This window comes from Lepisosteus platostomus, chromosome 4 (assembly GCF_059453375.1).
Source record: "Lepisosteus platostomus isolate fLepPlt1 chromosome 4, fLepPlt1.hap1, whole genome shotgun sequence".
Taxonomy (NCBI): Eukaryota; Metazoa; Chordata; class Actinopteri; order Semionotiformes; family Lepisosteidae; genus Lepisosteus; species Lepisosteus platostomus.
In genome coordinates this window covers 1,472,889-1,612,714 of record NC_142614.1, presented here as the reverse complement: position 1 = coordinate 1,612,714, position 139,826 = coordinate 1,472,889, and the positions used below count along the sequence as shown (strand labels likewise).

Here is a 139,826-nt window from a genome sequence, read left to right as displayed (position 1 = left end):
TAGGTGTGTTTACTGTGCACAAGATTTTCTTCCTGGGTAACAGGAAAGCCCCAGGATTTCTAGGAGCTGTAGTGCAGCCTAAAGTGGAAGTTGAGCTTTCCGTTAAGAGGTGGGAAGGAGATGATAACATTTTGTGGACTGGATATTTTTTCCATCTGCAAATGTAAAGCTAAAAAAACTGCCTTCAAAATCAGAGGCTTGAGGAAAAGCAAAATGAAGAAAGTCAGTTAGTTGGAAAAACAGCACCAGGCAACTGTCATTTCTCTTAAAACAAAGCTAATCTTTTTCAGTGCTGTGTTTTTGGAAACCTTCGGAAACTTCATCTTCTTAACCTTCGAAGCAATTCTGTAATTAAAAAAACAACTCTTCAGCTGGATATTTTCAGACACTTGTTACTGTTCTAGTTGCACATCTGCAAATCTGGGCGAGACCCAGAAGTTCTGCAGGAGTCGGGTCTGAGCAGTCCTTCAGGTCCCCTGCAGGTGCCCCATCGCGTCGCTCCGATCCGCCTCCCAGCTGCCGCCCTGCAGTTACGGCCAGGCACCACGGGGGAGGGTGGATGAGATTGCGCAGTTCCTGGTCAGGAACCCCGCGTCCAAATAGGTCACTCTGCACAAAGAGCACAGTTCTTGGGAGAGAATTTAGATTTGACCCATTGCCCTAGACATACCATATTGATTCCCTGCAGAATCCTTAAAAAATATGCAGAATGAAAGTTGGATGCGAGGGCCGTGTGTGAGTTTGTGTCAGTGTTTTCTGCTACAGAAGCCCGGATCAGGAGAGTTGAGAAGTGTGTGAAAAAACCTCCCGGTGCCGGAGCCAGTGAGTTACTCCTCCATCGGCACTACAGGCTTCATCGCCCCGACAGTGAGACCCGTGAGATGGGCCTGTCTAAGAGGTGGTTGTGGTTTCAATTCTTCCAGGACCACTGGGCTCCATGAGTCTGCTGGCCGCGATGACCACTGGGCTCCATGAGTCCGCTGGCCACGATGGTCATGATGACCACTGGGTTCTGTGAGTCCGCTGGCCATGATGACCACTGGGCTCTGTGAGTCCGCTGGCCGTGATGACCAAGTTTTGTCATTTAGAGATCTTTAACTTGCTGTGATCAGGATCTTCAAAAATGTGATCACAGTTCAAGGTAAAGTATACTACACAAGAGCAGCCAGTCTGATTGATTTATCATGAGGTGTTCCTCTGTTCACCTCCATAAAACCAAAAGGTTGCTTCTGTACTTCTGTGCTAAAAACTGTGTAAGTAGTAAGAGTATCACGACCACCTTTGTGAAGCAGCCATCACGTTAGTCATATTGCTGCTGTTATAATTATTTTATTTTGATATTTACAGTGCTTAGTTTCAGCTCCCCAGCCTGTTTAGAAAATGCACTTTTTTCCTATTGAGAGAAAAAGAATGCATATGACAACGCAGCAACGTAGCTCAAAATGGATGTTTACATGGCTGGAGCAACATCTAGGATGATCCTGCAATAAAACCCAAGAGCGTGTTTTACTTCTGTCTGATTGCCAGTGCTCTGAAGCCAGTGAGTGTCATTGCAACTGAGCGGGCTGTGCAACAGGCACTTAGTTAATTACTAGGGACGGGGCTCTAATCAATTATCATGATGATGTTGGATAATTGTTTTGTAATGATTTGTTACCTGTCAAGAAAGTACTGCATGTAAAATGTCTGTTCTTAGGTTGAAAAGCAAACTTGCCAATGCAGTGCTAATGGTATGTTTGCACTGAAAGAGGGCAATTAAGTAAAAAGCATCTCCGTCCAGCTGGCACGATGCTGTTTCTCCATGTTGCTGCAGTAATGGCACAGCAGCTAGTGGGATGACCCGTTTAATGTAATAATGTAATGTTTCTTTATTAGCCCGTTACAATTTCTTGCATTAGGAATTCGTCTTTTCGCATTCCCCAGCTTTTCTCCATGGAGACACAGACACACAGACAGGGAGAGAAGCTTGGGGTCAGAGCACAGGGTCTGCCATTGTACGGCGCCCCTGGAGCAGTTGGGGTTAAGGGCCTTGCTCAGGGGCCCAACGGAGTAGGATTCCTCTGCCGGCCGCGGGATTTGAACCGGCAACCTTCCAGTCACAGGCGCAGATCCTCCAGCTGGGCCTTGGGAAGAGCACAATCGTTGTCTTCGAGGCCATTGTACTGCGGCCCGGTTTTAACAAGGAATACACTGGAGAGAATTTGCCGAACCTGAACAATTCAGACAAAAACTCTGACTTCTCCTGATAATCGATAGCTGTAGCCCTCAGGCTGGAGGATTCCTTGTTCTTCCTGAGGGCTACAGCTGGAGTCCAGGCTGACTGTCAGAGTGACACTCCCTTCCTTTCAGACCCCTGGCACGCCTCTGCCGCCCAGCTGCCCCAGTCCGCTCGGCACAGCTCGCCAGGCTCCGGCCCCCGTCGTTGGCGCCGGTGCTGGTGGCCTGCAGTTGTTTCCAGTCGATCACGGGAAGAGCTCGCTGTGTCACCTGTAGGGTTGTTTTCACCCTACAGGTGACACAGCGAGATCAAGATAGAGCTCAGTGCACAGGCCCTGCACTTGTGCATACTTCATCTTGGCAAGTCTGGAGACGCATCTTTAACCCTCTCTTCTTCCTCTCTGGTGAAGGACCTGCTTGCATCTGCAACAAACACGTCACGCCGAATCGTGCTTTAATAAGAATATCTAAATCTGCACTTTCTTTTCACCATCCTTGTGTATAAGCTGCCACTGAAGAAGGCAATTTTGCTCTCTTGGTTTTTTATCAATATGTTTTGTCTTGATGGTTTTGCAGAAGAAAGACTTGTCTGATCTATTAATTCTTGGGATTATTCTCGCTTCAGGGTTGCATTGCAGAAGAGACCCCATCCAGAGGAATTTGGTGAGGATTATAATGGAGCTAGTCATTTATGGGATGCACAGATGCCAGCAGCCCTGATATCATTAGCTTTGAATGGGCATTGATTGTGGAGATAACTCAAACAGGTTTGTTAAAGGCAGTATTAGTGTAAATCCAGGATGAACTGACTTGAAACCTTCACCCCATGTACATTTTTTTTTTAAATTACAACACATAAGGCCAGTGTGCACTTCTCTTAGCTCATCTATAAAGAGGAAGTGCACATCTTGGTTAATTGGTTGCCAAGCAACAGTGCGAGATGTGGTGGTGTTTTTAGGCTCAGGAGTGTGGGAACATTCATTTTGAGCCTTTAGTTTAGTCATCCCCAGGCAAGAGAAAACAATGTTGACTGGATCAGGAAATAAAAAGGTTTTTAATTTCTTAAATGGCATTAGACTGACAGCAAGTTTCAAACAGCTGGTGTTTTGCCAACTTGCAATGTTTTGCTGACCATTTTAGTACAGGGTGCCTCAAAATAGCAAAATAGACATTTTCAAAATAATATTTTTTTCCGTGTTCATTTGCTAAGCGATTGCCTTCTGGGGTGCATTTCTGAACTGAGATTGACAGATATTTCTGGTGTGCTTTTCACTATCTGCATTTGTTGACAAAGTTTTTATGATCTCAAAAGTCAGGACGGAGTGATTAATGACACATGTCGTTTTCTTTTATGCTGGAATCAAAATAAGAGCTCCATAATGAAAACGAAGGCAATTCATGGAAAAAGAAACAATCCCGAGCAGGCTTTCCTGCGAGGGGCCTGTGTTTTGTCTCAATGACAGAATTGCTTCAGTCTCTTTTTTTCTGTCGTTTAACAAAACCATGGAAACAGGCGGCTTTTTTCCCCACAACCAAAGACCTGTGCCGTTGCTGTCAAGTCCAGAAAAGCAGCTGGGCCAGGGATGTCTTAAATAGGACATTCTCTTTACTCCGAAGTTTAATCAGCTGACCCTGGATTTTGTGTCTTGTCCTTGTTGTCCTCTGCGTGCAATGCCGTGACGTCTCTGCTGTGAGAAAGGGAATAAAAAAACTGATGTTGCTCCTGTTCTACTCCTATTGTCACAGCCTTCCCTGCTGCTGTTCCGTTAGAGCTGAGCTCTCTGCCTTGTTCTGCTGCAATCAGGGCCCTGGGATCAGTTTATTCAGTGCTGTGTCAGTCGAGAACAAGATGTTCTTGATAGGAAGCCCGAGCTGTGAGAAAGCAGGGGCTTGTTTGGAAAAAAACCAGGGAGAACCACAGATGTAGCCTATATATCCGCTCTGCTTGCCATTAGAGATGCCACCACACGTGCAGGGCAAGAATAGATCTGCTTGTTTTTTTACCTCCTTCATTTTTCCTTTATCATATCATTTGCGTTTATAATATTTACACTGGCTTGTCATCACCTCCCTCTAACTCATCCTGATCGCTGGCGTATGAAAACGACCGCCTCCAGAGAAAATAGAACCTGTCCAGTTTTCCCACAGCGGCTCTGCACCCGTGTGCACATACCAGCCTTCTTGGAAATCCCCAGGAGCCAAGGCAGCAGCTCCTGCCTGGTTGGTGGCTGCTCTGGTCTGTGCTTGGTGTTGTGCTGCACAAATGTCATTCCTGTCAATGGCTGCAGGGTGTGAACATGGAAAGTTTTATTTTTTAATTGAATGATGTGCCTCTTAATACTAACAATAGTGCAGTTGGGCTCAGGGAGTCTTGAGCAGAAGCCACGTATTTTGGATTCTGTTTTTAGTCGAGGTCACTTTGTAGGGGACCGAAATTGGATTTCTCGCCCCGGTTGGGATTTGAATCGGACGTGGCCAGACGGACTGTAGGCGAAATGTAGTGTTTATTTGTCTGGTTTAAATGGGGGGTAAACTAGCAGAGAAAGCCTGCCCTTTTGTTTATTGTGAAGGAAGAAACATTCAGTTTATTGGCCCTTTGTGAAATCCGCCACCTGCTCTTACTGCCCTTAAAGCAAATTTCAACATGTTGTGCATGGCACTAAGCTAGTTTATGGGGTTATGAGTCACATTGGACTACATTGTCTCTTTCGGCAGTTGCCGGGTTAAAGTTATTATAGTTTTAACTAGCCTTATATTGCTTACCTATAAGTGTGTGTCTGCTGAGTTAGGGGCATAAAGGTTCCACACAAGAGCCATCCAAATGTAATCTGAACTGGGACTGGGACTGGGGAGCTTTGCATGCTTCAAAACCCATATGATCTGAACATTTACAGAAGACTTGACTATTAACCTTAGTTTCTATATGTATGGTTTATATGTGTATAGGCAAAATGAGTAAACACCGTGCTTGCAATAACACGGCCACTGTGGGACAATTCTCTCTTCATTTCCACTGTTGTTCCCTTCTTGGTTTGCTTCCTTGTCTTACGTCAGGCAGTCAGGATCTGGCAACATTAGACAGGTAGAAATCTGAGTTTATCTCCTGCCTCTGGGGGCGACTGGCACTGGCAGAGAGCTCATGTCACTGCGTACAGGAGAGACAGGAAGTGGTCAGATTGCAGGGGTGTAGGGGAGCTCGCCTGTGGGTTTTTTCAGGGCAGGCAGCCTCTGGCTGTGATGATTTTTTCATTGCAAAATATGCTGCATTTTTTTCACAGCTTGTACCCACAAACAAAAAACACATGTTTTTGCTGCTTCCTCCTGGCCGTTAAGAAGAATTTCTTAGGTTAAGATACAGACTCTGCAGATCTCTGCAGATCAGACACAAAAAGGCTTATTCCTGGAGGGATGCCAGTCCAATGCAGGGCACACATGTAAGCACAGAGAGACACCAATTAACCTAGCTATGGGAATGTGGGATTCAGAGCATTTGGAGAAACCCCAAATGCACACCTGTAGAACTAGCAAACTCCACACAGATGGTGCTCTACTTCAGAATCGAATTCAGGACACAATCACATGCTTCTTTATGCTGGGCATGGCATTTACAGAATCCTTTTTTAAAAGATGATACATGTAAAAATGCATTAAAAATTGTATTTTTTTAAAAAAACTGAAAGCTACAGTAGATTTCTCTCTCAACCTGGGAGGTTTGTAGAGTTGTTTTTTAAAGGGCATTTTATATCCTTCGAAGTTTGCTGTTCTCACAGGACTAGATAACTCTCGTAGAAATAAATGACCAGAAGAGACATGTCTGTCACAAAACAGATTTAATACAGCACCATTTGAAACTGCTCACCTGGCATTCATTTCTACGAGTAGCGTAATGCTAGGCCTTCCTTCCCAGAGGCAGCTGCTCTCTCTTCAAGCTGCAGGCTGGAAACAGGCTCCAGGCTTCGTTTCAAAACAAGTCAAGCTTTTCCGCAAATGATTAAGTGTCGAGCTTAAACCCCGACCCTGGAGGGGATCGGTGTCAGCGCGCACCTCTCTGGGCGGACGGAGGCGATGCCATTAAGATAATGTGAAGATAATTTATGATGTCACTGCTGGTTTAAAGGCCATTACTCTGCACAGCTGGAGCGCTGGTGTAATCGAACTGGCAGGCAGATCCATCACCCAGGCCCTGCCAGGAGATGCTGCTGGGCTTTGGAAATCATGTTACTGTGTAATGGAGAAAGAAAAAGACGCTTCTTTATTTCCTCCGCAGGTGGTGCCTGGGTGTTGATGGCTGTTGAGTATCAGTGAGGATCATGGCTGACAGACGGTATTTCCGTCAGTGCTACAGACACCCAGCGACCACGCTCCCAGCCATCTGCGCTGGCAGGCCTTTCGCCTCTGGAGCGCTCGAGAGCCACTGAATACTCACTCTTGGCTCGGGGATCCTTATTATGAGGCTGTCAGACAAGCCAGGAAACTTTTCTCCTCTTAAAAAGTATCTTGACGCTGGAGCTCAGGTAAAAAGCACAGACTGCAAGGAAATGAAACAGCTGGAAGTCTCTGTTGCCCCGTGACTGACGTCTGTCTCCTGTGCCTGGGCAGAGAGAAGCAGAGACTGTCCTCCCTCGATCCCCACTGCACATTCTGCGTCACGATTTTCTTTCCTTTTCTTTGCTATCATTTGCTGTTTTGGGCAGTGGAGGGGTGTTGGGCAGGGGGGTCTCCCCAAAATAAAGGCAGTTTGCCAGGTAGCCCTGCACTACAGTGCCGGTGCCAGGCCTGTGCTGGGTGTGTACTGCACGCTGCAGTTGGCCTGGCAGGAGGATGTGACACACCACAGGCTAGCGTCCCACACACGCCCCTCGGTCTTCCTGCTGCCAGCTCACACACCTGGCACGCAGAAACAGACCTGAGGAAGCCAGGTCTCGTTGGCTTCCTGCAACCACAGTCACGCAGATCAGCGAGGGATCAGGTGTGCTTTGCAACAGATTATTGTCTTCAAAAGCATCCATGTGTCCACTTAGATCAAAAAAGAGGCATAAGGCTTTGTGATGTGCACAAAAGGTTTAAATTTTTAATTGAAAACCATGCTTTGGAACCTCTTCAGTCCTTTCTGTCCCCACAATTGTTCTCTTCTCATTTAAGCTCTTTCATTTTCGGTTAACTCTGCGGTTCAGTCCTGGGATTCGAGAATACTCCTAACAGAGAGGCAGTTCACCTCCAGCAGTGACTGCAGCAGGAGCGTGTTGCAGAATCATTTCTACCGAAGGTTCACATCTTCTGGATGACTAGTGGAAGACTAATGCATGTGTCTTTGAAGTTATGGGACCAAAAACAGTAGATTCAGTTCTGAGGTATGGGGAACAGCTTAGTATCTTATTGTGGCCAAGATTGCTATTCCTGTTTGGGCTGTTTAATTTTTGCCAACTATTCCCTGTGAACCCCTTTGGGGGCTGTCTGAATTGACACATTAGACAGGTCAGCTGTTGCCTTAAGTAAAGCGCTTGAGGAACATGCACCCACATTCGTGCCACTTGTGAGACTGCTTAGATCAGCCTTCTTTCACAGCATGTGCAGTGTACAACATGCTTAGAAAAAAAGCCCAGTCTGCTACCTCTTCACACTGCTTGGGAGTCACGGGGGAGCTTGGCTGTTCCCATGACTTGGGACAGAATGGTTCACTGTGGATCATGGATTAGTCACTATGGAACAAAACATTATTTAATATTTTGATAGAAAAGTGAGTGTGTGTGTATATACATTTCTTTTTCATTATTTGTTTGAATGAGGTCCTTAAGCGTGGAGATCTACAGTAAGCCAGGACGAATCAAAATAAGACTACCGTACTTAAAAACATCAGCTGCATTAGCTTATTTATTTGCCTGAAAACGTCAGATAAACGCTGCCTGGAACATGAGCTCAGGAAGCCATAGAATATCACCACTGTCTAAAGTTTGCCGAGAAGTCACTCTGAAGCCCTGCCTGGAGAAACATATCGTCCTCACAGAGATACAGTGAAAAGAAGCCACAAAACACAGAAGCACAGCAAATTTTCTAACCGCTTATTCCAATTTGGAGGTGGAGCCTAGCCGAGCAAACAACAGACACAAGGCAGGGTATGCCCTGGACATGACAGCAGGCCATCGTAGGGCAGACACAGACGCAAACACACACACTCACAGCAGGGCCAATTCTCCCAGAAGCCAAGAGCCCCGAAAGGGAACCCACATGAACATGGGGAGAACATACAAATGCCACACAGACAGCACCCCAGGAACTCAACCCAGGGCCCCAGAGCTGCAAGGCAGCAATGCTGAACACTGCGCCCCCATGCAAGCCCCTCGGAGGGCTCACTAGTGAATAGTTGGCGAGAAAGAGTTAGAAACCTGCTCTTCCCGTGCGTGAGACACGCTGTTTGTGTGTACGTACTGGAAGGTAAACAAGGTGCCTGGTTCAGAGAGAGAAAATTCAGGTGTTTATGTTTTCTGGTGTTATGCACTTTGAAACATATACAGTATAAACCAACAAGAGTGACTCGGTCAGATCACTACCCAGTGCGTGAGCTGCTGTGTGAGATGGTCTTTCTTGCCTGGCCCTGCGGATTGTAAAAACAAAAGGCAATTATGTGATACGGTGTAGCCGAGTTGTAGAAGCACAAGCTAGTAAGAACTCGAAAGTGTTCAAGATCAGCGGCAGTTTTACATCTGCTGCATTGCAGACATTTAAAACAGGGGATCAGATACCAACAACATTTCACAATGTTTGCAAAATACTTACCTGTTAAAAACAAAGCAGCATTTTTATTTTGAAATGGTATTTTCAGTTTACCTATATTGCATGCCATGTTGTGGAAATATAAAACTCTGTACATATTCCTTTTTAAAAGCTGTAATAAAATATTCTAAATGAATACAACAGCTCGATTGATTTGGGGAGGGGGGGGATTTCAACATGCAGTGTGATCTGCTCCCAAAGGCTGCAGCTTCAAAAGGGAAGATGGATCTGAAACCTGAACTCTGCTTGGATGACCGGAGTGAGGAACCGGTGTAGCACAGGCCTCTGATGTATCAGGGTCACAGCCCTTAGAGAGCAGTCATAGGAACACAAGGGAACAAGTAAGAGGTTTATTCCCTGCTGAAAAGAGAAGAAAGAAAAAACAATGTTTCGGCCGTGGAGTCTTCTTCAGGTGTCAAAGGTGTTAAAAGTAATATAGTAACACAAGGACATGCAGGAGTCATGCAGGAGTTGATGTGCAGATCTTCTGACAATCACTGCTCTGTACACGCTCATCTGGTTGTCACATGCACATTCTTTTAAAGAGACAGAGTTCCATCTTGTCTTCTTGCCCTCATCCTCTTTGGCTTCATTGGGGAGCTCGAATGTTTGTGAGCGGTGCAGACTGCGCACACTGTGAATCATGCCTCCCCTGGAGACACAGTGTGTTCACGCACATGAAGGCAGCGCATCAGGCTTGTCTGGAGATTGTTCGGAGCCATCGTAATGGAATGGTGGCGTAGGGCTCCCGGTTCTTCCAGCACAGCCCACAGACCTCCTCATCATCGCTGGAATTCCGACCTTGGAGAGTCTCCTGGGTTGGGCCAAACTGATGACAGTCCCGACAGCACGCACAGCAGCGCAGGCATGGCTCAGGAATAACCAAACATCGAAAAATGACTCGCTTTCCCCACCTGCGACGTGCATTTGCTGGGTAATTCACACCTTCGCTTCCCAGCTACTCTCAGCACACGTGTATATACTGTATCTTTTTCCATACAGACAGTATGCATGGTCCTGCACTCTGACCTTAAACCACCGTGGGTACGTTATCAGGCTTCACAGAATGCTGTCTGGAACCAGGAAGAAAATTCCTAGCCATCAAAGCCAGCTGGATCTCTCCCAGAGCCTGGAGCAGGAGCATCTGCCAACTCGGAACGTGTGTAACCAGCAGTTAGCAGGCAAAACAATTTCTGTAGTACGCTTCTGTGTGGGAGAAAAGGCAGAGGCGTGGATAGCTGATTACTGAATAAGGCTGGGTTTTTCCTTTTTTACCAACCTGGCCCATCTGCTGTATTGTTTAAAAAAATCTGTGCAGGATGTTTAGGAAAATGACCACTTCCTATCTTAGGCTGTCATAGAATTCCATTTCAGCTTACCGTTATTAAAGGAATTCTTCCCCAGAACTTCCAGTACGTAAAAGTCATCATCTGAATCACCAGTCAGGAGCTGTAATATTTTATTACAACTCATTTAGACAAAGGGTAAATGTTTAACACACTGACAACCCTCTTTAACATCATGATTGTTATTTTACAAGTTATTTGCACTTCTTAAAATAATAAAAGGTTTGTGCACAGGTGATCTGTGTGGATAACAACAGGAGAGGGGCCATAATGACCGCCTTGCTTTCTACTGGTAACTTATTAATCCAAGGATCTCTCCTCCATGGCCAATTCTTGAAAGACCTGGTTGCATCAGCTGCCACAGCTTGACATGGAGGCTTCTTGCTGACAACCACCAGCCATGTTTGTGTAAAACACGCCTCTTGCTCCCAGTCATCAACATTCTAACTCTTACCTTCCATGTGTGTCCTTGGGTCCTAATAGGGTTTTTAATGGGTTATTTGTCTTAGAAAGGCAAAACAAGTACGACCTGACAGTTGCGTTTTTTTTTCGGAACAGTTCACCTTGACACTAGATCCGAGGTGCCAAGTAATTGTAATCATTGTGCGCACAATAAGACACGAAACAGGCCTCAGAGCAGCTCTTTTGATTTTCAATTCTGTTGTATTTCCTCAGTGTTTCTGGGCAGTCGCTTCTAATTTTGGACCCAGCCTGCCTCAAGCACCTCTTCCTCACATTATCTCCGGCATTCTCCTCTGCAAAACTGACATATTCCGTACGTCACAAGATGACACCACAGCAGACTCTGATCCCTAATTCATCCCATCTCAGACCAGGAATTAGTGCAGAGTGACAGCAAGCGAACTGAGAGCACAGTGTGGTTTTCAAGACCTGCTTATTTTCAGGTGATCTCGTTTTGTGTAACAATAACTTACACAGTTAGCGAGGCCACTGTGACACACTTGATTAAACATTCCTTGTGTCCAATTGCTCCCTGCCCCAGTGTTTTTTAAAAACTTTTTCACTAAGGGAATAGTTTCAGTTTGCAGCAGGACAAGTGACTTGGGTTTTGAACAACATGTAGCACAACACTGATCACATTCTGTGTATTCCTGCCTCAAGATTGTCTGTTTGTAAAGATAGAAAATAAGTGAGGTCCTAATATTATTTAGGATTAGCAGTCTGCCGAGGTCTCAGTAAGGATGAGCAGGGAATACCTGAGTGTCAGGGAAAACCACTCCAAGCATCCGGGTTAGGAATCCCAGGGCTCGTGTTGGCACTGTGTTTTGTAGTTTTTGCTCAACGAGTTCTTACTAAGCTGCTCTATGCTCAGAACTCAGAGCTGCTTGCCTCTGAACTGAAACTAAACTGCAGGAGCAAATATCAACTGTTTCAGCTTCCTTGCACTGTCACCTTGTGGAATTCGGAATATTTAAAATACTGCTGCTCATTCTAAGAGCTTAGAACTTGCATGGTTTGGCTCCTGACTGCATCAGGGACCTGTTTAATCCCTCCACACCTACACATTCGCTGTTCTGGTGCTCCAAGGTGGTGGAATGATCCTCCTGCCCATCTTAGGGCTTCAGTTAGCACTTTATTGCTCATTACTGTTAATTTATTCGGCTGATGCTCCAATCCAAGGCGTGGATTTACAGTATGCATGTGGCTATTGTACTGGAGCCATTCTGGAGATCTGGGATCTCAAACCACAACAATCCACGCATTCTCTAATAATAATTTTTAATATCCTGTCATACAACTGACTTCTGTACTTACCATACAACTCTATACTCCTGTGCAGTTTTTATTCAGGTATCCATTTTAGCAGCCTCTTCAATCTTAGAGCACTGCAGCGGGCTGGCATTGGGCACAAGGTAGGACTCCAGTCCATTGCACACATACACACACGCACACACGCGCACACGCACACACGCACACGCACACCCACCTCACATCCTGGACAGCATTCCTTTGGACAGTGGAAGGAAACTGGAGCCACTACCTTTTAATTCCGTTTGCCGTTTGCATTCGCTTTGTTTGATTGTAAAGTGTCATGAAGACCACTATACAATATAAAATAAAGAGGATCATTGCAAGAGTTTGCAATTTAGTTTCAAAGGAATACAGCCAGTGTTAAGGCTCAGCTGTCTCTGGGAGAAGGGTGCTCTAAGTCCACGTATGGAGAACTGCACGCTGCAGTTTTTCTACTCTAATCCTTCATCTATAGATAGGTGAAATAGGCAATTGTGATACCTTGTGTTAACAAGTGTTTAAAATCTGAAATCAAGGACTTGTGGCAGGGGGTGTTCAAAGAAATGCAGACATTTTGGCGCTCTGCAAAGAGCACACAACTGCGCTGAGCTGCTACGTTTTCCTCCGTGAGACAGGGTGAAAGGGCTCTGAAATCAATAAGCTATTAGCAAACATATGAGCAGGAGGAGACGAATGGCCTCATTTTGCTCACGGCCTGTCTGAGGTTTTTGTTGACAAGGGGACTGAGGGGGGAACCATCTGCAAGGGTCTTCCTTGCTGCTGGGCAGGAGGCCGTTTCAGCGGACCAGTCTCAGAAGGAGGAGGAAGGTGAGAGGGGGGTCCGGGCCATCAGCCACCTGAAAGAGAAGAGAGGAAGGGGCATCAGACGATTTCATTTCTTCTGTATTTTTGCAACCTCATGAACGGTCATCGTGGGGGGCGAATCAAGTTTAATTTGATGAGCTGCTTAGACATGCACAACAAAATATAAAAACACACTCATGGCCACTGCAGTTCAGACGCTCCTGTCTCACATAGCTCAACGTGTCACATGACCTGACTGGCTAGTACCAGGATTCGAAACTCTGGTGCAGAAGGCCTGAAGTCCAACTGTTCTTCTAGGATCATTTAAGTTGCCAGCAGCTTACATTCTGTGCAGAGACATCAAATTGGACCAATGGGATCCGTTTACCTAGGAGTTCTGCCGGATCCAGTGGAATTCCCGGCTCCTGCTCGCTGCCGGAGCCGCGAGACGCTGTACCCAGCGAGCGCTCCGAGAACCCCGGACTGGCGGCCACAGCGTCCCCCCCGTCAGCTGTCCCCCATGCTCTCCTTAGGTGGCAGTTCTGCACTCCGGAGGGAAAGGGATTTTCTGTGCAATGTCAGTGGACACGTTCCCAGGTTCCCGGAGAGAGGAAATTCCTGAGCCGTCTCGGTTTATTTTAAGAGGACGGCAGAAGGACAGACTCGGGGAAATGACTCCCTGCTTTCCCGGACGGCCCCTGTGACAGCGTGTAAAGTCAGGGCCCTATCGGCCCTCCTCGGGCAACCGACCTCCCTTCCCGTCTCACCCCCCGGCTGTGGCTCGTGACTCCTGAGCCCTGAGGCCTGGACCCAGCCCCGGTCAGTTTCTCAGAGCGCCGGAACGGTCAGCGACAGACGCACGGCCTCCCGGCTCTGCGCCGCGAGCTGGGCCTGGAGCTGGGCCTGGAGCTGTCCGGAGCCCCGCAGGTCCCGCCTGTGCAGAGCTGCGCTGCTTCTTTTCGATTACCACGACATTTTTCTCCTTGACCTCTCGCCTCTTGAGAGCAGAGGCTGAAGCGCTTATTTACTTTTCTGCTTATTGTGTTCAGAAAAAAAAAAAGATCTGGCTCATTTTTTCCATGAAGTTTACAGATGTTTTTTTCCCTAATGCTCAGATTAACTCTCCCTGAATTGCTGAACATTTTTTATAGCCGTTGCCTGGCAGCAGACGTGAAACAGATTTTTTTTGTTTGTCTTGCACCAACGTCTTTTCTTCTCTCCAGCAGCTGCTGACATGCCACCCTCAGAGTTGCTAATCTTTGCAGTGGCGTTCAACCTTCCTCCTCCAGTTAGCACCGAACACAGGGCGCAGGGCTGCCAGTCTGCCGGACCCAGCAATATTCACTGCCCTGCTCTGCCCGCTCAGACTCGTGGTTTCTGGCATTTTCGCAGTGAGGTGTGGGCTCGTTCCCTTCCCGGAACGAAACATGATGGATAGAAACTGTTATTTGTACTCTTGGACTCTTTGCTTTTTGGCTCATCTTCCAAGATTTTTAAGGATTCGGTTCCATCTCTCCGTACTCTCCGCACTCCGTTAGCCAGGACTGGTCACACTGGAAATAGCCCCTTCGTATGAAATCCCACTCAATCCAGCTCCCCTTTGCTCTCACAATTTAGAGCAGCCAATCAATACTGATGTGCATGTCTTTGGTAGGTGGGAGAAAACTGGAGCCCCCAACACACACGAGAACGTGCAGACTCCACACGGACAGGTATGTGAGCCTGTCCCGTCTCACCCCGGATCGCCCCAGAAAGAGCACCAGAATTACCTTCACTGCATACGGTTCTGCCGCCACGATTTGCGACAGCGTCTTTCCCTCAGCGCTTGGCTCTCAGGGGTCCTGCCACGAGGTGCTGCGAACAGGGCAGAGAGGTGGGGGAGGGGTGACACTCCTGCTCCTGCAGCACCGCAGACAGAGACACTGCAGCACACAGCTGGACACGCCTCACCAGCGCTGCCACCTGAGCGCTGGGGGGTTCTCATCCGCTGCCTAATGGCTGGAACGGAGGTCACAGCGGGGCCTGCTAAGCCTATTTATTTAATGCACTTCCCTCACAACTGAAAATGATGCACAATGGAATTATCTCAATATCCCCGCGCTACCGAGACTCAATACGGTCAGGGCTAAAAGCATTTAGGCACCTCAGACTCAAAATAACCTTATTTGCTGCGGCCTGCAGGCTGGGCAGGCGCGACTGCGCAGAGCACCGCGGGGTGTCCAGTTTCAGCCTGCTCCCTGCGTGCCGAGCGCGGCGGCTCTCCCGCGACCTTCCCGAGCAGACCTGAAACTGGAACCCGGGGCCTCCGTCTCCCAGCCTGCGCGGCTTCAAGGGCGTCCGGGGGCCTCGCGGAGACGCAACAGCTTGGCCTTCTGCGCAGGTTCGAAAAGCCCAGTGTGTCCCGACACACATCGGTCCGACTCCTCCTCCTTCCAGGGGTGGGAACGGGGGGAACATCGTCTCCGTAGCACCCCTGAAAAAAGTCTGGATGTACTGAGTGTGCGAAGCCACAGATCGAGGGTTTCTTGGGTCTTAGTCCCAAGGAGCACCTGGGTCATGTGGTTCCAGTTTCAGACCAATTTATGATAAACCAGTTTGGTGTATTTGGTTATTCCCATGAACGCATGTCTGTAACTCAAGACAATAAGAATTCAAGCTGCCCTCCGGTCACGCCAGAGCCCAGTGCTTACACCCGGCTGGTCCAGACTGGGCCACGCCCGGCCCCGGAGCTCGCAGGGGAAGAGGAGAGGAAACGAAATGCTGAAAGAATGAAATGCTGCACAAGGACACAAGAAAGACTAGAAACAAGAGGAGGCCACTACATCCCTCCCGCCCCTGAGCCCAGGAGCTAGGAGCTAACCCAGTCGAGGGACACATGCAGGGTGTCAGCTTCAGCAGCCTGGCTGGGTAGCTTGTTCCACGCTCCCATCACCCTTAGCGTAAAGATTGAATTTTTGGGGGGGGGTCAGTCAGCGAAGCCTCGGAGGACAGCACCCCAGTGTCTGCGGCAGCCCGTCCCGCTACTGCTCTTCCTCACTGCTCTTCCTCACTGTGACACCGAGGGCCCGCAGCGCCCGAGCACCGCCCGAGCCGCGCTCCTCCGCCGTACGTGCATGAGGGGCGAGTCCGTAACGAGCGAAGCCGTTTTTGATTCCTGCTTGTCGCTGGATACGCCGGGAGGGAACAAACGAGGGCAGAGCAGCAGAGCCCGGGAGTTGTTCCTTGTTCAGGGGTACAGTCTCCAGCGACACAGCCCAGCATCTGAGCAAGCGCGCCTGCACGCGGCTGCCTCCCCGAAACAGTCAGTAATAGCGGAAGCTCTCCCCTAAACCCGAGGCGGACAGCAGTATGGCAAACTAACCTCTACTCCGGAGAGGCTAAGATAACTAACACTAAGGAGGAAGAGCACAGGGATGTAATATTGAATCTATTCCGCGAGCGGTCGCCTGGGCGACGAGGAGCAGAAACTCCTGAAATCAGTGGAAATGAAAATTATATCAATTCGTTTTAACTTTCAGCCGGTGAAACTGATCGGTTCTCATTCCCCCCGCCTCGGGTGTGAGTGCTGATGGGGTGTCCCGGGACTGAGGGGTCCCTGAGCGAAATGGGTCTTCTTGCGCCTCAGAATTTGACCATCTTGGCTCCCCGGCTGGGTCTTGCAAGGCGAAGATCATTCAGAGAAGCGAATCTGAACTGTGCGCTGTTGAATTAGCAACTAGTCCATGACTTTCTTTGCTGAACATCGCGAGATGGGAAAACAATCCTTCAGAACGTTTTAGAACAGAACTCATGAACTTGTCAGTGATAAGCGCGGTGTTTATCGCTATTATTGTCGTGATATCGGGTGATGACGACGGCGGCGGTGTTTACTCGCTGGCTATTTCCAGCAGCAATGACACGTTTGAACACACCCGGATCGTCCCGGCCACCCGTCTGCCCTACAAGCCCTAGAGCTGCGTGTCGGCGGCGGAAGAGTTAAAAAAAAAAACCCGTCCGAGTGAGAAGCAACACAGAGCAGAGCAAGTGCCATCTTCTAGGGGAGGGAGAGAGAGAGAGAGAGAGGAGGGGGAGGGAGAAGGGAGGGAGAGAGGGTGCACGCTGCCGCCGGCTTCTTAATTTGGAGCGAAGACAACCTGACCCGTCTGTCTCCGGAGCAGCCGCGGAAGCAGAGCGCACAACGAGCCGGCCCCGCTTCATCTGGCATCGCGTGAGAGCACCCGACAGCGGCTGGGGGGCCCCTGGACAGTACAGCCCTGCGGACGATGGGGCGCAGGGGTCTGCAGCGCCAGTAGCTGAACTTTCCCCCCACACACACACACGTCTCTGGCGCCGCGCACGGGGCCGCGGGCGCGTGTCGGCTCCCAGCCCAGGTGAGTGTCGGGCGGGCGCGCGGCGCACACGCGCTGGCGCTCCGGGGTCCCGTCCGTGACCGTGACCGTGACCGTGTGCTCATTACTGTACACGCCTGCGGGAGGAGAGTACAGGCGGGACGACGGCGGGGCGCTACGGATGAAGAGTTTAGCACCTCTTCCCTCGCAGCCAGCGTCGGGGCGGCTGGACCTGCTCGGGCGAAGGCGCTTCTGTAAGTCTTGCGGGTTTATCGCGTTAACGCGGTCCTGTGTTTTTGAAGTACCAGCACCGTAAGCTGTTCGAGCTTTGTACCGGTCTGCGTTGTCCCGGGCGGATTCAAAGCGAAAGGGGCAACTTTTCTTCCCCCCCAAAGACTTAAAATAATAAGAGGAGTATGGCGAGGCGCGGTGATCGCGACAGATGTTTCACGTACTCCTGCCCCTCTGGCGAGGTAGCCTTCCTCGCTGGCCTGCCGAGGAGAAGGGAGGAGGAGGAGGGACCTCCATCGGTCCGCTCCCTACTCGCGTCTGACCGGTGTTGTATGAACCCCTTCAGCGTCTGACATGAAGTTTGAAAGTCATTCTATTCACCCTGTTGCCTGTCATATTCACTGTAAATAATTCATTACAGCCAGGGGGTTAGTGAGAGGCCAAGTGACTTTAACGCAGGTGAATGGTGTTCGCTTATTAATAAATACAGAAGACTGTGCCCCACCGGCTATGTCTCCGAGATGCCGGTCGTGGCGATACGCCAGGACTGTAATGATTTTGGTAATGAGAACTATTATTTGGCGAATGCCGCGCGGTAGTGGCGTATGTCGTTAATTGGGAGGGGTGACAGGTCGTCTCGAGATAATGGGCTTTCAACTGAAAAAACAAACACGAGCCGCCGGGCTCGTGGCGCACCCGCGCTCTGGTACATGTGCACGAGCCGTGTGAAATTACTGCCATAACACTCTTGCTGGCCGGATTCTCTGTCTCCTCTCTGAGATTTGCATTTTACTGACCCCTTCATTTTAATAAGGCCTGATAAACGACCACGAGCGCAGCCGTAAATGAAAACTAGTGTTGTGTCCGCAAAAAGTTTTTTTTGTGTGTTTCCTGAAAACCCCGAGGAGAACCTCCTGGTCCTGAAAGGGCTCTTTTCTTCTTGCAATTCTTTGCACGTATTTAGCGCCTTTCATGTCAAATGATCTCAAATCGCTTGATCTACGGAGCGGCAGCCTCCGAAGAATCTCACCTCATCACTATTGATCAGGGCAAGTTTCTCCACCGGAATGTTTCCGTGTAAAGCACTTTTATAAAGCGCCGTGACGTCCCTTGTTCTCTTTGTCTTAAAGACACAGACTTTCTTCCCCCCCGTTCAAAAGCACACCTGCCTCAAAATGGACGTCCCGAGAGTGCACCTCAGAGGTGTGTGCTGGTCATCCGTGCAGCAGACGGGACGTGCTCTCGGCGGCAAAGCTGCTCCGAAGCAGCGCGGTCGTCTCCCTGCTGTCGCGGAGTTTTGGAGTCCGCTGGCTCTCCGGGCTGGGGGGAGGGGGAGGAGGAGTGTGAAGAAGGAGCTGCGGGAGAGGTGCAGAGGCAGGGCCTGGCCGTGGGCTCTCGGCCCTCTCGATGGGACCGTCCTGCATTGCAGGATGAGCATCAGTAATTGCAAGAGCCTGCGATGTTCAGGGACAGGCCCTGTCACTGCACACTGGCCCGGCTCCAGGCTGCAGCCCCGCTGACCAGAACGGCAGTAACGCCGGTCTGATCGACAAACGTTTGACTTTTTTAATAGCATGTGGTTGAGTAGAAAATCTCAGTGTTGTGTAAACAGAAGGTGGGTGGGAGGAGGTCAGGTCGATGACGTAGAATTCATACCCTTATGTAAAAAATCAGTCAGCGCAGTATGTGTTTTCCTATGATAGGTACATAGATATATTACCAGGAAAGGTTTCACATGTCTTGAGGCCCCTCAGCCCATTTAGGCTGTAACTGGCACAAAAGGGTAGAAAGACTGCGCTGATCAGACTCACGTTTGTTCCAGTCTAATGTGCTGATTTAAGGGCATCTGTGAAACTGCTGGACTGGGAGCCTTCAGGACCAAGGCTGACCTGACTGGTCCTTGTGTGAGAAACCATTGTCAGGTCTAGGTTATGTTCTTGTGCTTGGAGCAAATTTCTGCAAATAGATGCCCTGATACATTTTTTGTTTATGTTGCCTTTTTTTCTCTACTGGTGCAAAATGTCCTAAGAACAGGGATACTTGGAGAATAGCTTGTAGTTGTATTAATTACAGTCACACGACTCTTGACAGGCATGCGGTCATCACGATTTATTTCTGTGTCTTTTTTTACTTCCTCTTGCTTCTGGTAACTGGGCATCCTGGATACTTCATTCTCAAACTCTGTCGCCCGTCTTGGCCTAGCGGACAATAGGTGTGGGGCTGGACCCTGTCCTTCGAGCGTGGACAGGGGAAGACCTGGTCCGTCCAGGCAGCGGTTGGACACTAAGTCAAGCGTCCAAGTCTTCTGGCGAGTCTCCTCTTACGGAATCCGTCTGCCATACCGGAGAGCAAGCCTCAGAAACGCACTTTGAATAATTGGAGCTAAATATCCCAGCTAGACCCGAGAGCAGCTCTGTGACATTGAAACCAGCGCTGTGGTATCACTCTTGATGATATTAAATGATATCAGAGCCGGGAGTCCATTGACAGTCGTAGATCAAGGCACAGCGTCTTTGTGCCGGAGCAGCCCTGAGGTTCGAATCTGAAGCCCTGCCGTGTTGAAATGAGCAGCCGTGACTTGTGGAGATGCCGTGTCCTGCTGTGCCCCCGTGAGGTGAGAACTGGGGCGCGCTGAGCGGAGAGCGAGCAGCGGGGCAGCGCGAGAGAGAGGCAGGCCAGGCGCTCTGGGAGAGAGGGGCAGGAGAGCTGGACGAGGTGCAGAGGAAGGTGACCTTGCCTTTCCAGCAGGGTTACCCGTAGGGAGTGAAGTCCAGTTCGGTTTCTGCTGTGCAGCCGCTCCGGGCTTTCCCAGGCGCCGTGCGCTGCTGACATTTGCATGGAGGGTCACGCTGCGTGCTTGATATTTCACAATTGCTGCCTTATTTTGAATAAATCAACATAGACAAATGTGGAAAAGCCATGGAAAAGGCTGACAGAAATTTAGGACGAATTGTTAAACCTGCGTAAACTAAATCAAGTGTAGATCTCATGTAGACTGTTGTGCACAGTTTTGGTCACCACTTTACAAAACATATATTGCTGCTCTGGAATCAGTAGAGAGAGGAGCAGGTGGATACACTCCAGGGCTGAAGGGAACATCCTGCGCCCGCAGCCAGAGACAGGCAGGACAGAGAAGACTGTGACTCAAACACTCAAATTCCTTCTTCTTTACCATCAGCAGTCAGAGGAATGTGAACCAGGGAAGCAGGAAGGACAGGGCTGTGTTTGAAAGTGAGAGCAGGAAACTCTTCTTTACCCAAAGGGGTGCAGGGGTATGAAACAAGCCACCAACGTGTCTCTGTAATCTTTCTTATGTTCCTATGGAGCAAAGAACTATTTTCTCTGTTTTGTCCAGCAGTCTTTCTGTCTCTCTCTCGGTGTGACTTTAGAATTAAAAATGAAAGAAGATGTAATGAAACACCTGACAGTCAACAGCACTCCTGGCTGAGTGGCATGGTGGCGGTTTCTGCTGCTGTATCTGCATCATCTCTTCAGGAAGCAGGGTCCCAGCGGGCTGTCTGGCTGGCTTATGGGCACTTTTATCCAGCAAACAGGATACAGGAGCCGGGTTAATGAGGTGTCTTGCCAAAGACAGCAGGCATCCTTCAGTTACCCCGGAGTACTAAATCCAGTGGCCGGGACGCGTATTCTTGCAGTGAAGACTGATTGACGTCCGGGCTCTGTGGAATTCTGTTAATCATGCGTGTGGCTTGTATTTCCTGAGCTGGAAAGGATCCTCCTGGTTCCAATCAATGGAACTGATAATTGCAAATGAAAAGTCCTTTCCATCATAAGGTTATAGCAAATTGATCTCCTTTCTTTTTTTTTTAAGCATGTTTTTTAAGCTTTGCCTTTACTTAAAATGCTTGTAATTTGTCGAGTTTGTTGACTTGCTGACAGGAATGCACTGTAATTGCTGGCCTAGGCTTTTTCATGTCACTTGAAAAAACATTGTCCTTCATTTTATCAGCATATGTATCACTACAGAGACCTATTTTGCTAATGATCTCCAGGCTCAATACCTCCTGAGGAGCTCGGCCAGAGTGAAAATGTAAGGGTGTGCAGTTTCAGCTTGTCAGCATTTACTGGCAAGTGAGAAACCCTTGTGTGTGTTTTTTGGACTTTTCAGTGTGTTTTATATGAAATAGAATAAAAAGTGCTAATGCACTGCTTTGGAGGACAAGTTAGTAGGCAGTTTACATGGTCTTGAAATACAAAACACACCGTTCCTTTATGAGATGGTGCCCTCGGTTACAGACTGGAAAATGAGGAGCTGCGCTGCACTCACAAAGCATTCCTGTGGGTTTGAAGTCCTGCAGCCGAGACAAGCAGACGTTACTACGCTGAACTGCTTCTCGGGTGCAACTCTGTCTCCGCTGCACTGCTCTTGAAGAGAACATGAGAACTTAAGACTGGCCCCTTCTTGAAAGCAGCCAGGGTGTTACGGGCTTCGGCAAGCTGGGTATCTTGCTCCCATCCCTCACAACTCTTTGTGTAGGGTAGTGCCTTCTGTTCTCAGTTTTACCTCCCCACTTGTGTCCTGTGGTTCGTGTTTTGCTGTTGTTTCCGAAGTCGTCTCATGCCTTGGCTTTGTCAGCGTCTTTAAAGATTTGAAACCAGTTATTTTTGGTTACAGACTAAAGAGATCCCGTTCCTTTGGCCTGTTAGTGCACTACATTTCTTTATGCTGTGGAATATATTTGGCTGCTCTCCTCTGGCCTGGTTCCAGATCAGAAGACATATTTCTATCACATGGTAAATAAAACTGTGGACCGTATTCTAAATGAATTCTTACTAGTGCAGTTTTAACAAGACATCCCTTTGAAATGCATGATCTAGCATTTTGTTTGGTCTTGTTTGTTTTTGCTTCCCCACCTTTTATATAACTTGTTAATTGTCAACATAAAATAAACTGTAAGTCGTTTTCAGAAGTAGCTGCGCCCAGCTCAGTGTCTCCCATCTTGTTTACAATTGTCTTCTGCTCCCTCTGTGCCATATTCTGTGCTTGTCTGCATTAATCACCACCTGCCAGTTCTGATTTTTGTCCACATTCTTTGGATTTTGCTTAGCAGCTCCTACATTATTTTCTTATCATCTGCAACCATGAGTAGTTTTACCAGCTAGACAAGAAACAGGAGATTGTTGAAAGAAATGAGGAAGAGCAGTGGTGTCTCTGCGGTGCTCCCTCAATAACAACACTCCTGTGTGAGCACTTCCCCCTTATCTGTCCTTTCTGTCTGACCAGGTGACCAGTTTTCAAACACCAGTCAAGCATTTTCTTGAATGCCTGCCACCTGCAAATTAAGAACTTTACATGAAATATTAACTTCATTAAAAGCCTACTGAACATCTAAATATAACACAATATCCTGCACTTTGTATCTATAGCAGCTGTTACTTATTCTGGAACTCTGACATTAATGTAGTTTCAGCGGGGTCTAGCTTTTATTCCAAAGATGACCTTCCAGTTAACTCTAATTACCATTTCCAAAACCTTACATGTTAAAGGCTAGTGAGTCTATAATTATTCAGTTCAGTTTTGTCATCCTGTTAATAGCATTCCAGTCAGTTGGTATCGGCAATGTTCAAGGACTGCTGGAAGAGTTTTATTAATGACCTATAAACAATATCTCATCTCCTACTGTAACATCATAAGTATTCCACCCGTAACACTCCGGCTTCTTCTACGCAAGTCTAGATGAATACAGGACTTGACACATATTGTTGGCTTCTTCCCTGGTTAAGAGCTGATGCCTCCTTAAAGCTTTACGCTCTTGAAAGTCTGTGTGTGAGTCTGCTCTTACACAATCCTCTCTTCTGCGCTCCACCCTTAATAATCGTGCCACTGTGGGTTATATTGGTGTGCCCACCCTTCCTTTGCAAACTTTGAGATGCCCTGTGATGTGGTGCTTTCTAACGTCTCTATCTTGTCCGCTTGGAGATCTGCCTCTTTTTAGCATGGCGAGGCATTGACACAGGCAGCTGTGCTGATTTCTTCGGAAGAAGAGAGCAGCAGAACCAGAGAGCACCAGTGGAAACCGTGTGGCCGTGTCATTGAGTCGAATAGCCTCCTCTCGCTCGTAACCTTTCTGATGCTCTCAGAGCTGTGAAACGGCAGCTGTGTCTCTGCTGGACAGGGTCTAGCTACAGTAGGAAAGGGTATCAGACCTCCTGCACTTGGCCAGCTGAAGGACACAGCCTGTCAATGAAACAGGTTGGACTTGTACCATCATTAACCCAGTGGAAAAAGCAGCTGGGAGCGGTTCGCTTCTAACTGTAAACACCCGAAGAGCAAAATTTCCTCCCTGAAACTTGTAGCCTTTTCTTTTTTTGGAGGGAGTGACAAAATGAAAGGTGAATGACCCAGCAGAATAATGTACTGGGCAAGGTTTCTTTTTAAAGTGTTTTAAGAATAACGGAAGTGGAAATGGCAGGATCTGGAGTCTGAGAAATATCCTCTTTGAAGAGCCTCACTTGTTTTAGTCACATTGCAGCTACAGTTTCGTGAGAAATCTCTCAGCCTCTGCCTTCCAAACTGGTGTTTCATTTTTTCAACTGAAAAGAGTCAAAGCTGCTTGCTGGTGAAAGAGGTTCTGGGGCTCTGACGAATGTAGGAGTATGAGAAAGATTACAAGCAAGACGAGCCATTTTGCCCATCCAGCCAGCTGGGAGTTAGCAGTTGTTGATCCGAGGGCCTCGGCCAGCTGTGTCTGAGAGAACCACATGGCTGGGTATCTTGTTCCACACTCCCAAGATTTTAAGTGTAAAAAGCACGTTTTGTTCTTGGAATGCAGTTCCTTCTAGTTATCTCTATACACGCTTCTCTGTTGACTCTTGAATAATAAGCTGATTGAGTAATTAAACATCTCATCTGTTGCACGAGGTGTTTTTAAAAGTAAGAGGACCAGGTCAGCCTGTTGACACTTTGAGACAGAAATGGACAGATAAAAGTAGCAGCAGTTTTGACTGAAATTAATGTTTGAATTGAAAACCTTCCCAAACTGGTCAAGGTACCTTTATGGCAATATTGTAAAATGTTGCAATTTATGCAATTTGTGCAATTTAATGAAATAAAAAGGTTCAAAGAGATTAGATGTTTTTTAGACACTTCACAGTTATCAGATACAGAGCACTAATCAGTCACTAATCGAAGTGATGTAAGGAAGAGTAATCTCTCATGTATTGTTGTTAAATCCCTACAGTCTGAAAATTCCCCCTGGACTCACTTGATTCCAAAAATGGGATTGTGTGAGTGGGGGATTTGACTTAAATTTTGAAAACACTTTAGCAAGAGGGAAGTGAGTTCATAATTTATTATCTAAACAAAAACTGTGCAAAACAAAAGCGCACACAATTCTGTAGAGAGGTCTAGAGTAATAGGGATGAATTCATCTTCTGAGTCACAGCTCAGCCGGGAATTTATATGTGAAAATCGTTGCAGTTTCACTGAAGTCATTAATTTTCTTCTCCTGATGCCTGACTCCTCACTCCACTGTCTTTCACTGAAGCATGAAATGGGGAAACAAGAGCATCTCTCCCCCTGTCCCGTGCCAGGGAGAGGTCACTGGGATTCTCACGGGGCCGCTGTGGTGCGAGGGCACAGCCTGCCGCCCTGGCCGCAGTGATCGGCCCTTTCCTCCCCTCTGTCGCGGTTGTCGTCGAGCGGCGATGAGACGCAGCGGGCCGTGTACACAGAGAGTGAGTGGTGTTGATGAGGGCAGGTGGTAAACACTCTGACTGCGCTGCTCGAGCCGTGGAGCCGGGAGTGAGCCACTGCAGACCAAAGCCCCTCAATCTGAACGTCTGGGGCACAGTGTGGTTCGGGCCCCAGGCTCTCTTTAATTGCTGTGAAACAATTAAACCTCTGAAAGGTGAAACCTCTTACTTCCTTTGTTCAGTTTGCTTAAGATGAGACATTTCAGATCTAAACTGAAATGAGCTGAGAGCAAAGGACTTTGATTTTCTCATGTTGTTGGGTTCTTTTAAAATAGTAGATTTTGTGCTCCGTTTCATCAGCTTAGACTTTTTTACATATTATGTGTTCACTGTGATACATTTATTTAGACTGTGCTGGCATTGTTGGTGTCAGAGCATTGCGGCAGAAAAAAACACTCTAAACTAATAATAGCTAGCAACCTAAATTAAGAGAGGGAAGACTTAATTAGCTTGGGGTAGTATATTACGTGTATTTTTATGCAACACTAAATTTCCTCCCCTGCTCGCTTCTTAGCAGGCAGTCCTGAGCAGTCTTTTCAAAGCTGCTAACTGAAGTATTGAGTCAAGGTTGCGAACAACTGTCTGGTCCCTTATTTGCGGTTGGATTGGCTGTGCGTGTCCTTTTTATTGTGCATACCAAGGCTTACTGGAGACCGGGCACTTTTCGGGCATATGTAATCTGGACACCTACAGGAGCAGCAATGCTGTGATTTTGTGTTTTAAGGAAACCACAGTAAACCATTTGCAGTCCAGTCTTTGGACACCTGGAACAAAAAGACTCCATGGAGCCCTCGAGCACTGCTGTCAATAGAGGTGACTGTTGTGCGATCTCCTGGGATCCCTCTGTGCTGAATGGAAATGCCCAAGACCTCTTCCCTACACATCCTCGCTCGTGCAGGTGGCTGGGCCCTCCTGTCACTTTCTCCTCTGCCTGTCTGCAGTGCCGTGCAGAATTTGTTCCCACACGTTCTGAAATAGCAGGGTGAAGCGTGCCTAACAGCTTTCTCCCAGGTATAATTGCGCTGATGAAGGGGTGAGCAGATAACAATTTGTGACAGCACCAATCCATGGCCAACAGTGTCTAGACTTTAATCACTCCCCGCTGCCGTAAGGAAGGAAAGGTGGAAAATGCGAAAAGGTTCCGGATTTCTGCTGCTTTTCTTTGTTTCATTTTCTTCCACAAGAGAATTCCCTTCCCTGCTGCCTGTGGGCCTGGCCCGGCTCCTCTCTCTGTTTCATGCGGTACAGACCCGGCTGGTGAAAACAAGAGCACTTTTCCCATCCCACTGAGAAGGTAACTCTTAAAAAAACCCTCGGCTTCTGCTTTCAGCAAGGGTGAACCGTCACACAGCGCGAGCCGAGACCTGTTTCTTCATTTCTCGACCCTTGGACAGAGGATGACTTTGGCTTTTGTGATGTAAGAGGACACTTGATTGAAAACGACACACAGTTCCAGGTAAGCATGCCAGGGCCTGGATTAAAAACGTGATGTCGTGCTCCTAAAACTTTGACCCTGTTGACGGAGCGACCACTCAGGGCTCCTGATCCCAGGACTGTGATGGGATTCTTGCAGGTTCCGCGTGGTGCATGCTGACAGGCAGGAGATTAACATGCAGATGAGGACTAAACTGAGGGCTTGTGCTGTGCAGGAAATACAGCAGAAAGTTTCTAGGATTTATAAAATCGGAGAATTGGGCAAAAGTGATAGCTTAATATGGATGACAGTACAAGTTTAATACAGATACTGTACAGTTTTCAAAACTGCTTTTTGGAGCTACAAGCTGTAGCTGTGTAGTAGCTGTCCCTGGGCAGGTGGGAGATATAAACTAAACCGAGATGGCACAGTATACCCACTACACAGACAGATACAGGTAGATACGTAATAATGAACTGGACAGAAATTATTTTAAAAATAAAGTTGGTAAAGCTGCATTCAAGATAACACTTTTGCCTTTGCTTTCAGCAGACTCTTCATTTAGAAAAATGCAGTTCTAATCATGAGAAGATATTTCCAAAACCCTGTACCCTGAACCGAGATTGCGACTTAATATTTTGCTATATGTGAGATATGGTGTTTGTTCCTGTTTTTTTTGTTGGGTGTGAAAACATGAGTATTGATGAACTCGTATCTTTAAGATTTAAAGCCACAAAAACTCAAACATTAGCTAGAAGAAACCAGTAGAGGATTTGTGTTATCTGGTACTTCTTTGTAAATTTGTAGAAGATTGACATATAAGGCCAAGAGCTTGCAGCAGCAGACCTGCTAGAAAATAAACAGACTCTGTAGTGGCATGCAGACACACACACAGTCCCACATATCGAGCTCTGCCAGAAACAGAGAAGCCTGTTCACCGGGACACACTCCCCCAGTCTGCAGCTTTTGAGAAATATCACAATCACTCCTGGCCACACACACAGCTGTGAAGAAACTGTGATATTTCTAGTTGATCCCATTGTGGGGGGTTTGGAGGGAGGAGTGGAGGGCACAGCTACTTTGTGTATTGTTGGCAAGAAACCTCCTAAACCCATGGTTGTGATCATGATGCTCAACAGCATGTTCTTTATATGAGCAGCAAATGCAACAAACCCCAAGCAGAACGGAGCAGACCCCAACACACCCACGGTGACTCTGTAAGATGTCTAAAGCAGCCCTCAGCTGCACTTCCTGACCTTTCTTTTGCCAGCAAATGGCACAACTGGGATTAAAGTCTCAACACACTTCTTCCTGTTACGCAGTTTCTCGCTTGCTCTGCATCCTGTTGGATGACACTCTTCTTTAACCATTCCCTTGTTGCTGCCAGTGACGTTACTCTTGTTCTTTCTAACGAGCTGCTCGCTCTTGGCTACAGCAGCCCTGCCGGATCAGACGACCTTTCCTTGGCCTCGGCCGACGGCCTCTGGAGGACCTTCTCGAGATAGAGATTTGCGCGAGTCGGCGCGGCTTCAGGGTGGGTTTTGAATCTGAACCTGGCAGCCTGGCCAGGCTCCCGGGAAATCTGAAGAAATTATGATTGGGGAATTTGGCATTCTGAACGAACGTTTCAGAAGAAATAGCCTACGGAAGTTATTTGGTGGCTTATCTGTCACAGCCAGTCAGGAGCTATTTAACCACTGCTTAATAAACTGGGAAACAGAAAACAAAGTTCACAGGTGGCAACTAGAGGTAAGAACGTTTAAAACTTGAGAACAAGAGGCATTTCTTTACCCAAAGGGTTGTGGGAGAATGGAACAGGATACACAGTCATGTTGTAGCAGTCAGTTCCCTGGCTTCATTCAAGAAAGATGAGATCCTCAAAACAATTAGCTACTATTAGCCTTGTTTCATTCGTCAGCTTTCTAGCGTTTTTTACCAGGGTATTCTTGCAGTAATACTTAAGAAATGAGGGATTTTTAATCACGGGCCTTACTTCTTATTTCTGTTGCTGCTGATGTCATGCAAGCAATAGTTAGAGCCAAACTAGAGGAATATTTGCACAAGAATAGAGATGGCCCATGTGGATCTAGGAAAGGATGGTCTTGTTTACCTGACTGGATTTCTTTGCGCCAGCAGTTCAAAGCAGGAGAAGCAAGACGTTTTAATTTCATGTCACATGCTTCGGAGTGTTTAGATTTCCAGGATGAGATTCATACGCTTCCTCGTGAATAAACTGTAGAAAGCTTAAAAGCTGCAGGAATCCACTTATGTATATAATGTATATACATGGATAGGAAACTGCTGTAATGAATATGAAATATCAGATTGTATGGGATATAACCTTTAGCTGCACCAGTATGAGGGCTCATGTAGACTGGAGATCTGACTTATGCCTATTGCTCTTCATGCTGTGGCTAAGGATCTGCACCTGTGGCTGGAAGGTTGCCAGTTCAAATCCCGCGGCCGGCAGAGGAATCCTACTCCGTCGGGCCCCTGAGCAAGGCCCTTAACCCCAACTGCTCCAGGGGCACTGTATAAATGGCTGACCCTGCGCTCTGACCCCAAGTTTCTCTCCCTGTCTGTGTGTCTCATGGAGAGCAAGCTGGGGTCTGCAAGAAATTGTATAGAGCTAATAAAGTGATCTTTTGATCTAGATCAATCATTTAGTTTCTTGTACATCCCACAGACAAGTTGAAATTGCAGACAGTGCAAAATAAAAGGGAGTAGAAAATACAGAAGTGATGGGTGAGTGATCCATACAGGAATGATGAACACGCTGTACAGATCACGTGCTCATTCTGCGCAGCAGGAAGCGTCGCATGAAAGGGATCTGGGTGTTTATGTAGATTCTTCCATGTCCTCCTCCAGACAATGCAGGGAACCAATAAAATAGCAGAGTGCTGGTGTAAATATTGAAAAGTATGGACTAATTCATGGGAAGTCATGCTTAAGCTTAACAATGCCTTAGTAAGACCGCATTTAGAATATGACATTCAGATTTGGCCAGCACACAAATAGCCTTCGAAAGAGTTCAACAACAAAGATTCCTGGTATGGGGGAATTGTCGTAGGCATAGACATATGACAAGGGACTCAGTCTCTTCAGTCTGGAACAAATGGGATTGAGAGGAGATTTTTGAGGAGTAAAGATTTGGGCAGCACAGGAGGCTATTATATAAACTAAATGGAAATTTAGGATGGAGAATAGGAAAGGCTTCTTTCTGTGTTTCTAGAATATGAGGAAAGGCACAAACTCTGGGCTCATCCACAACAGCTGGTAAGAGATGTTGTTTCCTCTAATTTTGGTTTAATTCTTCAGCACCAAGATGTTTTATATACAGAGACCCCAGATTTCAAGAGGGAGGAATTGGGATGTTGTTTCTTGTATTAATTATGGATTAACAAACACAGACCACAGCCATGTAAGCCCTAAAGCCTCAATTTTGTAATTTCCTCCAAAGGCGGAGCATTATTTTTTAATTCCTAGTCTTGCTACTGTTCTCAAAATTGCATTTGTTTGACATGAAAGCTTCAACAAGAAAGTGACTGAGGTTCGCTATGGGCTGGTGATTTAGCAACTACAGTATAATATTCTTAAACGCTTGCTTACGGAAGACACTTTCACCTCCATGGGACCAGAAAATGGCCCCAGAAATGATGCTAATTTATACAAATCTGACACCGAAAGCTGTGATTGAGCGTCACTGATTGCTTGTTACGTATTGTGCAATATGCAGTATTGTGTAAAACTTCCCCTGTCCCGTATATATGGTATTTTTTATGTCTCATGATCTTATTTCTAGGAGTAAGTGTAAGAAATGCTCTGTGCAGACATGCGTATGTAACGTATTCAGCCCTATGTTTCTCCATTACAAAGGACACAAAAAAGGTTTAGCTGTCCTGACTGAAAAACAGGTCCTTTGTAATCCCACAAATCTTATCTGGAAAATTCTGCTTGTTTGCTTTAAGTCCCTTGAATTTTTTAAACCAAATACAGGGAGTTTTAACAGTGGGCAGAAAAAAATCTATTCTGATAGTGGCGGACGAGATGACAGGATTTTTTGTTAAGCTTTGTGAGTAGCGCACATATAATAGATAGTCCAAAAGGAGGAGCTGCACAGGCGGGAGAGCTGCAGTACAGTGAAACACACTTGGTGGTAAAAATAACTAATTCTAATACACATGCAAATAACTGAGCCTGAAAATGTATGGTTGGTGAACAGACTTAAGTGATCTACACATAATTAGATATAAAGTGCCCGACTGAATACCTCATTCTGAGTGACTCATCATGTATATATAGATGAACCAAAACCTTCTCTGCTGAATTTTAAAAAGCTCTTCAGGTACTGTATAATTGGAGCAAAGCCTCTCAACTTTTAAACCTGAACATTGTCTCACGTGTTTTATGCAATCTGGAGAGCTACCTTTTTGAAATCTTTTGTTCTTAATCTCTCTGAGCTCAGCTCAGGTTTTCAAAATACCTCCAAGTCACATAGCTGTTGACTGTAGAGGTTCTCGGGCCGTTCTAAATAATGGAAGAGCTCTAGAAAGGTTACAAACAGGAGGAGTTGTTGGCTCATCGAGCCTGTTCAGTAATCAGCAGCTAATTGATCCCAGGATCTCATCCAGCCATTTTGCCAAAGAAGGCACATGGCTGAGTAGCTTGTTCCATACCCCCACAACACTTTGTGTCAAGAAATGCCTCCTGTTCTCAGATTTAATTGCAGGATTAATAACTAAGGAATGATTTGAGTAGTCTTTAGAGGATGTGCGTGTGTACGTTACAGAAAATGTCAAGGTGCAATCCAAAACTTGATATTTAATTGTACCTCAATCCCAAAGATTAGACAAAAAGACTGTCTTGCTCATGGATGGAGAAGACTTTGGGGTTTTGACATATACTGTTCCAGGCGCATTGTGCAAATAGTGGATATATTATCTATTATAATACATGAAGATGAAGAACACCTGAAGAAGGCTCCACGGCCGAAACGTTGTGTTCTCTTTCTTCTTTTTTTCAGCATGGAATAAACCTCTTACTTGTTCCTTATTATCTATTATGTTAATATTCAGTGGTTTGGGTACATTACATGCAGGAGCAGCTGTGAGACCGAGAGATTTGGAGCAGTTAATAGAATGTGACTCACATGAGGAAGAATAATGAAGAAGTCCCTCTCGCACATAAACTGGCTTGAGCTCTTCTCCACAGTGCAGGACTGTTTCTTGCAGGTGTGAAATTGGGGTTTGGGGTAAGCAGTGCTGGCAGAGGTCGCACCAGCACCCAGTCAAATCCTTAAAATAACTCTTGACCTCAAGCCTAGCCAAGCTGTCCACTTCTTATTGTGCTGCGCTGCTGTATTAATGGCATAAATATTAGCCTTAAGCATGAGCATTTGCACCGGGCCCTGCACAAGCTAGATCTTGCTGTATGTGCTCCGTTTTGTGCTTGGTGTTTCACTCGCATGGTTTGCTCTGTATATGCATGAATGCAGGTGTGCATGGGTCTGAAGGTGATCTTTGAAATACGATGAGGTGTTGACATTGCCTTGTTTGTAGTTCTATCAATAGAAGCCCGCCAGTTAAAAGCACCTATGAACAAGGTGCAGTTATTGTAGTGGAACTAAAAGCTGTTTAAATACACAGCTTATATACAGCGGATGTGGCTCTTAAATATATTGCAAACACGTGCTTTATGCTCATCGTATGTTAATGTGAAAAAACCTCAGTAAGTGCCATGTTTTTCACAGGAAGGATCTGGTAAGAGGTGTAAACCACAATTTTGCAAAACAAAGAACAGTACCATGCTCTGAGACTGCCCTGTAAGCTCGGGCCGACAGTCCTGCACCTGCAAGTGCGGGAAGACATGATGGCAAAAAAAATTCGATTAGGCAAATCCCTGAGCCTCTCTCCCAGCACTGTGCCAGCTGAAGCAGAAAAAGAAAACAGCTTATACCACTTGGAGTGGCAACTGGGTGTTAACAAGCAAGACTTTCTACAGGCAGCGTGCCTTTGTATAACCCCAGCACATCCGATATCTTGAAGGAAGGGGTCAGAATTCTGTATCATTGGGATCGCAAACCGGATGAGAGGTTATCCAGATGTTCTGTGCTAGCTGGGGTAGTCATTTGATCTTTTCTGGAAACGCTGGAGCAAGGCAGCTTATTGAGGCCAAGATGTAGAAGTCCTCGTGTTGAAGACTAAAAGTCATCTTATTGAAAAGAACAACAGTGATATCCAAAATACAGTTTCTTGTCTAATCACGTGTTCATTAAGTTCAATAACCTGCCTCAGTCAGTGGAAGGACAAAGTTTTTTTTAAGAGTAGTAACATAGAAGAGACAGGAGTGTTTTGTGTACCTGAAGCATGTAAGATGAATACATCTCCATGACTTGAAAGTTTCCTATCAGTTCGTCTTAGGGAAATGATTTTATGTGTAAGACATTGACGCAGCTCTTCCAACAGCTGTTCTTGACAGGGCAGTTCGTTCTCCAGGGATTAGAGGATTTCCAGTGTGATGCCCATCCATAAGAAGGGCGACAAAACTAAACCAAATAAACAGAACTATGAGACTGACTTCTATTGCATGTAAGGCTTTGGAAACAATTATCAAAACCAAACAATATAATGTATTTAGATTTCAGATGGCTTTTCAAATTACTGGCAGTAGGCATTTCAGGAAATGTGTCTTTGATTTGCAGATCGGTTAAGTAAAAACAATGGACTACAGATAAGGGATAGATAATCAGGTTCGGGTGATGTCATTAGTTCAGTATCACAGGGATCTATATTTGGACAGTGACTGTTTTCAGTGTCTATTGGCATGAAATCTCTGTATTGCGCATATATATTTAACCTGCCTGTGGTAGGCTGATCACAAGCCAGATCTAGGACGTTTCTACAGGAATGTTTCTAATGTTTCTGAGTAATAACGAACCTGCGTGTTTGAACATCCGTTTTCCTACAAAGTGCACTGTAGTACTATAAGGTAGAGGGCTGAGAGAACCTGGGCGGTGTTCAGTAAGTTATGCGCATCAGCGGGGAGAATCCTGGTCTGAGACATGACCCAGGCTTGAACCTGCAGCACCTGGATCAAAGAGCTCAGCCTGCTCTCCGGGTGCCACTCAGCAGGCCTGTTCTAGGCTTTAAAACTGCACTTGGCAAAAAGAATGACATTGAATAATGGATTGAAATGTGTTCCATGTGCTCCCTCCCCACGCTGGGTGACTGAATGAGCTACGGGGCTGGGTTTAACATGGGGTTGTGATCAATCTAAAGCTCAGCACGGCTTCCTTCATAATCACCCTTGTTAAGAGTTCAAGGTACATCGGTACCGAATTCGGGCAGCCTAGGCACAGTCTTGAGGCAGATCTCTCGAGTCCCACTGTCTATTTTACACTCTCCGACTTGAACCCACAGTGTCAGGAATCTGTTGTTTATAGCTGTGTGCTGCTAATAGGAAGGAGATAATGGGAGCTTTATCGCATCCTATGCAGGGCTCCCAGCTGCTGCAGAGGCCTGTCGGGGCTTGGCAGCGCTTCAGAAAGCTCCTCAAAGGGAGTTCAACAGCTTTCGTTATCGAGAACATTTCCCCAGGGCTAGCATGTATCCCCAACTTTGGAACACTCTGAGGCACGGCACAACAGGGGGACCCACAAAAAGGATCCCAGAGGAAAACCGAACTAGAACAGGACTTAAAATTGTATTGGAGTTCGTGTGGCCTTTCAGTGATGTGGAACTGGAAATGAGATGTTTGTGAGTCTGTTTTCCAAGAAGATTAACAGGCTCAAGTCGCACTTGAATCCATCCCCTAGACAGGATTTCTCCTTCGGGTATCTGGATTCAGCCGCTTTTCCGCAAAGTGAGGGAAAATGCCATAACTCTAATGTTGTTCTTTATGCTCTCAGAGACTCGACTCTTTTGTTTCTGCAGCTGTGGAACTGCTTTGAAACTCTTGTGGAACTCGTGTGTTACACAAAACCCAGTGATATTGACTGGCTGTGACCTATGACCTATGCCGCAGTGGTTCTCAAACTGTGGTACGCGTACCGGCAGTGGTACGTGGAGTGCCGCCAGGTGGTACGCCAAATGACCCTAGAACTGTGTCGTGTGCGCTGAAAAATCGGGACGGGTTTTCATATTTTGTATTTTAATACGTGTCGAATACGCAGCCTACGTACTATGATACAGTGCGCGCTAATACTTCAGTGGACACAAGAGATACTCTGTAATTCTATATCACTCTATAGGAATGCGTGCTATGGATGCAAATGACCAATTGTATTTAAAAAAAGCTACTGTATCTCCAGCAAATAGGGAGAAAGGAGAATGTGCGTGATTTTGGAACAATGCCAACGTTGTAAACACAGGAATGCATAGAAATACGTGCTACGAACGCAGGTAATCTTGTGAGCACACGAAAGCGTGATAACAGAAAACTCTTTAAGAACTGTTCTAATTTGAGAAAAATACACCGAGCGTCTCTGTGTTTCGCTCCCATGCGCATTAAATAAAAACTTTAAATAAATACGGAAATAAAAACGGAAACGCAGAAAAATGTAAGCTTGCGTATTGCTAAAGCAGGTAAGCTACACTATTTTTGAAGAACCTTATTTACCGTTGGCAAAAGAGCTGACACGTATTATGTGTAGAGAAAAAGCTGCTAAACAGCTCGACCTGCTGCCCCCCTCCCCCTGAAAGACACAGTCATTCATAGAATTATTGAAATGAAGGATTATATCAAAAGTACACTGATAGAGCGCGTTAAGATGAGCAGATGTTTTTCACTGCAATTAGATAAGTCTGTAGTCGATTTGGTCAATTTGCTCGTTTACGTTAGATACGAGTTTGAGGGTATGTCCCATGAAGACTTCCTGTTCTGTAAACCGCTACCAACAGGAACTACAAGAGAGCACATATTTCAGCTTCTGAATGAATTTATCGAAGAGAATGGCCTCGACTGGATCAAATGCGTCTGAGTTTGTACAGACGGTGCTAGAGCAATGACAAGCCGACATAACGGTGTAGTTGCACGAATTAGAGAGGTTGCTCCAGAAATTAATGTACGCATTACAACATCCACCGCGAGACCTTTGCCGTCAAGAAAATGCCTGACGATTTAATATCTGTTAGACTCTGTTGTGAATTGTATCAAGGCTCGAAAAGTAATTCACATCTGCTTTGCTCATCTAAACAGGCTCACCCCTCTCACTGAAATGGTGCTTTTTTATTAGTTGTTGTTAATTTTTTTTTTCTGTAAAACACTTTGAGAAGCCACCTTTAAAGGCGCTATATGAAATAAAGTTTATTATTATAATATTTATTATATGTATGTGTGAGTGTGTGTGCAGGTGCGCTTATGTTGGTCAATGAGAATTTCTGGGGTTCCTATGAGATGATGACTTGTAGGTGGTACTTGGATGCTTTGGTTGGATCAGGGGTGGTACTTGGTCCAAAAAGTTTGAGAACCACTGACCTAGGGCATCTATTTTGTTTCTGTCCTGAGTCCAAATTCAGTGTGTGATCCCAGCAGTGCAACAGCATTCCTCAGGAGCTCGAGGAGCCTCAGCATTCCTCACGACTGTGGCCCCAGACACATAATACTGTGGTGCTGGCTTCCCCGTCCCTGATGTACTTGCACAGTCTGGTGGGTCTGTACACACAGCCTCTGTCCTATAAAATGCACTGTGAACCTTCTTCTGCATGTATTGAATTTAAGAGTATAAGAACAGGTCAAATGACCTTTTCTCATTTGCATCTGTCTCATTTGGTAGTTAGTAGCTACTTGATCTGAGAAAGGAATGCTTCTGTGGCACTTCTGCAAGACCAGCTCCCACTGCTTTGCAGTAACATTAAGCTCTTTGGAGCGGAGCAGTGAACACCTGCTTGTATTGTTTCAGAAAGGAACTTGCAGCCTCCGCGTCTTTTAAAAATAGACCTGCACCTTGATCTTGTCCTTTACATGTCTTCTCGTGCACGTGCTGCTCTGGTATCCACAAGGATGATAGTGTGACTGATTCAGTAGCAACAGGAATGTGCGGCTGCTGGAAATATTCTTTCATGAGTTATTGCTACCAGGGTCTCAGAGTTGTACAACGGGAAATAAAATGAAAAATTAGATTTTCATGCCTTTGCTCACTTCTCTCTGTCTCAATTACACACGTAGGATTTGTCTTCATTTGCAGAATTAAGATGCTTCTGACATCTTTCTCGCTGCCATCTCTCCTCTCACACATTTAATGGCTAATTACCCGGTGAGTGAACCCCATTAATATAGTGCTGTGGATGGGGTGCTCTCTCCAGCAGGTGCCACACTCCTCATCCACATTCCTCCTCCTCTGTGGTTTCCTGGGCAACGGGTCTCCCGGCAGCATCAGACCAAAACAGCTTTTAGTTTAGTTTAGGTGCTTCTTGGTAGCAATCCACAGTGTCGTTTGTGTTTCTATTCCGGGACAATTATCTGTAGAAGCAGCAAGGAGAGGAGAGACTCCCCAGGAGTAATGGGGTGCATGTCATGCAAGAGGGGGAAGCAAATTGTAAACTGTATAGATGTCTCCATTTACGGGCATAAACAAACAAAGACATCTTCAAGTATTTGTTTGTTTTAACAGCTCAGGATTTTAAATAATTTAGTGTCTCTGTACTTCTCTGTAATCTGCTCCAAATGGTGTTTATCCCAGTCGTTTTTTCCCTCCATAAATCATTCCGTAATGTTCTTTATTTTTGGTTTGTTTCAAGTATTTAGTTTTTTATTTACCAAGAACTCTTTTAAGGCCAGTGTGGAGCCGTTAAGTATGATCCCAGGCAATATTCTGTGGGAAACGTAATTAGTGGAATCCCTGCATATGGGGCAATTTGACATTTTATTGGTGACTAAAAATAAGTTTGTTGGGAAAGTTCCATCGTTTCTCCGGGGGTGTTTCGCGGGAAGCTGTGTGGTGTAGGTGTTACAGCAGAACACATAACAGGTTGCAGACGACAGGAGGAATCCCACCCAGAATTTGAGGGCACATGGTTAGGCCCAGGAACCCCAGTACCAGCCCTGGGGATCCCCACACCTGCTGGCTTTCATTCCACCCGTTATTTAACCGAATCCTTAATTGACCTACATCCTTGGAACCTTTACAATTGTTTGTTTTTTTTTTGCTCAAAAGCTGACAAATCTTTGGTCTCCCAAAGGATCTTGGAAGACGCTTACGAAATGCAGTAGTTACAAGGCAACCTGCAATGTTTTGGAGCTGAAAATAATTAAAGAGTTCTAATTAATCCTGTTATTGGGTCACCTCTACCACTGACTCACAGTGATGTTTTCTTCCACACTGCCTATGCTGACTTGTATTTCAGTGGTATGTTATTTAGCCTTGTTGTTGCTGCTGCTGTTCTGTGTTTAGGTGTCTCCTTAATGTCTTTGTATTGGACCACACATGCAAATAAGCATTGCCTTGCACCTGTGCATCTGACAAATAAACTGAACTTAATTCGAGGTGCAGTAAAAGAGAGCTCACCTGAAAAGGAAGCCAGCAGACGTTGGGGGTCCCCAGGACCACGTTTGGGAATGCCAGGTTAGGCCTGTAGAAATATTCAGATATCCCTCGAGCTCTTCCTTTATTTTCAGGAGGTGCCCTTGCGAGCATTAGAACGCAGGCTTGGGAGGAAGAGCCCCTCCAGGCTCTGAGCAGGCTGGTGCGGTGTCCTGTGCCACAGGTGAAGCCCCCTGGCGAGGGCCCTGGGAGCCTCTGGAGGTATAGATTTCATTTCATTGCACTTCCTACACGTGTGTCCCGGGATTGTCCCACGCCGACTCCTGCTGCCCGAGATGCCAGACTCCCACGCCCTGCAGGGTACTGCGACCCAGCAAAGATTATTCTGCATGGAAAAGAATTTCCGGCAACGTAGTTCTGCGTCTGCAAGGAAGACTAAATAACACTTCTGGGGCTCAGGGGATGTTTCTTCTGCTTGTTTCAGCTTGAGCTTAATGTATCGGCTGTTGTTGAGCAGAAGTATCGGTGTGATGCGTCGGCGAATGATTTTTAACCTGATTTGAACTTCTGACGAACAGTAGACCTGTCAAATCCAGCAGCCATCAGATGTTTCTAAGTGATCTCCACGAGGCCCTGCTGCGCTTGTGCCATTTCTGCTTTGAGTCCCAAGGGGAGTCACTAAGATCCCAACACTGAGATCCCCAGTGCAGTCCCTCTCCTTGACCGGACCTTGGTGACCTCATGAGACTCAGGGTTTGGCTAAGTAAGATGGTCTGCTTTGCAGATGCTGCAGCCTAGAGGTTCAGAAATAAGTGCATCAACCACGTCAGTACTCTCCGCAGGATTAGAAAGTACTGCAGAGTCAGCAGCTAGTTTCCCTCTTGCACTGTTGTTGCAAATGTCAACCTACTGCTTGAGCATCTGTGTCAGGGCCTGCATGATGCACAAGGCTGAGCTACCGGATAACAATGCGTTTGTAACAATGCGATGGGGACCTAGTGTAGTGTAGCATGGCTGCAGAGTGGTGGCTTCTCATGCGATGGTCCATGCAGTGAGCTCAGAACAGACAGCTTGGTTGCCTTTGAAGTTCAGATGCTCCCAGAAGCTTCAACACAGACACGTCACATCAAGGAGAAAGCAGGCAGTCTCATGGTATTCCCTGCCTTTTCACAGCTGTTAAAAGAAAAAAAATGACATAAATATTGAACTTTCCATGAAGCTTCCATGCAGCCAGCTTTCTAAAAGAAAGGCAAAAGTGGAGCTTCTAGAAGTGTTGGGAGCCATATTATTACCGTTATCATCTCATTTGATTAAAAGATTGTGATGTTTAAGGCAGGCTGCAGGCACAATGGCTGTTGCCCAGTTCCTGTACTCTGTGACCCTCCAGATAAAACCTGTGTTTGAACAGCACGTCATCCAGGGCTCCTCTTCCCACGACAAATGTGCATTTTATTTATTCCCCCAGCGGTCTGTTCCTGTTATTATTGTGATTTTTATTTGCTTTTGGCTTTCTGCAAAAATGTTCCCCGATGATAAAAGCTGCAGACGAAATCGCCATGCAGATTAGCCAGGCTGACATGCCAATGTACACAAACCCAGTGCCTCACAGCAAACATCTAAACCCCTTGATCTCTCTGCCTTTCTGTCCACCAGTCCTAGAAATTAAACTCACTTTCGCAACATGTCCAAGTCCTCTGCACTCGTCAACCACGTTTCAGGTGAGATGACTGTAAAGCATCAAAGACAAAAAGGAAGCCAGCACTACCAGCATGCTGGGCAGCTCTTTTTCCCAGTTTTAATCTCACGGGTGCTTTTAACACAGAGATCAGTGTTGACCCTCATGGCGAAGCAGAAAATCCCTGAGGAACTGTTTCTACCTCGTCTGGGTGCTCTGGACTGTTGTATTCGAGTGGCTAGTGTTTCATTCTGGCTGACTGGTGGTTGTTAAATTTTTAATTTAATAGCGGTCTTCCCTCCTCTTTTACTTTCTCTCTTCCTATGTCTTATCTGCTCCACCCCTTCTTGTGCCTGTGTCTTTGTTGGGAATGGGACAGACTAACTACTGTATTTTAGTAAAGAAACAGGACAAAAGAGATTTGGAAGCAGAGTGAGAGAGCAGGCTGTCTTCGTCAGCGGTTTCCTGTGCGTTGGGCGGGCTCAGGCCTGGTGCATTTCTCTGGTGTTCACCTTGAAAGAAATCTGACAGAGAAGACTTTCACGCAAAGAACAGCTAAGAGCTCCGGGCCAAGCGGAAGAAACGGGATCTGAACTTAAGCTACCAGTAACCCTCAGGACTGGTAACTGGTGTGTGGGTCTGTTTCTGTGGGAGACGTACATGTCCTGGTGCCAGTAAGGCTTCCAGTAACTGCTGGTTTGAAGAGCAGGGGGATTTGATCCCAGGCTTCAGCTAGAGAGCATCCTCGTCCACTTGGGCTCCCTGGAGGACATGGCAGGCCAGCTGCTCAGGCTCGGAAGACGTCATTAAGAAAGCAGCCAAGGGCAGAGAGGAGGCGAAGCAGCGCAGAGCTGGGAAAGCTCCTGGCTACAGGAAGCAGAGGGGACGTGGAGCCAGTAATAACTCCAGAGTTTCTCCGCTGCCATTCTCCTGCCCTGGCGCTGCTCGGCACTGCCCAGCCGCCCCCTCTCACACCTACACCCGGCCACCCCCCTGTGCATCAGAACACAACCCCCAGACGCCAGCCCCCGCACCCGCTAGGGGGTCCGGGCGTGAGGTCAGGGGTCAGTGAGCCACAGGCCGCAGGGTGACGCTGCTGCAGCAGACCCAGCAGGGCTGAGTCTCGGCGGCGGGAGGAGAAGCTGGTGCCTCGATCGGCCTCCTCCCACCTGTGAAAGATGCAGGAAAAAGCTCCTGTCCGGCGTCATCCCGGTTATGGAAGAGGAGCTCATTTCCAGCCATCCTGTCCCTCATTCTTTTTTCCGCCGGACTCAGTGGTGAGAATTATCGTTCTCCTCTGTTCACCACGTGTTTTTTTGGAGGAGCGGTTTCCAAAGGAATACCCCTTGTCCCGTTTGAATCTGACTGCTTTCAGTTACATGTGGTCACTGTTTCCAGTGTGGTGGGATGGATCTTCCCCGCAGGCTCTGATAACGGTTCTCCCTAAATCTCTAAACAAAATCCTGAGGCACTCGGGGTCTGTAGCTCCAGATCCCTTAGAATAATGCATTAGTTATTGTCTTTTTGGGGATATTATTGTGATTTATTTTGAATATCATGACTAAGTGGTATGTAACTGCATTGCTTCCACAACACTGTTGAGTCAAGAAGGGCCTTACATTTGCCAAAGTATTGGCTTTTAAGTCATTCCATGGATATCCTCGAGTAAAAAATCCTTTGTATTGATTTTAAAAGCTTTTTATGTGTGGCAAACGGGGCTTGTCCTGGGAACTAATGGATCTTGCAGTTTTAATGAAGTCTGGTGCTATTTTGAAAGATTACTTAGTGTTTGCATGGGTGCCTGGACCTGTTGTTCAGGAGGATTCAGGAGCTCTGTTTTCAAGCTCCTCCTGAATGAGCTCTGCTGTTATCTGAAACTAGAACACACTCTTATGCAGTATCTGCTGCAGGAACTCCTTAGGTGATCTTATGCAGCAAACTGTGACGCAATACTACAGTTGTTGATCTCTGATTGTTAACAGCAAAACAGTCTTTCCTGCAACAGGCTGCTTGCTTTCTGCTGTATGTGTGTGTGTGAGTGCTTTCTGAGTTGAACTCAAATTAGCTGTTTTTGGAAGGAAGCAAAATTAGCGGGAGAACTAGAGAGGACAATGGAACAAGTAAAGGGTTATTCCATGCTGATAAGAGAAGAGAAACTCAAGCCAGTCCTGCCCCAGAACCTCCTGTCGATTCCTCAGCGCCATGCTCCTTGAAGGCCTTGGGCATTGGAGCCGTGTGCAGAGATGGCCTGCACTGTCAGGAGTAACACCTGTGATATCACTACTGTGACACTAGATGCTACGTGTCACTAGTGTGCATCCTGGTTCTGCGTGCCTTGCACCAGTCAGTGTCCACATTGGTTTTCAGTAAGGGCCGCTGGAGAAGACGGCAATCCCCGAGGCAGTTTTTAAGTGCTATCAGATACTCCTGCAACTGTTTGTTAATGTGCACGTAGTATGTTTTATAGACGTAAACCTCAAATTTATACAGTTCTCTGGCAGAACTGGTATGGAACGATCTTGATGTGATGTACGAAGCTGATGACAGAACGTTAAAAATGGACATTCACCATGTTTTTCTGCACACTCATTTTTTTTCTGCCGTTTCATGTTTTTCAAACGAGTCGGTCATCTGTTTCAGGTGGAGCCTGCTTGGACTTTCCCCTGGTGCTCTCTTACCGGATTGCTTAGGAACAAGTAATAGGTTTATTCCTGCTGAAAAGAGAAGAAAGAAAACGTGATGTTTTGGCTGGGCAGCCTTCTTCAGGTGTGAGGAAGATAGGGCAGTCATACTGTATTGCTTGCTGTGCAGGCAGGGCTGCTGTGAGTTCACGGCCGTTGAGTGTTAATATTGTGCTGGTGGGAGTGAGTGCTTGTTCCAGGCACGGGAAGCCTGGTAATGATATTATCGAGTCATCGTTATAAACAATACATTTCTATCAGGGCATCAGGAATAGCTCTGACATTTTCTTCTATCTCGCTGCTGATCTGTCCCATGTGTTGTGTTGAAGGAACTACCGGGGCCAGTTTTATTGACTACTTTGAAAGTTTTTAAAACCTCAAAACAAGAGTTTTCTTAGTTGTGGTTTATCGAAATTGAAAGGGTTAAGTTCCTGTGTAAGACATTTGCTAAAGACCTGTACTGAGTCTTGTTGCACTTCTCTGGGTGTTCTCTGCTGTGTACTTTTTGATAATGCAGAGAAATCCCGAAGCTCAGCTGCTGTTCATCTCAGTCTCTGAACGGTCACCACTGCTCCTGGCTTCTCCGTGACTCTGCAATTGTACTGTACTCCATTGAGTACTGTACTGTACTGTACTGACTGTACTATACTCCATTGAGTACTGTACTGTACTGACTGTACTATACTCCATTGAGTACTGTACTGTCTGTACTATACTCTGTTGAGTTCTTATTGACTACTATACTCCATTGAGTCTAAATTTTCAACTGAAACAATTTTCACATACTGTCTCTCTCCAAAGTCTCACAGTGTTTTAAACATAATTGCATTTGAACATTCAATTAAAGAAAGTTCAAGGACAGACAGGCCAGGGTAACTGAATCTCTTTAGTCTCCAAGGGACAGTTGAGGGCCAAGTGGAAACTATGAAAGCATGCATGGGGACTGAAACCAGGAAGCACTTATTTCATTTGAATTAAATTGATTGAAGGGTTAAGTAAGATTACAGACCTCTTGTTCCCATGTGGATCCAGTTACTGCTTCCATACCTTTTTTTGAAAAATTAAGCAAAAATACAATGAAAAGCTGAAGTTGCAATCAGATTACAGCCAGTCACTGTGTGGTCTGACCCTCATGTTTTCTGGGTTTGTCTGGAAACTTGCGGATACAAGGACCGTAGCTGTAATGCAGCGAGATCAAATGTTCTGGCAGAGAGATTGTGGTATTCTGTCTAACACAGCAGGGACCTAATTTTAGTGGGATTTAGAGCCAAACAAAGCACTGCGAATTGGCTTGTGATTGTACATCTGTCATTCTGGAGTGGGTCCCGGTGTGATTTTCGGTATTTGAGGCAGGTCTTTTTCTGTTTTATTTTACCACAAGTGGATTTCTGACAACCTCACACATTTCTTAGTGCCACCAGACTAAAGAAGAAACTTTAAAGGACATCTGAAATCTGGCCGGAGTGTTTGCCTTTGTAATTCCAGGAGTTTAACTGGCTTTCAAGAGTTTTAGGCAAGTGCAGGGCAGCTCTCCAAGCTTAAAAGCTTTCAGCAGGAAACCAGGGAGGAGGATATATGATAACTAGAAAAGAAGAAAAACAATGAGGGTGTCCCTGACTTGATTCCTACTGATTTGTACTGACGACTTGACTGCAAGGACTGAAACTGTTCCTGACCTGATTTGTATTGAACTTATTTGGGGCCAATAAAAATCAGGCAGCACACCAGCCACTATCTCTCCAGAAACCCCTGGGACCTTGTAACATGAAAGTCACTAGCAAGAGTATGCCGTAGAGACTTCAACAGGCAGTGTGTTTTAGAGTTTGTGCTGCCAGTGAAAGACTGTGCCATTGGCCAAACTTGTGACAATAGTGTTGATCATATGCTGCACCAAGCAGCAATATTGATCCTTATCACAAACACTCCCATTGTGCACATGAATAATGGCATCCAAATATCATGACTTGAATGTGTTTCCCTTGGTCACATGGCGCTATGTGAGCGTTACCTGCAGGTGCCCTCATTTTCATTTGCACACAGAGAAGACACGTCCAGCCCCTGTGTGAGCTCCCTGCGTCAGCTCAGGGCAGTCCTGGTTCCCAGAGGGCTGGTGTGTCTGCAGGTCTTCCAGCTCCCCCGAAATCACCAGCAACTGAAGAGCTGGGACAAGTAAATGATTTTCTGGTTTCATTAGGCAAAGAATGAGCCGAGATCGGTGGTTAAGAGCTGAGCAGGAATGAAAGCCTGCAGACACACTAGCCCTGCAGGGCCAGAATTGTGTGAGCCATTTTATCATAAACCAGTGCAACCTGTATCTGAACTGGAAACAAGTGCACACGATCACGATATGTGAGAGATAAGCTTTGCTGATACTCCTGTTAATGAAAGGTGTATTGCATTTCATGGTCTGTTTTCTTTTGCTTTTTATACTGAAACTTACGTCAGGCAGTAAGTAAGTACAGTAACCATGCAATTACATTGAGCTAAATATAAATATACATAGAATTGAAAAGGCAAGCTGCACCTTAGTAATGTAAAGTAGAACAGAAAAACTCTTCAAATGTGTTTCCACCATGAAAGGAATCTATCAGATTTGTTAAACCCATTGAAATCCAATCTGGCTGTTTTTTGTTCTGTTTCTGAATAAGATCAGTCTTTGCTGGGCTACACACATTAATTTATCTCTTTTGTGCTATAATCCAGCAAATATAGTACACAGTAGGCTATGAATAAGCTGCCCAGCAAGAGGAGAAATTTCAAGCTAATCACAAAATGAGATTTTTATCAAAGTTGTACCCTGAAAGTAAATTGCCCCAGTCACAGATTGCAAGCTTTTGAAATTGCAATTACGCTCATTATTGTTTTTTTTTCTAGAATGTATTCACAGAAGATTGTAAAGGAAGGCATTCAAAGGAAGTTTAATTATAGCTGGCAAGAGAGATGTTTGGCTGGAATGTCAAGACCTAGATAAGAGCAGCTGTACTCCTGCTATCAGGCCCTCTGAGATACAGCACTGTAGCCCTGCGGCTGTACAGCTTCAAGCTCTTTTCCTCTCTTTTCATTTCAGCTCAGGTGGATTTGATCTCTTTTTTGTGTTTTTGTTGTGGTGACAGGCAGACTTGTGAACATGCGCTTGCTGAGTCTCGCTCTTGTCACACCAACACACTGAAAACATGGTGGCTCTGGGGGACCCCAGGGTGGTGCGCTACCCCCACTTCACCCCCTGAGACATCACTGCTGCCGACCCAGACATCAAGGAGCAAGGAAAGGCTGATTCTGCGCTGTAAAGTAGAAAGAAGAAATGCAATGGCTCAGCTGTTCATACCTGAAGAAGAGATTCATCTAAGAGGAATTAGAAGTGGAACATAAGAACTAGCTTTCACTTGTTCCTTTGCAGCCAGCACACACTCTCAAACGCAGATGCATCACTGTATCCAAGCTCCAGTGCAGAGTCCTTCCTTCAGTATACCCTGGACGGATCCTTGTTCAGTGCTTTTTATTGAACCTTATTTGGATGTTCTTTATCCAGTTGATCTGCAACCCAGAGCTTTCCCCTGCTCACCAGTTCAAGCATGCTGTATTCACTTTTTATGCCTCACCCATTCAATCTGTAGCTCTGCTTTCCAAACGTGTCTGCTGCGCTCTGTGTCTGCCTTGTCCCGACAGATCTGTTTTCTGTGGGCCATTTCAGATCCTGCCCTTGCTGGTTCTGCATTCATCTTCCCTGGAAGTCTAGGAACTGGTAGTTATTGCCAGTTTGCTTTCAAGTTCCAGAGATGGTCAAAGCTTCAAGGATAAAACAAAATAATGTGATTAATTCATCTCCTGCCTGAGGTCTCTTTCCTTACAAGGAAGGACCCAGTTATGACCGTTACTTGGACATTCGAGGTCCTGAAAGGAGCAGGAGTGTGGTTTGTGGGGTCAGTCTTTAAGCTGTGTTGACATTCAGCCCCTTAGTGAGCCTCTAGTTGAGTCAGTCCAGTGCCCCAGAGAGCCAGCGCCCCAGCAGGCAGGATGGAGAAGAAAAGTCCCCAGCTCCACCCATTATTGAGGCTGTGGAACAAAGTGTTCACATCTCTTTCCCCCAGCACTGCCAGCAGATCCCGTCTGCGCCAGGTACCGAGCCCAGCAGGGTCATCTTTCTGCCGTGCTTGTGACAGCAGAAATGTTTATTTTAGTTTCATGTGTCTTCAGCTTAATCATAAACAAATATTTTTTTTAAATGTTTGGTTTGTTGATTAAGCTGAGAATTTGTGCAACACAGAGATTTTTTTTAAGATTGTGGTTAGATCAGGGACCGCCAGACCTGGTCCTGGAGGGTTGGTGTGTCTAGACATTTTCAATCCAGTGTGGTTCATAACGACCTGAAGCATCTCATTATTGGCTTAATTGGACCGGTTTAACAGCCTCGTCCAGCTCTTCAGGTGCTCTTGTGCTTGAGACCTGGAGCACCTGCAGACACACTGGCACTCCAGGATCAGGATTGGAGACCTCTGGTTTAGATAATACACAACCACAATACTGGCAATTAAACCTGAATTGAAACAGACGCTAATGAGTAAGACAGTCCTCATCGAGTATAGGAGATGTTTATATATATGTATAGCAAGGGCTATCATTGTCCATATTTGACAGATGAAACTGTTTTTTCAGTAAATCTCAAATGGTTTGAACTCACTCATCCTCACTCCTTTGTACTTGCAACCATCAGCTTATTGTTATTATTAGTACAGGACCTTCAAAATCAATGAAATGAAAGAAATCAATCTACTGAGAATTCTGGCATAGTAAAACCCCACAGAAGTATGTAAGGTGACCAATTTCATATAATATTCTGCTTCACGTTTTGAGCTGCCTGAGCAAAATCTTGAAATCTTTTTAAGACATGAGTAGAGAAATTATTTTTATAATTGCCTGGACAAATTATGAGCTGAATCTATTTGCTGATGTATTAGACAGAACATAAGAACGTTTCCAAATTACAGAAGGCTATTTAGTGTGAGTAGTTTTTTTTGTAATCACTTATCCTCAATAAATTTGAGGATCTCATCTACCAGCAGCCCTGAGTGGGTCTAACAACAGCGTGGCTAGTAATTTGCTCCAGACTCCCACAACCCTTTGTGTAAGGATTTTCCTCCTGTTTTCAGATTTGAATACACTTTCTCCAGATTCCATCTGTGTCCTCCGATTCCTGTGTGAGATGATTCTAAAGGAGGCCATGCAGTTCCCTTTGTCAGTGGCTTTTAGGATTTGGAATATTTAAAAATAGTCTACTCCTAGACTATTTTACTAATGATACTATATTCTATCTCATTAAAATACATACTGTATGAGGCTCAGTCACTATTATCCCTGTTGCTGTAACTTGATTACTTATTTGACCAATTTGAGCATTCGCCTCCCAATCTGTACTATCTGTTTTATGTTAAACTCTCAATACCAACAGACTCATCCCCCTGAAAATTCTTAATGAGGAACTTTGTTACAAGCCTAACTACACCATGTCAAAGGCTCTCTTACTATCCATTGTTGCTGTTGCTTGTAACAGAATTTCCTGATGAATACCGACACCCAACAATCAGATGCCTTGTGAATGTTTATTGAGTATTTTAGGATAGTTTTGGATGAATCTGCTTGGGAATGTGGCAGATGGGGTGGAGGAGGAATACTGGAGTGGAATGTGAAATGAGGTGTTTGCTTGAGATGACGGTGGGAATGATTTTGATTTAGAACAGCTGGGTGAAATTGGCTTGTTTTTTGCTATCCATCCCAAACTTCAGTTAAGGATTTCCATTTATTTAGGCAAGGCCTGTCTTTTCTAAATCCATGTGTGTAGGCTGGTCTAGTTTACTTCTCATTACCGTTTCCAGAAGCATCCAGTCACCCCCCTGTTTTTCTGTCCTGCAGATGGGGTAAAGGCAAAGGCCAGCAGAGAATCCGTGAAGCTGGCCTCCTGCTGATGCGACCAACTCACCTTGCTGACAGAAACAGAGGGAAGACGCCAGGAAGCCCTCGAGTTCCTCTGTGGTGCTGGAAAGACATTGGGAATATCCCAGCAGGATATATATGGAAGCCTTAGGGGAGAGCCAGGCTTTACCGCGTGTCCCTCTGGTGATAACAGGCACCTCCTCTGGCCCTTGGGAAGCGCTTCTTGCAGGAACAGGGGACGGAAACTGGAGAGCCATCCTGAGGTAGCCTCGCTGGAAAAGACCCCCAGGCTAAAGACGCAAAGGCTGCTAAACCTGACTATGTATTATTGCATGTACTGCACAAATCTCCTAAAACTCCACCACAGGAAATTTCTATCCCTTTCTGTTGCTGACAGGATCTCTGTACGTCCCAGGGGGCAGGCACAAAGGGCAGAGCGCTGTTTAGATTGCTGACTGGTGCCTCCTCCTCAGGACACTTACTGACTTCAAACTGTCATCAAGGCTCACTGGTGTGGGTAATGGTCTCAAAACAGGACAGTGGGATTCTTTTCAAAACCAAATGCCAGCACGGCTCTGTTACCTTAGGAGACACTGGGAACACTTTACTGTTGTGAAGTGGATTATAAACATCTATGATTTCATTGGAGTTATTTTCATTTTTGACTCACTGTTTACGACGATAAGACAATGAGCAACTCTTCGATCAGCTGCAATGTGGACTCGAAAATCGACCATCTTTTCCAGCCAACTTTGTACATCGTGGTGATGGTCCTTGGCTTGCCCACCAACTGCATGGCCCTCTGGGCGGCCTACCTGCAGGTCAGACAGAAGAACGAGCTTGGAATCTACCTGATCAACCTCTCCATCGCAGACCTCTTGTACATCGCTACCCTACCACTGTGGATCGACTACTTCCTCCACCACGACAACTGGATCCACGGGCAGGAGTCCTGCATGCTCTTTGGTTTCATCTTCTACACCAACATCTACATCAGCATCGCCTTCCTCTGCTGCATCTCCGTGGACCGCTACCTGGCTGTGGCTCATCCGCTGAAATTTGCCAGGATCCGCAGGGTCAAGACTGCGGTGCTGGTTAGCATCGTCGTCTGGGCCATCGAGATCGGGGCCAACTCCACGCCCCTCTTCCACAACGAGCTCTTCAAGGACCGCTACAACCACACCTTCTGTTTTGAGAAGTATCCCATGGAGGACTGGGTGGCCTGGTTGAACCTGTACCGCATATTTCTGGGCTTCCTGTTCCCCTGGATCCTCATGCTGTTCTCCTACCATGGGATCCTGAAGGCCATCAAAGGGAACATCTCCACGGAGAAGCAGGAGAAAGCCAAGATCAAGCGCCTGGCCCTCAGCCTCATTGTGATTGTCCTCTTCTGCTTCGCCCCTTACCACGTCATCCTGCTGTCTCGCAGCGCCGTGTTCCTCAGCAAGCTGTCCGACTGCAGCTTCGAGGAGAACATCTTCACGGCCTACCACATGTCCCTGGCGCTCACCAGCCTCAACTGCGTGGCAGACCCCATCCTGTACTGCTTCGTCAACGAGGGGGCCCGCCACGACGTGACCCGTGCCCTGAGCACCCTCACGCGCATCTTCACCAAGGCCCGGCGACCCGAGATCTTGACCAGCGCCTCCGTCACCGTGGAGACGCCGCTGTCCTCCAAGAAGCCCAGCTTCTACAACGAGGCCAAGACGGAGCTGGTGGCCCTGCGAGAGGAGTGCCTTCAGATGAAAATACTGAGTATCAAAAAATAAAGGGCAGACGCCCGCCAGGACTGATGGCTCGATTCTGTTTTGAGAGCGTACTTTATTTTACTCCGTTTTGTTTTTTTGTAAGTGTTTTGTGTAAATCAGGGTTATGAGCAATCACGGTTTGTTTCCCGTAAAACCATGCAACATTTTGTTATTAAAGTTACTACTGAGGAAGGGTTGCCATATTTATGTCCAATAAGTAACTTGAGGGGAATTAAACTGTAACTCATTGCGACAAAAAGTCAAATGTTTTTAATGATGTACAAACCAAGTTCAGCGTTTAAAGATTAAACACGAACAGACACGACAAAGAGAGCTGTGCAGCACTGTGGGTTAACTCTTCTTCCAGAGCTCAGCAGCTTCCAGATCGTGGAGTTTATTTTATTTGTATCAGAGCTGCAATGATCCTTTGTCTGTTTCTTTGGAACTGCATAGCCATAGTTTTGTTTCTATAAGAAGGTTAATTTATTGTTTTAAATTCACAAATAATTTCAAACGCACAGTTAGCTGAAATTGCTACCAAAAGAGGAGTTCTTATCATGCTTTGGAAGGTTTTGTCTTAGTGCACATTGCAGTCACAGTCACTTTATAAGTTATTTTGCTATGTTTTATATATCTTTTGTTCTGTTTTCTTGTAAAATAACTGTACAAAGTTATGGTAACCACAAATGGAATGAGACAATTATTCTTGGTAAACAGGGCTTATTTAATGTTTGCTCCTAATATTAAAATGATTTTATATTTTAAATTCATACTGTGCAAAATGAAAAGTGTATTGACCAGGACCTCTTCATTTTTGAGCTAGAGACCCAGAGAACTGCAGGGACTGTCAAGGATCCCTCAATACGGGGTCCCCCACAAGCTGCTTCAGTAGGAGTAACACAAAGTGGGAACGTTGTCTGCTTTTTCTGGGTTTGGGGTTAAGCTCAGGCACGTGGTTGGAATTGAGTGACTCAAAGATACAGCCCAAGTGTGCACATTCTGATGGGGGAGCAACAAGGCTTGATTGCTTTGCTTTAATTATGTTTAATTTTTTCTTCTCATTTGAGATGTTGGTACAAAAAAGTCTTATTCAGCTTGACATCAGGGTGGAGATTGTGCAGCATATTTGGTGAAATACACATGATCAATGCTGCTTAAAAAACAGGGCCTTGTGAGCAAAATGATCTGTTAATCCATCGACGGTGGTAAAACTAAATCAAACTGTCCTCCCTGGAAGTAAAACAGTTGTGCGCACTGTGAACATTTCCGTCTCTGACTTGGTGGACATGCCGTTGTTCAGACCCACAGGCTAGCCGTTTAGAGGTCGCTCTGTCACTGTGAGCCAGTCCAGCATTCATAATATTAGCCATTTCATTCGGGTAAGAAATTTTAACTTGATCGTGAGTCCTCTGCTTTTTTCCCTCCGGTGCTCAGGCTCCAGTGGGTTTCATACTGTCGCCTGTCTATCAAACGAAAGACTTTGCATCTAGAATCCGGATGGTGGCCTCAGAAGGGAGGGATCTTCCCCGTCTCCCCAAGCCCTCACGATCGCTGGCTGAGGACTATGTATTGTTCAACTGCAGAGTCAGAATAACGGGGCACCTGTACTGCACCATGCTGTGTGCTCAGTGCCCTCATGGGGAGCCCTCCTGGAGACTGAGCTCTTGATGAGATTCTTCCTCAGTGAACTGCTCTGCCATTCCTCTCCTGCCTGCGAGCCAAGCTTGGTTTGTCCCGACAGAAAGACCCCATCTGTGAGTTCAGCCCAGGTCTGGCTCAGACTCTTTTTTCTGTTATGCAGCTGCCTTGTCTCAGTTTTAGATCTCAAGGTAATTGTGTTGATTTTTGCACAGTGTGATATCGATCAGAGCAACTGAAGGAACTTTATTCGGAAAGGCAAGAGGGGATTGTGAGCAGCCAGTTGGCTCCTGATGCTAATGCTTTTTTGTAAGGATATTGTACATATTTGTACATGACCAGAAGAAGAGGCAGATCTGTTTTTCTAGCTAACTTCCCCCAAAATGCTAAGCACCCCCCATTCCCAGCCTTCAGCGGAGAAGAGGCTTCTGCCATTGAAGGTGCTGCTCTCCAGGAGAATAAATTGACTGCTGAGGGGCAATAGCAGTTCTCCTGCGTGTGAGCTGTAGGCCTCATGGATAAAAAATAGCACCTCCCAGTTACTGAGCAATTGTGCTTTTATTATGTATTCCTCTGCGATGATTGCTTTTTTTATCAGGTGTGTTGTATTTCTGCAATACCAAAACATCTCTTAATTAGCTTGAGTTGTAACGCTTTGAAGCTCATGTTGTTACCTTAGTGGTTTCCACAAGGTGCACGCTTCACTTGTGTGCTTTTCAGATATCTCACTTAACTGCTGACAGTTCATTTACAGCTACCGCCCTGTCCCCAGTTCTAAAAGCAGAGTGTTGATGGCTGTGGTCAGTCAGGCAGCAGCTGGCTCTGTAATGTCTGAAATGCATCCAGTTCCAGTTGTTACCTCAAAGGGCTGCTCCTCTGCGGTTGTAATTATTCTTCATGTAATTTGTGCAGTGGGTATGATTTAATCTTTCCTACGAGAGCTCTCATACAGGTGATAAAACTCTGGCTTCCAGTTCTTAAATAACAAAACATACCCGCCCTTGCCCTCCCTGGTTCACATTGTTGTGGAACTGACGTACACGCTGAAAAATGCAAAGTGTTGTGATTTTGATCTGCGTCTCTTCAGAAGGCTAAATTTGGTCAAGGTAACGAAGCGGGGAGCTCGAAAGGAAGCAAGTCGCTCCAATGTGCTCTGCTTCCCACTTGAAAAGAGTCCAACCTGAGCTCGCTGGCGGCAGCCGGAGAGTCACCAGCACAAAACCGGGCTGTGTCGGTCTCCAGGCCTGTCGCTAGTGTCACTGGGATCGAGGCCTTCGACTGGCAGGGCTGCTGAGGCCAGCGGGTGGCATGAAGGGCGGCGTGGGGATCCTGAGTGCGACCCCACAGCCTGGGCGTTGGAGCATCAGAGGTAAACCACTTCATTCACATCTGGTGATTCATATTGTTTGGGTGTGCAAAGAAAAAAACTATTCTAGCTCTAAATTTCCGAATGTAATCTCTCTTAAATGAATCGGAATTCTCGGACAGGGATGGATGAGGCTCAAGTCCCTGGAGGAGACTGAGTTGCCCTGAGCAAATGAATGGCAGCTTTACTGAGCACTGGGAAAGAGAAGGACTTTCTTCCCTGGCAGGAAATAGGAGAAGAACTTGAACCCTTAGCTTCCCACACTCGTACACAACCAATTAAAGAGCACAAAAGCTGCATTGTCAAGGCAGTCACAGAATAAAGTGTGTGAAAGCCTTCAGATTTGCTTTTCCATGACAAAAATAAATGGATGAGCTCTGTTGATGTTTTTGCTGCATATAAAATTGCGTAAAATGCCCTTGCTTATGTCTCAGTCCCTGTTTTTTGTCCTCCTTGAAGGCAGGAGGAAAAGGGGCAATTTAGAATTGACGGACAAGCCCAGCACGTCCTTGGGAAGTGTTGGCAAACCGGAGTACCTGGAAACCCACGTGAACATGGGAAGACCATGCAAACTCCTCACAGAATGGAACCTGAAGCTGAAGTCAAAGGATCCCAGGATCCTTGTGCTGCAAGGTTAGAGCTGTGAGCAGCTCCAACCACTTCCACCCAAGGAGAACTTAAGATTATTTAAGAATAAGCAAAACAAAGTCTGTAAAGCTTCCTTTACAGCATCCATTCTAAAAGACACCCGTCTGGCTGTAAAAGCTCTCTAAACATAACTTTCACACTGGCATTTCAAATTACGCTGTGGAGGCAAAATCTCTGCCAACACCACAGGTTGGTATCAAAACAATTCCTGAAGCCTGAGATGTAATTCACAGTATTTGACATTTTGTGATTGGGACGGTCCTTTATGACCTTTTAAAGTGGGTATTTTTTGTCGATGTGCTCCTCCATTCTGACTCCTCGCCCACTTCTGACAGGTGCCAGATTTTAAACGGCTCCCTCTCTGCATCTATCCTTACTTTCACTCCCTTCCTTTCTCAAGTGGATAAGTGGTTTGTGTTCAGCCTCTTTGCCCAGCTGAAACCTTCTGTGTGATTTGGGATCGTTCTGGCCAGGAGCCCATTTTGAGGTCTCTCTGCCTTCTTGTTCTTTGACAAAGGACAAAATAATGGTTTCTTTGCCACTCAATGGCTATATAAATCTGAGCTCTTTGTGCTGTGAAGAGGAGAATTTGTTTGTGCACTGGTATTGGAATAACTCGGTGAATTCTGCTCTCAGTCCACTGGGATTTTTCCATCATTCCCATGCCTTTACCCTGCATGTTCCCTGTGTCTTGTGTCCTGCTGCACGACACCTAGCTGTGCTTTTTCATGTGGTTGTATTCTGGTACACCACAGAAAACAAGTCAAAGGAATTCCTTTTCCTAACCCTTCCCTGCCTGAACTAGAGTGGTTTTGTGCAGCGTTGCCTCAGTTTGATCCAGTAGAAGTGCCCGGCCTTTCTGAACTGTTGTAATTGTAGGTGGTGACTGAAAAATATCAGTTCCAACCATACCAAGACATGATATCATCTAAATCTTTATCTGCTGGAAGATGACCATCTCCTTGAATTCCTGTGCTTATTTTTGAAGGCGCGTCTCTAACCCGTGTTGGGTTACAGCTGTAAGCCCTTCCACGCACAGGCCGCCGTGAGCTAAGCATTAGGTAAGGAGCTGGAAGTCTAGACAATACAAGGTTCGAACGATCTCTTCCTTTAGCTTGCAAAATTCCAGGGTGACTGAGCCTCTCAAGGAGGAGGTGGCAGCAGTGACTTAAAACTTAGCGGGGGGATTTCGTGAGCATGAAATCCTTGTGGGTCACCACCGCCTGCCCTGTCGTGCGACGCTGAGCTCTCGCCTCTCTCTCTCGCTCGTCTGGCACCAGAGCGCCTGTCTCAAAGGGCAGCCTCTCTGCAGGCGCGCCGCTGCATTCTCTTCTGTACAAGTGCCTCGCAGAAAGGCGAGAGATTAGCATAGTGAGCGATTTTGTAATAAATCGGAAGGTCGTTTGCTTCACACACAACATCCTTTTTTGAGACCTGTGTGCAAGTGAAGAGAGCTGTCGAGACGCGTACAGAAGATATATTCTTTATCTGAGGCCCGGGGTGTTCCTTCTTCTTTTGACGTTTTTTGCTCCTTCCCAGTTAAGGGCTTTCAATTCAGCCCAGACCTTTGTAGTCTTTTCCACCAAAGAGCTGTGCAGAGGTAAAAGCAGAAGAGGGGTATAGGAAAAGCTGTGGTTGTTGGTACTTCCTTGCTTTTGTACTTTAAAAGCTGTGTGGTACTTTGCTGGTAAAAAGGTGAGTTAGATGTCACTTGCTGTGATCAGGGGTCCTTCATCTATTTTCCACCAAGGCCCTTTGTATTCACTGTGCGTCTCAAAGGTTTAAAATGTACATTAACTACATGTCTGCTCTACGTCAATCTAGGCACTTACTCCTAGCAGGAGTTGCGTCAACTCAGAACCTATCCCAGATAGAGTAGGGTAAAAGATGAGACTGCACCCTTGTGGCAGGGATGCTAGTCACGCAGGTGCACAGTAATCATTTTGAGACTTCACATGTTCTCTGCAAAAAGCAAGAGAGGTAAAAAGCTTGTGTTCCCATGTGGGCTCAAAGCTTGATGGTTCACATGGCTCATTGGAAAAAAAGAGTTTGACACTTCTCCCTTGCATGGTCTGAGCACACTCTGAACCCTGTGAACCCCTTCTCAATGTGAAGGACCAGCACAAGTAAAGGCATTAACTCCCAGTTCCCTCATTCCTGTAATTTTGTGGCTTGCTGTAATACCTCTTGGGTGTCTGTCTGCACTACATTATATACTTACTCTTTGAGGAATTTTAGAAAAGCAAACCAGCAGCAATTCTTTATCATGATTATCTAACCCTTTGCTTGCCATATTTCTATCACTGCACTGTTAACAAAGTGCACCAGAGGTTGTGCGCTATCCAGAGGGTGTGGGTCAGAGTTCAAAGGAGTCCAGTTCCTGCCAGAGCAGCACATGGATTGGAGCTGACAGCTTGTCAGCACTTTGAGGGAATTAATTGGCACAGTGCATGTATGGCCATCCGCTGGGCGGACAAAGCCAATCCAGTGGACTTCTTCAGAACAAACAGAGGAACAAGATCCAGCAGACAAGAGGACAAGAGCGTTAGTGCATTTAAAACAAAGAACAGGAGGCACTTCTTTACACAAAGGGTTGTGGGAGTCTGGAACAAGCTGCCCAGCCACGTGGTTGAAGCTGATATGCCGCTTTCATTCAAAAATCAGATGAACAAGATCCTGGGATCCATGAGCTACTGATTACTGAACATGCTGGCTGGACAGAACGCCTCCTGCTGTTTGTAACCTTTCGGACGCTCTTGAGAGCGGAACCCGCAGGAAACAACGACAGAGGACAGAAGCTCACCAGACAGTGATGGAGGTGGAGGTGTTTGTTGCCGTTATGCTTATTAGCTGCACAAGAGCTGGGTTTCTGAGTCCCACCTGCCCCCCCTGACAGGACCGAAGTATTTCAGGCTGTCCAGCAGGATTCTCACCTCCTCCCTGGGTCTGGGTCGCTGTCCGAGTCCAGAGCGAAGACGGGGAGCAGAGCAGGAGGAAACGCGAGCATGAGCCGTCCCGTTTCCTGCCCACGTCACCCTGTTTACTCAGCCCAGCGATCGCGCTCCGGCTCGGAGAGATGCTGTGAACCCCGCTGGAATGTTTTTGTTGGGTGGGGGGGTCGGGATGTGGTCACAATTCCTGTGTTCCCATCCCTTGTGTAAACAAGGCCTCCAGGAGCACCTGACCCCATCCAACAAGAGCCCTCTTCCTCTGCTTCCGAGCCCCGGGACACCGGGGGGACAAGAGGCGGTACAGGCACGCCCATCCCCGTCGAGCTCGGCGCCTTGTCCACCCGGACGCGTTCGGGAAGCTCTCTCATGAATCGGTACACTGTCTGTGACGGATGCTTGGGTGTTGCTCTTAACAAGCTCCAAGTGCAAAAGGAGCTCTGGTTTCGCAGCATTCGGATGGTTATCATCCCTTTTTCGCAACAGTCCGTGATAAAAGGGGAAGGGGAAAAGAAAGCTTCTGCCAGGGCTCTGCGGGCGTTTTAGTTTAGTTTCGGAGACGTGTTCCTCAGTTTTGCCGAACAGAGCTTCAGTGCTTTAAAAGTCCAATCAAAGTTTAGATAAGGGAAGTGCCTGAAAAACTGCTTAACAACTCTATCGCCATTCTGCTAAGGACTGACTGATTTCTGCCTTCACCTGTACTTGTTAGATCAGCAGGGCTGTTGTTTTTACCTGACCGCAAGTCAAGCCAAAGGCTTGAAAAGCTAATAACCACAAAATGTGTATTACAAAAGCACATGATTTCCTTCAGTTTGTGTTTCTCTTAATAGTTTCCTTTCTCTTCCAGGAACACAATGTCCTGCCTACAGTGGGCTCTAACGCAGATCAAATCACCACCTAGGTGTCCGTTTTAAGAAATGTGCTTTCAAAGCTCTGGAAGCTTTTGTTGGTGTTCTGGAGATTAAGGATTAGTGGGAGGGTTGCACAACCCTGGTCCGTGGCACTTTGGTTTTAAAGGGATTAGCACAGGGCTTTGCGATCAAAGTTGACCCGCTAATCTTACTCAGCATGGATCAGGTTAATTTGTTTTCCTTTAAAGCGCTGCTTGTTTGGCACATTGCTGTTCCCATCAGCTGAGGCTGCAAAATAGTGCCTGGAATTATCACAGGGGTCCAGTCAGTTTCCTGGAGGGCCCTGGGTTGGCAGAGCCGCAAGGTCTCTGTAAAGCAGCAGCATCTGGAGAAATAATCATTCTTAACACTTCTATAGCGCTTTTCTGGACACCCCACTCAAAGCACTTCACAGGTAATGGGGATCCCCTCAACCAATGTGTACCACCATCTGGAGGATGCACCAGTCCGCTCCCCACACACCAGCTCTCAGTGGGGAGGAGAGCAATATGATGTAGCCAGTTCAGAGATGGGGATTATTAGGAGGCCATGACTTGTAAAGGCCAGGGGGAAATTTGTCCAGGGCGCCAGGGTTACACCCCTACTCTTTTTGAGAAATGCCCTGGGATTTTTAATCACAGAGAGTCAGGATCTCAGTTTCTTCTTCGTTTAGTGTCAGACGAAAGATAGTCCCTTTTTGACAGTACAATGTCCGCCATCACTATACTGAGGCATTAGGACCCACACAGACCGCAGAGTGAGCGCCCCCTACTGACAACACTAACACCTCTTCCAGCAGCAACCTCAGCTTTCCGGGAGCTGCAGGGTGATAGGGCTGCTGGAAGGACGCTGGAAGAACCCATTCAATTGGTGCAGTTAGAATTTATGTGGCAAGTTGTGCTTGTTAAGAGCTGAACTAGAGTGACAATCCACAGAAATTCTGGTCCTTCAGGTCCAGGACTGTAAACTGGAATTAGCACCTTTCAACACAAACAGAGTATTGAAACCTAACAAAACACACATAGAGAAAGTGAGAAACTCCTGAAGTGGGAAAAGTGAAACCACACTGTCTAAGCCTTTTTCCTCAGGAATGGGCTGTATTGTTTACCAGAGGCACAGCTGAAATAGCCGCTAATAAGTCTCAGCACAAAATCGAATTACCGTTATTGTCGGTAGCTTGGATTGGATTTCAGAAAAAGTTATTTCGGACCTCAAAGGCTTTGTTGATGCTGATAAATAGATTAGCGCATGCAATTAAACGATATACTGTGCACTCCGGCGATAATTTAGAGCTGCTGGAAACATCCCTCTCAATAAAACAGCCATTACAACAAATAAACAGGCCAAGGCTGCTGACTGTCCATTGTTTCTCAACTCCACGTTAACTCCATCTCAACTCCACAACGGCTCATTAGTTTCTCAACAATCCCACCAGAATCTCCCCTGCTGTTACAGCTCTGTGGGCTGAGCTGACACAGTTCCCACTCGTTTTCTTCCCAAGACCAAAGGCAAGGGAGCTGTTGGCCAGGAGATGCGTTCTCACGCTCTCGCAGCTAAGGAAGTGACTCGGTGGTCTGGACGCCGGACTTCGCCGCCGGCACAGGAGCAGAGCGCGCTCTCCAGCTGAGCGCAGCGCGGCCCGGCCCGCAGCTGACGGCCATGTCTCACGGCCTGCTTCGGGAAGCAGGGAAGCACTGCGGCGGCGCTGGGAATGTGTCGTAGGGAGTGATCCTGCATGCAGAGAGGAGCCGGTGTGTGTGCCGAGTAGGGGTGTCGGAGTGGACAGAGGGCTGAGGTTTGGGACTTGGCCTTTCAAGTCAATACAGTCCAAACAGCTTTATTGCCATGAGCGGTAAATTGCAGTGTTGCCAAAGCATATGCAGTCGATACAACATTTACAGACATCTGTAATACAAATACATCATAGGACATTTACACAGAACATACCGCATTATCGAGAGACAGGCTCACTGCTCCTCAGGCTGTGACAGGAGATCACATACTGGGCTGCCAGATCAACTGAGTTCCCTCCCCCCTCTCCCACTAGGATTGGGAGGTATTCTGATTCAGGCAGGTGAGGACATTTTGGGATTAGATTGTTAGGAAAAAATGTTTGTCTGATCCCAGAGTATTCCTCACAGTGCAGCAGAATGCTTGTTTTCAGTTTCTATGGTCAAGCTGTGGTCACTGAGCCTGTCGACTCTGGACAGCCACGTCTGTCTGTGTCCAGTTTCTATGTCCAGGCTGTGGTCACTGATGCTGTACTTTGTCAGGGTCTGTTTCTCCCAGCTGTTTCTCACCCTGGTCAGATCCTCACCTAGTGTGTATTGTCTGTTTAGGGTTCTGTAGCACTCCAGCTTGTGTTGTGTTTGTGTGTGTCCCCTCCAGTGGGTGAGGGAGTGTTGTGTGTCTTGTGCTGTGTTGTGGGTGACTGTGCTGTCATGTGGCTGGTTGGTGTCATTGAGCTTCGGGATCAGCTAGTTGGGGGGGCTCTTCTCCGGGCTCAGCCTTTCTCAAAGTGTCTCAGCCCTGGGTGTCAGAAGTGAGGTACTGAGGGTCACTGACCCCTAGATGCCAGACTGCAACAGCCGGAACGTAAGTAAGCTTTGCAAACTAAACGTCATGAGTTTATGTAAAACGCCGCCAGTTTGGGGCTTCAGATGATGGAATGTTTCGAAATATACACAGCAAATGACCCCGGGCGCTGAAACGACATGCAGGAATTAAAATCACTGGCCTCACTCGGGCTGCTCCAGGCTGCAGACTTCTCGAACAGGAGAGCTGTTTGTCAGAGCTACAGTCGTAGATCAAGTTCAGTTACTGTCGATAAAGTGCTGAATAAGGAAAATCATTGTGGCGTAAAGTTTTCTGTTGGAAACATTTTACACTTTAGACCAGGAGCAGGCAGTCCTGCCCCTGAAAAGCCACAGGTCCTCAGCTTTGAAAACCGACACGTCAATCAGCCATTTTAAAGAGCTGGAACACGTTTCAATCAACTGAACTCATTATTAATTGGGTCACTGGGTTCGGCAGCTGCCAGATGTGATCGTGGAGTGCTACACGGTGTTGGAATTTCTTAGCAATCTTTCCAAGTGTTTAGAAGTTGACGAGTTAAGGGCGACCTACAAACCCTGCTTACGTCTTTCCACAGAAACCCGAAAGAAAAAAATAAATAAATTAGGGAAGGCGGGACTATAGCAGCTGTTTCCTGGCAAGTGATTATAAAATGCATCTTAAGAATTATACAGAGGAAGAATAATTTAGCACTGTGTGTGTGTTGTAGTGGCCAGGGAATGCAGAGACAGTGATTCACGAGGCACATGCTACACCATGAATATGCTAGGCAGTCTTCAGGCCGACTCGACTCTTAACGAACTCAATCAGCTCATTATTGGCTTAATGGGACAAATTTAACAGCTTCCTCCAACTCTTCAGCAGCTGCTGCTTAGAAGATGCTTCGCACAGCGGCAGACCCACAGAACCGCCTTCCCCTTCGTCCTGCTGGGTCTATGTCAATGACCAGGGAAACGCCGTGCACGCCCGTTTCTCCTCGGTTCTGACCCAAACCATGATGTTATTGTTGTAGTGAACGTGCAGGGGATTGTCGCACATGACTGAATTGCCTGGCCCTTTCAGTATCCAGCCCCAGGTGCAGTCTGGGTGGTGGAAAGGATTTGGCTTTGGGATGGATTGGGTTTTCGCTTTGGTAATGATAAGTAATGTTCTTATGATGCCCTTTCCTTCACCTTGACACAGTGATGAGTGTCTCTGCCCTGAACGCCGGCTGCCAGTTCCATGAAGGAGAATCTCCTAAAGTGAAATGATGAGCCATAGAGACATTTCCGAGAATGTTAGCGTTTCCACACACTTCCCCTCTGAGGTTGTGAAAGAAGAACAAACGGGCATTGCTGTCTCTGTCTCTCTCTCTCCCCCCCACGGACTTCATCGCGTCATAAGCACACGTTCCCCCAAATCAAAATAATAGTAATAAAAACTTTGTTTTATACAGTGCCTTTAAAGGTGGTTTCTCAAAGCACTTTACAGAATGACAACAACAATAAATAAAAAGAATACACAAGTAAAACACAATTACAATATATAGAGGAGACCGTGGATGGTGGTACTAAGAAAAGCAGAGGGGTGAAGAATGGAACAGTTAAGTAAAGGCTCTTCTAAAGAGGGTTTTGAGTCCAGATTTGAAGGAGTTTAGAGAAGGTGACTCTCTGATATCCTTGGGGAGAGAGTTCCAGAGCTTGGGGGCATAGCAGGAGAAGGCTCTGTCACCCATACAATGTAGACGGGCTTGGGGGACAATAAGGAGAGCAGAATTAGAAGAGCGAAGGTTGTGAGGTGGGGAGTAGGGCGATAATAGTTCACACAGGTACTGAGGTGCCAAGCCATGCAGAGCCTTATAGGTGACCATGTGGATTTTAAGGTCTACACGGAATTTGACCGGAAGCCAGTGCAAGGACTCCAGGACTGGAGTAATATGAACACTTGCACTAGACCTGGTCAGGATTCTGGCTCCCGAATTTTGGACATACTGCAGTTTGTTCAGAGTAGATTTAGATACCCCAGCGAGTAGAGCATTACAGTAGTCAATTCGAATTGAATACAAATGTGTTGATCAGCTTTTCAGCCACAAATCAAAAAGAACTACGAAATGCCCAACCGCGGCTAGGTCTAGCGGGAAGTGTAAAATTGCTGAGTAAAAATCGTTAAGGATGCCTCCTTCAGGAATGTATATTCTCTCACGTGCAGGGGTGCTTTATTATTTACTAAGGCGTCCTCGATATTTCCTGCATTTCCGCACAGTTCTATGCAGGAACGTCGCGGTTCCGGAAGAACTAGGAAGGCAGACGTGCGCCACCTCGTGCAACTCCGTTGCAACTACAAACCGAATCATTTAACCCTGTTATTGAAAGAAACATTTTTTCCTCAAATAAAGTATCCCCGCACCAGCCTCAATCAGAACAGCCATTCACATAGCGCTGGTAGCTCTGTATGAGAAGAACAGAGAGCGGGGCTCCTCAGTAACAGGCCTATGGTTTTTGCTGTCGTAACCCTGTAATTCTTCGATAATGCCATTTATGCTCTAAAGAAAGAAAGTTAAGATAAAAATGACCATTTTAGGTTTCTGGAGGAAAAGAACAGAGCATTTGATTGTACGCGGTGGTGTCGATGTAAATGTAATGTTTTGGAGACTCCATCTCCCGTAAACCACAAAGCAAATAACCCCCTTATATATTCCCTAACAGTTTTTTTGTAGTGTCAAGAGGCAACCTTTGCGTTGCACAAAATATCAATATCTATTTATATATAATGTATATATTGATCTGAGAAGATACAGCAATTACAACATCTGATATTTTAAATTACCTGCTCACTTTCCACTACTCTCTAGTGCCGCTCTAGCCATATCTACGACGTCGGTGCTCTTTTCGTCTACATCCGACTTACTTACTACCTCCGGGGCAAAGGTTATTGCCGTCTGTGTACACACGTGTGTTTCAGTGCTGTATAGCGCGAGTGTTCTGCTTTCATCTCCTGTGTCAGTTTTCGTAGTATAGAATGACGGTAGGTTATATGTAAGAAAGCCAGCAGTGATGTCTGCGAAGCGGAAGGATATTTCCTCCTCAAGCAGTGAGGCTGAAGTTGATTTAGAAGGTGAAGCTGATGTTCAGATTCGGAAGACCGGCAATGCGTCGGCCCATCGACGGCAGCGGCGAACACATGTGCCGAGTAGGTATTTGTTAGGTTTTAGAAATTTCTGCACTTTTTTTAAACAACCCCAAGGCCGCATAAATGCGTTTGTCGTATTGATTGCAGCTGGGTCCTTAGAACCTCTGGGAGACTGCTTAATCAGTCAATGTTTATTTATCAAATGCCCAACAATACAGCGTGCACTTAAAACGGGGATTAAATACAGATTACAACGGACTCGTTCATTACTGCTGCTGCTGTATATGTGGTCTGCCAGCAACTGTAATAGTTTATTGGTGGGTAGCGACATGAATGCTTTTTCAAAACCAAGTATTACAAACGGCAAATTGAGAGGTTTCGTTACAAACAGTGCTGCTTGTCATTTTATAAACGCGGTAGGGAAAGGCTCGTTTCCCAGATGGCGGTCCTGGAGGAACCTATTCCCAATTTCTTATCTGTGCACTGCAGAGACGAGCGAGAAGTACCAGTGTCCTGCGGACTTCGTCCCCTGTGCCTACAGAGCCTGCGAGGGTACCAGTCTGGAGAGGCTGACTGACGGCGGCTCGGAGCTGTGGCTTATCAAATCGCCGGCCAGCTTCAACCCGGACAGGTCGGTTCGGACTGGCGAGATGGTGGTTCTGTTCAACGAGGTGTCCTCTGGGTCTGAGGCTGAATGAGGCCTAAACTGAATATAATTGTGTCTAGAGATGGTTGCTTCTCCGTTTACACCTTTCGATTGAAATGGGGTGATTTATTTTTTTGTGATGACATGGTGTGCCATATCCTATCCTGTATTTTTTTTTATATGTATCTGTAATATTAGTGATTTTTAAAAGGGATTATTCCTCACGCATGCATCTTCCACATATCTCTTTCACATGCCAGTTATATTGGCATAAACTCATTTTTTTTGTAGTTTAATGCTAAAATGTGGATCCATGGGTGATTAGAGAACTGCTACTAGTCTGTGACTAATGAAATCATGTCAAAATGCTTTTATGAAATGTGTAGGATTGACTGAATATATCTGTATATTTCTTTGTTTAAGAGTTTTTTTATGTGCCTCATAGCTGTCAATGGCAGTGTTGGTTTTACAGAATAGCCAGTATTTGTTTGTCATTGGCAATAATGAAGTGTTTGCCCATTCGATGTGCAGTCATACAGGAAGACCAATAGCTTAATTTATTACCAGGTCATAACCCTTTACACCAGATTTAACCAGCTTGTCAAAAATCTTTATTTTTACTGATTTGCAGGTGGGTTTTCCTCGGAGTTGTTCCATTTGATTTTTATACCAGTATTGAAGTGAAACTTTGCTCATTGGCATTTAGTTTTGTGCCAGTTTACCTCGAGGTTTCGTAGTGCAACTAGATTGTTGGTTCTTCTAAAAAAAAAAATGTACCCCGAGCTCTTAAACTCCCAAACATTTACAAAGAAGGACTTGCTGAGCTTTTTAGAGCACTACATCCTTTCTGCGGAACATTGTATATACAGTGGTCCTCAGTTCCTGTGTTATTTTATTTGTACAGTGTCTTGCAAACTACAAACTGATAACTTGCTGTAGGGGGTCATGAAGCCCATCGCAGTGCACAAGGTGTTGATCAGACTCCTTACAAAGGGGTATTATGTAATCCAGCCTTGCTCCTGATACCCATGGCTCTCAGGCTCCTATGGCTATGAAAATCGTTTTGAATTTTGTTCAGAGCACCTCTTGGGTTTGAAAGCAAGGAGTGGATCTCTGATCACCCCTTGTACTGTGATGTTCCCTTTCCGTCAGTCTGGCAGTGTTCCAGAGGCCATGGAAAGGGAAGCTGTGTTCCTCCCGGAGAAAGAGGTCCCACTCTCACGCCTTGCTGTCCTGCCTTCTGGCGCTTTAATGAGCTGCGGAACCCTTCTGTTTTATTTTTCAGCTTTAACGGTTCCAAGATCCCGGTGGTTGGTATGAAGACACGGACGTCGCAAAATGGCAGCGGCCAGCAGGTCTACAACATCCTCAGCACGCCCGGGGGGCCCGGCGGCATGCGCCTGCTGACGACAGGCCGGGAGACGGACAGGGTGCTGTGCGCCCCAGCTTTCGAGGGCTACATCAACATCTGCGAGAGTTTTGGGGACCTGAACAGCAGCCAGGAGCCCAAGGCCATTCCAGCCAACCCCGCGCCCCGGATCCCCGAAGGCCTGAAGCAGAGGTTCCAGCCTTTTGGGGGTGCAGCTCCGTCCCGGGCGGATCGGGAGCCCTGCGCCTCTCCCCCGCTGGCCAGGAGGATCAAGCTGGAGCCGCCCGAGGCAGAGGAGGGCGATCGGAGGAGGAAGAAGAAGAAGAAGAGAGACAAACACCAGGAGCGGGAAGAGACGGAGCAGGAACACCTCCAGGCTGAGGGGCTCGAGCAGGACGAGAGCGAGGGAGCGGAAAGGAGGAAGAAGAAGAAGAAGAAGAAGGGTAAGGAAAGGGAGGAGGTCGATATTAAGGAAGAGCCAGTAGAGGTGAAGACGGAGCCCTTGCACTTGGGCTACGCGGACGAAGAAGATGTGGGCAAGAAGAAGAAAAAGAAGAAGAAGAGGGAGAAGTTAAAAATGGAGGACTTATCCTGAGCCTGTTTTTAACACAAAGGCAAATACAGTACAGGGCAGCCACAGTGCAACCTTCGTTTTATATAGCGCCTTTGGTGCAGCTGCACCTGGATGTCTTAGGAAAGAAACTCGGTGCCTGAAGGAACACGAATTGATTCACATCACTGATGCCCCCGTGTATCCAGTCCCCAGCCCAGTGCCCCTTCAAACCCATCCAGAAAAATAATTGAAAAAAACAGAACCTCCCACTTCTAAATATTCCTGCATCTTTTCCTCCTTGTTTGCTTCTCTGGACTTGAATCATCGAAAAAAGTAGTACCCACCTTCAGGCTACAAGTGCTTGAGGTTTTTCCCCAATGTAGTGCCCCTGTCAGGGTTGGGTTCTAGCCTGGCCCGCTGTCGATTAACGTGTTTGTTGCACAGGGATAAGAGAGCCTTTTGACAACCGGCATCCCCGTATGGGGGAGGGAGGGACACAGTGTGTGCGGCTTCTCTGATCTTGGCACGCGTCCGGCGAAGAACTTGCATTCACAAGTGCGATGTCTCTGTTTCTGGGTGTCATGATACAAGGCTGTTCAGATGTCTGTTGCTAACTGATTTCCCAGCACTAAAATAAAGACAGAGGAAGGGTTGCACACAGGAAGACCCCGTCCCAAACTTCAGTGAGCTAGTATGTAGCCAGAGTTTTCATTTTATATCTGATGTCCCTGAGGATATTGGAGTCGCCTTCTGTGCGCACTTTCACATCCAGACTCAAAACCTTCTTCTTGAGAACTGGTCCTATCTGCTCCCTTGCTTTCCTGCTGTACTGCAAACCCTTTTTGCAGTTGTCATGCTGCTCTCTTCTCTCATGTGTGCTTTTTTTCTTGCTGTAAAGCTCTTTGAGAAGCCCCATTTAAAGGCTCTGTATTTGTGTTTTTTATGATGATAGTGTTGAATGTCATTGTGACGTGAAAATGCGGTATAGATGTCACTGTAGGGTGAGTACTCATAAGACATTACTTGCTAAACAATCGTGTAAGATTGCTGAATGACAGAATCATTCAGTCGAGTCGAGTCGAATAGGGCTGCAGTGCTGACGTGACGCGCGTCAGATTTATTGCCGCTGCAGTTGTTTTAAACCAGAGTGCCCGGCAGGTGGCGGTGTTGCACTGTGATTTCCCAAGGCCCGAGTGAGACCCGTCTGCGCTCAAAACAGCCTGCATTGTACGCCTCATTGTACACTACGCCTATCATACCTGCATTGACGAAAGGTTTCGTTTACATCTTTAAAGGACGACGTTCCCGTTGGATTTCAAATGCAGTTTCATAATCTCCCTTTCTAGATAATCTCGTTACGTACAATAATTTAATTTTGATGTGTAGATAAAAACATGCTTTCTTTAAAATAACTACAGACCCTGCCGAAAGTCATTGGAACACGATTCCCCTATGTCTTAAAAGAGGTTTTTTGAGAAATGTGAAGGCGACTGTGGTAATGCAGTACAGTGTCAGTGGTGTGTTCACAATGGAAAACGTGTCGTACAGCCTCTGGCCAGAGGCTGCAGGAGCTGGGGGGAGTCTGGGGGGCGTTTGGAGACAAGGCTGCAGATTCCAGTACTGGGGCTCGTATGGTTTCAGTTTCAGATGTTTAGATCTCTCAATATTCTCCTCAGGCGAGAGCCCCACTGTACGGGGCCGGCTGCTGTTTTAATTTAGGTGGCTGATAAACACTTCACCGGCATGCACAAAATCATTCTGCACATTAAAAAAAATATATATCGCGGTGTTTTTGCTGGTCGTAAATAAATCAGAGGATTATTACATTTGTATGCTAAAAAGTAGACTTTTTTTTCTTGTGCATCCGAATTTTTAACTGGAGAGTTTGATTTTATAAAAGGGTACATCCTGAATACCAATGAAGGCGCCGCACAGCCTCACAGCACACATAAAGTGAACGTCCATTGCAGAGGTCGTCGGGCTTAACAGGTTTTCCAGGTTGTCCTGTAACGGCGTGGATGAGCTCGTAGCTCGGCTTTTAAGTCGATAAGGAAGTCGTCGCCCTGTGCGGAGACCAGCCCCGGCGCCTGGAAGGACGAGTCGGTCTGCGGTTCGGATCAGCCCAGACCCGTACCCGTGATTGCAACCTTGTCGGAGCTCGGGAATGGTGAAAATCCCGAGCTGGCCCGCAGTGCACACGCGAGGCCCCCGCTACCGCAGTCTGCCCCCCCCCCACTTCCCCGCGCGCCACCTCCACGCACGCACCCCTGCCTTTCTTTCCCGAAGAATCCCGGTCTGTTGCGTCCGCGCGCTTCAGCCGGCCTGCGCTGCGGCACCGAGCGGTTTCCATGGCGACGCCGACCCGCTGAGACCCCGGGGATGCGGAGCGGATCCGTCCGTCACGGCGACCAGCCTGCGCTCGGAGAGGCGGCCGGCGGGCTCCGGACCCGGGGGGCTCCCCGCCCCCGCCCCCCCTCTCTCCCGAGGATTAGGATCGGGGTGCGTGTTCTGGATTTCAAATCGGCAAATCGCGGCTGCTGCGACAATCCGCCCCCCACCTCTGAAAATAAAGCTTTTTTCTTTCCTTGCGGGGCGGGTGGGAGTCGTGTTGGTAATTATTTGATATCGGCTTCTGAATATTGCGGATAATGGTTCACTATCAGTCGAGTCCGTCCAGTTTCACGCGCCGCCCGTGCACGGCAGCGAGATTCGCGTGGAAACGCGCGGCGAGACACGGGATTCCGCTCACCGCCGCACCGTGGCTTCTGGAAACTAGCGAATACTCAACGCAAACTTTCTCTCCTGTGTAAAGATTAAGAGAGAAGTCTTTGCCTTATTCATTTACTTCGACTATGGCTAATCCTAATTTAGGCGTATAAAACCGTGCAATATTTCAGTCTCTTTTCATATTCTCTATGACGTGGTCTTTTAAAGTGCCTTAAATACTTTGTCCTAACGCAGTCACCTGGCCAAGTCTGCTCGAGAGCCAGTATGAGGATTAGGATGCGTGTTGATCGCACGCAGAGGAGCTCCGATCGGGTGTGTGGCTCTAACGCTCCGTGGAGGGAGGGGGGTATATTGAGCTCGGAAATATGAACTGTCTCTATGGCAACAGGATGCGATCCCTCTCTCCCACACTTACCCACTCCCCCTCCGCGTTAGCGTTAACCCCTTCTCTCCCAGCCCAGAGGAAATGTCTGCTCTTGGCCACACAGGAGAGAGGTCCTCAGACATGCCAGGAGAACATTTTTACTTTTAAAAGAAATCCCAATTTCAGATTTCAGGATTCCTTATCGTTGTCGTGTTTGGTAGACCTTGCTCATTAAACAAATCGTTCGTAATGCAATACAAATGAGGAACAAAATGTGCTCACTTACTGTTACCAGCTAAAACACCTCAAATTGAGGTGTAGTCCGAGCCAGTGAGTGCAGGTCAGAATTGTGGACACGTCCCCTAATTTACTCGTTCAGGTGCCCCCAGAAAATCAGATATCTTGCAATAACATTGTGGCGCTCAAAAAGGGAATATAGATTTGTTTTTGTGCTTTGAAATATACATTGTAAGAAAAAAAGGTATCTACATTTTACAATTAAATTTCAATTTGAAGTTTCCTTTTGCATGGCAGTCAAAAGATTTCAACGCGAAAACAGAAAGCAGCCCTTCTTTTTCAACATTACTCCGAGCTACAATGCTTCCGTCTGGAAGACCTATTTGGCTCCGAGCTATAATTTGAAGTCTGCAGTTTGTAAGTGCTCTTACCTGCAGCGCGCATGTGACCCCTGGTGTTTCTGTGACAGGACAGGCTGGGGAGCTCGGGGCTGGAGTCGGTGACGCGTTGACATGGAAGCTCAGGAAAAATCACCCCGCTGGGCCTCCAGACAGCACCGAGAGTGATATGAAAGGTGCGCTGGGTGATGTCCATTAAAAGTGACAGAAGAATCGAGTGCTGGCTCCTGGAAATGACTGGGGAATCAAGGTGCTTTGCTGTCTGGGGTGGAGTAGCCGTTAACGCGTCCCCGGGAGCCCTGCTGACGCAAGCTCCTCTGTTCAGCTCTCGCTGGAGGCGTTGTATGCATTGGCTGTATAAGAAAATCAAGATTCTGCGAAATATCAACACTGTTGCAGCTACAGGAACTGTGGGGTGAAGGAATAAAGTTGTTCTGTGTGTCGAGGTGTGTGTGTGTGTGTGTTTTGGCCATTTATCTTGTGGTCAAGGCCAGCCCCTCGTTTCCCTCCACCCGTGACAAACGCGTGTGGAGACCGCGGAAAGGGAGCTGAACGTTTGATCCGTCTGTGATAACGTTTCTGTCAGAAACTCATGGGCCCCATGAACAAACGGAATCGGATTATCAGAGGTGCAAGGAAAACAGTGGCGTCATTGTGCCGGTCTGTTTCTGGGTGAAGGGGTGTTGGTGAGGTAAAACTACAGTTTTATTAGCGCTTCCTTGGTCGGGCTGGCACAGGACAGGGCTCGTGGCTCAGACTGGCCCTCGGCCGTGCTGGGTGACCATCTGTCTTGAGATGACTCTACACTGCACTGAACAAGCGCCCGTCCTATCGCACTGTTTTACGTAACAGACGGAAAGACGCTCCCCTGAAGATTGGCAAGAATTCCCCCCCGCACACAAGACGTCGTTTTCGACGTCTTGGAGCAAGAATAGACTCCGCCGCAGTTTGTCGGGTTTGCTTTGCTTGGGTGTCCTAGAAAAGCAGGAGAAGCCGGATCAAGGGATCATGAGCGGAGGACCGACAGGAAGGTGAAAGCGAGGCCAAGAACAGCCGCTTGTATCTGAAAGCGGCGCGGCTCTGGGAATGTTAGAGAACCGTTTGGCACAAGTCGGCTTTCAAAAAATGCGTAGGCCGCGTTGCGCCCTCTTTTTACGAATTGTGGACGGAAAACGAGCGAGCCAGCCCTGTTTTTTTTTTTTTGTTGCTGGTTGTTTACTGGAATCAGAGGCCCGTTCTGCCAGCGCCCGGTGCGACAGGAAGCTTTCGTGTTCTGCGTGTGTGCTCGTGATCCCGGCTTGGAAAAGGCTTCGCCAGACGTTCGACCCCAGCGGTTCCGGAATTTCCTTTGTTTGGAAAGGAAGCGACGCTGTTGGTTTTGGCTGACGAGAGAATCCCAAAGGCAAAGGCCGTACAGACACAAGAAGCTTTTCATAGTCTCCTGAGGCTTTTCTGATACGAGTTGAGGGGGGAAAAATCTCGCATAACAATTGGCAAAGTTGTGAAGAAATGTTTTCGTTATTGCTCTTAAACTATTTTTTTCGTCATTTTGATCATCAAAATACCTATTTTTAGAACTTGGAAAATGTTCACTTTTTGTTTTCATCACTTATTAGCCGAAATACTTTTTTTTGTTACAGTTGCTAAAGGTCATTTTATTAAAGGACCTCCTTAAAGTAGTAAAAAAAAAGTTGTGGGGATGTCCTCTTACCAAAAGCCTTCAAAATCCGCCCAAGATATTTCATGCTGGACAAATATGTGCATGCGTTTCCCCTAAATTAACAATTATGAATTGCCTTTGTATAGCGCAATTACTCCCGGAGGATCACAGAGCAGTCTACACGAAGGAGGAGACACAGCAGCTCCACTCTCAGGGTACAGGGTACAGGAGGAGAGAGACACTGCTGCACCAGGTGGATTAGGGGGAACTTTAGGAGGGACAGATTGTTTAGACTCAGTATGGATTTTAGTCATTGCCTGTCATTATACTGGAGCATAGGTTTGGAAATTCTGGTTTGGGGAGGAGAAGCACCACCTACTGGTCCACCAGCACTACTTCATTGCAGCCACCTGATTTTCCATGCGGTCTCCCACGTACTGACAGCACTGAGCAGGCCCAGCCCCTCTCTGCTTCAGAGATCTGAACAGATCAGGCAGCAGGTGGCTTGTTTCTGTCTTTGCAGTAACCAGCTCAGTACTACAGTATATCCATATCAGTATCGCCCAGGAATATCACCTGGACTCTCCTGAAGAGCGGATCTGCCCCTCTCTCCTCCTGCAGTACTCGGCAGATCTGAGGAATAACTCTGTATTTTTCTCCTCAGCTGCAGTAACCTTGCACAGGCCTCGAGTGTGTTCAAGCCGAGATCTAGTTCTGCTGGGGGAAACGCTAAACCAAGTATTACTGGCTCATCCTGGGTAATCTGGGTTATGTAAAAACACTTTGGATTATTTGGGCTGCAGATGTTGTGGAAACTGGGCCGGCGCCTCTCAGGCACTCTCTGTGTTTCGTGTTTAAAGTGGGGCTCAGGGAGAAAAACAGTGAAGGGACTCAGTGAAGATAGAGGCACGATCGTCACAGATGAGCCTGCACATTTCCCTGTACCCCCCATTTTAGTTTGATTGCTGTCAGATATTTTTATTTCTAAAATAGGGTCACACCACCTCAGTGCTTGAAAAGCCCACGCTCGGCCGAGTTTCCCCTCCAGTGTCTCTGGGAGCTCTGGTCCCTCTGCCAGGAGGCGGTGCTGTTTTTCCACCACATGTGCGCGAGCTGTGCTGCAGGGGGGCTTGAGGGAGTATGCACCCACACTTTGATGGCACTGAAACTCTGGTTCCACAAGCGGCTCATGTTTGGGGGGGTCAGTTGTGTGGCCCCATCTCCCCCTTTCATGGTGCTGGCTCTTCCAGGTGTATGAGAATCTGACCTTTGACCCCACAAGCAAGGCTGGCTTTCTTCAGACTCCCTCCCTCCAGCCAGTGCCCCTCCCCCCAGGATTGTGTGTGTGCTCACTGCTGCTCACAGGCAGCCTCGCAACCCGCCGTCACTCAAACACCTCCTCCCCCCGGCTTCACACCAGGAAGGTTTCGCTTCTCAGCCTGGGTTGCGGGGCGGTTTGAGAAAAAAGCTGCTTTCTGCTGGCTGTAATTTTGCCTGAGGTTCCTAATGAGGGCGACTCGGGGGTCCGTGTGTTTATTTAAAGACGCTTTCATCTCGGGACCGGAGAAGACAGCTGCATGCAATTGGCATGATGTTGTTATAGAAGAATCACTTCGTCTCTGACACACAAGGAGCTTAATGACAGGCTTCTTGCGGCGTCCTTGAGAATGATAAATCCGCTTCTGCGCACCTGAACTGAATTCCAATGAACCGCGCGTCCACAAAGCAGCACGAGCTGCCTGCCCTGTAGGTGAAAAAAAAAACCCAACGCTGTGTGGAATTTCGGCTGGTGCTGGGCTCCCAGTGAGGTGTGTGCGCTTGTCCGTGGGGCTGGTGGCATTGCAGGGGGGGATGGCACACGCTGCGCCCCTCTGCTCCCTGCTGGCCAGTGGCAAATGAGGCGATGCTGACAAGCCTAAATCTGCCTGCTGCTCCCAGGCAAGGCCCTGCTACCTGCTTCTGGAGCTGCATTTGTAAGCCCAGCGGGGTGCGGTCGCATTTCAGCACACCCCATTACATCGCATCTCAGCCAGCTCATTCGTTAGCTGACACAGAAAGAAGATCTCTGGAGACGGCGTGATCTTGGAAAGACTGGAGCATAAGAACACCCACGGGACAATCTTTTGTGTTTTTTTTCTTTTTTTTCTTTTGTGACTGAGAGAACCTCGAGAGGAGAGCGCCTCAAATTCGCACCGTTCTGTGAAGATGTTCTCAGTGATTGAACGCAAGAGCCTGGATTAAATCCAGACCTCAGCTTTCCAGCCAACCATAGTGATGGGGACAGTATACTAAGACCAAGGTCCTGACTCTCTGTGGTTATTAAAAATCCCAGGTCATTTCTTTAAAATATATTGGGACATTGGTTTAGAAATTCTGAATCAGCGTTAAGAGCACCACCTACTGGTCCACCAGCACCACTTACAACAGCACTCATATATGACAGAGCAGTTGGTTGCTCTCCCATCGGTGTACTTGTGTTTCCTAATGTGGGAAGTCTGTTGTTTACTTGTGGCCAAAAAAAACAGGATGAATTAAATGCATTTAGATGTTCTCCTGGAAATTTTTGAAAATCAGTTTATTAAAGCATGGTCTGTTGAACGAAAATAAAACATCACCTGCAAAGTTGCAGAAACACATTTTGTATACCATAAAATTGATAAAGATATCACTGTAAACTGTACAGTGCTTTTAAAAACCTAGTCCTCGCTTTGCAGTTTATATTTACACGTTATTTATAGTTGTACAGATAAGGGTACATTTTATACCCTGAAACATTCATTCCACTGTGTGCATGGTCTAAAAGAAGAACAAAAACATTTACAGTTTTGCCAAAAGAAATGTACATTTCTGTTGAAAATGTTCAGATTACAATCTCTCACATTCCAGTGCCACTCACTAGTTCATCTATAATGACCTTGAAGTACAAAAACCTTATTTTACAAAATAATGTCTCTGGACTTATTGTATGTAAGCCAGAAAATAAAACAATGAATGAATAACTGACTGGTATGACACGTGCAGATTTGGAAGAATCGCCTGAAGGGTGGTTTTGTGGGGCTGGGGGGGGTCGATTAGACCTTTGCTTGTAAATTGTACTGCAAGGAGAGAAGAGGCTCTGAAACACAGGAGCCCAGCTTGCTGGATGTGGTCAGTAGAGACTCTCGAGACAGAGGCCTGTCCGAGAGACGAGTCTGACTGCCCCTGGGCTGCCCCCGAGCCCAGAGGTGGCGGCTCCGGCCGAGGCACACAAGCCATCCTGTCCAGCTCGGTGCCGAAACGCCAGCTGGGCCGACCCGTCCTGCTCGCTTTGCAGCGATGTGGGAGAGTCGTTTGGGTGCCCTTGACACGTCTTTAATGAAGGGCAATCCAGTCAGGTGTCTGGGCTGGGCAGTGTAGGCTGGGGAGGGGGTGACACACAGCGCAATGCCGAAGAAGTAGTTCAGATCTTTTCATCTGGTTTGTTCAAAACGCAGAGACGTCACCGCCCTCCCACACAACTGGTGGGAACAGGTTGTGAAAAGTATTTCAAACAATACTTGTGTCATAAAAAAGGCTTCTGTCAGCCATCCATAAGAACGGAAGAGTGAGCTGCAGCCCGGGTTCTGGAGATTCATTCCAGCTCTTATTTACTGAATCATGGTCTTAATTTAATGAACAGCATGTGCACTGAGACCCTTCTTGTCAGAAGAGGATAGGAAGAGAAACTGCAGGCAGCCATTTAACCCATCTTACTTGGTTCCTGGTGTTCTGAGGACGGATCAGCCGGAACATGTATTGAAAGATCTGTTGAAATCAGCTTCAGCAACGCGGCTGGGCCGTTTGCTCCCGACACCCACCTCCCTTCGTGTAAAGCTTCACAGAGCTTTGCCTAGATGGACTTGTTCCTCCCTCTTGGCCTGTCCAGGAGTGTGTGCTGTTTCTGTTTCCGAGGAGTTTAGTGTGAATGGCTGCTAACCTCACTCGCTGTATGTCTGTGCAGATCTCTTGAAATACGCGGCATTTGCTATAATCTTGCCGTGGTTTTACCATGCATCTACTTTTGTTAAATCTTCTTGCAGAACGTACCAGACTTGCTGTAGGACACTTCCCTGTCATTTACAATTCCCCTCCCTGTTGCTTGAACACGACAGACTCACTCTTACCCTTGCCCTCAGAGGGTGTTACAGTCAGCCTCCTGCAGCTGTACGTGTTCTAGCTTCTGTTTGGCTTGTCCATTTGTTTTGTCAATAAATAATTCAGATCATTTAATTTGGCAAACAGCTATTTACACGCAGTTCTTACATGTTTGAGTTATTTTTATCAATTCATCCTAAGAGTCATAAGAAAGAGTGCTAGAGAAAGCAGAAAATTACCTAAAACCTGGTATGAACCTCGAAATGAGTTCAGATGGAACATGGGGTGAACATAGCTCTGAATGGCGCTGAAAATGTTGTATTTATAAACATGATCTTCACATTGTATTATCCTATATTGTGAGTTATAGATCTGTACTTAGCTATAGAACCCAGAGCTACTTTGTTAAACTCTTTTTTTTCCCCATCCACCAACTTCCACTTCAATTAAAATAATAACAGTCGGCTCGGCCACTCGTGAGTATTTTTTAACCCATTTAACAGCGTGTTGTGTGAAATCAAAATGAGTACCGCGATGTCCCCTGCCTCAGATCTGTGTCACTGTGTGGCCATGAGGGAGAAGAAGCCTGATGATGTGTGGAACCACCCCTGGGATTGACAGAAAACATCTGCTCTTTTCTCCAATGTGAGGCAAGAAACCCCAATAGTGGCTTGCACAAGAAAAGGGTGGGCTGGTGAGATTGGGGTACAGTTATGAGCACCCCTGTATCTGTCACCACAGAGACGCAGTGTTGCTGTGGTTAAGGTGCAGGGCCTTTTACTGGGATTTCCTGGTTCGAAGCTCAGCTCTGCCCCTGACTCAGAGTCACCTGCTGCTGCACCTTCAGGTGAGCAATAAGAGGGGGTTCCTGTCGGGAGTGAATCTGCACAGTCTGCGCCCTCCCTCGTGTCTGCAAACTGCTGAGGACAAGGGCTTCAGCCAAGCATCTAGCATCTATAAACGCGAGGAGCTCGGGGAATAGCAGATCCTTTGATCAGGGCTGGGTTTCTTCAAGTGTTATCGCTGGAAGATGATGCTAATTCAGGTCGGGGTTTGGCAGAAGACCTGTCCAAGATTTAGCTCATTGAGAAGTGTTCTAATCAGCGGTTGTTTATGTCCTGGGTTCTGAGGACTGACGGGTTGTAAACCCGTAAGGAGGAATGACCTTCAGGGCACACTTCGGCACCAGCGGTCAGTAACCCTGCACACTTCGTCGGTGTTGAATGTACCTGAGATTTATTTTCTTGCCACAACTTTGGGAAACAGATACAGGAGCAGGCTTTGTCTGAGCAGACTTGTAAATCAGCTCCTCGCCAGCCCACTCTGGGGTCTCGTGGGGGTCTGGGCTCCTGTCTCTCTCTCCTTCTGTCAGCAAGACGACAGACTTCAGAAAACCACAACAGATCGCCACAGCAGGACAGGCGCAAGAGGCTCTATCACTCCAGCTTGTGAGGGCAGAGGAAGGTCACACAGGCCTAGCCCCTCTGTGTCCTCCACGAAGGGAGACAGAGCTCTGAGGAGAACAGCTGGCGATACCTGCAGCTCCGAAAGATTCAGGGATAAACCTCATGCAGGGTGGAAGGAAAATAAATTAGTCTGCAGACTCCTTGCTTCTGGGAAAAGGTGTGCAATTAGAAGAATGCCGTGACTTTCCAGCTCCACTACAAGGGTTTCCACAGTTTTGACAGAGCGCCTGGAGGGTAAGTGAAGGAAGGTCAGGTTCTCTCCTGCCTGGCCAAGCGTTTCACTCGGGTGGTTTTCTCCTCTTTCCTCCTCTGAGGATCGAAAGCGTTTCTTCATAAAATTGCCCACTCCGAAAATTAGCTTAAGTAACAGTTACTCCATCGGTACTCCATTATTAACAATCAATGCTGCGCCGCATTTTAATTAGCAGCACTTCCTAAGAGCAGGTAATTCTAATTGTTAATGACCACAGCACTCCTGGGATTCCTCCATGAGCTGACTGGACATTAATGCACAGAGTGCAGTTCTGGTCAGTTCAGGCTTTGATTGAGGAGAAGAAATAAAAGGATGGAGAGGGCTGGCTCGTGTCCCCAGTCAGCACAGGAAATCCGGTAAATTAAAATGCAAGCGTCCCCAGAATACTGCAGGCTTTGTACATCGTTACAGCAGTGACAAAAATGAGAACGTCTTCTGCCTCCGTATATACTGAGCAGCTCTGCTCATTATTTCTTTTTTTTTCTTGGTCCATGTCTGTCTTATTCCAAGAATTCAACAAAAACGAAAAAGAATGAGGGGACTTTTCAAGATTATGAGGTTATCTTTTTTTTAAAATAGAGGCTTATTTAGCATTTCAGCTTCTAGACACGTAATTCCCTTTTTGTTAAAAAAATTACCTCCTTTGCATTTCAAAGCATTTTGCCTCCCCTCCACTCCCCTCACACGCACTTGCGTGGAAACAAAAACGTGTTCTGTTCTGCCTGCACCTGCATCTTACAAAAGAGCTATTTGGCCCTCTCTGACACACACACTCACTCAGACTCCCTGGCCGGGAGCTCCCCTCTGTTTCTGAGTGTCTGAGGCTGAATTGTAGCGAACCCGGGTCTGAGAATGGACGGTACGATTTTGCACAGTTGTTTTTGCCAAGTTAATTGTGGACTAAAGATTCACGAGTCACAATTTTGCTGCAAACGGCCTGTGCAAACAACAAGAGCAAACGTCAGCTGGGATGGGCTGGGCTGGTGTGTAACACGTCTGATATGGAGATGTAAGACGTGGGAGGTGAACTGGCTCAGTCTGTGGGCAGACGGTACCCACAGCTTCATGCATCAATGCAGGTCTGCAGAGGGATTACAGTATTGACTTGAGCTCCGTGCCCCCAGGCTGAAGGATGAGGAGGAGGTCTGACTGCCACTCCACTGATGTGGAGCAGTCCAGGGGGGCAGAGATGAGGGGTATTAAAGGAAACAATGATGAACCGCATTTGTACAGAGGGGGGGGGGAGTGAATTTGGGGGCTGTCGTCTCTCCCAGACACGCTTTTCTGAACCGCTTTGGGTGAGCTGGTGCGCACCGCGTGAGTGTGTGAACATGAAATTTACATTAAGAGATTGATCGTGTTCATGCTGGGGGGCTGGGGGGGGGGGGGGGGCATTGCACACCCTTGCTTCCAGCCTTTTCCTGTATTTCCCAGGTGTGGCACAAAACTTTCCTGAACTGACCCCAACAGAGTGACAGAAAGAGTTGGAGAGAATTCACTGCTACACCCCACCAAATCTTCCAGCGACTGTAAAATGATGTCTGGCTCATGCAGGCCTCATTTGCTCAAACTGCTGACAGAAAATGTTTTAAAACGTAAATGTATGTGTTTGCATTTTCTACAGTGCCACCCCTGTATTTTGTGTTGCACGCCTTGCTAGGTTTAGAGGGTGCTTAACAGATATTCAATAAGAGATCAAAATGTAAAAGTTGTCGCAGGTCGTTGACAGGCGGGACCAAATGAATAAGGACCTTTTCAATAGTTTTTCTTGGACAAAACAGCAGCTAGATGAATGGTCAGTGAGTAACAGTATGGAGAAAGAGCATGATATCTTTTGGTGTTATAAATGACTCAGGCAGGGCGATGCAATGACATTTCTTGTGCATTAGGAACAGAACTGCCCTGCTTGTCATGCTTACTGTGGAGGTTACAAGCATTCAAGAAAGTACAACACAGTAACCGTTATGATGCACTTTTTTTTCACAAGTTTATTAATGGATTTAAAAGCTGCTACAAATTGTAACCTGCAGCACCTTTTTAGTTAGCAATGTAGTGTGCAACTTACCTTAAGAGACCCTGATTACAGAGAGTGCTTTGGTTTTGGGCATTTGAGTTAATACTTGAATTATGTGCATATACTGCCTTATGGTTTCATGTTATTTAAAAGCTGATCTTGCAGTAACTGAACTACCTGTGCCTAGTGGTTAGTCTCATAGGCTCCTTTCCTGTATGAACAGAAACATTATGCAGTATCCTCACTCATTGGCCGCAATGCGAGGAAAGCTTATTAATCACTATCGGCCCACAAGAACAGACTCTCCCTGGTGGGTTGTCCACGTCCAGTTCCCAGTTCTCAGTCCTAACGAAACCTGTGGGAACTACAGCTCAAGGCCACACTGCTGTTATGGGAACCACAGGGGAAGGGACTGGGCTATCTCTATTGCAGAACCTCGTGGACCACATTCAGCTCCCTGTTCGAGCTGTCTGGGGGGTCCTGCCATTTCAGCAAGTCAGTGTGCAGGTACTATACTGTATGTGCCAATTCCATAATCTCAAATCCTGTTTTTGTAGTTGGTCTGAGGCAAATGCTAACTCTCATATTCGCCTGATTTTGTTCCCCTCTTATTTAAGCTGTACTTGAAAATAAACTGGAGAATCACACCTCGGTGTCCAAGCATTAGCTAAGGATTTCATGACTTTCTAATAAGATCAAACTGCCAGGGTCACTAAGGCAGTCATGCTGCCAGATCATTTTTCCTCAGGAAATAGAGATCCACATGATTTTTTGCTGGAAAAACGCGGGCATCTGAGACAAACATTAGGCTATCTCTCAAGCCTCGACTTTTTCTTGAGATGTCCCGAGATGCACCTTTTCAACATCACTATGGTTACACGCTACAAATCAGGAGGCATTTCCTTGACTTGTTTCCTGTGAAATGGTTCGTAAAGAAAGGTCAGAAATGTCTCCTTTTTCCACAGGTCTGCTGATAATGTTTAGTTTTCTGTATTATTTAAATGAAGAAAGCAAACCCATGTGAGTTTTATACTACTCTTGTCATCTTCTCATTGACTGTTTTTCTCATTTCTCATAAGGTGGTGCCATCTTAGGCTGCATTTTTGCTTTCTCTGGTTCTTTCCTGCTGCCTAAGAAACTTTCAGAATGAATTGGGACTCTAGCAAATGAACCTTTGGGACTTGAACCCAGTACACAGTAAACTACAGTAGTCTGGATATTGACCCCGTCCTTACTTCCTTGTGCAGTGGCAGGATTCAAGTGAAGGAGAGGAAGGAGATGGTTGTGCTTCATGGGAAAGCAGACTGGACTAACGGGACTGACTCCTCGGGGTTATGGAGACACTGTGCTGATGTGTGGCTTCTAAAGTAGTATGTCATCATGTAGTCAATGGAATACAGAACATGGCGCAAGGGAGAGGAGGGAGAGGTGGCTGTGAGAAAGTGGGTTTATGGAGGGTAATCCGAACTCAAACTGAACAATGGTCTTCGCTAACGTCAGTAGGTTCCATTTGAAAATGGAGCCCTCACTTCTTAGCTTTGGTGAACACTGACTGAAGACACACTGCACCACATCTGCACACAAACACACACACGCACACACAAACTCGTCCACAAGTCCCTGGCCATAGCCTGAGTACTGGCTGGCCGGTCCAAAATCCGCCAACCCACAAGGGCTGAATTCTCCAGTCCTCCTTGGAAAAGTCAACGCAAGGCTGGGGCTGATTCCACAGACATGGAGACATCGGACGATAGGGTTTCCCCGGAAAGATGCGAGGACATTCCACAACAACGTCTAAAACATGTCGGCTCAAGCTTGGCTAGTCATGGCTACAGAGATGCTCAGACCAGCCAATCGTGGCCAGGGAGTGAGGACTGTCCACACACACAGCGCACTCACACGCACACACACACACACAGCGCACTCACACACGCACACAGACACACACATCAGACCCCTGGTGTCAGGCACAAACGTGCGATGTGTTACTTGGATGAGGCTGAGTGTTGTGAGAGTGGAGAAAAAGACAACAGAAGACAGGTGACGCTAAAATGAACATTTATAATGACTTTTTTTTTGTTGTTGCTGCTGTTGTTGCCGGAAATAATAATTAAAAAAACGATTTAATATATATTAGTACTAAAATGCCGACTTCACTGGTAAATCCACAGGTCAAAAAACACAACTTTTTTTCTTTTCTTTTTTTTTTACAAACACAATGCTACAGTAACATTTAAATACTCATTACTCTTTAAGTCAAGTTTTACGAATGGTGTTCCAAAAAGAATCTCAAAATAACAACAAAACCAAAAATAGAAACAATAATTCACCTTTCCAGTCGTCCCTTTTTTTGTGGCGGTTGTTGTTGTTTTATTAATAGTAATATAATATGTTAAAAATAAATAGCTTCAGTGAAGAGACCACACAAAAATGAGACCCAGCAGCATAAAAAGTCATTTGTGAAATGCAGTGCTCCTCCGACAGCTTGCAGCTCCTTCCTGTACACAGACAGCAGCTCTCCTGGCTGCGGTTCTGCAGCTGGCCAAGACTGGCATCAGTCTTGTGTGCAATTCGGCATTTGGCACTTCTAGAACAGGTGGGTGCTATCTTTTTTGCTTTCTGAAATCTATTTAACCTTATACTGTATATGCGTACTTTGTCAGGGTGAGTACTATATCTGCAAATACCCCTCGGAATTCCAGGCAAGGATTGGGTGGACTAATAACTGGGATTGTCCCGGAAGCAAACATGATCTCAACTTCCGTTCTGTCCCTCGTTTTTTTTTCTGGGACTTACTGAACAATCCCGTCTACCTCGAATCCGCCATTTTTTCCATTTTCTCTTCTCGGCTTGTCAATGGAGAGGGAACCACGCTGTGCAGGGGCTCAGCGAGAGCTAAGTGCCGAGTCTGCCGGGCGAGATTCCTAGGGCTTGGGAATTCTGGGGATTCTAGGCGGATTACACTCGACTAGCTGTGCCCTGCTGGGGATTCTGGGAGTCACACTCCCACGTGGGGAGAGGGGCTGCAGTTTTGCATATCTGTGCTTGGCTTTTTGAGAATATCTGCATACCAGGGGCATGATATTGCAGTTTTGGCAGTCGTTTACAATAGATAGGCCAGGAAATGCTGTTTGGAAACCCTACTTGCATTTTCACACTCTAAGAAGAACAGAGTGTACATAAACACATTACCTCCTCTGAATTTCTGTGCCATTACCCCAAGAACAGAAAACCTTTTGGAACAAACTGCCTGCTGAGGACATGTCAGGGTTTCTTAATTCCACAAAAGCGGTTTTTGTGCTGCCAGCCCCATTCTGTTGAACACAAAAATGGGTGTTGCTTTTACAGTTCAACAAAACTGGAAAAAAAATCTATATTTACAATGAGAGAAATATGAAGGAGTGGAAAAACCATCATTTTTGTTTGTTTTGTTTGTTTTTTCTCTTTCCGAGAACTGTCTTGTCCCAATGGCGCGAGAAACAAAACAACAAAAAATAAATCCAATCCAAAACTCAACTAATAAAAAAAAACAACAAAATTGCACAGTCTCAAAGAAGCTTGGAGATGGAATGGAGATTTTTAAATCCAAACAGGGTTGATGAACACAGAAGGGAGGAAGAAGGTCAAAGTTCATGAGGGGGTGAAAAGTTCAAAGTTCAGAAGACAGTTGAAAAAGATGGCTGCCCAGCTGGCGTTCTAAACTCCTCACACCTTTTTAATTTTTTTTTTTTTAATGTCTGAATATGAGATTTCCCATCGAGATAAAATGGAGAGACTCTGAGTGGAGAGTGACAGGCGCCCCCAAAACACTCTAGCACACAATCAGTGATGTCCAGGAAGGTTGAAGAGATGAGAGAGAGAGCTAGGAAAAGCAGTCTGAGAGAGGTAGCCAGCCTTTACCGTGTTAATCCAAGTCTGCTTTTGTTTCTGATAATGTCAAGGCGTCATGATTAAACATCATGTTATGGAGGAACATGCTGGCCTCACGTGTGCATCCGATGAATGTCCAACAGACAAGAAAACTCAAAAAAGTCTGGAATGGTACTGCTGTTGCTTTTTTGTTTGGCACTCAGGAAAAACAGGAAGGAGGTGGCAGGAAGTGGTTGATAGTGGGGGCAGTGGAAGAGGAAGAGTAAACAGGGTACATATGAATGGCATTTTGTTACACTGGTCTAGGTTAGAAAGAGTCGTAACAAAAACAAGAAAATAAATAGTGACATGACAGATGCAGTCTGACGTTGCTGGTGCTTTTAATGGACGCAAGCTGCCGCACGAGCCTCGACTCCGAGGACGCGAGGCGGACGGCAGGGTGGGGGTGAACAGAGCGCTCGGATGGAGGACACAGCCGCCGCCCAGGCGGTGACCTGACCGGCGCCGAGCTGCCCCCCCCTTCCCTCTGGGCTACGGAGACGTCCCCCCACCCCAACCTCACCTCCCGCTGTCCGAAACTGACCACACAGCCAACACAACACAACACAAGCCCGTTCCCGCCCCGGCCCGCGTGTGGGGGGCGCTGCGGGCTCGTGTCCACCCCCCAGCGAGCCCGCGGGCGCAGGTGCGAGACAGGGGCGGCTGGCTCCGCTCGCCCCCTGTTTTGGCACTTGTTTCCCTTTATTGCTTGAAACAGAAACTGGTCTATCACTGCGGTTGCACAGTTTCACAAAAGGAACACCCTACTCAGCAAATGAGCTCCTAGCTAACTAGCAACTGCAGTTCTACCCTCCACTCTGTGCTCTTTGCTGGGTAGCATGCCCGTGCAGGGGCAGCGCAGCCCACTTCCTGTCATGCGATGAACTCCAAACCCTTCTCCCTGCCGACTGGCCATAGTCAGCTTCTTACAGGAAAACCCCTTTCTCGCTCGTCAGGGTCTGTTCAGTGATGTGTGCAAACCCCCACAACACAGGAGTATGGTTTGATTCCAGTCCTGGTGCGAAGTGGGTGTGTTTAGCCTTTGCAGTGATTGCAATCTGCTCCACCTCCTTCGAGGTGCCCACGCGTGTCAGCGCGTGTAAACCAGCCGAGGGATGAAAAGACGTCTAAGGGAAGCGGTTCAACGAAATTTGCACCCATCCGTTTGAAACATCCCTGAAAGACCCTGAGAGACAATCGGGGCGAAGAGCGAAGTGTAGAAACCACGTAAAACCGTGAAGACAAAGGCTTTCCGCCCCGGCCATCGCAGTTGACTCTGCTGTAAAGCGCGTCTGTTCCCGAAGAGAGGATGGGGTTTGTTCGCAATGCCCCTGTGATGATAAAACAGACCCGTGTCTCAGTGTCACAAGACCCGACTAAACCTACGCGATGCGAGCTGTTGGAAGAGAACACGTAACACTCCACCTCTGAAATGATGTTTAAAAGACAAAGACAGACGGTGGTTTTAAGATGTGGGGTTTAAAACGTTTCCTTGCCAGCGTGCGCTACAGCGAGTACATTTACGCGACGGATTCTGCGCCTTTGCTGGCCCTCAGGCCACACTCGTTAACGCCCCTCTCTAACCTGGTCGTGTTTTGCGTCGTTCAGGGATGGCGGACACCTCACATGGATTACAACCGCAGTCTAACAAGCAGCTAACGTCCTCCTCAAAACGCCAACCCCAAGGGGTTCCGGTTACTCGTTCAGAAATGATCTAGGACGACCTCCAACATCGCTTAAAAACCCCAGACCGCGTTAACTGTCCGCAGCTGATCCGAGAGAGAACGAAAGCGGACTTTTCTGGGGGTTTTCTTTACGTGTTTGTTCGGTCAGGCTTAAAAGGATGGGCAGCGGCCCCAGCAAGTTTGGTCTGAAAGAAAACAACATCACAGATATGGGATATGGGAAAAAAGTCAAATTAAAAACATTTGTGAAAGGTGCTCTACTGAGTCATGCAAAGATATGTCTTCAAAAATAACGATACACCAAATTCCTCGTTTTTTGTTGTTTTTTGTTTTCTTTTGTCCACACTTTCACTTCGATATCATGCAACATAGACGTGCAAATAAGAGAAGTTCTAAGCTCCACAAAATACGTTTTCTCAACTATAAAAGGCTGCCTTAAGAACGCTAATGACTTGTTCAACTCTAAACATGCTACCCTACCTAACAAGAGGTTTGGAATAAGAGTGATCCGCTAACCCGGCACAGACACGCTCTGGAGAGTCCCTCGGTTGTTAGTGATTTCTCCCAGCTGCGCTCCGATTCGTCATTACAGGGCGGTAGACGACTGTTTGCAAAGCTTTGCGTTTTTTGTCATCGTTTTTTTTAACCAAAGGTGTCTCTAGGACAGTCTACTTAAATAATAAATGTGTGTTTGGCACTTTTTCACATTTTTCCATTTGTTATTTTTTAAAAAATATTCGTTTCTTGATTCCTTCCGGTGCGTTTACCGTTTCTCTATTTTGGCACAGGTTTATTTAGTAATTTTATTATTACTGTCATTATTATCTTTTTCAGTATTTATAATATATCTTACACCTCATTTGCTTTCTTGAAACTAGAGCATCTTGCTAGTCAGCAAGTCCGATATGTTTCTTTATAGATCGCTTAGTACATAGCAGCATTTTTATAACTTAGAAAATAGTTAAGTATGTAAACCTATTCAATATCTGACTAAATCTACACGTTCTTAAAACAGGTAGAATTAAAGGACGAGACAGTACTACATGCTTACTATATTGCTTCCTCAATGTTTCACATTTTCCCCCTAAATTCCAAAAGAAACTCAAAAGTGAAATGGAGATCCTATTGCATTTTGTATTACAATATATATATATATTCCAGTTGCAATGGAAGAATAATAATAAAAAGGTCTTTTCTCTGGTTGGCGTTGTACGGCACCTTGTCATCTCTCTCCCTGTTCAGATTACTGCTCTCACAGCACAGGCTTGGACTCCGTTGGCCTTCCTGCTGAAGAACAGCCTCGAATCCAGCTGTCTGTCCTCACGCAGCTGAGACTCCTGCGGCACTGTGTCACGCGCTTCTTATTTTAATTTTTATTTGGAAGGGAGCTGTAACAGGATTTTGAGGTAAATGTACAAGTGAATTTCCCATTAGGGGGCAATGCTAATGATGCCCTTTCCTAATGCCAGCTAGAATTCCGCAGGTTTTTTTGGCCAGGTCAAAGGGTACGGAACATGGTGTCATTTTTCTATACTCACTCAAAAGTGCTGCAGTCTGTTAGTTGTTCCATTTTTAGAGTCTTTTCTCCACCGTAAAGCCTTAATTCTCACAGTGCACTATTTTTATAAAATGTCGGGATATTCTTTAAGTGCAGCCTAAACGTTTTAGCGCTGCTCAGCTCTTCTGCAAGCTGCGTGGATGGACACGGACGTGGTCAGGAAGCACTTTTCCAGGGGGAGGCAGGATTGTGGGAACCTGTGGGGATAGGAGGCGTTATGAAACAGATCTCCTCTCACCATCGGAAACACGCAGGTTTCTACAAGGTGGCTAAAATGCGATCGAGGACGCCTGTATCTCGATACTCTGATGGCCTAGAATCTCCTGGAGCACTTGTGCGCCGAGTGTGTCTGGTACAGTAAGGGACATTGGCTAAGCCACAGTTTTATCTGGAGCTGCTGAATTAGCAAACTGTAGCACAACGCCGTGTCACAGTGGAGACACAGTGTCTGACACGGTGTTGTTATCTGGGGGCGTTTACACAGGCCAAGGTGGGGTTCAGATTCCTTTATATATATACAATCCCTGGTTTCTCCACATTCCCCCCGGACTATCTTCCCTGTCAGCCCATGCGCACCAGTGACGGGGACAGGAAGGAGACACAGGTTGGGGTTTGACGTGTGTTAAGAATGAGGTGGCAGTGGGGTTGAGCGGGGGTGGGGGGTGGATGGGTTTGAATGCAGATAAAGAAGTCTCCTTACCATACAGTGAATACCAGCAATTTGCTGGCGCTGAGACAGTGCGGAGACTGTTTTGAACAACTTAGTCCAGTCTTCACTACTAGGTTCCCTTAAATAATCTGTTGTTCCCCCATTTCAATTTCTAGTTTCAACTCTGCTCCTGGAGATGTCTGTGGCCTAGGGGCTCGTCTCTCTCTACAGCTCGACAGCAGATCACTCATGGGCAAGCCGGTGCATCCTGAACTGAAGTGAATTGGGTCACTGTCCTTCTTCATGGGTAACGGTCAAGTGGACTTCCATCCTAAGGTTTTTTAAAAATGTATAAGCACGTTTCTGATACACTTTCCCACAATATCCAAAAAGCAGAGGGCAGAACTCCACGATTACCTACTCAAGACCTGCTTATTTCACAGGATATTAGATATGTCTTGCATTCTATGTCCAATGACAATTAGGCATTCTTGCCTGAGGGTTGTTACCTGTGTTACAGGTTCAACAACCGGAACCAGAGCTGCTGTAGGAAATAACAAGTGTCCATCTCAGTGTGCCCAAAGGAGTGACGTTGTGGCTCCCAGGTGCTGGGGCTGTCGGCAGAATAAGAGATCATCATGAGGTTTCTACAGCTGGAATTCTGCATAAAAGTGCAAAGAAAATGAGCACACTTTTCCCCCACTCTCACCCCAGATGGAACGTTTTCTGTGAGTTCGCCTTTCTCCGATGCTAATCCCTCTTGTGTGGGAGCTGATTAGAAACGCCCCCTGCGCTTGACTCCAAGATCAGTGCCAGGGAATGAGGGCATATCCGCTTTTAAGACGGAAATGGGGAAAAATAAAACAGATAAGTGACATGGACTTACAAGCAGCATGTGGATCAACCGTTGTTCCTCATGATGTCTGGATGGCCATGATTCTGATTGCTTTGAAGCAGCTAACTGGTAAGGGTGTGTGACGGCCTGTAGGACTTCTTGATACGTTTGGTTCACTTGTAAACCCACTCGCTCTCTTCTCGTCAAACGAATCCGCAGGCCATCCTCCTGGGATCCTTCTGCAACACAGACACTTGTCTGTTTGCACCAAACTCCCACTGCCTATACTTACAGCCCAGCGCGTTTTCTAACTGGGAGAGTCTGATCCCAGTGCCCAGTGCCGCACGGATATGGGGTACACAGGAGGAGTCTCTAAAGACAACCTGCAGTTTGCCGGTGTGAAGTAATCACACAGCTGCTCTCGCACATGTTCGGAAACCCATCAGCATCGCTGGCGTCTTCACTTAAGTATTACAGCCTTTCAGCACGACCCATCCTGGAGGGGCTGTCCCCCCAACCTGTCTGTTTAAATCAAGCACCAGGAGGAGCAGCTGTAGCCTCTGGCTCCGTGTTCCTCACTGCGGCAGCTCTTAAGAGCCGCACTGCTCTTCTGGGACAGGCGAACGGCGGGGGGTGGGGGGGGGGCGGCCGATCCGCAGAAGTCCAGAAACACGGACACGCTTGGCGTGCACGAAGTGCGGAGAGAGCTTCCCGAAGAGGAGACCGCGGATTTTCGGCAGTGTGAGTTTGCTCAGTGTCTCCTCTGTCACATGAAGCGGCGCTGGGCTCACGCGACTTCTGTACTCTGCAGTTTCATACCTTCTGTCCTCTTCCTCCATCTTTCCCCCTGGTTTTTGTCTAAACATCCAGCTTCCTGCTGCTCTGAGCACCGATGTGGCCGAGGGAGTGCTGGAGGCCAGAGGCAGCCCCGCTGTGGGGAGGCGCCAGTGTAGAGCTTGCCGGTGCACCTCCTACTGCATCGAATACCCCCTCTCTTGCACCCCGTGTTATAAAACCCTCAAGAAATCTCGAACCAGCTTGGTCGCTGACACTAGTGAAGCCTCCAAGCTTTCACGTGTGTGCAAAAACAATTCAGCTTCCATGAAGCAGCCCAGATTGCCAGTGGCTTCCATAGACTAAGGATTCAGAAGCGCCAAACCGGGAGAACTCCAGGAAGGACAGGCTGCGTTTTCGGGCGGTGAAGAAAGGCAATGAGGAAGAGGAACTGGCTCAAATTTCCAGCACTGGCTGAAGAAACCATCTGGCCTAAGAGGTCAGTCTGAGTGCAGCCGTCACGTCTCCTTCAACACCAAGAGCCAACGTCATTAATCTGCACCGTCGGATTCGGTGACAAACGCAGTCAAGAGAACTTGCCTATTGCATTGCTCTCGACTCTAATTTGGATCGAGGTTTGTATTGTTGGGAGGGGGGGTTGGAGGGATAGAATGACACTCCCTAGAACGACAATCCCTAAAATGACGGAGTAATGGCAAGAATTCATATGGATTGACTGGCATTCTGGGGGCAGAAAAGAAAATGGCAGTGTCAAGGAATTCCTGTCACCTGCACTCCTGGTCTCTAGCTGTTGTCTATTGCCTCCAGTCAAACGTGACGTTTTTTCTCCCCAAGTATTAAAAGAGTCCCTTTCCGTAAAACTGCCGAATCGGAGTGACTTCAAACGCGCAGGAAAATCAATTGCCTAAACCCAGCTGCTCGCCCCCACCATGCTGGAGGAGCTCCGCCTCCACCTGAAACCCAAGAACCGTCTTGTCTGGTTTGCTGCTCAGTCTGTTACGAGTGGAGAGCTGGAGCTGGGAGGGAGGGACAGGGAGAGAGACCTTTGCTGTGCGCTATGCCTCTGTGTCACAATGAGAAATGCCAGGTATATCTTTATAGCACCAAACATAAGACCTAGCAACGTGCTCAACGCTTCCTGCGTGCCACAGACACACACACGCCTGTATGTCCGTGTCTCATCGGAAAGAATCTGACACTGCGATTTCCCCTCATGTCTGATCTCAAACCGACACTTTAGTGACTCCTTCTTAACCGTACGCTCAGTGCCAGCAACTAAGTGCAGTTCTTATGGGGTTTAAATTACACATATATTACGCTGTGTGACTTATGATTTAATTCATTTGTATATATAGATATAAAAAGCAAAATTAAATTAAAAAATATAGTATTTTTACATTCATGTCAACCTGAATTCACAGATTTCGAAAAACCCTAAAATACTTCTTAGTCTTTTTATGAGTGAAAATCATATTAATAAATAATGATGATGGAAATGATAAGAATAATTATAATGGTAGTAATAACCATAACAATAATACCTTAGTGCGAACCCTGCAGAGAGAATGCCACAAACTCTGTGCTCGTCTTCCCAGTCCAGGAGTCTGAGCCAACAAGAAACTTCACTGTGTGACTCACTTTCCAGTACCAGACTCAAAAGGTCACCTTTGAGACCAAAACGCATTCGCGAGCATTATTTTGATAGATATACGTGCATCACTGACCCTGTTTGAGTCAGCTCCCAGAATTAGATACCAGAAGAACTGCATTACCCAGCCTCCACTGCTGGCCTCGTTACCCAGGGGGCAGAGCAGAGAGGGGGCGTGGCCTCTCCTCACGTCTCAAGGGCAAGCACTGGTTCGCTGTCTCGACGGACCCGCTAGTGGGCAGGGGGACGGGGGGCTGGGGGAGAGGGGGGTTTGGGAGATCGGGACCATGGGCACTATTTGACTACATCCCCCCAAAAAAATCCGCAAGCTAAAGAGAAATGGAGGAGGGGATCGACGACCCCGGAGTCTCCGCCCCCGGCCGCCTGCCAGGATTTAAAATGCCGCTCACGACAGTCCGAAAAATGGAGGAAAAAAAACAATAAAAAACGAAAAATCCCCAAAACATCAGGATTTTAAGTAATAAAACCCTATTTACATATTACACATTTTCCTGGTTTCTTTGTGATACGTTTCCTTCGTTAGTGACTCTTTTGTTGCCGTCGCTTTGCCATCCTTTTCCCTTAAATACTGAAATGCAACCAAGCTTTTTGGACGATTTTGTTTTGACTTTCTTCCTTTTCTTTTTTTTTTCCGTCCCGCGTTCTTCCCCAGCCCCCTTTTTTCCTACTCGTCTGCTCCCGCTCTCCTCCCTAGCCCACTTTCTGGGGGTTGGTGGCGCGCACCCCTTGCTCGTACGTGATCCTCTGGCTGATGAGATACTGCGCCGCCTGCGTGGCGGCCGGAGATCCGGTTATGGTTACTTTACGGTTCCTGGTGCCCGGGATGAACTCTCCCTTTTTGGAGATCTGAATGCGGGCTCCCGTCAGCTCCTGGTATTCCACTAGCGTCTTCCCGCCTTTTCCCAGGATGGCGCCCACCAGATTCTCGGGCACGGCGATTTCCACCACGTCCTTCGCCCCTTCTGCCAGCTTCTCGGTGGCCAAGAGGGAGCTGGCGACCAGGGGGGAGGTGGCGCTCAGGTACCCGTTGGTGGCACCCGTGGCGGCGGCCAGCGAGCCCAGCGTGAAGCTGCCCAGGGTGCCGGCAGGGTGCCCGGCGCTGGTCGAAGCGTCGCTGGCGTAGGATGCCAGCAGGTTGGCCGCGGCCGCGGCCGCCGGGTTGGCGCTGGCGGCCACGGCGGCCAGGACGCCGGAGGCGGCCGCTGGGTTGAGCCCCAAGCCCAGGGAGTTGGTGTTGTATCCGTAGCTGGCCAGGGTGTTGAGGGCAGACGTGATGGCCAGGAGGTCGTTCCCTGAGAAGCTGGACATGGTGGTGGGGAAGGCGCCCACTCCAGCCAGGCTGGCCTGGCCCAGCAGGCTGGAGGCGGTGGCGGCGGCGGCGGCGGCGGCCGCCGGCAGCACCTCCGCGGAGTTGGCGTAGGGCGAGCCGGTGGGGTTGGAGTTGGCCACGGGGCCGGAGATGTTGGAGTAGCTGATGTTGAGGCAGCTGCTGCTCTGCGGGTCCTCCTGGATCTTCTGCACGATGATCTCCACGGCCTTGCGGTTCTGCTCCGGCTCCCCGCTGATGGTGACCACGCGCTCCTGCAGGTTGATGCCCTCGGGTTTCTGCGACAGCTGCACCCAGGCCCCCGACTGCTCCATGATGGCCTTGACCGTGGCTCCCCCCTTCCCGATGATCAGCCCCGCGGTGCTGTTGGGGACTATCAGCTTCGCCTGAGGAAAAAACAAGCAGGAGGGAGAGAAAACAGAAATGTGTTACGGCACTGACCTTTCCGAAGCTCACAGATATCTCTGGGGTCTGGAGATACACGGTGAGCTGCTTTCAGACGGCCCAGGGAATGCTGGGAAAGGTTTCATTCCATTTCTGGGGCACAGGGCTTTCTTGTAATCTCCACATCTGCATGAATGCAGGAGGCCCTCGGTCAGATGGCCTAGAGAAAACCCCTCAGGCCCTTTGAAGGTAATGGGTGTTGTTTGACCAAGTCATTAAAACATGCCAACAAGGTGGACTGTCATTCTTTGAGCGCACAAACCCAGCTCATCCACAGGCCCTGAGCCACGTCATGCTGGTGTTGTGTGACTAGATCTACGTGCTTCACTTCAGCCTGTTTGTCACTCATTTCCTCACCGGTCTTGTGTTGCGATTCACTTTTTAAAGCCCTACGGCAAAAAGGAAACCTTTCTAATACTTTTAAGATAAAATTGCTCAGCTGCCTGTGGGTACATGCACGAGTAACAGCCCAGGAAACCACCCTGCCATGAAATGCAGCTTTAATCCAAACCATTCAAACAAAAGGGAGGCCATTTTCCGAGTGGAAAAATGGCGAGATGGCAGGCCGGGGAGAGAGAGAGGCCAAGAGAAGAACGCATTCACTGTGGCAAAGCAGGTGCAGTCGAACCTTTCAGAGAAGAGAAACAAAGAAAAAGAGGATTTTTCCCCTTCTTTTTAAATCCGAGCTGTGAATCACTGGATACAAAAGGGCTCTCAGTGAAAAGCATCAATTCCCAGGGGTCAGCGTTGCCGTGGAAACGCCGCTCCTGCATTCATGAGGGACTGAAAGAGACTTGGGAGCGATGCGTAGCAACAGCCCCCCAGAGCACCCCCACCACCAGCCCAGCTCTCACTCACCAGCCTTCTCCCTTCTGCCTCGGAGGCACGAGACAGAGCGCAGGAGAGAGAGGCTGGGGGAGGCAGAGATTGAGGAGGGTGGAAAAAAACACAACCCAGGACTGAACAGAGACGCACAGGGGCAGGTCTCTCCGTACCCAGGTTTTACCCAGTCGTGATTTTCAGGGAATCCCATGAGGCCCAGGCTCCCTTCAAGTGTTTGGAGTGCATTCAGCAGACCTGGGTTGGCTTTACACTTCAAGAAAGAGGAAAGGAAGGAGCAGCCACCACAGTCAGAGGCGTGTGAGGGGGAGGAGTGCACCCAGGAGAGGATGGACGTGAGAAGAAAGAGAGAGAGAGGAAGGACAGGGAGCAGCTTGACAGGACAGCTGAGAGAATGAGGGAGGCGTCTGCACCCTGGCCTCCATTTAACTCTTGAGAACAAGCTCGCCTCCTGGTTTGTCAGGGTTCGCAGCAAGAAAAACACAGGCATTCCTCTGGCCGCCTGGTCAAGGTGTGCTGCTTTCGCTGTGCAGCCCCCACTTCCAGCTTCCTGCTCGGTGATTTCAAGTCAGCACGAGGAGGGACTCTGTGTTGGGAGAGTGGCAGGAGCTGTTTGCCCGTGAGAGGGCCTGGCCGAATCTTGATCTGAGAGTGTGGCCGGCCTACGGGCACTGAGGTTTGAAGCTGAATGCCAGCAGCACTGTTGTCCTTCTCGTGGGCGCGCAGATAAGGGGGTACGCAGACCTTAATAATCCCTCATGTTTCCCAGCCGGGGAGAGCGGCGAAGCAGTTGGGAATGCGAGCGAAGGGGGTGGCGAACGGGAGGAGGTGCAAGCCGGAGGCGGAGAGAGAGGAAGAGGGATCCGTCTTTCTCAGCACAGCCTGGCTCCCCGGCGCTGTAGCAGCTCGCTCCCCTGTATCCACCTCCCCGTTCCCCGCGGAATCGGCCCGCTGGGATAACAGCTTGGCAGGAGAGCGGGGCACTGCTGTTTCCGGCTGTCTGGCTACAGGAGACAGGAGACCTTGTCATGCAATTCTTTTACCAAGACTTAGCAATAGAAAATAGAACGGACAGATCTTCCTCCCTCTGCAGCAGAAACGTCTATTACAGGGAGGTAAGAGGATGCTTAGAAATGTTTCTGCAGCAGCTGCAGGTTCATCAGGTGATCACCCCCAGTCCCTCACTAACTGAAGGCGGTGGAATAGTGCATTCTCTCCACTAAAGGTCTGTCTGATCAGTGGGCAAGGCCTTGGGAGGATGGGAAATATTTTGGTTTGAAATGCTGCAGACTGGAGACCCGGAGGAAGTTCTTTGCATTAACAGTTGCACTCAGCCTCACCTTAACTCAAAGCCTAACTCGAACACGAACCCAAGCCCAAACACCAACTCCAGCCTTAACCTCATGTCCCGAGCCTTTTACCTTAACCTCAGCTCCATCTGTAACCCTCACCTTAAGCACCTGTTGGCAGGTGACCATAAAGCCCTCTACATGGAAAGACTTCTAGTGGTCCCCTTATCTTCAATTATTAAGTTATAAGGGCACAGACATTTGATTCTGTTTGCATAATTTCCAAAGGGAAGTACAATTTTAATGATTATGTTGAAGATAGCTGTGGTAATAAATGGATTTATTCATTTTTTTTTGTCTACAGGGTAAGATTTTCAAGCTTCTACGTCTTTCCAATCAGCAGCTGAAAGGGAGAATAGAGCTGTGTCGACAGATAGGGCTGTAATTCTGCTGAATTCCTGCTGCTGACACCAGAGAAAGGGAGAGGGAAAATCCTGCAGTGTCATCAGCTCTGCGGGGCAGGACAGGCAGCCCTTGAGGGAGTGTGGGACAGAATGAGCTTGAACACTCGGCCAGCGTTCATTTTATCATTAACAGAGCTCGTCTATTTTATATGCTGAGGGACAGAAAGTGAGAAATGCAACAGAGGAGTCCTGGACCCACCAGTATTTCTTATGTTTAAATGCCTCTGTGAAGGCAAGGAGCAGTAGATCCACTGGAGAGTGACATGGTGCAGTACGTGTATTTTGCTCTGTTCCTCGTGCATGGCACTTTAACTGGAACTGTTGTCCACAGCGGCTCGTTTATGAGCCTGCCCTCAGCTGTCCACCGCGCGGAAGACCAGTTACTGATTTCATCATTTGTCATTTTGATTTAAAACGTCTTGAGCAGTGGATGGTAACCCCCTGGAAACCAGTCTGTGACTCCAAAAGTGGTTGTTTTCTGTCTGACGAAGATGATGGCCGGCGACGGGCATGTTTCATCCCTGGTGTGTTTGATGAGATGGGCGACATCTCTTCACACAAGAGGCTGTGATTCAGGACAATAACGGTCACAGATGCGTTCCCTACTTGTGCAACTGTTGACCAGCTTAGACCTGAAATTGGACTTGGGCTTAGAGCACAAACATTTGCGCTTTGATGTCTTAAGCACCAGACTTTAGTTTAATCACTGGCCTGCCAATCCCCTGGCTTAGCTCCCTATCTCACGGATCTCTGTGGGGGTTATTTCAGATGCTGGGAAACAGGGGTTAAAAATAACCTGATGTTCTCTGGCAGCGCTGTCGTCTTTGAGGACAGTGAACGAGCAAGAGTTAGATTGGAGCTCATGTCCTCTGTTTCGTCAGTGGAGCGATGCAGAAGTAACTCACAGCTGCTGGAATACAGAAGGTTCTCAGAGACTCTACATTCTTACTTAACTTACTTTTACTTTACTTAACTGGTTCTGTTCTGTACCCCTCTGCCCCTTCTGTATTCAGTACCCCCAGCTACTGTCTCCTCTCATTGTGCATATCTTGTGTATTTTTATTATTGTTGTCGTTCTGTAAAGTGCCTTGAAGAGCCACCTTTAAAGGCACTATATAAAACAATAATAATAATAACAATTATTATTATTATTATTATTATGATTATTATTATTATTACTCCATTCCGCCAGCTACCTGCCTTCTCCCTGTGAGGAGAAGACCCATTTGACATCCCACTCAGTGTAGAGCCATTTGTATTTCAGCAATCCGCTCTCTGTAACAGCATAGGCCCGAGGTTACTACTCTGACACCAGCACCCATGGAATCGCCTTGCTCCACTAAGAGAAAGACATCCTAAGTACTATTTTGTCTGCTGGATGTCTTTTTATCCTGCCCTAGAAAAATGAAACAAAAACAGGTCACTTAACATGAACACAAACAGTAATTTTTGTCTTTGAACTGTTCCGGACCAACAGATACTTGAGTTTTGTTGATGTTTCTTTAGTCTCTGGGACAGAAAAAACGACGTCTGTGTGTTGTGGATGTTTTTCGTGGGATTGTCTCAGTTTTCAGTCATGCGTTTAATGCAGCCTGCCTTCTAACTCAAACTATTCATTTGTAACATCTTACTTTTACATCTTAAATTTGACTTTTGTTGTGTTTGGTCAGGCATGTCCATATGTGTCCTCAAAAATAGTTTCACACAAGGATTCACGCCGAGATCCAGCACACACATTTTCTTTGTGTAACTGTGTGTGCACAGATAAACGCATGCTTTAAAAACACTGGCTGCTGGAACATGGGCAGTTTCCAGAGTGAAACCTTTGCTTGAGGCTTAACCAATGAGAGAAGCCCCATTTTGATGGCTGCTGTTTAATCTTTTAAAAACAAAATCACGAACTACTTAGCTGTAACAACATCTGTTGGCTCTCGTTCCAATCCCTTATCTCCTTTGAGAAAATGCTACATAAACAATGAATTTGTTCGCCCTCTCCTCCTATAGGACAGAATTAATCTCTGTCACAGGCCGGCCTTATCACCTCGCATACAGCACTGGTCCTGACTATGTTTGGCACTGAGCTGGCTCTTTTCCCGAATCTAGGCCCTGGCTCCTACGTGACCCCATGAGGTCCACAAGGCATCACTGGAGAAACTAAATATATCCTGTCCTTCAGCAGAGGCGGGGCTGTTTTCTAAATGAAGTAGCTGTGTTTGTTCTTGTTGACAAACTGGACAACACGTTCTCCTGCCCAGTGATAAAGATGTGATTTGAAGATGCAAGCTCTGGTATTTACAATTCTAAAAATGATATCTTTGCTATTTCCTGGCTCAGGCTACCTTAGTTTCCCAAGCAGTGACTGGTCCCGCTGGAAGACAGCGCAGGTGTGTAGTGAGGACAGTAACAGACAAGCCATCGACAGCCTCTGACCCCTATTCCAGCTCCACCGGTCACAGGAGAATACTCTAGGATTCCGTTCAGAAAACGTTCTTTTCAGATATTTAATTCACAGTTGATTTAATATTAGAGCCCCACACACTTAAAGAGAACAGGTTTCTAATATCTTATTTGGGGGGCGGGGCATGCAGGTGTGTTAAGACAGTACAGAGTTAACGTTAATGTCAATAAATGGCTCAGAGGCCTATATACCCTCACACTGCTGCAGAACTGGCTCGGATAACAGGAGCATCGGATTTTAAAGCCCACGAATTAGAAATTCTCAAGGACATTCAGAAAAATAACACCCTTGCACGAGAAACCTGGGGAAGTCCACACAGACACTTCCTAAACTAGGTATTGGTTACCTCTTTACTCTGAAGAGGTAAAACCCCAACAGCTAACTACCCTGCAAGAACTAATGAATATTATAGCTTTCCTGTCTCCTTCACAGGTGTGGATATTAAGTCAGATGAATACCAATACACAGAAAGGATAATGGGATAATGCATGGATATTTTTAAGTCAGCATTCCAAGAGCTGTATAGAACATTGATTTTCTCGGTTTCACAGAGGAAATGCGCGTCCACTTGCTGTTTATCTGTATACTTTTTGGTCTTCCACTGAAGGGGAGGGCTTACCTTTCCTAGCACACCACTGTTTTGTTAAGATATCACAGAACAGCACAGAACAAACGAGCAAATATCGCCCTACTGGCTCGTGAGAATTCCGCAATCCGGGAGCTGTCCCGAGCAGTGGTTTCCCGAGATCCCTAGCGAGCCAGTTGGAGCACACATGCCCCTGTCTCTCCTTCAGAGGCCCTCAGACTCTGTCGGAGGGGATGCATTAATGTCGGACCATAAATATTTCGTATTGCTTCTCTCCAGCTTTTCTTTGGATTGAATCAATACTTGGCAGAGAGGGCAAGGTGACCTTTTCAAGGCAAGTGATGGAAAAGGAATGTTAAAAAACAGCATAAAATATCCAGGCTGGCCATTAATCCCCATGGGATGGACGGCAGAGAGGCGAGGAGGGGGGAGTTAGCTGAGTGCCTGTTTTCAATTTCAGACGTTAGAGCAATTCCCCTGATGTCACTTTTAATTTAAGATGCCCACGCTCCAGTTTTCTGCATGGCTGTATAGATTAGTTTGCGTTTCAAGCGCACCGTTTCAGTGGGACCTGTTATTAGATTCAGGACGCGAGATAATTAAATCTCGCGGCCTTGCCGGCGTCGCAGACAGAAAAAATAAGGGAAACCTGAAAGAAACGGGGTGTGAAATGGGCTTGAAAACAAAGCTCTTCCTGCACCCAGCGCCACCAGTCACCCGGCCGGAGTCCGAAAGAGCTGTAACCCATACCCTTGTGGGCCTGGTGCTGAAGGGCTAACAGCCCCCAAACCCCTGTACATGGTGGGGCTCAACTGCTCTGATCGTCTGCAATACAAAAGATGCTTCAGCACCTGCAGAGTTAAACGAGTTCAGGCTCTGGCGCGTTTCATCGGTTCTGCAGACAGCAGAGCAGCAAGACGTGCCCTGATGTTGGTCTAAATCGCCGTGGCAGCACTTCTGTTAAATTATTCCTCATTCGACCTTTTCCCTGCAATCGGTTTCCTCCCTTTCTTTCTGTTTCTGAACCACGTGTCCGCACGCGTTCTGCAGTCCTCCCCACCTCAGTCTGATTTCGAACTGCTGTGGTCAATTAACCTCTCAGTCCTGGAAACATACCCTTCACGAGGAAGGACAACATCCCCAAACTGATGGCACTGGAGATGTTTATGGCGTGCTGAGTCACGGTGAGATCTGGCTTATTCTGCCTGGCTGAGGGCCAGCCCCCGGCCAGAGGACCCCTGCAGAGAGAGGAGTGAACCAGGGGCAGCAGGAGAGGCTTACTTGCGGTACTTCTGGACTGATTACGATTGAGGACAGCTCCACCTGCCTGAACGTCTGCTGCAAACTCCATTTAAAAACAGTTTTCTTATTTTGCTTTTAACTAATATCCTTGTGACAAGGCTAAAAACCATATCGGTAAACACAGAAAATACAGCACTCAGGCATCTTTCAGGTGAAAAGACAGAGCTTTACTGAAATTGCACACCATACTTGTTTTATCACAAGCATACTGCTGTTCATACCTGAATTCTATTTCCTGTGGTGTTACCTGAAAATAGGTCAATGCCCAAACTGCATTTTCCACAAAAGTACTATAGCAGGATATTTTTTACCCCAGGAATTATTATTAATATAAGAATCTCATATACTTTATGTTGTTTGAGATTTTTAGCAGTAAAAGTGCAGATGAGTATTTTTACAAGGGATTTCCCAAGTACTTTAAAACAAATCTCCTCAGGTCAGCAAGAAGAAGCTTTCTTTATAAAGAATACAGTCACAGAGGGAAGGGAGGGAATTAATCTGTCTGGGTTTTGCCCAGACATTACCTGCTTGCACTGATTATGTTTTAAAGTTCCTTCATTGTCTCTGAGTGTGAGTCACCATCAGCGAGGTGCAGTGACAAACAGTAAAGATTGCTGGACTCCTCAGATTCCTCTCAGGCGAATAATGGAAGGATTTTATTAACAACGCGGCTGCGAGGTGGAGGAGAGGTTCGGACTCTGGGCTCAGAACTGGAAAGTTACGAGTCCAAAGCCAGTGGCGATGCAACTGTGGCTGTGTTCTTGAGCCAACTGTATTAATGCGAGTTGTTTTGGATAAAAGCCGGATAATATAATTAAGCAGCAGTGCGATGGAAAGGATTGACTGGTAAACAAGGGGAAAGCCTCCTGACGCTTTCAGGCTCCCTTTATCGGCTCGGCTCCCCCTTCCAGCACTGCCTCACATCACAGTTTGATCTGGCGCAGCTCAGACTCCCGATTTCCTTTGCCTGTATGGAGCACTTCCTGCAGGAGCCAGGGAAAAACAGGATGTGGGAAGCAGGTGTTTCGCAGCCGGGGTTAAAGGGCAAGGGAAACTTTCGAAAGCGGAAGCCGCTGGAGAGAGGGGAGAGTAACACAAACACGGGCCGAGGCCGGCCGCAGACGGCGCTGTGGTTTGAAGTGGCACGGCCCCGGCCAAGGCCACTTCGTTCAGCCAGCAGCTGCTGTTCATCATGGCTCCACTTCGGATGGCACATCTTTCAGGCCCCCGCTCCCCAGAAAGCAGGCTGATGAGCGACATGACACCAGAGGCGGGGGAACACAACCGCAGAACATCAGAGAGATAAAACATTCACCCTTGTGTGGCGCACAATCAGGGCGAATCTTTCAAAACATATCTTTCCGTGTGCTACAGCACCGCAACAGCACACAACTCCAGCATCTTCCTGCCACACTCCAGCAGCTCAGAGACAGCCTCCCAGCAGGCCTGCTCGTTAATTTGGCCCAATTAAACAATTAGTTAGGTGGTTATCCTTTGAGTTTAAATGGAAAAACAGCCATGTGGCAATTGAAGACCAGAGCTGAGCCTCTCCTACACCACAAGCGGTCATGTACCTCCAAGAGACTCCAGGCCCTATGAGTGCAGCAATTATTAGCTTTATTAGTTATTAATTAATAGTAATTATATTAATAGTCCTTTATCACTGCATGGCCTTGGTTTTTCTCACTTCTGCTTAAGCTCTCTTTCCCAGTTGATGCATTCCAGGATGTGTTCAGAACACACTGTATTTCCACAAAAAGCACTCTGGGGCTCAGAGAGAAGTGAGGAATTTACCCACTTCCTCAAACTCTTAGACACTCCACACTTCAATTATGATGTCCAGGTGACACTGCGCTCCTCTGGTAGTGGAGTCTGAACCCTTTACTAAAGGGTTAATTACTCTGGGCTAATAAGGATGAGGGCTGCAGCTGTTAGCGATTTCATTTTTCATTTGAAAAAAAAAACAAAAGAAGGGGCTCAATTTCGAAAAAGCAATGCTTTTCTGGGATGGAGGTTATACGTTTAAAAATAAACGATCAAGTGTCAAGTTCCTACCACATTTCCAATACTGGAAAATAAACATCAATCACTGGTGCAGCCGCTCAGATCGGGACCGTGCCGATCAATGGAGATACGATGGAGTGTAACCACTCAGTGGCCAGCAGTGATAATCTCTTAAAGAGATTGGGAACAGAATCAATTCATTGTCTAATTGAGCTACACTGCTGCCCCAGGAAATTAAATGGAACAACTGAACCCAGGGTGGCTTTTGGGACAGGAAACCTATTATCCCTGTGTCCCAGGTAGCCCTGCACTGTGCCACGTGACACCCTATAGCTATTGGAACAGCCCCTCAACGAAAATCTTTCCCAGCATGCAGCAAGTCAGATGTTTTTAGAATCTTCTTCTTCTTAAAGACATCGCAGTGACGATGACGATGGGAATCATCAAAAGAAGAACCTTGAACAGATTTCGATAGTTCAGGTCCTGCAACCACAGCCTGGCATTTCCCGCTGGGGGCTGACGTATTTATTAAGCTGGCGTTCTGGGGGTCGTGCTGGCACATGCGGCTGTGTGAGATAGCACATGACAGAGGATGTGCAGCGAGCCGTGCCGGATTGGGTGTGTGGGCTCAGGGCTCTCCTCGATGCAGTGACATCGCCCTGGCTTCTTGCTTTGTCTAAATGAGTTAAATCAGCCCGAAAGGACGCGTCTCATTGTATTTAAAATGCAGCTCGGTAGGTTGCCCTTCTTAATCGATTTATCCTGCATTTCTGATTTTTGCTCTGTGTCGTTTCTGATGTGCTCCGGTGGTGATCCTGAAACGCTCACCAGTGTCAGGATGTAGAGAACTGCTTTATATTTTTATAAAAGTGTTTATAAAAGCACACACAAGTTTTATAATGAAGCACACTTTTCTTTGGATTCATTGTCTGATTGCCGTTTGGGTAGATAGCCAAATTTCAGTTTGGATGTGAAAGTTATGACCAGTTTTAACAACAAAGGCAGGCTCTGTTGGGTGTTTCTTTCCTCTTTGTCGTCTAATAGTCATTTACTGCTAAAACTATTAATAATCTTGGCAAGGCCATTAGGAGCACAGCCCGCAGTGCAGTCCTAACAGACACGCTCCTCCAACAATCACCTGCGCTCATGATGAATTCAGGAAAGATGGGTCTGGCCCTGCAAAGGAAGCTAAACTTAAGGGAAGGGTAAAATTAAATTCAAGTCTGAGAGCACTGGGAACAGGCTGGAGAGTCTTGCAAATACAAACACCAACTGCTCCTCTCAGTAGAAAGATTGTCACAGCCCTCTGCTGTCAAGACAATCTTACCAGGGGAAAGAAAAACTGAAAGAAAGGGCGCGCTGTCGGACGAGCCCGGCCAGCTCCTGTGGGGTGTCGGGGCGGTGCTCACCTGCTTGACGCGGTCAGGGTTCACGGTGGTCTGGGGCTGCAGGATGCTGACTGGCTCGGTTTTCTGGGCGCTCTGCGGCATCTCGCGCACCTTGTCGGCGATGAAGTTGTGGACGCCGTTCAGGGCCTCCACAGTGCCCTGGATGAGACACACGCGCTCCGTCGTTCCTGGGGCAGGGAGAGGGACAGAGGGCGGTCAGCCTTTTCACTTCAACCTTCGGATTTTCACTGCTGCCTTTGTGGTGTGAGGGCTGTGCAGTGAGCCTCACTCCTGTAAATGCTGGATGAGCTGCCCCCTATGTGCAGTATGTTCATATTCTATTTAGTAGAACACTAGATGATTGAATATGATGGCAGAAGGTACTAATGTATCATTCTCACTTGGTGCAGAATTGCACTGATCTCATTCAAATTAAGTGAGGATGCAGCTTTTCCATCAAGGAACCTGTAAGTGCCTGAAGATTGTGTGGCATCACAAAATATTAATATAATATGTTCTACAGGAATGCCTTTCATAACCCTCTCTCATGGATGGGAAACTACATTCCTGCAGGTTGGACCGGTCTCTTTAAGATGCCAACAGCTAAATTGAAAAGCATTAAACCGGTCCATTTAAACTAACAAGCAGTCAGAGGTGTAGTTGAGAGCTGAAGTGAAACAACACTGTTGAGAGACTGCAGGCATTGGAGAGCTGGAGCTGTGTGACTGGAGCTGTCCTGTCAGGATATTCTCTTGCCCATCTGGGAAAAGAACCACAACAGCAACCTAAGAAAAACAAAGGCCAGACACTGTGTTTCTGAGATGGACATCGACACTTCCCCAACACGGAAGGGAACTAAACATGTGGAGTTTTCACTTTCTCAGGAATCCCACTTCCTGTGCCAGAGCCTCTTGCTCTGTCTCCCTGAGAGGGGCTGGGGTTACGGACGGGACTCCACACTCAGGGCTTGCTGGCACACAGCTGTGGGCTGTGACTCAGACCTGCTGGTATGGGGTGACACCAGGGCTGTGGGGACGAAATTGTGGGACCCGCCCCAGGGGACCCAGAAAGTCTCCCGTGAGACACTGGCTGAGGAAGACTGCCGGAGATGTAGGGAAGCAGTGATTCTCTGGGCTGCATGATGGGAAGGACAGGAATGCCCATATTCCTCAATTTTGTTTTCCAAATGCACAGCACTCCTTGTGAATTAAGAATTAACAGAGCAGATGCCGTCTTCAGTGTCTGAACTTGAACTTGAACCTGATCTTTACTGCCATATGTAACCGGTACATGTACTGGCACAATGGAATTCTTACTGACAGAAAGTCTCTCGATTGTTAAAACAAGTGTAAAAAACACAAAGTGCAGACAGTGCATCAGGACAATATACAAACAAACAGTAGACAATGTACAAGTAAACAGTTTGAATGTAAACAAATGAGATGCAGCATCACAAAGTGACTCGGTAAGCGGTTGACTCTGCTGGATGGCAGAGTAGCTCTGCAGTTAGTTCTGTGGGCTCACGCGTCTAGGGGCTCAGGTTTGTGTCTCAACAGGGAACCTTCTGTGTGGAGTTTGCAAGACCGCCATGTGTTTATGTCAGTTTTTCATTTTCAGGTGCTCCTGATTGGTTTCCATCCACTTCACAAAGTCATTCAGACTGAGTTACCTGGCGTCTCTGAATTGTCCCTGTGTGCTGGCTTGTGTGTGTGTGTGTGTGTGTGTGTGTGTGTGTGTGCTCAGCAATGGACTCCCACCCTACCCAGGGGCACATGACCCTTTCCTGGAATAAACTCCTTTCTCATAACGAGCAGCTGGCTGGGCATTCTCCCCTCTATTCTTTAAATATGCGAGTGCATGTAAACACAGTGCACATGTAACCATGATTTGCAACTCGACCTTGCTAATGGGAAATTCCACATTCATAAAATATTCATTGTCACACAAGGCTTATTGCTGTTTGGTCCTCGCGGTATCACAGGGATGTTGTAGAGAGTCACAGACACCATTCAGGATGCTATCATCAACGGCCCCCAAAGACCAGACGCACAGTTATTTTTTTTTGTTTTTAACGTAAGGATCTGGTTTCCCCCACACCTCCCCTGTTCAGGAAAGGGTGGCGAGGCGAAGCTTGGTGGAGAGGAAACACCCCGCTGGGCACAAGCAAAAACGCTCTTCAAGCCCACCTTTCTCTGAAGGACTGAAAGAGGCTCAGCGTTAGTCGTGATAATGGACAGAGATGCTCAAATCCTGTCGGATGTCAGAAAGAGGATCTGGAAGAAGGAGTCCAGCTTCCTCCCCAGTACGCCTGACCAGACAGAGGCAGTGCTGCTCAGATTTAGGGACAACCGAATGGCCTCTTTTTCCTTTTCTTTCCCTGCTTCATCACCATTTAAACTTAGAGCAGTAAGGTCTACGGCCACAGCGGCGAAGGCCTATTAATATTGTGAAATTGAGGAATCTCAGGCCTCTCGTTTGTTTAAAAGCTCACAGAGCCTGTGACAGCTGGCATCCCAGGGGGATTCTGGGAAAAACAAATCAGGCTGTGGATTAGCAGAGCATGGACAGCCATAGCTTGGCAGGGAAATGAAATTTGCAACAACAAAAAAAAGAAAATATACTACACAAAACAAGCAAGGATGCTCCTGTTGGATAAACATTATTCTTTTGTCACTGTTTTCCTTGCGGTTCTTATGTTCCTCTCTCATGCTCGGGAAAGAATGTCTCGGTTATCCAATCAAGCGGCAGGAGTGAGGGATGCTTTTAAAGAAGGAATAGATGGGTTTTCAAGAGAGAGCCTGGAAGGCACAGAAGAGGAGCTTCATTAAGGCTGCCTTAAAGACCTTGTGTGTCCTGTTGCTGCTTCTGTCTCCTTTCTTTCTTTCTTTTCCTTCATATTCCAGGCAACCGACAGACACCATGGAAAACTGAAGCCCCCCCTGTGTGCTGAAACTGCAGGAGCGCAGGAGGCCACAGAGCCCAGAGTGACCCCTGCCCCCTCCTGCCTGCCAGCTCATGCCCAGGAGGAACCACACACTTATGGGTGCGAGCCAATTGAGGCTCCTGGTCTCTGTAGGATTCAGGCCCTCTTTATCATGGCTGTCTTTCGGGTGCTTTTTTTTAATGTGCCCTACTTGTAACTTTCTTGTTACTTATACCATCATGCACAAGATTAAAGCACTTAAACAGGCACCAAAAACCCTCAAGGCAGCAGTAAGCTAGCAGATGACAATGCCTCAGTCAGAGATCTTTAACCTTACAATTTCCAGATATTCAGGATTAATTGTAAGCTAATCAGAATGAGCTCTTTAACTCGTGCCTTAGCTGGCTACAATGGAAATCCTTGGACAAGCTGATTAGGAGGTTGCGATGAATCTTATACGGGCCGGGGGGGGGAGAGTTTTTTTAGTTTGTTTGCAGAACTTAATGTCAAAAATAGTTTTCCAGCATTATCATGCTTTTGCTCGTGTCTTTCACGAGAGAAATAGGCTTTGAGGTTTTCAGAGCCTGCAGAGAAACAGGCAGTGAGAACGGTGCGGCTGCCCGTTTGAATGGTTCAGATGCTGTTTGCAAGTGAAGACGGTTTATTTGTCTCATAGTGGAAAACCCATTGCACTGTGAAATGAAAGATGTCTGGATTAACGTATGCTCACCAGATTTGTGTCATTTGGCATGGACCGCATGAGTTTTATTTAAAGTTACTTGAATCGAAGAGTCCTTAAACAGAGTCTTGTATCCAAGGTTGATGAGTGGTCTATAATTAACTTCTAGAAAAGGTTTCTTCCCATTGGCTTAACTGGTATATAATTATAATAATTCCTTACATTTACATAGCACTTTTCTGGACACTCCACTCAAAGCGCTTTACAGGTAATGGGGATCCCCTCCACCACCGCCAGTGTGCAGCCCCACCTGGGTGATGCACCAATCCGCTCCCCACACACCAGCTCTCAGTGGGGAGGAGAGCAGAGTGATGGAGACAGTTCACAGATGGGGATTATTAGGAGGCCATGACTGGTCAAGACCAGGGGGGAATTTGGGCAGGACACCGCAGTAACAGCCCTACTCTATTTAAGAAATGCCCTGGGATTTTAAATGACCATGGAGACTCTTCTTCCTGTACTTTTACTGAAACCCTTTCGTCATTACAAGAGCCATTGCAAAGCACATTATAAAATGGTGCTCGTTATGAAGAAGCATGCTGGAGAGGTAACAATGAAGTGAGATTCCTTCATTTGATTGATCGGTTAATTGATGGACTGTATGCTGGGTCAATACCCGTACTGGAAGAGATGAAGACCTGGCCCGGCTGTCTGCAGGGGGGTCACAGATGGGAGGGGACAGGTGCAAGCATGTTACAGACTCATACCACACTGCCCAGTATTACACACAAGGCCTTTCGGGTCAGAAAGATGTCTTTCAAGTCTCGTTAAAGATCTGTGAAAAGACTCACAAGACAATGCGGGACGCTATCCTTTGGCTTCTGCTTTTCTATCACCATGTTTCCTCAAGTGAAGATAGAAAATTACACTGAAGTAAAAAAATAAAGTATATTCCATTTTGCAATAACTTCATTTTTCATTACTGGGCTTTAACTACTGATTTAAGCCTGTTAAGGGAACAGAAATCTGTCACTGATGTCTTTGTAAACACTGTCTATTGTATAATTATCCTATGCAGTCCCAGCTTGTGCTGTGTATTTTTAGTAACTCTTAATAGGAAACTGGAAGGAAAGTCGATGTACTGGAAGGACGGCTATGAGTCCTCTTCTGAATGTTCAAACCCCGGTAGGCAGCGTAACCACTGCATGCAATTTAATACATAACACTGTGCTAATAAAACCCAGGCAGTTCAGGCCCAGTCCCTGTGACTGCTGTCTGTCAAAAGCCCCGTATAGAAGCAAAGCCACTAGGAACTTTCTTATTGTTTTTGCTTGTAAGAGACTTTTCCTCTCAGCCATGTCGTTTAGCCTGGCTGTTCTGACGAAAGCACCTGCCTGGAGCGGTCCTGACGCGTGCGCTTCGTGATTCAGCCTGCGCTCCCTCCGGCAGCTGAGAATGCCTGATTCCATAAGGTCATTTTCTGACATGAATTACAGAAGGCTGCCACACTCAAACGCTATGCCCTGACTCCCCCAAAAAACGATGCAGTTATCTGATTTTCCCCGCTAGCCTGTATCAGTCTTCTGCATGGCTGTTTACGTCAGGCCCTGGGTGACACACAGGCCTGGAAGGTACTGGAGACTGCTCCCTGTGATGCTTGGTGTTTTGCGGAGACTGTATTATCTGTGTCAGCTGAACTGGGCAGAATTCTGAGCAGAATTCAGGAAGCTCCAGGTTACAGTCCTCACTGTGTTCTTTAGCGTTGGTCTTCCCTTCCACCATCTAATCAAATGACATCAACTGGCAAATGTTACTTGACTGAAAGCGAATCAGAAGAAATACAGCAAGCTGGAATTTAGCGTTAAGGCCACAATTTTTCTCTCTTGGCTCTTGTGCAGAATGAGTGCGCTGGTCTCGCCCTGCACTGCCGCCACGCTGTCTTACAGTAGCCCAGAGCCGAACAGCCCCTCCACCCGCCCTCCCCGCGCACACAGGACAGGACTGGTCATGGTAGGGGTTACAGCCGCTTCCTGCCTGCAATCTGCAGATCCGCACCCTTTTCCTTCGTGACTCCTATTTTCCAGCCCACCCCTCGCTGGCATTTAATTGCAATTTATAAATACCGGGGGGGTGCTGGGAGTCCCGGCCATTGTGTGGGGTGGAAAGCAACACAATGCCGTGCAGCGCTGGGGAGGACGGAGGAGCGCGGCTTGAAAGGAGACTCAGGGGACTCGGCCAAATGTCAGCCAGGGACAGGAGGCCTGATTGATCACAGCCTTTGTACCTCTGAGCAGCCCCCACCCCCACCCCTCATACTGCCCACTGGCACAGCTGTTAATGGGCTCGCAGGGCTGTCTACTAGTGTGGCGACAGCCCAGTGAAAGTCATTTTCCCAATATAAGCAACGAACAATAGGACCGGCACCAGTCCCTCCTGTGATCTGAACATCACTGATTGAAGTCTATTCTGTGGGCTGTGCTTCATCCTCAGCGGTCCTGAAAGGAGAAGGACCTCGGGGAGGGAGCTGCTCCCAGGTACAGGAGTGGTTGCCACCGCAGGACAGCCGCTGGAGCACAGAGCTGCCCTGTCTGCTCAGTCTCATTCAGCTCAGCCTCTGCCAGGACGGTTCTTCCGCAAACGATGCGATACAGGATTACTGCAAAAAAAAAAAGCCCTGCACAACACACAGCAAGGTGCACAGGCCTCCCTGATGAGTCAGGTAAGCAGGTGAACTGTTATGGCTGTGTAACCTGGTTAACTGTCATCATGCCAGTGCCCTGCTCTGCAAGCCCTCCAAGGCGTGCCCAGATGAAACAGCCGTTCGTATTTGTGGTCTTTCAGTTAAAGTGATCACTTTGTGGCTGCCATCTGTTTCTAACGCAAACAAATGGCACACACTCTATTCCTCTATCCCTGTCTTCAAGCCTTGTTTTCGCTTGATAGTAAACACTACCATCAGAACACTGACCGTAATCGCTACCAAACACTTCCAGCTTCGGGCAAAACCCCGCACAGCACTGATCTGGCCTGGCCCCCGCAGGAGCACCTGGGCGAATTCCAGGAGGAGCAAAACAAACCTTGATTTAAACCCCGAGCTCCCCCGCCCCTTCACCACCGAATAAGCCAAGCAAGAACACAGACCGAAAGCAAGCGAAACAAAAAACAAAACGCTTCTCAAAAGAGGAATAACAAAGGCTTGAGAGGAAGTGATGGATTCTTCCTCAGTGATATCACCCCCCCCGGCCCCCCCTCTCAGACGGGCTCGGCGGGAGACGTGAGCGCCATTCAGATCCCCATTCCAGACTCGCTGGTAATGCCGTAACCATGGCTACCCCGTTTTTCCAGTGTAAACAGCTGAGAAGATGCCATTTCGTCTCTCTGGCGATGCCTTTCTCAGCGGTTCTTTCCTCCTCTCCCGCGGAACGGCAGGCCTGTGGCCAGAGCTGACCGACCCCACTGGGCAGGTGACCAGCTCGTCCAGGGCATCCCAACACGCGCGCGCGCCCCAGAGTGTCATGGGAATTGATCTCTCTGTTTTCTTCTCTTTAAAAAGACATTTTGGACCACACTAAGGTCTTGTACTATGATATTCTCTTAACTGCAGAAAAAGGGCAACAATAAAACCTGTACCTGTTTGGCAGTTTTTTTTATTTATTATCTGTAAAAGCGCAGAGAAGGGCCTGCCCTAGTGCAATGGTACAATAACGCAGCTGATGAAACCAGGTTTGCCGCTGGACTTAATCTATGATGAAGGTATCGGACGGATAAAACAGAATGAAAAACAAAGAGACTGGGCCGGGGTTGCACGACAGCGCTCGGCTAATTAGGGCCTTGAGGAAGAGAGCGGCCCTGTCACAGACACGAGCAGCGCGCCCCGCCGCAGGCTCCTGCGCTCGTCCGCTCAGAGAGGCGTGCTTCCGCCTCCTACGCCTGCCACATCACCAGCACGGTCCTTAACGAACTCCTTAATTGACAGCTCGTACGGGCACTGCATGATATTATACACAGTGTCGTACATCTCTGCCATTCTGTGCCCCTTGTGTCTGATTAATTAATACATTCAGTATTTCATTCTTTGCCTTTAGCCAAAGGACCTGCATTTTATTCACCTGCAATTTTATTCACCCGTTTGTCCATGAGGCTGAAGTGTCTCTCTACAGGAAGTGACAACAGGACCCCACTTCACCCTGAGATCTGAATCCGTGATGCTCCAAGTCTGGAGCGCAGATCCCTGACCCCATTGCTTCCCTCCGCATCCCATCATTGGGCAGACGCTTTCATCCGAAGCAGCTTTTAATCGCACAAACAATCGTGCAAACAACAGGAGCACCGGGGCCCGGAGTGACTGCAGGCTTGTGAGGGAGCTCGCTGGGTGGGAACGGGGAGGAAGCACACAGTGAGAGGGGTGTGCAGCATGGGGATGGCCTGCAAGGAGGTTACTTGACACCACTGCTCACAAGCAACCCCCTGGTGCAGTCTGGCTGATCTGTCTCAGGGCTTTATTCAGATCTGTGTCTGAACTGCATTAAGGACATCCTGATGGTGGTAGTGGCCTTTCACAGGGCAGCGTGGTACGACACTCTTTGTGTGCAGACTCTGTGTGAAGGGCTCTGTGTGCAGGGCTCTGTGTGATGCTGAATTTGCAGGTTGGTTGCCTTTCTCCTATCTGCATACAAGGTGTTTGCTTTGCCAGCTTTGTGCTCCCTGTGTGCATTTTCATACTTTTGCTGTGGTTTAACTGCAGGTTCAGGTGACACCTTGGTCTGCTTTGAAACCCAAAGAAGTTAGAACCCAAAAATCGTGAGAACGGTTACAGATGAGAACAGGTCACTCGGCCCATCTGGCCAAAGTTTAGCGACTTCCGGTGGACACTCAGGTGTTTGTTCTTACAGCAGATAAACTCAATTCGTCATGCAGGCTGGCTGCTTCAAGGCATGTTCTTCTTTAACAGAAATGTGTTTAGATTTTCAGAGCTCGATGTTGAACCCTGCTTGTATTCCCCAATCAGCTGCTCCTTTTTAAAAATAAGATTTCAACTACACAGATGCAACTGTCTGTTCAGAAGCACCTTGATTTTTATTTGCTGCTTGATGATAGTTATGCATTGTTAAAATTTTAATCTTCTTTAGTAAAAAAAAATGTTCTGTCTGTTTCAATTGCTTTATGCAGTACAAGGGATTCCAGCTCTGATCTTTGATCCCCTCTGAGTGATCAAAAACATTTCAATCTCCACTGTGAACTCCATCAGTCTTCCATGAACGGAAGGTTGGACAATCTGATTCTTACTCCAGGTAATGAGCTGAATTTGCTGAAGTATCGATATATATCGCTTTATTTTGTGAAGACTAGTCTACTGTAGTGCCTTACTTACTGGAGTATCTTCTAAGGTACTAAACAGGCTTCAGTACGTCCAGACTTCTGCACCTCATGTGATGAATAAAATTACTCAGCATCAGATCATAGCTTCTTCCTTTGGGAAACTGGACTGGCTCTGCCAGTGAGTGGGGGTGAGTGGGCTTGAAGGTAGAAGGTACTGAATGGCCCGGACCCAGACTGATTTAAGGACTTACTGCATGACTGTGGTCCAGCTCTTGACCTGAGATTCCTCCCTTCTCTCTCTGTTGAGGACCTGGCTTTGCATGGCTGGCAGAGCCTTCTGGTGTGAAGCACCAGGTCTGTGAAGGTCACTGCCCAAACCCATCACATACTCTGAGACTGTCAGCATTTTCAAAATTGTTTAAAAACCTGTCTTTTCATTGTGGGCTTTTAATGCTCGAATAAGCTTTGCCCTCGATTTCGCTTAGTACAGTATATCTCCTTTTTTCTGTCTGTTTTTGCTTGGGTAGTGCATCATATACAGTATATATTGACTTGCACAGCACTTCATCGTTTCATCGTCACCATCATCATCCTCATGGCATGCAGAGCAGAGCTCTTGAGCCGTGTGTCCGATTGAGACGCTGGCCCTTGTCTCCCCACTCCCTCAGTGAATAACTGATTTGCCTCTTAACTCCTTCATTAGTATCAGAGAAGAGGCGACAGACTAAGCGCAGACAAAGACAGCTTGACTCTGCTCCTGCACTGCCTTCCTTTCACCTCCGGCCCTACAGAGTGCCAGGATGTGGCACCAGGGTGGTACTCAGTTGACCTAGCCTTCACAAAACTTTGAAGTTAAGGAACTAATGCAGGATGAAGGACAAGCCCTTCTGCACCATCAAGAAGGAGAAATTATCTGAGACGGTTGCAAAATAAATGTGACCTTGACCTTTTTTTTCTTTGGTGGCTTGGTTTGCAAACATTCCTGTGGTTTTCTGCCTTCTGCCTGTTCTAAATAGTACTTTATTCTAATTGTGAAAACACCCTTTGAAGCAACACTTCAGTTTTTTTAAGTCATGTTATTTTTTAATGGTGTGAGTTGTGGAGTCTACGAACCCTCAGACAGAGTCTCTGAATTTCAGCACAGTGGTAATTATTGCATCACTGCGCTCAAGGGGAACATTGCTCTTTCACCAGCATGGGGCCAAATCAAGGCCAACCAACTGAGCTGTCTCGGGCCAGCCGTGGTCTGAGGGCGTTTCAGGTGGCTTTCCATTGGTCACCTGGGTAACAGAATGGCGTCTGGGCGTTCTGAACTCTGCCTGTGCCTCACACAAGCGGCATTAGATATCACAAGGCCGCCCCACTCGCACCTGTCGACATTGCTGAGACGCCTGTCAGAGCTGTCAAGCACCACAGCCTGGGAGAGCTCCAAGAGTATCAGTTTGTCCACGCTTGGCTCATGGGTCACTGTCACCTTGTTCTGGTCTTGTGTCAAGAGCGCCCAGCTCTCTGCTCTTCTCCTGGCTCAAAGCACAACGTCCCAGTGTCCTTCAGGCCCTCCGAACGGGCCCCACGTTCTGCGTTTACTTGTAATGGCCCTGCTACAAACACACACTTCCATTCACCTGCTGTGGGAGCTCAGAGAAGCTGTGCTGTGCAGGGCGCAATGAGCTGGACTGCTGCTCGCAAACACAAGTGTAAAACAACACTGTGCTTATTTCTGGAGCTCCAGGGCCGCTTAGAGCCACCCTGTCCCTGTGAGCGCGGCAGACTCGGCAGTGGTGTGTTTGTGTTTCGGTTTGTTGATGTGATGACCAAACAGTCTGACAGCCTCTTAGGTTTTTTAAAGGCTTTCCGCTCCTCTGGCACTCCTCCCTCCCCAGCCCTGCATTTTGGCAGGATCTTGCAGAGAAACGGAGAAACGCCATTTTCAGAGCTAAATGCTCTTGGCTGTTTCCAATTCCGAATGCACAACGGTGCATTTTCCCCGACTACCTTCAGAGGAAAGAGACACGTATTCATTTATCCGTTCCATGCTTACGTGGTACCCTGCCCTGGTCGAGTCCAATCTTTTTCTTTTCAGCAAATGGGTAGCAAACATTGCTCTTTGAAAATCCTGTAAATTCGCACCCAGTGTTACAGCTTGTGATCATCCTGCTCAATGGGTGTCGGTTTCTATAATGCAACTTCTGGCAAGGTCCATTGCAGTCTGGTAACCAGCCAGATTCGACGGGGCACCTGAGAGAGAGGAGATCACGATACCGGCGCCCCCAGTACGGCGTTGGCCACAGATATTTTTATGGTTTTATGTCCGATATGCCGAGGGAGTTCCAAGACAAGGGTCTGCTGAGTTCCTCAGTCTTGCGCAGAGACACTGGCAGGGATGCTCAGAGGGTCGCTGGGCTTGAGACTGACCTGAAATCATGCCCCTCTGAACCTGGACTGCTCTGCGCCTGTGAGGGGCGGGGGCGGTCAGACAGATGTTATTGTCAACAACCGCATGTGCACCATCCACCCCTCCCCACTGGTCCCCTTCCTCAGAAGTTTCATTGTGGGAGCTGATGCAGGCAGGAAAGAGGCCATAATTACCGGGGGGGGTGCTGGACAAAGCTGTTTCCAGAGAGAACAAACAAACAGTGAAAAATGTGAAAAGTAACCCTGGGAGATCTTTTCTGTGAAAGTCATTGCACCTTATTTCCAGCTTCATGACGGATAGTGCAGTTTGTTTGAGATGATTGCTTTTAGGGGAGCTATATAAAACGTCTTTTTCTTTTCTCCTTCTTCGCCTTTTTATGATGGCCCACCAGTTGTATTCAAATGTATACAGATGCAAAGAGATAAGGATTACATGTGGCTTTTCAAGCTACATTGTGGATAACACTCCCCCAACACCACCCCTATTCAAGCCAGGGTCTGAATTCTCTGCCTTCCCAAATGCACCCTGTGTCATCCCCGCTGTCAGGAGCTGAGCTGAGAAGTGCCTTTCACTACGCAGTCGTCCACCTGTGAGCTGTCTTACACATGTGCACATACACATTGGAGTACGATTCGCCAAACTCTACAGCAGCTATGGAAGTTTACCGCAGTAACGTGCTGTAATTTTGCAGCTTTCCTATGATTTTACCATATTTTTACAGTTACTCTGCTTTGCCAGACTAGGGTTTGCTCATCACACTAGGATTTTGCATACTTGACACCATGGTTTATGGTGCTTATGGTTACCTCCTCGTGCTTCATCACGCTTTGACCTTGATTAACAAAACTACAGTTCTATAGGGGAGCCAGCACATAAATACTTTAAATCTGTATCTCAGAGGTTGTATAGCTCCTGAAAGAGAAAGTTGCCCTGCAAAACAGCATGAGGCCAAATCAAGGCCAACCAACTGAGCTGTCTCGGGCCAGCTGTGGTCTGAGGGCTTCAGGTGGCTTTCCATTGGTCACCTGGGTAACAGAATGGCGTCAGAGCGTTCAGAACCGTGCCTGCGCCTCGCACAAGTCCCCGCCTCAACCTGGAAGGCCTAAAGGGGGAAACATGTTTCCAGAAATAATTTCTCCACTTAGAAACCTGTGAGCCACCAGCCCTCCCAGCTGCTCACACTCCGGGTTCGACTGCCCTACGGGGACGGTGGCGTCAGGACGTCCCCCGCCAGTCACCAGGCCTTCTCGAGGCGCCGCGCAGCTGGAGAGAGGTGCCCCGATTCCCGAGCCGATTCCCGAGCTCTGGCATGACCGCCGGCCTCCCCCTCCCCCCTCCAGACCTGCTTCTTTTTAATTAGCCGTCCCCGATCCGGCGCAATTAAAACGAGAAGGCAGATTGTGTGACGGAGAGGACCGTTCCAACAGCTGATGGCTTTGTCAGCCATCAGGGAAATTAATCATCAGAATGGGAAAACTTTCAGCGGGGATTAGAGATAATGGGGTGGAGGCTGAATCGCCGGGGGGGGGGTCTAGGCAGCTGCCAGCTCAGTCAGCGCTGGGTTCAGGAAGTGTGGCTGGGGCCTGTGGGCTGGCACCAGGGGGGAGGGGTGCTTGGAGAGGTGGCTTGTCCAGGGAGAGAGGGCCTGTCAACGACAGAGCACCCCTGCCTGGGATCACACAGCTCCTTCACCCCCCATCACCCCCGTCCCTGCAGCCCCCCATCACCCCCTGTCACCCCCACATCACCCCCGTCCCTGCAGCCCCCCTTGTCCCCCCCGTCCCTGCAGCCCTGCTCACAGCTGGCGGTCACACACGCAGACATGTGACTCTGGGCTCCTCCACTGGCACACGGGTCCAGCTTTCCCCACTTTTCAGCCTCGCTCTGACGCATCACCCCGCGCTGTCAGTGAAGCTGTTCAGGAATGGACACGTAATCAGATTATGCAGTTGGAGGCCTCAGATCTCACTCATGGCTGAAAACATCGGCACCCGTGTGGTTCTGGGCTCCAGCTGGGCCATCGCAGGGGTTTGCTTTTTAGGACATGTGCTGCCAGTTTGTAGATACCAAAATGCATGTGAACTGCAAGACTATAAATGAGCTCTTAGTTAATAAAGGGATATTATTCAGAGCTCTAGCCACTCCGATAGCACAGATTGAGAGCGGTACATTTCTGTAATATTATCAAACCCACACAGGTGCTCTGTCTGCTTCAAGGTTTATACACAGAAGGTGATCGATCATCTGCTTCTTTAACCCGTCAAGTGGGTTACCCTAGTAGTCCCTGAGAAACAGCCTTGTAACCTTGAGAGCGGTGTGCCAGTCACATTTACTACATCTCTCTTCGCAGATCCACTTTTGAATTCCCCTGCTTGTCAGCGCTTGGAGCACCTCTGCAGCTGCCTGCCTGCGAGTCCTCACTGCGGCGGCCGGCCCTCCTGTGTGGCTCAGACACCGGCCTGTGTTCACCCAGAGCTGCAGACCGCAGTGATCCCAGAACCTCACCCTTAGGTGCTCGATCTGTCTTGAACAGGCTGCAATATCAAAATGCAGGAAGTGTTTGCTTGGGCCCCTCTTACATCTGTCCCCAAGGGTCCCCGCCTGTACCTTCCCTGCACCCGCCTTCCTTCCAGCCTCAGACCCCTGTGCCCCCCGCTGAACAGACCGGGCACCTTCTCGCTGCCCTCAGGAGCCCAGAGGGAGGAGGCCGCCCCCGCCTGGCACAGCCCCCATGTGTTCCTGCTGCCTGGAGGAGTGCAGCGCTTCAGACGTTACAGCGAGAGAGAAGAGTCTGCTGGGGAGGCTGGGAATCGTCTTCTCTCGCCTGTTGGCTCTGATGGAAGAAAGTGCACCTCCGGAGCAGCTGTGGGCAGCGATCAGGAAGATCTCTGCTGCAGGTATCAAGCGGAGTGGGTGTGGAGCCGCCCGCGCTGGTGGCGGGGCGATTCTGTAGCTCTTGTTCCCTTGTTCCCTTCTGAAACGATCCGAAAAAACTGCAGCTGTCATAATGCAGCCCCTTCTCCTTGACTTAACTGGCACGCAGAAACACAAGCGCCCACGCCAGAGAAAAACGATGGGAAAAACATCAAACAAAGCCTTGTCCTCCCGAATGGAATCCTGCACAGAGGCTAAAAGAAATCTCTGCCACAGGATTGCGCTTGGCTGCTGATCAAAGACACACACAGCAGATTAACTGACGAGCGGAAGGAGGAAAAATACATTTTATTGTTCAGGGAGGGAAATATTGCGATACAGTGTTTCTGTTGCTCTTGAGGGTGAGTATAAAAGTCATTAGGCCATGACGTAAGTCAGAGTTGTGTTTCCCTGGCAGGGCCTTGTTTATAGACTTGTGTCCTCTTGGGCAGCAGCTACTGTGAGTTCAGAAGGTGGGATGTTCATAGTTGAAAGCAGACACCTGCCCTCTTCCCTTACAGCCTGGGCGAAGGTTTTTGGGGTACCCAGGACTCCCACAACATCTCTGCCTGAGCGGATGAATATCAGGCTCCAGCATGACCTTCTGCCATTGCTCCAGAAAGCTGCTGCGCCTGCTCCGCTGGTGTGAGTGAGTGAAGCTGCACACACCTCAACATCTCGCTCCACCTCAACACTGCTGTTACAAGCAGACACGACTACACGCACAGAACGAGTGATCCACTGCTCGATTTGCATGCTCAACCCAAAGCACGCTGCACGTCTACAGCATGGGCACCCACGTGGGTGACACATGACAGCCATTCTGCACCCGCAGGCCCGCGACACAGCAGGTCAGACCAGTGAGAAACTGTCTCCGGCAGTAAGGAAGAGTCTAAGGAAGCCCAGACTGTGCAAGCCGAGAGAGGATTTCCATGTCAAAAGGCTCCCAGAGCACCTTACGCTCCCCAGTGCAGCGCCGCCCCTATGTGGGCGTTGTGCCACAGCTGCCCTGAGTGCGCTTTAGCCAGGACCGATGTCAACGCCCCAGCGGAGCCAGGGGATCTTCAACGCCAAACAGTCAGGAGCTGCGACTGGCCTCCGCCTGGATTGTAAATGGTGAAGCCTTGCAGTAACCGAGAAACGAAACCTCGTTTTACTTTGACAGTCTTACTGCGATGCTTGTTGTTATTTTTGAATGCGCAGTGCAGCACAAAGTGACCCTTGAAATATTAGCCTGCCGGTTTCCGTGGCAACGCTGAAGCCCAGTATTCCAAGCGCGTGGTTGTGGGCCCCGCCTCCAAGCCGCCCACGCGCGCTCCTTCACGCCCCCGGCAGAGGGCAGCGGAAAAGCCCGGCAGCCCCACCCCCCCCCTCTCCACCCCCCCCCCTCGGGGTGATGCGATGACAATGTCAAAGACTCCATTGTCATTCAGAGTGATCCACTACACGCCATTGTTTTCAGTGATTTGTTTTCGCCCCATCATTGACCCCTCTGTCCTCGGTATGCCTCTCCACACAAACCGCAGCTCCTTCAGCTTCACGTGTCCGGGTGCAGTCCAGCGCCCCGCGCCGTGGGCAGCTGCGTGGGGCGTGATCCCCAGGACAACGGGAGAGACGCAACCCCGTTTCCCCCGCTTCTGTGTTTGTTCTGTGCTTATGTACACTGGCTTACGAAATACCAAAACAAAACAGGGACTGAAAACTGGTTCTTGTCTTTCAGCGGAAGTGCACAGAGACCTGCAAAGGGCGCGAACCCCAGGTCAAAGCGAATAAGCTCGGTCTCTTACGCCTCGCCCTGCGTTCTCGGAGCCGCCTCCGCAGGAAAAGCCATTTTAATTGCGACGAGACGCCCGCCACGGGGACAGAATTGTAATCTTAACAGGTCTTCACGTTGGACAGCGTGACTTGCGACTGGCGTTTCTCGATGAGCGCCGCGCACGACGTGAAATACGTCTTGTCGCTGCTTGAGGTGCGCCTGCAGCCGTCTGGGCGGCCCTGGCACCGTGTGCGTGTAGGAACAGCCGGACTGCGATGAACTGCGCCGCCGGAGTGAGAAAGACTGCGAGCCGAAACCAGGGCAGAGACGCTCGAGGCACAGCTATTTCTGGAGCCGCCGGTTATCCGTTATTATTTTTAATGCGAGAAACAAACGGCTCTCCCCGCGCTCCGGTCTTGTCAAACTGCCCCCTTGGCCGGCGACAGGCTCTCGGTAACCAGGCCCGCTGCCCCCCCTCTCCTGCATCACAGGCCCTTCCCGTCCCCCCCTCCGCGCCTCGCTCAGACCGACACCCCGGAACCTGCTGGCGCCCCGATCACAGGCCCGACACGGGTGGACCTGGACCTCACTGGGTTCTGGTACAGCTTGGTCCAAGAGGAGCGAGCTGGTTAAAAGCTAGATTGCGTCAGTGAAATGCAGACACTCTAGCCAAGGTTTTCCTGAACCGGGTCGGGAGCTGCTATCTGTGTACCTGCTGCCCGCGAAGCGACAGCGATGTACAAATAAAGGGTGGGAAAAACAAGACTGTTTCAGCTACGATCAATAAGGTGTAAGAATTCTGATGCGGCAATAATTCTCCTTTAACGTTTTCCACTTAAAGCTGTGCGTGTGAGTATCGACATGTATCTGTTCGGAGTTGTCCTTACCGGCGTGTGTGTGTAAGAGCAGAACTCTGCTGTCCGCTTCCTTGCTTTTGCAGGCTGGACGCACTAAATGTACGTTAGCCTTGCTTCGGAGCGGTGCTGTTCTAAATCTTTTTTACAAAGAACCGTCAACGTTAGTTACGGTATTTTGCTGTCTGATATATGCTGCTTGTAACGCAACGGGGGCTCAGGCGGGCGCCCTTGCCGCAGTAGGAGACTCGAACCCAGGTCACTCAGCAGGAGCCCAGCACGGTGAGCCAAAGAGAGATCTCTCTACAGTCCAGTAGCTGTGGTCCTGCTATCACAGGGAAGGGCGGTGACGTCACCCGCTCTGGTACGCCGGCTCTTACACAGTGCCTGTCGGCCGTAAGCGTTACATGCTAATGCCAGACATACTGTCGTTTTCCCTTGCTTTGATTTAAGCGCCTTGGGGCAACCTCGTTGTGAAGGGCGCTATATAAAAATCAATCGAATTGAATCGTGACGAACCAGCTGCGATCTGGACCCGGCGACCGGCGCGCGGAGGAGCGGCGCAGCGGCCCGAGCTCCTCAGTCCGCAGCCGCGCGCCGCAGCTCGCCCGACATCAGCCTGCGCGTGCCGTCGGAGGGTTGCAGAACGAAACAGGATTTTGTATTTTATTCAAGCTCTGACCGGTGCGTGTTTTACGGAATGACTGAAGCGCCTCGCTCAACCTGCCCCAGTAAAATGTGTTGCCGTATAAATCGCTAGAAACGCGAGTCACTTTGTATAAAAAGCATCAGCCAAATACATTAATAATAAACTACGGTCCAGACAGGGTCTGTCATCTCACAATGCTCGCACTGGAAGAAACGTGTGTACTGTAGGAAGACATAACCGGAGACATGCTACGTTTAAAATAAGCAGCAATGAGCACACACGAAAGGACATAAGACTGTTCTAGTGCAGTATGACAACACCAAGCACAGAAGTCAGCAGACGCAGGCACTGCAGTAACTTGGAACTTTTTATGCAAACGTAGATTTCCTGAACAGATTGCATTTGCCTCTAATCGATTGGGGTTGATATATATATATATTTGCCAGACTAATACAATAAATGTACAATTAGGTCATTTGAATAACACCTGACGGGTCAAGTCAAGACGAAATATCTGCTCGCATTTCAAAGGCGGGTCCGACGTGTCCCGTTGCTCCCTGGCGGATTCGGACTGGATTGAAAAGGAGGACACGCGCGAGGAGAGGGCTCCGTCAGCTGAGGCGCCATCAGAACCAGGACCCGCGGCCCGGACGGCCCCGAGCAGGGGGGGGGGGGGTGGGTTCGTGGCACAGCCTGGAGCGCGTTCCCCTGGGAACCGCTGCTCACTTCCGCGTCACGGCTCAAGAGCTGCCGGGCCCGGAGGACTCCCGAACTCGACCGGACCGACGGGTTGTACACATCCCCGTGCCTCCAGTGTGCAGCCAGTGACAGTTCAGACCTGCTTACAGATCCCCAGTGTCGGGATGTGAGACCAGTTGCACTCGAGAGGAGCCCTTCCTCCCTCCCAGCAGGATCTCACCCACTGGAGCGTCAGCTTCAACCACACGACGGCACAGCTTGTTCCACACTCCCACCACCCTCTGGGCAAACTCGTGCCTCCTGCTCTGGGGTCTGAATGCAATTCCCTGTACTCAGATATAACTACGGAAACAATCAATTACAAAAATCATAATCTGAGGCATTTACATATAGTTTACGCTCCACAACCCACATTACAACCCACTGAAGCTCAGGAGGTGTGAGCCTGGTCAGTACCTGGATGGGAGACCTCCTGGGAAAAACTAAGGCTGCTGCTGGAAGAGGTGTTAGTGGGGCCAGCAGGGGGCAGTCTCCCTGCGATCCATGTGGGTCCTAATGCCCCAATATAGTGATTGGGACACTACACTGTAAACAGGCGCCGTCCTTCGGATGAGACGTAAAACCGAGGTCCTGACTCTCTGTGGTCATTAAAAATCCCAGGGTGTTTCTTGAAAAGAGTAGGGGTGTAACCCCGGTGTCCTGGCCAAATTTCCCATCGGCCCTTACCAATCATGGCCTCCTAATAATCCCCATCTATGAATTGGCTATATTACTCTGCTCTCCTCCCCACTGAGAGCTGATGTGTAGGGAGCGTTCTGGCGCACTATGGCTGCCGTCGCATCATCCAGGTGGGGCTGCACACTGGTGGTGGTGGTGGAGGGGATCCCCATTACCTGTAAAGCGCTTTGAGTGGAGTGTCCAGGAAAGCGCTATATAAGTGTAAGTAATTATTATTATAATTATTATTACAGTCAAAAAAGAAGCAAGACTGTCGATACATTGGTTAGATGCATTATTTTTATATACAGACTAAAACTGTGCTATTTAGAGTTATGGTTGGAAACATAGCTGTGTTTTGAATATTTGTGTGGCTGCAGTGACAAAACATACGTTTTGCAGGAGATACCTTATTCATCTTCCACGAAATTACTGTGGTAAATGATGAATGAACTAGGGTACCTTTTCAAGATGCAAGTGGCCCCTCCTCCCGCCTGCAGAAGTTCTTGTTTGCATTCATATCGTTATGCAGTTTTGCTTTAATACGCACAATCTCAGGCACCAAAGCAAACCTTAGCACATGAGCCAGTGATAAAATATGCAGCGTAAATGTAATTATTTTCACAGGCTAAAGTTCATGTGAGCCCTGTTTCAATTGTACCCCCAGTAGGAGAAACACCCTATAGTAAAGAACTCCCCAGACAGCGAATTTAACTGGGAGTTAATCATGTTTGTTATCTTCACAGTGACAGAATGATGAATGAGGTTTCAGGTTTTGATATAGCCGGGCTTATTTAGAAACCCCACCCCTAACACCCCTAAAGTGTTTTTGGGTCAATTGCATCAAAGCACTGTCCCAGGGCAAATATATTCTGCACTGTTTATGCTTTACACATTAGGTTGGTAGGTTAGGTCCCCTTTCAGGCCATCAAGGCCCAGGGGCAATGGGGGGGCAAGAGCCACCATTTTTCTCAACCATCCGACACTGGAGGTGGGGGTGATGTGGTCAGCAGCACGCTCCGGCCAGCCTGTTACCCCCAGAAGGATTAACCCAGGTCCTCATTCAGCAGGCCGAGTGACCTGGGAGCCGCCTGGAAGGAATAAGAGCTCCATCGCTTGCCCCTACCTGGGATTGATCCCGGGACCTTCCGGTCAGGAGCCGGACACCCCGGCTGTCTGAGCTGCCACGGCTCCCCGAACTGCACATTATCCCACTTCAACACTTCAATTTTGATTTTAAATAACAAGGTCTGGCACTCAAGACATGAGAACATTTGTGCATTTGTAAAAATAGCATCCTATTTTATTGTCATGGCTCACAAAAAGTACTATTAATGTGATGAATCTGGTCAAACGCAGTTGTCTCTGTTTGGATTTCAGTGGTCATAAATGGAAAAAATAAATAAATAAGCGCAGGCTTAGGATATTGCTGTTCTTGCAGTGTTTAAAATCAGTGCTGCACCTGACCTCTTCGCCTGCGTGGGGGGTTATGGGTAACGGCCCTGTACTCATGAGCATGGTGGCTTTTGATTGGCTGCTGAGAAATCGTCAGCTGGTGTATTCACCCCATTGGTACTACTACCCTCATTCACCCTGTTGCTGAACTCCTGGGCACTCTGAGCAGGAGGAGTTCGGGAGAGCTCTTTCTTTGCCTTTTTGAAGCCACTTAGGCAGTACGGTGTGATAATATGGGAAGGCCTGGGTGCGCTATGGTGTCCAATGAGGGAAAAAGATACGCTGTACTCATGACACAGCTGCCCATCACAGCCCTAGCCCCTTAGCTGTAGTTGTGTGTCTCTCTCTTCTTAAACTGGACTCTATTGACTGCTGGGGAAGAATTCAAGCACCAGATAGAGGAGGCAGAGCTGTGTTTTTGAAGATGATGTAAATTCAAGCCATTTTTCTTGGGAGCATAAATTTAGGAGGAAAAAAAATCATTTCAGTCCACAAGTTATATGCAACATTACACATTTTAATCCTTGGGTCTGAAAAAAAAAAAGCTTAAGCACTAATCTTCTTAAAACACAGAAACCGGTGATGTCTATAAATGCGAGGGAGCTAGGCTGGGAATTAAATACTGAAAAACGCAATCACAGCGCAGGATTAAGATAAAGGTTTAATATTCCTCTGCACTCAGATCGACAGGGTGATGACCAGAGGGGCCTTAGGTTACTGTCATGCGACGTGCCAAGTCAACCTCTTCCGAATGTGAAAATGAAGAATGCCAGGAGAATACAACATCGGTCTTCCACACATTTCTGTCTGCTGGAAAGTCACACAGGACCAAAGATATCCCTGCACTTCAGGAAGAGTGTTGTCCACTTCGCCCACCCTCTAATTCCAGCCATCAGACACATGCTTTTGATGAGTATAGAAGTCAGATGATGTTAGAAAACTGTTAAAAAACAACTGTGAAGGACATGGTGCTATTTTGTTTTTTGTACCAATAATAATTATTGCAAATGTCACATCTGGGTAAAACGCTTTGCCAGTTTGACCCCGCTTGATTTTCTAAGGACTTTCCATCCTTTTGTTGCTTGTGACATTGAGACAAGGGCACGGCCAGTATTGGATAAGCACACAGTCCTCAGCCCTCTCCCTTTCAGTGGAAGGAGACGCTGCTGAAATCTGGTTGCTTTCAAAAAAGATGAGAAACCTGGAGTGATGGATGACACTGAGCTGAAGAGAGATCTGCAACCAGCTACAGAGAGGAAAGCACTCGCCACAAAATCTCGAACATGAAATACCCTGCATTTTGGTACTTCTTTGGTACCTGAGCAATCGATTTAAAAATATGGCCCAACCACAGTGGCCAGAAGCTCATAATGTGATTAAATATTGCGGCAAACCCCTCAATCAGAAGGAGTCCTGTTTACTGCTGCAGCCCTCTTCCTACATCAGCAAAGGTGCCCTTGACAGTCAAGACCAGGACCAGGGAGAGCTGGTGAGCTAACTCCCTGTGCTGCACACTGAATCTCTGCTGCCACACACACGCACACACGTGTGCACACACGTGTGCACGAACATGCTCACACACTCGTGCACACATGCACACACACACAGGTACACTCACGCACGCATGCACACACACGTGTACTGGACATACGCACGCACACACAGCCCTCAGCTTTGCTGGAGTCATCACCACATGCCAGCCGCAGCCCAGGAAGAGCATCTTCTCATTTACATACAGATGCCCCCCCTCCCCCGCCTTTTTCGGAAGGAAGATCCTCCACCCTCCATTTGTTCTGGATAGTTCTCAGGCGCACAGAGCACATCCACGGCCAACTTCACCAGCGATCAAATAGCTCGTTCTTCAGCACGGGCAAGTCAGGACTGCCAGCTCCAAAGAATATCACAAAGCCCCCCATCTGACATCTGCCATGCTGGCCTGCAGAACCAGGGCAGGAATCGAATGCAGAAAGATGGTTCGCCGAGCCGCTTGGCTGACTAGCGAAGGGAGGAAACTCAGTCACACAGGAATCTGTATTCGAATTCAGGCAGGAGTTCTGTGCTGGAGCCTCTCCCAGGTCTCCTTCATTGTGTTTCCTGTAAACACGTGCTCTGTGCTGCCAGTGGACGAGAGCACAGGGCGCTCTAACGCGCTTGTTCCAAGGTGCTGCTCATTCTGCGAGCTCAGCCGCTGGGCAGAGACGTCACAGAGGTCTCTGGAAACAGCAGCTGTAACGTCGTCGACAGGCGGAGAGTAGCCAGGAAAGGGGAGATGTGTGTCCCAGGATGAACCGGGGGCGAGGCCGGGACACAGTTCACACATTCCTCCTCAACACTCTCTGAGCAGTTCAGATGGTGGGGGGGCAAAATGGACAGACGCAAAGACAGAAGCACAGAATTCAGCTGATCTGATCGTGCTTGAGCACGGAGCGGACCCGTCAGGAAAACACCCTCTGCTCCCTCGTTTGTGCCAAGGAGCCAGAATCAGCTGCCTTTCGTTCACAATGGAGGTAAAATGAGTGTGTCGCGTGCAGGGGTCACGGTAACCGTCTGTGGTAACCAGTTCATTAGTGCAGTTTTCCCATGCTGAGGCTTTGCAGGTGCTGGTTTCTATCAAACCTCAGCTCTTCATTTACAGCCATGGACTCCCTGTGCTTGATGTTTCACTCTGCCTTCACCACCGCGCACACCGCTGTCCACTGCTAGAACTGGACAACACAAATGCTTGTACAGTAACTGACCCCAGGTTTCATTACCGCTGACCTGGCTGCTAGCAGTATTCAGGGGAGCTGCTGTGCTTCTTCACTGGAACTGAATTCTAATCGCGCAGACAGCTTCCCTGTTGGGCACAGCTGTTAATACCCTCATGCACCCAAAGGGTACAGTTGTACTTCAGGAGATTAATCCCCTTCTCCGTATCGCTCTCTTACCTGGGTAGAAGTCTTTGGATTTGGACAGCTTGATGGTGGCTCCGGTCTCCTTCTGCAGCTGGACAATAGTCTGGCCCCCCTTGCCGATGATGGAACCGGCCGCGTAGCTGGGGATGAGTACCTTCAGGAAATACTCGCCCTCCTCTGGAGATGGGAGAAACCAGGAGAGCACATATTACAGGTGAGCATGAAAACCAGAACTGGGACAACCAAGCAGTTCAAATATGCAGAGATTTAGCAAAAGGGCTGATTCTGCAGCATAATAATCTTGTTCTCATTTTTGGAGAAGGAGGACTCAGTCTTCCTGCCTAAACAGGAGGTAATCGCTGTTAAACCTCGGGTGGTGAGAATGTCTGAATTTAAGGTGCTGCCGGTATACTTGTTTACGAGAGTGGACTGAATATTTGTGATTTGCCTTTACCTTGCAAAGGACTGTGAGATTAAGAAGCAAGAGAACCAGATGAGCACAAAGAGTCCACTGGCCTAGTCTCACCCATGGCCTTTCTGATGTGCTGCAAGAGGAAGTATAAACCCTGAGATTTCTCCACAAACTGTATCTTTTTGGCATGTTGTAGTTTTCTAACAAAATAATGTTAGAACAAGCTGTTTCATAGTTCCCAAGATATTTTCTGTGTCTCCTGTTTTACATGCTGGTTTATATTGCCTCCCGGTCACTGACTACGCAGAGTATCGGAGTCAGAATTGATTTCCAGCGAGCTCTTGGGGAGACAGAGGGAGAAGGCAGCACAGTTTCCCCACAGATTGGAATTTCAGACCAGACAGAGATGTTGAAGGTAGGGTTCTTGGCACGTGAAAACTTGCAGTCCAGCAATATGATAGCAAGTTCTAATTGTACAACCTTTAACATCGCAACACCAAAGGGATTTTGGTCCTAAATTTGATGATTTTGGTTGAACTAGTCACCTCACATATATTTTAGCTTCAGGGAAAATTTGAACCGAAGAATGCTGCCAGCTGACACCCAGGTTTCCACCTTTACTTACAGTCACAATGTGTCTTTGAGAAACAAGTAGGGTTGGGCATTATCTGGTACCAGAGAACCACAGAACAGACAAACAAGCCACTTCTCTTGTATTTCAGGGATATACTAATGATTTCACATGCCTTTTATAAAAAAGACATTAGTTCTAAAATTAGCTCTATAATGCCTCCATCTTACCACCTTTACCAACTGTTTTAATCCATTCCAATTCTTTCCTGGCTCTGAAAAGCATCAGAAACGTCACACAAAGACTACTGTTTGAACAGGATAAAGTTCAAGGCCTTCAGAACTTTCTTTTACATTTAAAGAGGTCTCTAACCTAGATAGTGTTGGTTTCAGCTGGTTACCACTGCTGACTGGGGTCTATAACTCATCTGCTGGTTTGCTGTTTTAGATTTCTCCTGCTCTCACTCCTCAGTGTCCCCTAGGGAAGTACCCTAATGAAGGGCATTCCTTTCAGCAGTTTCAGCATGCAGACTTCTATATGCTCATTAAGAATTAGCTCCCTGATTTGTGACTGAACAGCATTAATGGAGCTGAACTGGTGATGAACAGACACAGGTGGGAAGGACACTCTATCAGCTCGTACACCTGAGGGAGGGCAGCCCTGTGGCTCACTAACCAGCACAGCGCTCGTGCCAGTTCCAGACCTCGTTCGGCTTTTCAAGAGCTGAAAGCGAATTTGAAAAAAGGCAGAAAATGGACATAAAAGAACCTTCAGTGCTGAAGAACTGGGCAGAAGAGAAAACCAGTAGACACGGGGGATACCCAGGACATGAGTCCTGCCCTTGACGAAGGTGACGAGGCCGAGTCAGCCTGCGTGCTGCATTTTAAAACTGACATCGTTCTTGGAATAGAAGGCCGATACTTGAATTATTAATTACTTTAGTACGATTAATCAAGGACACTCCCCTAAAGGCTGTGGACTTAAATAGGATTTTAAATCTGCCTTTTAGGTGAAACTTTAAATGTTTTGCCGGGGTAGATAAATCTCAGTATCCCACACAGGTCTCTTTCGGACACCACTCTGAACTCAGAATGTGAGAACAGTAGGAACAGCAGGAAAATGGGTTTCAAGTCTGTATCCAGCAGCTATTTCACCCTGCATTATTATTATTATTATTATTATTATTATTATTATTATTATTATTATTATTATTATTACAGACTGTCAATGACATTGTCAATCATGTTCTACTTGGACATGGTAAAAAAATTGACAAACTTTGTAAACCAAATACATGTATTGGAAGGACTGCTGCAAAAAAAAACAGGGGAGAAAAAGAACAAGGAAACAGACTCTAGTGCTTTAAACCAAGGGTCTCCCCAACACCGGCTCTAGGAACCCTAACACACATTCTGGGTTCTGTTCCACCCGCAGGTGTGGAGGTCTGCAGGACGAGAGCTGGGAAGCCCTTCTCTAAGAGAGGAGTGCACGATGTCTGCTTATCGACCCAGCGCAACGCCACAGGTCAGCGCTGAGGCAGAAGGAATCCAGGCTGCGGTGGGCTGGAGGTACTGGGGGGGGGCATTTCACAAAGTGTTTTTATTCAAAATCCGATTCGCTGTCATCTGGTTAAACACTGTGCAGCAGGCTCTGTCAGTGCCGAGACTAGAGTCTGATTTGTGACACCAAAGATGCTAAGAAAAGCCCAGGAAAACAAGAAGGAGAGACAACGCTCGCAGGCCTCGACTCTTCCAGAGCAAGCATTGCTTAGGAAGACTTTTAATGGCTTTTATAAAATCTCGTCTTAAAAGGGGACTCAGGATTAATTCCTGAGCTGTGTCCCGAACCCGGCTTAGGCTAGGAAGTGCTTGAACACCAGTGTACATCTGCAGCGACCCAGATTCGTGAAGCTCAGAGGAGTGACCTATTTTTAACTTGGAAGAGTCTAATTTTATCGTCTAATTAGGTATGAAATGAATAAATAATATGACACAGACATACTTTTCTCTTCTCGGCAGTCTCACACTTCTTTTTCTGGGCTTCTTCTCGTTTGGGGTTGGGGGAGGAGTGAGGAGTACTTTCTTGGCGTTTTGATTGCCCCGGCACCTTATTTGTAAAACACAAATGACGTCTCGGTGGGCTAGGCCTCTTGGGTGTTATAATTCAGGAAACAATTCCTGCAAGACACCTTGTCTGAGCCAGGGTTTCTCATTTACACTCTCTCTGTCTTGCCCTGCTGTAGGGTGGGTACAGGGAAGGCGGGTGTGCAGACAGAAGCAGATTCGGCCTCTGATCAAGCTCAGCTGAGCGAGATGGAAGCAGCAGGAAAAGAGAGCCGGCCATTCCGAGGACTGCCGACAGCTCCAGGAAATTCGACACAAAACTTCCTACTTTTCTATTGCCTGCGCAGACGAGCTCATCCAGATGTGCAGAATCTGCAGACGAGCTCATCCAGATGTGCAGAATCTGCAGACGAGCTCATCCAGATGTGCAGAATCTGCATCACGGCCTTTTTAAAGAGCTGACTCCTGAGGTAGGAGCTGCACGGAGGAACGGCTCTTCGCAAGGTGAGGCCACGCTCTGTCATCGCAGCGGGAGAGACGTGTTTATTTCAGGCTCCGCAGGGAGAAGGTCCCCATCTTCCTGAACTGGTAAAAGCTGCCCAACCGATTTTATGTCACTTCCAAGTTTTTGTGTTGAAGCAGTGTTCTACGTTCGGGTGGCCTGTATGTTTCACAGTTGTAGCCCTGACATACACTGGCATGTCGAGTAGTGGTTAAGACTACAGAGGCTGACTGTGTCTGTGCTTCTCCCAGCTGCACAAATGGACACCAGAAACCCCAGGACTAATGATACAGTGGGCTATCATTATCATGGAGGCTGGGGGGAGTAACGCACTGTGCTTTCAGCCCATGTAACTGATGATCTTCTAGGCCTGACTTTGCCTTTTCGCTGGCTGTCTTTTACGAAGAGAGTGTTTTGAAGAGGCACCTTGCATAGTGATCAATTTTGCCTGCAATGATTTCAGTTGCTTAAATCTGCATACATATTGCTCCTACTCCTAATCTCGTTGGCAGAACAGGGCCCTGGGTATAGCCGGGCTCAAAAGACTGACGTTTTGCCTTCATGGCAGCTTTCGGTAAGAGATTTACAATCCTGAACCGGGTCTGACTAAGGCACTTCAGGATTAGAGCAGTACCAACAGCAATGAGCCCAGAACGGGTTAAAGATCAATAAAAGAGAAAAAGAGGTCAATGTTTGTGCCAAATGATGCCTTCTTGCTGAAAATCTTCTCATCATTTTCTGGGTTGGAAGAGAAACGTCAGGCAGTGATTTCTCAACGCTAAACTCTCCTGCTTCTGACATTGTTGCTGTTGCGACCTGAAAACTGAAGCAGACTGTCTGTGATTTGGAGATGAATTGGCCTCTCACAAATAGAGTATTTAAAAGCTGCAGACAGTCTTTCTCCACACACACTCAGACAGGTCTCCACTGAGGGTCTGATAGCCCGGCCTGTATAGGTGTTTCAGCTCCTTTCCCTCTCTCTTCTCACTGCTTCTAAACTCAAACTTAATGCTTTCTGATTAAAGCATCCTACATCGATACCACGAAAAGGCATTTAAGACAAATATTTTTTAACGTTCATTTCAACAGCATCTCAGATACTCAAAATAGGCTATTACGCACACATCATATTTAAATAATCACAACAAAATGAAATAGATGAAATGCCCAGTGATTCTGCTAGTCTTTTTTCATTATATGAGTCATTCTTTTCACCTTTCGGTATAATTTGTGACGGGTGGCATTTGGGACATTTGTGATGAGTGAAACTGCAGTTGTTGTTTTCTAGCATTTTCTATTTTTTTAGAGCTCAGGCTGTTCTCATGACTTAACCTAACCCAGCCCCCCTGCTTCTGCCAGGTTTTCACTGATTGCATTTTATTAGTTAATTGTTTGTTCCAGATTAACGAGGACATAAAGTCCTTTATCTGCTCAGGGAACATTTAGCACAATCATTGGCTCGGCATTTCCTGACTGTGATAGTAATCGAAATGCCCCTGGAGAGTACAGCCAACATTCAGGACAGAAGCACCTTCTACTGTAAGGTCCCATCCTGCACCTTGATGTCCTGCCATGTGACAGGAAGCACGTGAAGTGGTGTCCTGTCACGTGACAGGAAGTACACGAAGGAACTTGCTTGCTTCCTAGACAGTGCCTTCGAACACTGTTCCACAGACAGCGGAGCGCGGGTGTTTCCTTTTGCTCACCTGTTTTAAGAAAGCAGCTCCAGAGCAGCAATTCAAAACGAGACAGGTGAGAGGAAACAAATTATGCAGATTAACAGACATCAGTTTTCTTCTTGAGTGGAGCTGAAGCCCAGTCTGTTTTTTATAAATAATAAAAAGGACTGCTGATATTTAGTCTAGAGTAATTGGGGAGAGATGTTTTATAGAGGACCTTGAGGACAACAGATACTGGCCCAGTTATCTGTGAATGCGGGATAGATCCCAGGGCAGTACGGATGTCTGCTACGATCTGGGATCTCTCTTGGTCCTGTGAGCCACAGGTTTCACAGGGTGCTCAGTTTTACTCAGTGAAGAAGTTGCCTTTCTGAGCGGCAGTGGCAGTAATTGAGTCTCTGAAGTCATTAGGAGCTCAGGTAGAAAGAACCACAGAAGAACTCCATGAATTTCCAGGAGATAAGAGTGTTGCTCTAGAAGGTCATGCTGCGTTGTCAGGGCAGAAGGGACTGGGATCTGCAGGGCACCTGCACTTCTGAGTGGGACTAGTAAGAGAAATGATCCATTCTTGAATGAACACTGAAGCCCTGCACAAGTCTAAAGTCTAAATATAAAAGGAGAAAATGCAATTACCATTGATTGATCCGCTTGCTTGTTTAGACTTTCGGCTTACGTGTTTTTGAACATAGAAATTTAAAAAAATATCCCGGAAGTTTAAGAAGTTTCTCCTCAGTTTGCTTACCATGAAAAGGGTGCTATCATAACAGCTCCCTGTGTACACTAATCTGAGCCCTTCTCTCGGATCCCCGGTAGATGCACGAGACCAGGCTTCGGTGTCGGGATGTGTTTGTGTCTGCTTCTCTAGGTGTTCCGCCTCAGCCCTGCCAGAGCTACATCGAGTCTGCTTCTCTCAGTGTCAGGGCTTCTGCATTTGCAAACTCAGCTGTTAGGCAACTCAAGGACAGAAAGCGGCGATTCTCTGAAAGCCTGGTTTTGTGCTACAGTTTTTGAGTAGCGCTGGCCTGGAGCACAGCGTTCCCACTCCCTCGCTGCGTCACCCATGCTGATCGAGCGCCCTGTCCGCCTGCGCCGTGCCAGCCGTCTCCGGTTCCCCGGCAACACCACCCCTTCCGAGCTCGACCGCCCAACTGGCGAACTGTTTCTGCCCCTGGAGACAGGGCCCTGAATACGTGCTGCGCCCCGATCAGCGTTAGGACCTCAGAACGTCGTTGTAGATCGAAGTGAGCTGCCGGCTGCAGTTACTACACCTGTCAGTGTGCAAACGGCCAGTCTGCTCCCAGCCAAGGAAATGTATGAGACCTCCAGCAGGCACGGCCCTGTGAATGTACTGTGTTGCATTACTGTGGAGGGGCGGCTCTACAGCCTGCATTCACGCCTCTCAGACATACAGCAGGGCTGCTGGAGAGGCCACACATGCAGGCTGCACTGGCTCTGCCTCGCTCGTCAGGTTCGGTTCTTATTCAACGCTTTGTTTCTCCCTCCCAACTTTCTTCCCTTTTCTTCATGCAAGTGAAGTGATCCAGGTTGACAGTAGTGTTTGCAGCCCAGCATCATAAAGGGCTCTGAGTGCAACAGCATCTGTCACCTCCCCCCTACACACACACACACTCTCACACACACACACTCTCACACACACACTCTCACACACACACACTCACACACACACTCACACACACACTCTCGCACACACACTCTCACACACACACTCACACACACACACACACTCTCACACACACACACATACACTCACACACACACACTCACACACACACTCTCACACACACACTCGCACACACACACTCTCACACACACACACACACTCTCACATACACATTCACACACACACACTCTCTCACACACACACACACCCTTGGCTCTCAGTCCCCTGCCAGTCATTCCTGCAGCAACATGGCCAAACTGTGGACTGGTGCACTGCTCTGAGTTCGGGGCTGCTCTGTAGGACCCCCAGCTCTCCTTCAGGGAGGGACGTTTGAACTGCGATACGGGTCTCTCTGTGGCCTTGATTCGTTTTATTTTTGTATATAATTTTATGCGATACGGGGATGCGTCACTATGTATACAATCACTAGCCCCTCTCACGCCATTAAGAAATAAATATATATGCTCTATAGAAACTGTTGTGTCACGGGTAAGGTGCAGTCCGTTGGTGATGATGTACAGTATTTCTGAATAGTGTTGAGCTTCAAAATACAAGCGCGTTTTGCGAGGAGGACAGCAAAAGCCCACCCCTTTCATTCATGTACATTGATTGTAACGGTCCGTAATATTATCGCTCCTCGCTTATCTATTTCACCCGACCAACATTTAGCGTTGTCTTTCTGGTTTGGAGGGAGATTCTTTAGACAGCCGATGAGTAACACCATCCTTTATGTAACGGCAAACGCGCCCCTTCGTGCTCAGCCGGGGCTGCAGACCGCGCAGGTGCGGCTGAGGCCTGCTCGCCCGCGGGTCGGGAGCGGGAGTCGGGTTCGTGTCCGCCGCCGCGCGACGGGGCGCGAGTGAGACGAGGCAGCGAGGCGGCGAACAGCGGCGAGAGTCTTCGTACCGATCCAACAACTCGTTTTGATTCAAATCCACAATTTCAATTCGATCATCATGCGGCATGCGGCGTTTGGATGCGGGCAGACATCGTCCGAGCTGGAAGGGGGTCATCTATCTCCCTGCCCGTCTCAAAAAGATCTGAACAATCTGTTCTGTAACGTTGGAGGACAGAGCCGGGCTCTCGTTTGGAGAACATCCTTTAAAACATCCTTTGTCTTTAAAATTCGTTTTGTATGTATTTTGTATGTATTGTATTTCTCCGGTTCTTCATTTCCCCGTAGAGGAATAGATAAAAAAATCCAATTAACACAATTGGTTTTTATTATTATTATTGTTTTTATTATATTAATAATAATAATATTCGGCTTTATGTATTCTTTTCTAAACCCAATGTGTCTGCACTAGAATCCTTCCCAGCAACGTTAAAACTGATTACAGTGTTTACAATTTTACGTGGGCTTCGACTTTGTTATTAGAGGGCTCCGCGTCACTCGTTCGTTAAATGAAGGTTTATTAGGCTGCGCGGAGCGTCGCGTATCTGAGGCGCAAACAGCATTTATAACGTCGGCTGGGCTGCTGGTGTTGAGCCTGGCGACCCGACAGCTGGTCCTCTTGATGAGTCCGCACCTGAGTCCTGAGATGTGAAAGTGTGTGGTTTGTAAAACCAGAAAGCTAATTAATGATTTACAATCACAAGCCAGAATGCTTTTTTTCAAGGCCTGGTACAGGGATGTAGCTCTTACCAAACTTGAACAGTTTTAATGTTATCTAGCGCAACATATTATACGGGGATTAGACGGGGTATTATAATGGAGTATACTAAGAAATCAACACCAGCTATCACATTTCAAGTAAGAAATACCGTTAGTTCTGACTATACTATGTAGATGTTTCATGTACCTGTATAGAGCTCCCGAATTTTAGATAATCTAAAAGGACAAAAACTAGGCAAAATGCATCTTGTTAATATTTTACAATTCGACAGAACAATAATAATCCATCTCTATTATTTTCTCCGACACCGAGCTCCTGTTGGATCGTTTATTTAAATATATTCTCCACTCTAAACTCATTAATGTTTTGTTTAAAATATGGTGATTGCCGCTGTAACTAATATTTATATGATGCTTGGTCGTGTAATTTTTCTTTGAAATAAGTACTGATTTGTAAAGTTTTTAATTTAATTACGTACGTACATACACTCCGCACGATGCTGCGCTAAATCACATCTATTCCCTTTCCCCGCAGGGAGAAGCGCTATGACTGCTGAAAGCCGCGTATTACATGTTAAAACGGGGAAAATTCTAGCCTGGAAATGAAATGCTCATTTAATTTACCCCATTAGTTTCTATTCATTACAGTCTAGCGCCTGCGTGTGCACTGTTTCATTTCCCGGACGTTTCAACTAGTCTGCACATTACACGACGAATTATTTTCGCAGTTTTTACTCAGTTGCGAGTGTGATTCGTTTTCTGCCCTTTTCCAGATTGCTCTGTAATTGTGCGTTCGCATTTGTATTTATTTTCTAGATTCTCTTGCCGGTCTGATGCAGTGTGAAGCCCGAATGTAGGATACAATCCGTGCGCGAACGGTGCGCTGTGAGGTGGAGGAGGCAGCACGGATGAATAACCACCACAGGGCAGTGGGAACGAATGCGCACACACGCCAGAGACGATGTCAGCATCTGTCAGCACACTGTCCCGGGCTCGGCGGGCGTGCTGGCGCTCCTGTCCGGGCCGGACCTGCCGATGGGGGCTGTCGGCTGCGGCCCCGTGTTAAACACTCCGAACGCCCCGATTTCTTGTCGCAGAAGCCCAGTCACCTGCGGCACAGCCCCCGCCGGGGGGAGATGGGTCTTTCGGGCTGCCTGGACAGCGGGCTCCCGGCGCCGCGAGGGGGGAAATCGCACCCTCCCGCGAGCGCGGCGCTCGGGGTTCGGGGCCGGTTCGGCGTGCTGCGTGGTGCGCGCGGCGCCGCGTTCTGCGGATAACACCCGTTTAAACCCGATTAAACCGCGAACACGATCTGCACCCGGGAATTCGCTTCATTCGTACCAGTAAACCAGCTCCCTGTCCTCCCAGGATGCGTATGTTGGTTTTACACGACCACGACTTAATCTTTTTTTTTTTCAAACAATAGCCTGCACAGTCAACTCCCCCCCCCCCGACCCCCCCCGGGGTTAACCGTGTTTTCCTCCACGCGGAGCCCTTACCTCCGGTGTTGGTGCGCTTGGTGCTGCTGGCCTCTGTCGGGGTCTCCAGCGGCCTCTTGCGCGAATCGGGGGGGTCCGACTCCATGTGGGGCTGCTGGCTGTGGTGGTGAGAATTCGAGAAAATCCCGTTCTGCTGGACTGCCCCTCCGGCCATCATTTTCATAGTCGCTTCACTCAGGGACCCCCGAAAGAAACGCGAGAACCCCCAGTTATCCCCACGGCGACAAAGCGAGGCAAGAGTCCGGCGCGAGCGAAGTGTTCTAGGAAGCTGTGCAGCTGGACCTGCGATTCTCCCCGCACAGGGCTCGCCTACCCTCCGCTTCAAGACGCAGTGCTAGAACAGCAGAGTGCCGGGCTTATTTGTTAAACAGCGCTGCTTCTTGCTGCCTTGAAGAGACGTCAGGTCTGAGTGGAATCCGATGAATGAAATGCGTCTGTCTTCCTCTGACACGGCTCAGCCTCAGCGCGCTTCGCGATCGCGACCTCCCCTCTTCGGACTGGAGCGCGGAGCTGGATCGCAGATTTCCCGACCTGTGCCGCGGCTCCCCGTTCAGCGGTCGTTTTCTCCCCGGGAGTGACGCTCTTCCTCTGCTGCCTGCGGCTCGGGAGCCAGACGGAACGACGGGAAGCGAAGGCGCAAATCGTTGCGGATAGCGCGGCGGAGAGCCCCTCACAAAGAGGCAAGGGAGGCGCGTACGAGCGAGGGGAGAGCGATGGGGCGCAAACGCTGGTGCCGCTGTGTCCTGAGCTCTCGCATGGGGCTGCGCTGAGAGACGGGCCGGGTGGGTTTGGAGGAGAAAAGGACGGGATGCAGAGAAACGCCGGAAACGAAAACGCGCAGGAAAGATGCGATCTGGTGGGAGCCGCTCCGCGAGAGGAAGATGCTGCAGTCTTGCCTTCAGAGCATCCCTGGTCTGAGTGCCGGAGCGCCAGGACCGGGTGACGTCATGGGCGCCCGAGCGCATCCCTGTCAGATGTTAGTGGCGGAGCCGCCCCTGGCCCAACGCAATTGGCCGCGATTGATTTGTCTCCGGCGAGCGAGCTATAATTTTCTGGTGTCACATGACGAGAGAGAGAGAGAGAGAGAGAGAGAGAGAGAGGGGGGGCTGTTTGAAAACATCCTTGAACAGAAAGGGCTTGAAGTATGTAAAAATAGGCAGCGTCTCCGGGTTATAATTTACAGCGTCGGCCAACACAACACACATCGTCTCGCTGAGGAAGAGCCACGGGCCCCGTCTCGGGCGTCACGTGCCAGCAGCGAGAGGCGCATCAGAAAATTGATAATCAGAAAATTAGCAATAATACAGTGCCTCCCAACAGCCTGCTTCTGCTGTAGCCCGTCCTGATATTTGGGCCACGCTAATTTGGCAGCTGGGTGAGGCTAACACCAGCAGCTGGAGTGAACGATTTAGGGAACTGTATCTGCAAATTAATGAATATATCACAGCAATAAACCTGACAAGAAATGGAAGCGTTGATCTGGCTCAGTGACACCCTCGCACGCCGGAGCACCTCCCCTTCGTGTCCCCTCACCCCGTCACACAGCCGTCACAGTGTCGTTACGCTGACCGAGGCCTCCAGGCGAGCAGGACAGGACGGCCTCGCCGCTGAGCTCGCTGCGACAAGGAGCCCGCCTAACGCACACAGCTCCTGCCTAACCCACACAGCTCCTGCCTAACGCACACAGCTCCTGCCTAACCCACACAGCTCCTGCCTAACCCACACAGCTCCTGCCTAACGCACACAGCTCCTGCCTAACGCACACAGCTCCTGCCTAACGCACACAGCTCCTGCCTAACCCACACAGCTCCTGCCTAACGCACACAGCTCCTGCCTAACCCACACAGCTCCTGCCTAACGCACACAGCTCCTGCCTAACCCACACAGCTCCTGCCTAACGCACACAGCTCCTGCCTAACCCACACAGCTCCTGCCTAACGCACACAGCTCCTGCCTAACCCACACAGCTCCTGCCTAACGCACACAGCTCCTGCCTAACCCACACAGCTCCTGCCTAACCCACACAGCTCCTGCCTAACGCACACAGCTCCTGCCTAACCCACACAGCTCCTGCCTAACGCACACAGCTCCTGCCTAACGCACACAGCTCCTGCCTAACCCACACAGCTCCTGCCTAACCCACACAGCTCCTGCCTAACGCACACAGCTCCTGCCTAACCCACACAGCTCCTGCCTAACGCACACAGCTCCTGCCTAACCCACACAGCTCCTGCCTAACGCACACAGCTCCTGCCTAACCCACACAGCTCCTGCCTAACCCACACAGCTCCTGCCTAACGCACACAGCTCCTGCCTAACCCACACAGCTCCTGCCTAAAGCACACAGCTCCTGCCTAACGCACACAGCTCCTGCCTAACCCACACAGCTCCTGCCTAACCCACACAGCTCCTGCCTAACGCACACAGCTCCTGCCTAACGCACACAGCTCCTGCCTAACCCACACAGCTCCTGCCTAACCCACACAGCTCCTGCCTAACGCACACAGCTCCTGCCTAACCCACACAGCTCCTGCCTAACGCACACAGCTCCTGCCTAACGCACACAGCTCCTGCCTAACGCACACAGCTCCTGCCTAACCCACACAGCTCCTGCCTAACCCACACAGCTCCTGCCTAACGCACACAGCTCCTGCCTAACCCACACAGCTCCTGCCTAACGCACACAGCTCCTGCCTAACGCACACAGCTCCTGCCTAACCCACACAGCTCCTGCCTAACCCACACAGCTCCTGCCTAACGCACACAGCTCCTGCCTAACGCACACAGCTCCTGCCTAACCCACACAGCTCCTGCCTAACGCACACAGCTCCTGCCTAACGCACACAGATCCTGCCTAACGCACACAGCTCCTGCCTAACCCACACAGCTCCTGCCTAACGCACACAGCTCCTGCTTCTTGCCCGTCAGCTCTGCTTCGTCCACAGCAACATTCGCGAGTCCCGGCCTCCGGGAGGGGTGTGCAGACGCACTGCCGGGAGACAGGAGGGTGTCTTACAGACAGGTGGAATTGCTCGGTCAGACACCGAAGAAAGGCACCACCCAGAGGCTCATCTTGAAGAATCTGGAATTTTAGCCACCTGGTTCTTGGAGGAGCCCAGCTGAATGGCCAGGAAAGCTGTTCCAGACACCCACAACTCTCAGTGTAACCCTAACCCTAACTCTCAGTTTAAAGAGGCGCTTTGTATTCCACTGAAGTGATTTAGCTTGCTTAACCCTTCTGCATTGAATAATCCCATAAAATTAAAAAAACCTACGGCTCTTCTTTGAACTTTTTAAAGTGTATAATATCCCTTTGATTGTAGTGTGACCAGAACCAAGCACAAGATTGTGATAATATATTAATGAAGAGCCTGGAGAAAAGTATGTTTTTCAATGATTACAGTCCATTTATTACAGTTCTCTGCCTTTTTAAGAGCCCCAAGATGAAACATGCTGCCTGATGAATTTTGTAAGGTGTAGGTAGGGTTATTGAGAAAATATTGTCCATATGGCTGACAGTATAATACAAACAATGAAAAGCGCCGCATGCTTGTCTCATTAATGAGGAAATGCATGGAGATGGGTTGTTAATGGGCGACATGGTGCCATGGCAGTTAACACAGCTGTCTCACAGCTCCTGGCCTGGGCTGGTTTGCAGCTTGGGGTGCCTTCTGCGTGGTGCCTGCGTGTTCCCCTGTGTGGGCGTGTGTTCTTTCCGTGCTCCTCTCGACAATGCGAAGACGTGCTGTCCAGGATAATCGGCATCTCTGCAGTGCCCTCCGTCTGTGAGCCCTGAAATGGACTGATGCCCCAGTCAGGGTCCTGCCTCAGCCTGCGCCCTGTGTCTGTGAAGTGCACACTCGTGCGTCAGGTGCTGTGCTTCTGCAATGGGACACCAGAGTGCCTTATTGCAGCCTCTTTGTAAAAAGGAAGGACAATAATGTTGTTTCTGCTTGGACAGGAGAATAGTCAAGACAACGGTAATACACTCTTGCAAAGGGCACATCGGTGGTACTAAGGTGGGGGTGATTTAAAACAGAAACTGAGGTTGCTCCCTCTTCAAGGAGGACCAGACCTGGTCCTCCAGCTGCCCTGGTGTTCACGGCGTCCCGGCGTTTCCATGGTCACGCAGCTCGCGGGCTGGACCAGGGGGCCCTGGGGCAGAGACGGAGGGGACCTGCTGTCCTGTTGTTAATGTGTGCTCAACGGCAGTTGACCGGGGTCGCGAGAGGACAGCAAGAGCAGAAATCAGTCTATTTGCACCTT

The 139,826-nt window shown here is 47.9% G+C and overlaps 3 protein-coding genes and 1 long non-coding RNA gene across 15 annotated transcripts; 3 read left to right on the top strand and 1 right to left on the bottom strand.

Moving 5' to 3' along the window:
• Window positions 1-2,117: 2,117 nt before the first annotated feature.
• LOC148672068 (uncharacterized) lies at window positions 2,118-9,014 on the top strand. The gene is made up of 2 exons (XR_015935644.1): window positions 2,118-2,984; window positions 6,485-9,014. It is a non-coding gene; the product is annotated as an uncharacterized LOC148672068 (long non-coding RNA).
• A 7,938-nt stretch (window positions 9,015-16,952) lies between these two features.
• Window positions 16,953-50,860, top strand: gpr4 (G protein-coupled receptor 4). Of its 12 annotated transcripts, XM_088627390.1 has the most exons (6): window positions 16,953-17,266; window positions 17,368-17,472; window positions 26,496-26,621; window positions 28,015-28,113; window positions 38,193-38,319; window positions 48,322-50,860. In XM_088627390.1, the coding sequence occupies exon 6, from the start codon at window positions 49,032-49,034 to the stop codon at window positions 50,109-50,111; it is 1,080 nt and encodes a 359-aa protein (XP_088483516.1). In that variant the 5' UTR covers window positions 16,953-17,266; window positions 17,368-17,472; window positions 26,496-26,621; window positions 28,015-28,113; window positions 38,193-38,319; window positions 48,322-49,031; the 3' UTR covers window positions 50,112-50,860. The 12 variants fall into 12 exon arrangements, with proteins under 12 accessions (XP_088483516.1, XP_088483517.1, XP_088483521.1 ...); XM_088627391.1 differs by lacking the exon at window positions 17,368-17,472 and having other exon boundaries at window positions 16,953-17,260; XM_088627388.1 differs by lacking the exon at window positions 16,953-17,266 and having other exon boundaries at window positions 17,273-17,472.
• A 12,182-nt stretch (window positions 50,861-63,042) lies between these two features.
• On the top strand, window positions 63,043-66,517 carry polr1g (RNA polymerase I subunit G). Its single transcript, XM_088627385.1, has 3 exons — window positions 63,043-63,322; window positions 63,752-63,893; window positions 65,194-66,517. Exons 1-3 carry the CDS (start codon window positions 63,187-63,189, stop codon window positions 65,870-65,872), a joined length of 957 nt encoding a protein of 318 aa, XP_088483511.1. The 5' UTR covers window positions 63,043-63,186; the 3' UTR covers window positions 65,873-66,517.
• Window positions 66,518-81,103: 14,586 nt separating this feature from the next.
• nova2 (NOVA alternative splicing regulator 2) lies at window positions 81,104-136,565 on the bottom strand. The gene is made up of 4 exons (XM_088627384.1): window positions 135,561-136,565; window positions 125,572-125,715; window positions 102,286-102,452; window positions 81,104-91,875 (listed from the first exon to the last, which is right to left on the bottom strand). Exons 1-4 carry the CDS (start codon window positions 135,721-135,723, stop codon window positions 90,853-90,855), a joined length of 1,497 nt encoding a protein of 498 aa, XP_088483510.1. The 5' UTR covers window positions 135,724-136,565; the 3' UTR covers window positions 81,104-90,852.
• Between the last annotated feature and the right edge of the window lie 3,261 nt (window positions 136,566-139,826).

Excerpts from the sequence above, each read along its gene's own strand:
- gpr4 (XM_088627386.1), top strand. The coding sequence starts at position 49,032 with ATGAGCAACTCTTCGATCAGCTGCAATGTGGACTCGAAAATCGACCAT.
- polr1g (XM_088627385.1), top strand. The coding sequence starts at position 63,187 with ATGTCTGCGAAGCGGAAGGATATTTCCTCCTCAAGCAGTGAGGCTGAA. Across the intron at positions 63,323-63,751 it reads GCGGCGAACACATGTGCCGA|AGACGAGCGAGAAGTACCAG; the intron begins GTAGGTATTTGT and ends TGTGCACTGCAG. Across the intron at positions 63,894-65,193 it reads GCCAGCTTCAACCCGGACAG|CTTTAACGGTTCCAAGATCC; the intron begins GTCGGTTCGGAC and ends TTTATTTTTCAG.
- nova2 (XM_088627384.1), bottom strand. The coding sequence starts at position 135,723 with ATGAAAATGATGGCCGGAGGGGCAGTCCAGCAGAACGGGATTTTCTCG. Across the intron at positions 125,716-135,560 it reads CAAGCGCACCAACACCGGAG|AGGAGGGCGAGTATTTCCTG; the intron begins GTAAGGGCTCCG and ends TCCCATCTCCAG. Across the intron at positions 102,453-125,571 it reads ATCCAAAGACTTCTACCCAG|GAACGACGGAGCGCGTGTGT; the intron begins GTAAGAGAGCGA and ends TCCCTGCCCCAG.